General features: G+C 26.6%; 3 protein-coding genes across 4 annotated transcripts; 2 read left to right on the plus strand and 1 right to left on the minus strand.

Annotated features, from left to right (window-relative positions):
* Positions 1–1,736: 1,736 nt before the first annotated feature.
* On the plus strand, positions 1,737–21,680 carry LOC135927425 (vacuole membrane protein 1-like). Of its 2 annotated transcripts, XM_065463402.1 has the most exons (13): positions 1,750–1,783; positions 1,825–2,191; positions 2,248–2,338; positions 12,333–12,443; positions 13,562–13,641; positions 15,362–15,458; positions 15,903–15,954; positions 16,116–16,207; positions 16,296–16,376; positions 16,842–16,958; positions 17,877–17,938; positions 20,525–20,621; positions 20,857–21,680. In XM_065463402.1, exons 2-13 carry the CDS (start codon positions 1,845–1,847, stop codon positions 21,031–21,033), a joined length of 1,404 nt encoding a protein of 467 aa, XP_065319474.1. In that variant the 5' UTR covers positions 1,750–1,783; positions 1,825–1,844; the 3' UTR covers positions 21,034–21,680. The 2 variants fall into 2 exon arrangements, with proteins under 2 accessions (XP_065319475.1, XP_065319474.1); XM_065463403.1 differs by lacking the exons at positions 20,525–20,621; positions 20,857–21,680 and adding an exon at positions 18,717–18,890 and having other exon boundaries at positions 1,737–1,783.
* A 16,157-nt stretch (positions 21,681–37,837) lies between these two features.
* LOC135925711 (guanine nucleotide-binding protein subunit beta-1) lies at positions 37,838–68,506 on the plus strand. The gene is made up of 9 exons (XM_065461169.1): positions 37,838–37,908; positions 55,425–55,703; positions 59,927–60,072; positions 60,433–60,496; positions 60,941–61,170; positions 63,703–63,832; positions 64,041–64,112; positions 64,401–64,617; positions 67,301–68,506. Exons 2-9 carry the CDS (start codon positions 55,647–55,649, stop codon positions 67,405–67,407), a joined length of 1,023 nt encoding a protein of 340 aa, XP_065317241.1. The 5' UTR covers positions 37,838–37,908; positions 55,425–55,646; the 3' UTR covers positions 67,408–68,506.
* A 17,757-nt stretch (positions 68,507–86,263) lies between these two features.
* LOC135926186 (small integral membrane protein 14-like) lies at positions 86,264–102,785 on the minus strand. Its single transcript, XM_065461939.1, has 5 exons — positions 102,609–102,785; positions 102,492–102,560; positions 102,348–102,396; positions 102,126–102,307; positions 86,264–87,127 (listed from the first exon to the last, which is right to left on the minus strand). The coding sequence occupies exons 2-5, from the start codon at positions 102,558–102,560 to the stop codon at positions 87,101–87,103; spliced, it is 327 nt and encodes a 108-aa protein (XP_065318011.1). The 5' UTR covers positions 102,609–102,785; the 3' UTR covers positions 86,264–87,100.
* Between the last annotated feature and the right edge of the window lie 31,795 nt (positions 102,786–134,580).

Here is a 134,580-nt window from a genome sequence, read left to right on the forward strand (position 1 = left end):
AAATATAATTTAAAACCTAAAATAAGAAATAAATATATGATTAAATTAAATTCAAAGTACAAATACAATCACTTATCAGTTTATATCCATCCTTGAAGATAATATCCATATTCATCACTCGTACCGGAAAAACCGAACCTCCTCTAAAAAAAATTCAAAAAAAACATCATGTTTATAAATTAAATATTGTTATTTATAAAAATATACATAAAAATGGATTTCGATTTTATTTTTAAAAATAAATGATTTTAGATATAACTTTTTTTAAAATTTGATAACATTTTATTTTTGTTAAAGAAGCCATTTTATATTGGATCAAATTTTATAATATTGGCCAATAACCGATATTTTAAAATGGATGAAATCGGCCCGATCCAATAAAAAATATCGGCACATCGCTAATATATTTTATATATAATTATTTTAGCAAGTTTTTATTAGAGAAAATATTTAAGCTACAATTGATATATAACATTAGAAAATTTTAAAAGGCTCTTAATAAAATAATTATAATAAGATAGAATTTAACTTTATTAATTACTTTTATTTATTTATGATATAAATAAAATTACATTACAGTACTTATTTATAAAATATAATCAATTTATAATGCTTTAAAGAAAATTGTTATGTATTTAATAATTAAATAATATAATGTTGTACATAATTTTTATATTTTTTATATATAATTAATTATTTTGCAATAAATATATTAAAAAAAATTTGAAAAGAGATTTAAATGATATTTATATATATGATATTACAAACGCAAGAATTAATAAGTCATATTAGAAAATAAAACTAATTTAAAAAATACATAAATATCACAAACAAATATTGATAAATACTTATTAAAGATAATGAATAAAATAAATTAGTATATTTTTTTTAGAGATGCCATTTAGCCATATACTTCGAATATAAGCTATATTTAAAACTACACAGAAAAAAACCTGCAAATTCTAATAAATCATTTGATTTAATTTTTTTCTTCTTATTTGCAAATTTTAACTCCCATTAAATATGCTGTTTAAGCTAATAATAGGCAAAAACTAATATTAAAATCCCTGGTTATTATGATTAATTCATTAATAAATATTTTATTAAATATTTCAAATATTCATTCTTATATGTGTATGCTATGTTCTTTACAAATAAATAATAAAAACTGTATTTTATAAACTATTCTAATTTAATTGGTAATGATAATTTAAAAGTATATTGTATTTAAGATACTCTAATTTAGTAAAAGATACAAGTATCTATATCTTGTATCTTTTTAATATGTTGAAAAAGATACTAGTATCTGTATCTAAGATTCATTTTTTATAAAAAATCTGTATCTGTATCTGGATTCTTTTTTCGTTGGACCTGCCCAACTCTGAGAAAGTGTTATTTGGAAAATAATGTCTATGATTGTTTGCAATATATAGATTTGGCCAATGATCAGCAATATAATTGTATTATAATAGGTCTATAATAAAAGTATTAATTTTTACAGCAATATATTTTGTCCTTCTTCATCTCAAAATTTAAGAGATAATCCCCAAAATTTATCCTACCCCTATTGGCGCCTCTACCTCCTTCAAGAAAAATTGGATGCAAACTGTCCCCCCCCCTGCTTTTGTAGATGCTGTCTGGTGGACCTGCCCAACTCTGTTATATACAATACGCTTGAATTTATATGCCAATTTAAAATTTTAAAAATATTTTTGAAAATCATTGTAAAACGATGTGTTTGTACCCCAATACGCTAAAATAAAATTTTTAGAAAAACGTTGAAGTTTGTTTATAAATCATATGTATTTTAGTAAGAAAATTTAGATTCGGGCTCATATATATTGATGTCAGTTATACCAGGCGAAAATTATTATAAAAAAGAATTTCATAATTGTAATGGAGATTCTTCATTCACTAAACGAACTGGTATGATGAAAATTTCTCAAGATAAAATGAATGAATCAATATCCGAAGTCGGATGTCTGGATAACAAAATAAAAGGGGAAGGAGATATATTAGAATCAAATAAAAATACAAAAAACATTCATTATTCTAATAATATTTATTTGCAAGATAGCTCATTTAATACTGACATCCAAATTCATCAACTAGTCCTTTGGAGACATCCTATTACAACACTTAAGTTTTTTTTATTAGAAATTAATCTTGGTCTTAAAAAACTTATCAAAAAGTAATAGAAAAATTTTATCTAATGATATTTTTATCATTTAAAATATTTTTTATTAGAATTAAAAGAAATAGAATCAAAGTCTCCTTGTTCATATTATTAATTACCTTAATGCTTTTATCCTGTTATATGCCTGGACCTCATCAAAAGGTATGTCTGCTGTTAAGGATTTATATTTACAAATTTATGAGTAAATTTATAACATCAATATTCAAAGTTTTTATTATAGTATTTAAATATGCTATTATATAGTTTAATTTTCTATCTTATAGAATTAGGAAACACTAATTTACATAGTTATAACATATAAATTATTATAACAAATACTGGGCTTTCAATAAATTTAAATTTGTGATAAAATAAAATCATTTTATTATAATCAAATTATAGTATCTCTTTATATATATAATAGAGGTAATGATTATAAATTAGTTATAAAGCATATCAGTTAGGATAAATATTAAGTGAGTATTTGTATATCTAGGGTTGTTTATCAATATTTTTGCTTATGCTTAAAGATGAATTAATTTAATGGATACTTCCTATTGTTGTTAAACAACTTTTTGAGCTAATTTTTAAAAACAGCTGTCAATATTTTATCCAGAAAAATATTGCCTAAGCTTTAAGACTTTGTTTACCAAACTTTCTGTCATAAATGAGCAAAATCTCTAAGCTTTCTTATTTTTCTGGATAAAATATTGAGTTAGCCATTTTTAAAAATTGACTCAAATCAAGTTATTTAACAACACTAATATTTCCTAAAGACAATACATTGTGTCAATTTAGTTTTAGATTTGTTTAAAGTATATTTATTGCATGTTGGCTGGTTTTTGCATATTGAATCAATATCAGTGAAGAAAGCTAATCTATGCCACCGTACTTATTATATTCATTTTTTTAACTATCTAATTATGACTCATCCCATAGGGATCTGAGCTGGCATTATCATTTTTTGATGCTCACAACAAACCTTGTTATGTAAGAAAAATCAAATATCTGTTGTTTCACCTAGTGTTGTTAAACGACTCGTTTTGAGCCGAATTTTAAAAACGGCTAACTCAATATTTTATTCAGAATTATATTACGCAAGCCTGAAGATTTTGCTTGTAGAAGGAACAAAGGTTTGGACATCTACTACCGCAATCTAGAGGCTTAGTCAAAATTAATCTGGATAAAATATTGAGTTAGCCGTTTTTAAAAATCGGCTCAAAACGAGTCGTTTAACAACACTAGTTTCACCTGTAACTAGTTACATTTTAAAAATTGTAACTAGTTATTTTTTTTGAAATGTAATTGCCAAAAGTAACTAGTTACTTAAAAAAATATATATGTATAAATCTAAATAATATATATAAAAATAAATTATTTTTAATATGTTTTTTTAAAATAATATAACTATTTATTAAAATTATAATACTATATTTTATGTAAAAATATATAATTAAAAAAAGAGAAATTAAATAAAATAATGTATTTGGGTTTGTTTTGTGGGGTTTAGTGACCCATGTATAGACATACATTTAATCGACAAATTTTGATTTATATTCTTTGTCATAGGTAGAAGCTTTTTTTGGATCACCTGTGATTAAACTTAACCTGCCCTATTGTTTTGAATAATTTTAGGGCTTGGGGTCCAAATGATCCACAGGTGTCAGATTATTGGAACAAACAAAGATTATTAAGGTGGCTATATTTATTTGTTTTTGTATTTTCAGCTTTTGTGATAGAGTTGAAATAAAAAGGTCTGGCAAAATGATATACACATGTATAATTCCATGCAAGGGGTATACCTTGGTTCCAAGGGACTAGCGTCATTCCATCAGGGCTGAAGCCAGAGGGTTACAGTGTGGAAGGAATATTTGTGGATGTCAAGATTCTATTGATGATAGAATTGATGGCATAGTGCCTGGATAACTTGCCTTATGAAAAATGACACTATCAATATGAGTTTCACAAGGGACACATGATGTTGGCCTTAAGATTTCACAAAACGAAGACCTATAGCTAAAGTTCTTTGTTGGTTAATAAACAAGCCTAAATTAGAATTAGGTATAGTTTCTAACCATTTGTAGCCAAGGTGGCATATGATTGAGGCTGGAATTATTTGATCCAGCAAAAGAGTCGTATTATTGTCATTCTGTATACTCGGGGTGTATAGTTTCTAACCATTTGTAGCCAAGGTGGCATATGGCTGAGGCTGGAATTATTTGATTCCAGCAAAAGAGACGTATTGTTGTCATTTTGTATACTCGGAGTTGGGTTTAAGGGAGAAAGAGCAATGGAGATGTGTAAGTATTCAACGCAATGCTGTATCAATCATATATTCCAGTCGCTTTGTCTTAAATTTGGATATGAGTAGCTTGGAGAATCTTTGCTCCAAAGGTTTAATGCTGCCATATGATGTGGATTCGATATTATCTAAGTGTGTATGGAAATTTAGCAACTGAGGATAAAAAGGCTGCAATGCTTAAGGATATGGGGGATGGATACCTATACCACCTGGTGGAAGGGCAGCTTGCATATACTGAAGAGTGAAGAGAATTTAATATTTAAAATAGATTCAAGAGTATTTTTATAATGAACCTCAAGGTCTAATAATATTTCAAGGGACACGAAAATTGTTGATGAACAAAAGGCATGGAAAATTTTAGGAATGAATAAAAAAATATTTAAATAAATTAAAAACCTGATGAGCAGGTAAATGCTTTAAAATATTTATCATTCTATTGGATTTGACAAGAAATTCATCTCTGAAATGAAATATAGCACTTTCATCTCTAATGGGTGAACCTAGGTGGATAACGCTAGTTTTGCCCACTACAATAAAAATTAATTTAAAATTTTGTTTAAATGTCTGATTATGTTCACAAGAGATATGCACAATAATATAATTTCCCGTCCAAATAGATTTTCTTTTCTTAAATTGTTATATTGCTGAGTTTCATAATTTTGTAACCAAATTTAATTAATAAACCTATTTTTTAATATTATATTTCTTTATCTATTTAGCAAAATATATTCCATATTTTTTGCCATCAAGTTGCTGGTAACATTTATGGAATTTCATATAAATGTATTTTTTTTAAAAAATTTTACTAAATTGGATCATAGACTTAGTATAAGGAACGAAACTTAGATTATTTTAGAATTAAATAATTTTTGAATAAACTACTAAATTAGTAATCATTACTACTACTAATAAGAAAAATTTTCAGGCCCGGCCCGGATTTTTAATATATTATATTTCTTTTTGATTTTTCTAGCTAATAATGGCTATTTCAAATATTTAGTTTTAAAATATACGGCCTCAAAAAAAAATTAAAATATGCCCAGCCTGTGTACCCAGGCCGGGCTTAAGGCCGGGCCTGCAGGTCTCTAATAAATATATTCTATTTTCCGATATTTTTTTCGATTTAATTATTTTTTTATATAAATTTGTATATTTTTTCAAATAATTGAATATAATAATTATATCCTAATTTTTTTTATATTAAATAAATGGTTCAATAAATAAATAATGCGTTTATGAATGATGTATAAAGTAACTTATTATGTAACTAGTTATATTTCAAAGTAATTTTTAACAACACTACTCAGGTAGTATTGTTAAAAATCTGATTTGAGTTTATTTTTTAAATTGGCATGATTAAGATTTTAGTTAAAATAATGGCAAATAGATTTCTGCCACTATGAGAAAATTTTTAGGCTTACATAATGTTATTGGTTATAATCTTAATCGGGCAATTTTTTTAATATACCCGAATTTGGCTTATTAATAACACTTCATTCAGGTTTAAATAGTTCATTACTAATAAGAATCTTGATATTCATAAACTTAGAGATTTATTTATTCCATTAATATCATCAAAGTAGGATGTTTTAGCATGTGGGACCAGTTTATGGATGGGTTAAATTATACAATAGCCACCCATTCACAGTAAGACTACTGATTTTACTTATTCAATCTCACAATTTATTAATATTATTTATCTATCTTTTGAATAAGTTTTCTTTAATCAAATAAGTCAATTTATATTATATTTAAGTGTTTGTTTAAAATTTTGCTATAAGAAAAATAATAAATATTTAAAATTCAGGCTCACTAAGAATTATTTTATATTTTCTTATGAATATCAACAAATCAGCAAATATATTTTTTGGCCATTAGGTAGATTGTGTCATATTTTTAATTCTTGCCTATTACAACTAGGGCTATTAAATATCGGATTGGCACCTATATTTAGCGTTTTCATAAATTATCGGATCGGGTCGAATACCTGTAAAAAACCGATCCGATCTTATCTTTTTACTTTTCTTTTTTTTGTTATTTTATGTTATGTATATTTATTTTACATAATTATAATATTTTTTTTTATCTATTATATAATTTTTTTTAAAATTATAGTCTTAATTGTAGAAATAAAAAAGGAGGGTGAAATCAGTATAAATATCGGATCGGATCGGTGAAAAATATGTGGATCGGCACAACCATAATTGCACCTTATATTTAAAGATATTAATGCACCTTATAAACTAAAAGTTGGTCCAAACTGACCCCATTGAAACTTGAAAAAGTGTTGGTTCATGATTTTTTTGCTTGGCTGGCTTGTAAAATAAATTTGTACAAGTTGTTAGACCCAGCCTGTAATAATTTTTTTTTATTAAGGAAAAAAATATAAACGCCTAATTTTAAACATAAAAAAATTGTGAAGTTTTAACATGGCCCATAAAAATTTATTTCACAAGTTATCTGGCCCAGTCCAGTAATCTTTTTTGGCCCATCATGCTGACCTGTATCCAGGGTTAGTCAATGTATTTAAAATATAAATACTAAATACCCACAAAAAAATTTTGAAAAAAGTATTTAAATATAAAAACCTTGGATTAATACTTTTTATAAGTCGATTTTATAGTATCGCTAATAATTTTTTTATTAGTTATTTTATAAAATTCTAATAATTATGTAAATAATATAATTGTCAAGCTAATCAGGATTAAAAATAAATATTAAGATGAGCATTGACGCACCCTACTTTTCGCGTTATTGCTCAACCCTGCTTGTATCACACATAATCTACCCACTAACCTAATAAATCAATAATTATTCACACAGATTTATAAATATAATTTTATTTTTGAAAAACATTTAAATATGATAATGTTAATCAAATATATTTTTTTTGGAATATATAACTGGATTAGATTAAGGTTGACTTTAATTTCTTTAAAATGTTATTTTTTAAAGTAATGCTTACCAGAAAGATAAGACAGAAAAATATAATGCTCAGAAAATTACATTTTTTTGTAAGTATTTTTTTGAATATTAATTAAATTATGAATAACATAAAACATTGAATTTTTATCAATATCTGATTATGAATAAGATTATGCAAATTAACCTTTTTTTGTAAACTTATAAAATAAATAAATATCCTGGAATCATTTCAATATTTTACAAACAAACAATCATAATATTTAAAAAAAAATTATATTAAATTTATTTTTATTCTTTTTGACTAATTACACATAATAAATTATTAGATTTGAAATAAAATATCTTTCGAATATTCTTATTAGGAACTCATCTGTACTAATCTTTATTTTGGTTTTGACTTGATTCACATTAACTTAAAATTTCGGATTTAGCTCAAATAAACTGATTTTTTTAAATTAAACATTCATTTAATTAAAAATGTTGCCTTTATAATAATTTAAATTTTTTTTAACTATTTTTATTTTTGTCTATTGTTTTTAAGAAATACAAAAAAAGAGGGTATTAATATAATTTCAAGTGTAAAGATTGCACTCATAATATACACAAATAATATTTTGATTGTAATCATATTAGCCATATCTGCTAATCATGAAAAATAACATAATTAAAAACACTCATTAGTGATCTTAATCTCCCAAAATTCAATTCTATTATAATTCATTATGATCATTACAATTATAGTTGGATAATGGCTAAATATCGCCTAATTTGGCTCAATCTTCAGACACGTTTCGGAGAAAATGTTACCTTTAAATAGGGACCCAAACCGCTAAACCTTTATAAATAAATATCTGAACTGTAACTGAACAGATATAAGGAGTTAAAAGAACCTTTATAAATAAAATTAAACCGGTTTCAACAATAATAGAATGAATTTACATTTTTTTTCATTTACATTCTTTTCCTTGTGGTATTAGATATTTCACTATATTGGTATATTTTTAAGGTATCAATCCATTTTATAATTATTAAGTATTTATTTAATATCTATAAGAAGTATGTATTAATTTTTCCATATTACTTAAATTGATCTGCAATCTTTTAACTTTTCTCTATTTAGTATGCAAAATATCTAAATAACCATTTCCCATGAGTAATTAGATAGAAGGTTATTTCCATATAAATTTCAAAATGACCAAATTTATAAGGTTTTAATTTTATATATTATTTATTGATTTTGGCATTTTTAAAGCATTAGTATATTATTGTTATAGCTTTTATTATGAAAAATAGATTTTGTATTGTCTTGAAATGCATGTATTTGCAAAGTTGTTCAAATTTGTTTTTATATATTATTTCCTAGATGTAAGGATTTGTAAATCTTTAACTAATAATATCCATGTGATGTGGCTTTACAAATTGATGGTAAATTCTAATTATCAATATCGTAAGATATTTGTTTGTTCTGACCTCATGTTTTTTATTTTATTTATGATGATAACATAAAAATTTATTTTATTTTCCTTTAGAAAAAATTAAATAGTCCGCACCCAGTCCGTTTCTTTTTTTTACTTATAATATTCTCTTAAATGAATCAGCCTGTAATATAGATAAGTGCAAGATCATACTTATAGGTGACTATGGAGCTTTTTTGTAAAGGCATCATTCTCAAGAACATGAATCCCTAACTATAAAAAAAATTAAATCCTTCCAAATTTTGCCGTCAATATCGAAAAATGGTGGAAAAATTTTAATAAATAATATTCATTATTATTAATTAAAATCACAATTTATGGTGTTGCTTCAATAAAAATTTTAAATTTTTTTATAACCGCAATGAATCTTTATAACCCTTTACAATTAGCTGAACCGAACCTAAATTTTCTCTTAAGGACCGAACCGTAACCATAATAAATTTTTATATATTTAACCATAACCAAACTGAACCGTTATAAATAAAGGTTCGGGTTCCTGTCATTAAAGTGTTTTAACTTATATTAGTTTCTTACAAATTTGAGCTGCTATGTTTTTAAGAAAAACCCCTAATCCTAAGTGATAATTTTCGGCTTAAAACTCGGTTAAGTCGATTTTTTAGCCTGCTAATAATTGGCTTAAACGGCTAAAAATATAGCAATTGCCCACCTATACCTACCATAATTAAATTAAGTAGCTATGATTTCACTGGAGAAGACATGTTTATATTCTTTCTGACAAAATTTTTAAAATTAACCTGCTATCTAATCGTACCAAAACACCGACATGGTCTATTTTATATAAATTTTTATTCAAAAATTGAAATAAAATGCCCATTTTTATAGACTAATATTTATTATAAAAACTTTTTTATCATTTCTTGAAAACTTACTCACGCGAAATAAGTAAGATAATAATAAAAGTTTTGGCTAAAATTATAAATTTATGCTAGTATTGGATTGTTATAGATGAATAAAATGAGTGCTTACAGTCCTACTTATTCGATTCGTTTTATTTGATGACCTTAATAAAAATTCGCCACCATTTTAACGGTTTTTTTGGCGGAACAGTTTATATAAAGAATTTTAAAAGATTTATTAAAGCCATTTTCAGTCAACGTTTTTTTTTAAAAAAAGCAGTTAGGAAATTCCTATTTATTTATAATTTTCAAACGAAGGATAGTAATTTGTGGATTTAATTTTTTATGCATAATAAAAATTATACCTAAAACGAATTATTTGTTATTCGATTCGTATTTTACGAATACGAATAACACAATTATTCGAATCGAAGTGAATAAGGAAAATATATTATTCGTCGAATAATTTTTTATCTATTATTCGATCGAATTATTCGAGATTATTCGACTAAAATAATTTATAGTATTAATATATATTGGAAAATAATCATATATAAATCATATATTATTATTAGGAATTATTTGAAATATTTCAATTTAATAAAATCTCCAAGTGGAATAATGAAAATTGCGCCAAATTTTGAAACTCCATTTTAATTTATCTCATAATAGACCATTACTTTAGAAATTCTTTTATGTTAGAGATGGACGAAGAAGGTAATTTATATAACACATAACATACAATTATAATAAACTGTTAATCCCATCACATCAAGAATGACGGGCAAACCTGATATTTCTCTTTCATTTGATGATGGAGAAATCATAAATTTGACTTTTTGCCTAAAGTTTTTACCACTTTATTTGTAAAATATTGCTAATGCCGTGTTATAAAAAATGGCGAGGGACATATTGTCGATACAGGGATCTTCAACCCCATGTGAGCGACTCTTTTCTGTTGGAGCTCATATGGTTACAAAATACAGAATGTCGTTAAAGGAGGAAACAATCCGAAAAACTTTATGTTTGAAAAATTGGCTGTTGTCAGATTTATCTACATTATAGATATGAATATTATATTGATTTTTCCACATTGTATATAAATATATTATATATGTATGCTTCTATTTTGTCTCACTAATAAAATTTGTTTGTCTTTATCCTTAGTTAAATTTTACAAAATAAATTTTATAATAGATCTTTTTTAATTCATGGTAAATAAAATTTTCGAATCGAATCGAATAATCATTTTATTATTCATACGATACGAATAAATTATTCGATTTAAACGAATACGAATAATGGAATTATTCGATTCGTATTTTTGTAGGTCTAATAAAAATGCTTGCGAACCACCCTCCCCCCATTTAATTGTCATTAAAAAAACAAGCCATTTTAATTTTTAACGATTAAATAGTGGTAAATTTATGTTATGAAATATGTTTGATAATAAATATAAATTTGTTGGAAACATGCCTAGAAAACTGCTTTGAAACGTTTTGTTTGGAAATGGCTTAAGGTTAAAAAAACCGCCGTTTTTTAAAAATGGATTAATTATTTACATTTAAAAAAAGGAATGTAATATGTGCCAATTTATTTTGGATCTAGATCTAGAGTATAACTATGTTCTTTTATATACAATATCTCCAGACCTGAGACTGATTCGTATATTTTAAAGCTTACCAATAAAAACGAGAGAAAATATTTTTATCAGATTTTCCAATAAATATACCAATTTCGTTATAAATAATTTAAAATAGCGGATGTTTAAATAACAAAAAAATCTACCATATTTTATAATTATTTATTTTTGTATATTTTTTTAAAATACTAACAAGGATTTATCTTCCCTATTTTAAGGTACTATGATGAATCATCATTGAGGAATATTGAATACAGACCCCCCCCCCTTACTACCAATTTAAAAGAAATTTATCCCTAATTTTGACGATATAATGTGGCGCAGTTTAATTTATTTGAAGTCACACAAATGCTCTTTCATTTTAATAGGCGATTTGCTTTTTAAAAAAAATATGACAGTCATAAAAAACATAAAATAGCCGAAGAACTACATAACCCCCCCCCCTCCATTCAAGATTTTTAAGTTTTAAAAAACTGCCATCTATAAATGATAAGAGTTTCTTCGGATCTTTTATATCTATTTCAACTCTAAATTCCTTCTTCGACAAAAAAAACAATTTCCACATCTACAAAAATTTATCAATATTAATGCAAACATTTAGGAAACAACCAAATATCTCTTGTTAAACCGTGGATCAATTAATAATATAACGAAAATATTTATGCCATTTTCCAAATGCATTTTTATTTAACACGTGATCACTGTACCCTCAGCAAATACATTTTAGCAAAAAAAGGAGTTATTCTAACAAACTATTATTTATAGTAATTTTTTAATAATTGGGGTCCATTAACAAACTATTATTTATAGTAATTTTTTAATAATTGGGGTCCATTTTGAAAAATTGATCTCCCTTTTTAAATTTTTTAAAATTATATAGAGATTGAACAATATAATATTTAATAATCAAGTGAAACACTCTGAAATTTAATAATAAAAAAATATATATAACAAGCATTTACAAAATTCGAAACAAAAAATATTTTGGTGCGTATATTGGATAGGCTTGGGCGTTTTATCGTCGATCGGATTGGGCACCGGACTTCATACATTCGTTCTGTATTTGGTAATTTTTTTATCATTATTCTTTAATAAAAATAAATTAGGAATATACATTTTAACCCTCTGTGATGCAAAATCGCTCCATTTGAGCTGATTTTTAAAAGCGGCCAACTCAATTTTTAGCCAGAAAAATATTGCCTAATTCTAGAAATTTCGCTAACAGATGTTCAAACTTAGTGCCATCCATGAGCAAAATTTTCAGACTTGAGTAATATTTTCTAGATAAAATACGAATGGAGCGATTTACTCTCAAGTGCGAATAAAAGTCTTGATAATTTTTTGTTATAATATTAAGTTATATTTTTATCTATAAATAAAATATCATTTTAAATATTTCAAAAATATTTTTAACAATATAAATGGTATATGGATCACCTCCCTCAACTATATCAGTAGGCATCAAAAAAATTTAAAAAGGGGAAAACGCTGCATTGATTGCGCATTAATCTTATTAAATATGTTTTAATCAGGAAAATTAATAATTCTTTAGCCTTAAAAATATAAAATCTTATTCTTTTTTTAAAAATTCACTACTTGTGTAGTATATTTGGGTGATTAAAAATATATTTAAATTAAATTATTTGTTGGTTTCAATTAGAGGTCTGCAAATGGCAAAATCTTTTAGGCACGGCGAGGTTGGAAATTTTGCTCGGTCCGGCCAAATTTATACACGACCCGGCCCGTTTCCATATTTTTTTACTAAGATTGCTCTGCCTGGGTTTTTTTTAAATACAAGGCCTAACTTTAAATATATGTAGTTCAACACCTAAATGAATAACTATTTATATTGGGGGTGGTTAAATTAAAAACATTACACTTTCTGGATTATTACCTATATCAAATATCCGAATTCATCAATGATCCATCTTAATAATTTTTTGCCCGGCCCATTAATTTTCCAGGTATCGGGAGGGCATTGCACACCTAGTTTCAATGAAGATGATCTAGGCGTTTAGTTTAAATTTAATATTTTATAAGTGATTTTCGAATTTATAATCGTGCTTGAAAGGGTTAAACTAAATTGTATTATATCAATTTCACGTATATTCATTAGTACAGAATTACTTATATTAATTTGTTTTTTTAAATCATGGTGGAATGATTATATAATTTTTATTATAGGGTCCTCATATAGCTTCCGTCACGATAGCGGCCTACGAGTGCAATTCGTTAAAATTTCCCGAACCACCATACCCCGACGAGTAAAATATAATAAAGAAAGAATACATAAACTTGTATGGTTCAGTTCCATTCCACTTAGCTAAAATGATTATAATGAGTTTGTTACATTCAGGTTTAAAGAATAAATCGGGGTTTTCCGGTTTATATATAGATTTATTTAAAAAAAAATTAATCATTATATATATTTTTTAATGGCAAATTATATTCTAATATAAAAAATTTTTAAAAATAAAAACATGTAGTTTTGTTAAACGTCTCGATTTTTAAAAATGGTTAACCTAATGTTTTAGTCAAAAAACTATGCTTGAGCATAAAGATTTTGGTCATAGATGGCAGAAAGATTCGGACATTTGTTAACGAAATCTCAAGGCTGGTATAATATTATATGACCAAAATCTTCTAAATCGAGATGTTTGCAACACTAAAACTAATGAAATAAATTAATAGATTTAATTTCTTTAAGTTTTAATTATTTTATTATTATATGAATCTAAATTAAATTAAAATTCTTATTATCTACAAATTTAGTGTTATAAAATTATTTTTTTCAGATTTAATCTTCAACACCCTATAAAAGTAAAATTAATAAGCATGACATACAAATTTACGATAAAATAATGGTTTAAGAATTAAATTTAAAGCTATATATATATTTTTAAATTTGATTTTAACTGGAACTTCTAATTAACAAGGATTATAATAATGTATACCTATCTCCACACCCATTATACATCACAACCCACACAATTTGACACAACTCTCTAAAACGAAATATGTAAATTTAACTTCAGGAATTGCTAATTTTATTGGCTAACAAAAATATATCTACAAAAAAATAAAATTAAAGGTTAAGTAATTATAATATTTTGTCCTCTTATAATTCTTGAGACAAGGGAATCACATGATATATTCTCGTAATATATAAAATCAAACGTATATAATGAATATTAAACAAAATATTTCAAATAAACATATTTCATGTTTTATTCCTGCTTTACTCTTTGCGCGTATCCTGCTTTTAACCAAGAATTTGCCTATTATTTTAAAATTTCTTACCAAATCCTTGACTTTTCAGCCAAACTAAAGTATAATATTTCAAAAAAGTAATATTTAAGGTTTAAAATTTATTTGAAAAATGGATATAAGGACCTTTTTGCCATTATTGATGAAAATCAGATTCGAAGTCATTTCGACAAGTTATGAAACTCCCCATGCAATTTGTGAGCAATTCAATAGGCTTCAGGATTTTATAAAGAGAAAATCCCCCTAGCTATATGTGTGCTCTGTGCTTGGGTTGTTAAGAAGCGCGATGTTTTAGCAAAATAATGTTATGTGATTGCTCATAGATGGCAGAAAGATTTGGCTCTATTTACCAAATCTCGAGGCTTACATAATATTATTTTAGCGAAACTTTTAATCGGCCGTTTTTTAAAATCGACCCAAGTCGAGCTTTTTAACAACACTAGAAAGAAAAAATTAGATGTATATTAAAAGAGTTTAGGTTCAACAAAAACACGAGTATTCGGGTTCTAGTCTCATATCCATTTTTAATCCAACTTACTAATTTTCTCAATTTATTTATTAAATGAAAAGACCGATCTATATCATCTTTGTTAACCTTATAAGGCAAATTTTATTAATTTTAAGGAGATTGATATTTATAATCTCGAAAAAAAAATATCACTAACTTTATTTATATATAGATTACCAAATTATATTTGATAAAAAAACCCCAAAAAGAATAATATGTCCTTCCAAACTAGCACTGACGGGCCCCAATGGAATGGTTTCTTTGTGGGCTATTATGAGGAAAGTCTATTTGGAGGCCATGATGTGGGTACGCTTGTATTTTCTTTTTTATTTGCAATTTCAATATGAGATGTTAGGAATTAAAATCTAACAGTTAAAAAAATTATTTTTATTTGTAAAAAGTTCTAAGATTAATTTTAAATATTGGTTAATTAATTTATTATTAAAAAATAATAGTTGATCTGCAATTTATCAAAGTTCAAATCTTGCTCTCCTATAAAATTGCATTTTTTAAAAAAATTCATCTCTTATTCATTTTTAGATTTTTATAAATCACTCATTGTTTTCCTCTGAAATTTTAAATCGAATCAGGTAAGAAATTGCTGAAGGCAAATTTTCAATTTTTATCAATCTACAAAAACCAAATAAACCTTTTTAATGTTCGAAATTCCTTCTTTCAATACGACATTTAAATATATATTTTTTTATATAAAATATTTTATTTTCATCTTTTTATTTATTTTACTATCAGGGAGCCGGGACTGCCTTAGGCGAGTTGCCACCGTATTTCATGGCTAAAGCTGGTATATTTATGCCGAATTATATTTTAAATAAAAACAATATATAATTAAAGATTTAAGATGATGCGAGAGAAATTGTGGTTATTGAGTCATTTTCAGTTAATTATAATTCTCTATTATATTATAATTTGTTTACACTAGTTATATTTTTTTTTTAAAAAAAGCTCGCACTTCTGGGAGTCAACCTTTCGACGAGAATTACGAAGTATTCGAAGAGCTCCTGGAACAAAGATCTCAATTGCAAATGAATCAATTGGTAATAATTTCTTCCTTAAAATATAAAGATGGCAATGTTTGATTGTTATAGTTTTAAATTTACTTTATCTTTTTTTAAAAAAATACAGTCTTATTTAGATAGAGCCAAGCTGTTCATGCAGAATCTAGTTCAAAATGTCGGATTTTCTGGGATATTGTTATGCGCATCAGTAAATTAAACATAATTTCACTTAAATTCAAAACTTTGAAATTTATTTTTAATGGCTCATTTTGTGCGGCAGTAGTTATCAAAATGCCCGTTAAATTTTTTTTTAATGTTGACCTTCGCTGGTCAAATAAATTACAAGATAATATTTATACATATAATTAGATTATGCGAAAACTACTAAAAATAATTAATCCATATAATCAATGCTTACATAATCGATGCAAGATCTTTATAATATTTAAAGTGTTGATTTCTTCCATACTTTTCTTTATGTCAATGAGTTAGTTAAATTTTTCCCTAATAGTAGTAGTAAAAACACTTTGTTAAACTAGTTTCTGATAGTTCTACTCTTTACCTCATTGGTCAAAAAAAATTTGATATTTTTTTTTAAGCTAAGTCTGTATTTGATAGCTTTGAAAGTCGTATATTTTTTAAGCTCTTATAATTCTTTGTTTTAATTACTCAGATTCCTAATCCCTTGTTCGATTTTGCCGGCATAACTTGCGGTCATTTTAATGTCCCATTTTGGACATTTTTTGGCGCTACTCTCATAGGCAAAGCAGTTGTCAAAGTTCACGTTCAAGTGATAATTATTTTATTTTATGAGCACAAATTGTGTTAACATTTTTTAAAAAAATGTATTTTCAAGTTTTTTGGGGTAAATGATTAGAAGGGATACTTTAATATCAATTTCCTAGGATAGGATATATGAGATGGCTAAAGTGAGTTAAATTGACATGCATGTTAATTAAAATGTAGGACTAATATATTTTTTTATTTGATGAATAACTCTGCAAGCCACTTCCTTAGTCATTTTATTTGATTATTTTTAAAAAACATAATATGATTTATCTTATTTTTGGAATTTTTTTTTGATTCCATTCTTAATATTTATTTCTTACATACCCTCGCCCTTTTTACCTTTCGAAAGTCTAAAAATTGTGATTTATGGGGTGGGGGGGGGGTTTAATTAATAATTATCAGTCCAATTATAACTATAAAAAAACATCAAAGTTGTTACTAGCTACCTAATATTTTCAATGATTTTCTTAGTGAATAATGTCGACCGATGATCACTTCTTTTTTTTCTTTTTTTTTAAACCTTGTTATAGAAAATCTTACATTTTTTTTAAAAAAGTCTTAAATTTTTTAATTTTATCTATCTTTTCTTAATTGGATTTTAAGAATTTTTGTTATACTGTGATTTAATATTATTTTGATTATCTTTTCATAACTTATAATTGACAATTATTTCGAGTTTTTTTTCCAATTTAACGACACTTCTACTAAAAATTTAAATATTTCTACTACATTTTACGTGAAAATATTCTTTTAATTTAATTATTCTATATTATTTATAGTTATAATTTAGATATATATCATAAGTAGGGTGGTGTAGCTGTCTAATAACACATATTTTTTTGAATATGGTTGGAGTATATTTCAAATACTTGTTTACAGATTTTTATTTATAATACCTTATTTAATAATTTTTTTAAAGGAATTATTCGTTATCGTCGCATTCAGTGAACATCACGTAGATCGACTGGTGGCCATTTTAAAGTATGTTTCAAATAAATAATTCCTTTATTATTATTTTAAAAATTAAGAAATATTTATTAATCATCCCTATCTGATAGGTTGCTAATAGTAGATCACTATATAAAATTTTTTTTTTTAATTTCTACATAATATACTGTAAAGTTTGCATAAAGTGGGGAAGGTCATTTTAAAACAAATAGTCGCCATTTTTTGTTTACTATGTTTTGCTATATTATAATTAGCAGCTTAAATTCGTTAGATAAAATTTAGTATACCATGCACCGATATTTATAATCAAAGTGCAATATTGACCTTTTGAATAAAGTATTGGATGATGTTTTCATAATACTCACCCTATACCCATTTTTAAGATTAATTTACATAACAATTGCTGGTTTTAAAAATAGCAATAATATGAAAGAGATTGTAGTACTTAATACAATTAAATTAAATGGTCATCGTCTACATCTATTAAGTCGTTTGCCAAATTTATTTTGGGTAAATCGGTATTAAAATTAAAATATTTTCAAAATTATTTATTAAAAATATTAATTTATAATTATTTCTCAACTTTACACATGCAAAATAAGTAAAATCAGAGATTTGCAGAGGCAGTATTTGCACAGCCGGCCCAGATTTTTTAAAAAAAATTTTTTTTTGGCCTGTCCTGTGTTTTATATTTTCAGGCCCATACAGGATTTTTTTAAAATATATTGTAATTATTTTTAATTTTTGTAGATAATAATGTCAATTTAAAATATTCGACTCGGATTGCGTATTTTTAAAAAATTATTTTTAGGCCCAACCCAGCTTGGGTATTTAGAAAATTAAAATACCGCCTGGCACGTGTACCCGCGTAGAGCTTATCGGTAAAGTAGATTTGATCATTTCTAGTATAAAAGGTCCACCAAAATTGGGATTATTTACGAAAGGAAGTTGAAAACTTTACTATGGAAGATATGAATAATTCTAACTTATATGTATACATGATTGATATGGATAAATTAGGAAGAATATGATTTTTTTGTATTATTATAGATAAGGCTTATTAACCTTGGCATTATTGATATTTAAAGAACACAATATTGGATCAAATAAGTGATGGATTTTTAATTGTTATAGTTGGATAAACTTGCATTTTAGAAGTCCCTTTCATTTTGATTAGAAAATATCTAATGCACTATTGTTATTAATATAAAGTTTTAACCAGGGATAGTTTTTTTGTTAATTAAATCTTTATATCCAAAAAAATTATTAATTAATATATATAATTAAATGTTAAATTTTAATCAAATATTGGTTTTTTACCTTTTTGATAGATTTAAAAAAAATATTAATTCCTTTCTAATTTTCTTTCTCCTTGTAATTGTTTGCTTTTCAAAAGCCTGAAAATTGTACAACAAACTTGCAACTACAAAAAATAATTTCTAAAAAAAAATCGAGGAGAAATATATTGATTTTATTTCTTTTTTTCTTCCTTTTTTTCTTCCTTTTTATATTTATTATAAAAATAAATATATATTTATTAAATAAATCATTAATCTAAAAATAACAATTTTTATATAAAATTCCTTTTAAATAATAATATATTAAAAGAATGATTGCGCAAAAAAAATATTAATCACAAAAAAAATGACTTTGCTTAATATAAAAATGACTCCACACTTTACATAAAAAACGATACACATAACAATTAAGTCTCTAAATCTTTTAGTAATGATGCCTATAAAAAGGTAGAGAGCTAGAAGTATCATGTATTTGTATCCTAGACTTGCTATGGAAACGTGGAAACTTTTATATTGAAACAAATTAGTGTAGCTCGATGAGAATCTAATATATGATCTTATTTTAAAAACTTTCGAAATTATATACAGATTAACGTCATAGACCTAATCACAGAATTATCACCAGATATATTTGTCATAAATTTTATAGGATGTTATTTAAGTACAACTTATTTGCACAATTACTAAACTAAAAGTTTTTCAAAAACTTTCACTATAATTTAAGCAACTATTTTTTAATATTCTGAGCAGGTAACTATATTATACGCCATGGTGGTAATTGCTAAATCATTTTTTGGAGAAGAAGGATATTCCTATATAGTAAATGGGAAAAGAAAGTTTTATTAGGAATTAGTGATCTGCATCTAGCCTAATTTTTCAAGCTTGTCTCCTGCCAAGCGCTATCTCGAACAAATTTTTTTTTTATTTGTCCCGAAAAGCCCAACCTGAAATAGAAATTATTAATCGGCTCGGCCCGAATTTATTTAAATTAGAAAAATTTAATATTTTTTTATTGCAAAAAAAATAATATGCAAATAAAAATATTAGCACTTTGTTTTGCAAGAATTTAAAAATATATCAATTTATTTGAAAAATGTATTATTATATTTGAAAATTTATACTTGAAATTGCCCGGCCCAAAATTTGTTGAAAATTATATTTCCCAGGATTATTATGCTAAATAAAATATGAGATCCAGCCAGTCACTTTATTATTGCACCTATAATATTAAAAGAAATATAGATAGTAAGGCTAAATGTTAAAAACACTAGTGATAAATTTTTTTAGATGAATAAACTAATATAAACTTTTTATTTACTAGATATGTTCCTTTCATAGGTGTTTACTTGCAGTCCCCGTTTAAAGAATATCTAGTGACTCAGCAGGCGAAGCTGCACCGATCTAAAAAGCATTCATTGGTTTTTAAAAAATATAATATTTTTTCTCCATTATATTTATTACATTAATCAGTAAAAAAATCTCCATAACAGCTTTTAGGAGAATGTTAATTATACCTTTCTTCTGCTTCTTTTTTATAGTTAAATACATTGATCAACCCCTAAGTTATAATTTATTCTATCTTCTATTTTACCCTACCCCATTTTTTTCTTCTCTTATTACATTTAGGTTTTTGTTATATATTTTATCTTGCAGCATAGAAGCACCTGGTTAGCTTGGTGTTTCGAAAAAATTCTCCTCATAACCGTCATTTATTTCGTGATATCAATCGTCAACTCTATGGCTCAAAAATACAAGTTCAGATTAGATAAACATCGTCACAAAAATCCCAAAATCAAATCTTCACACATTGCAGAATCGAAAAGCAATTGAATTCATTTTTTTATAAATTTTATCCTAAAGAATTAGTTGAAAAGTCATGTCATTATAGGAATTAAAGAGAGGACAGCCTAATTTGTATATATTTAAATGAAATGTAATTTTTGTCCTCGTTTCTTAAATTTGATAAATCATCTAATCGAGCTTGCTTAAAGTCCTATATAAACCTGTCATTTTTTATATTAACATAAAATCATTTATTTTAAAAAACTTTATTATTTACCACAATATTTCATTATACACAATTATTAATCTTTAGATTTACTTGTAAGAGATAAAGTTCTCTATAACAATGACTTTTTGGGGGGCAATATTGAAAACTCCAACTAATAAGATTATTTTTTTTGTATAGAGGAATAAGACAATATGTATATTAGACTTTACTAGTGATCTGTCTATTAAACATTAAAATTACATTTTTATAAATATTAATTTATCATAATTGTATCAGAGGCCAATTGTAACCATAAAATGTAAATAATTATTCCTTCCAACAGAACTTTTTGCAAAAAGTAGACTACCCATTTTTTTAATATTTTTTACGGTTTTTTTAAAAAAACTTCGTAGCGTTTCGTACCTGTCATTGTTTAAAAAATAATTTTTTATATAAAAAATAAATGCTCACTTTTAGAATAATTATTAATATTATATAAAGATTTTTGAAGTTTATATTATATTGATATTAAAAAGACAATGATATTGATGGATATTATATTTTGTTTTATTATATTTATTATTTATGATTAAAATCTAAATCTAGCTTCATCTCACAAATAAAATAAATTATAACCTTGTGAGAAGAAAGTTAGATTTATATGTAATTTTTAGGTGTTGAAAATCAATTATTTATAATGTTATTATTATATCTACGGAATAATATTATTTTAATAAAAGGGAAAAAAATTTTTATTTTATTTTATAAATCTAATAAGTAATTAAGCTTTCATTATATATTAATCAGTTAAGAATCACATAAAATAACATTGTATTCACTCTAATATAATATCATATTCTTATAAATCTTTGAAATTTAAATTACATGATTACCCAAATTAATCACAAATTTAAATTTTTTTCCCTGAGGATTATACTGCTCTATTGCATCTAGATTCAAGTATATACATGGTTCTCCATCGGTATTCCTCCCACTCCATTACAAATCCCGCCATACAACAATGCTGTTATTAATCTCAAAGGATATTTGCCCCGTTGGCACTAAATTAATACAAATTTGAGTTCAACCAGAATTTACATCAATATATTTGAAGCGTATAAAATCCAAAGGATTAATATATTTCAATCGATTGAAAATCCAAAGTTTAAATACAAATTTGAGTTCAATCAGGATCAATATTTTTCAATCTATTTGAAGCCTAGAAAATCCAAAGTTTAAATACAAATTTGAAATTAACCAGGATTAATATCTTAAATTATTTGAAGTCTGGGAAATAGTTAAACACAAATTTGAGTTCAACCATGATTAATATCTTTCAATCTATTTAAAGCCTGGAAAATCCAAAGTTTAAATGAATTCCAATATACAGTTCAATATAGACATGTAGCCATAAATACATTTGTGAATTTTAACAATAATGTTATCCATCTTCACCCTAAATCTGATAAAAATTTCCCATTTACAAGATGGGACAAACACCATATCTATATTATTCCATTCCAGATGGGAGGATTTAAGTCAAAGTTTTGCAAAATATTTATACATAAATAATATAATTTTGTCATCACTTCCATCCTTCGCTCCCTTATGAGAAAATTATTTACCATACAACTCTAATTTCAATAACATATTTTCAAGCTATCTATTACTTGATAATGAAAAAGATTATTTACCATATAACTGTTCATTTCAATAACATATTTATTTTCAAAATGCCAATTCTAACAAATTTAATTAATAACTATACCGAAATCTTACAATTAAACAGCTCATTTAGTATACCTCTAATACAATCCTTATGAGCCTACACCAGACCTCAACACATAATCTACCAAATGTAACTGCCCATAATAAACTTATTAAAGTAACCAAATTGGGGCTATTGTTATTTCATGGAACCTGAAAATTGAGTGTCCTCAACCTGGTCTACCCATCTTATCACCAGCCATTCCTCAAACCCTTAATGACTTTTCAGCCCTTGTCTTACTCATAGTCACCATTCCCAACTTATTGGCTGATGTGCTTACTAGCCCAACAATCCCTACCTCCGCGCAGATACTTCGACGTTTAATGCATCTGGCTCTACAGAAATATTTTTAGCGAAACCAAAACCATTTGCTATTTCACGAATACCTAGGCAAGGCTTCAAGTTGTGAGACGCCTGTCAAAAAAGTTCCTTGATAAGTAATTATTCTTCTGTAAAACACTGGCTTGCCTTTACTGCCTTATTCCCGATCTTTCCAGCAAAAAATCTCTGACATAGCAAATTAAGGATGCAACTACTTACCCCTTATCGATTATTCACATTTCCACATCTTTTAAGGGTGATGACGTATAAAAATAAGAATCACAAAAATAATCTGCTCACCAAGGCCAGTCTAATATCTAAAAAAAACTAGATAACCTGAATGTTAAATTCGCCCTATGCCTGGCAACTTCTGACAGTAAGCTGGCTCATAACTACCAAGCAAATTAGCAAGCTCTTCTAAAACACCGCTAACGCGATCTTAAGAAAGAAATACTGGAGCCCCTCTAATTGCAGCCACTTATACCACAAGCTACGTTAGAAAGGCTATCTTAACGCGATTCCTCACCTGGGTTTGATAGGTTTCGACTTATATTCCTACAGGATCTAACCGTATCTTACATCGTACAACAATGCGAGGTTTTGGAAAAAATTACCCAACTCATCAACCATATGCTTACTGGAGACATACCACCCGCCATTGTTCCACTCCAATATGGAACTAAACTCGTAGCTCTCCATAAACCTAATGAAGATATTCGCCCTATTGCTATTGGAACCACTTGGCGCTGATTAACCGCCAAGCTAGTAGTAAGCAGAATGTTGGTCACGATATCTAGTCTCTGCCCGAATCAATTAGTGGTCAGCGTAAAAGGTGGATATGAGGTATCCCTTACCATGACTAGAATGTATTTACATAGAGACTCCAGTGACGATATCCTAGTTAAAATAGACTTTTCGAACGCCTTTAACTCTCTAAGACGTAGTTCGTTTCTAAATCCTATCCTAACACACTACCCAGAATATTCGCAATTTATCTTCGATTTCTATTCTAGTCCCTCGCACCTCCTGGAGATAGATTGATTATCATCATTCAAGTAGAGATCTGCAAAAGTAGCCTGGGTCAATTTTTTTGTTAAAAATCTGGGTCGAGCCTAATATTTGTTTTAAAAAATCAGGGTATATTTATTATGAGTAATTATAAAAATTAATTTCTATATTTAAATAAATTCGAGCCGGGCCCGTAAATTTTTTAAAAAAAGTTTGTGCCAGGGCGGCAATACTTTTGAAAAAAAAAATCAGGTTCGGGCTGGGCCGGTAAAACTTTTTAAAAAAATTTTGGGCAGGGTCGGGTTTGAAAAATTAGGCCAGATTCAGATCACTAATTTCAAACCATTTTTATTAGAATACAAATTTAACCTTTCCAACACCAAATCCAATTAAGTCATTTGATTTGCATTTAATTGTAAATCATTATGATTATATTTTTAGATTATTTAGCTTCTATTGGTAGTGAATATGAAGCTGATGCCGTAAATTTAACTAACCATTCTTTTATTTTACCTTACAGTTTACTGTTTTTTTTGAATATTAGACAAATTAAATACTTATTAACCATCAAGTGACGTCAGTAGAAACCTATTGGAGGCTCGAGACCTGTCAAAATTTTGGAGAGCTAAAGTACACATTGTAATTTATTAAATAAATTAAAACTGTTGAAAACAAATTAACTAATTCCTTTCTTATTAATTAATTAATTAAAACTATTATTAGACAAAAATATTTTATTAGGTTAGGGTGAACAAAAAATTATATCATATGATGCACTTAGATTTTTTTACATATAGCATTGACTACAGTTTAATTCCTGCGCATGAGAAAGATCATTTTTGGTCCGATTCAATTGAAAGGGCTATTTATCAGCTTTTAATTTTTTTGTTATTAAATATTATTCATATAGATTCTATTATTGATTAATATGCTCACGTTCTTGTAGATATAATGAGCTAATTTTCCAAAAACATTATTTAGTGCTTATACATTTTTTCAATAATTATAGACATAAAAAAAATTATTTTATAATACAATTTAACTTTAAAACGATTTCTTATGTTTTTTAAAGCTGCATTCAAAAAATTTAACTCAAAAAGTTTATCGAAAAATTAGTGTTAAAAAACGAGATTTTTCCTCGTTTCTAAAAAAGGGCTGATTAAGATTTTAAGCCTTCAAATTTGGCAAATAGAAGTACAAACTTGTCTGCCATCTATGAACAATATTTTAAGGCCTACATAATACTATTTTGGCTAAAATCTTAATAGAGTCGTTTTTAAAAATCGATCCAAACCGGGCTCTTTAACGTCACTATAAAAAACATGAAGTAGGCCTTTTATATAGAATTTTTTTAATATTTTATAATTTTCAAAACCTTAATATTAGGTTTCCAAGACTTTATACAAATATTAAGGGGCTTAGTTTTTTTGAAAAAAAAATATATAAAGTGGGCTATAAATCAAAAAAAATTAGCGGTGTGGGATTAACCTCCCTTACAGGGGCGTCGCAAGCCTTTACAATCTCAGGGGGCTACCCCCTAATTTGCTAGCCATTGGCCTGCTTTTGCGCGGCCTCCGCCGGGTTTTATATTAATATATACTTTTTTAAAATATAACTGAACAATTATTCTGAATTTCATATTTTGTCATTTATTATATTATGCATACAAAATAAACTAGCATATAAATAATTAATGCAATACAAAACATTTCTAAAAATAATATTATTTTAATACAATATCTATTTATTACAATATAAAATATTTTCGATTGCTGATATAAAAAATTTTATGTCTAAAGAATTACAAGTGATAAAAGATGTTAATTAATTCATACATATGCCTCAATTGATAATGGTTTTTAAAAACTACATAATATAATATAATTCTTAGCAACTTACATTGACAAAAGGGCATGAAACTAATATAACTTTCTGTTACCATTTTAGACAATGTTTTATAGAATGGACCAATAAGGAAAAATTCATAGGCCTAACCAAATCAATAATTCTTGAAGAAGAGAATATAAACCATCAATCCAAATCATAAAATTATTTGGTAGTTAGAGCTCCCTCTTAGATGACATGATGGAAGCTAGATAAGTAATCGAGAAAATTATTGTAAGATATTAAATTTCTAAAAAATTATCTTCCAATTTTAATGATATATAACCAACTACACAGTTGACCATTATTGCTTATCTAAAAAATTCAAATATGCTCTCAGAATAGCAGTTGTAGTAATCTTAAATTACATAGCCACACAAAAAATAGATTCTGGTTAATTTGAAGTCATAGCCATGACACACACGATGTTAACTCATATCAGAATTTATTATGTTAGAAAAATTGATAAAACAAAACACTAAAAAATTTTAGAAAAAATTATGCAAATACATTGAAGCCTTGAGTTATTTACACAGAAAGGATTCTATATTAGAAATGAAGCATTTTGTAACTATAAAACAAGAACCAGAGTGATATGATGAAAGCAATTAAGATTTTATATATTATTGTCGTATCACCTCTACTTGGTATACTTAAAATAATAGTAGTTTGTAATAATATCAAAAATATACTAGTATTATAAATTTAACTCAAAACTGTTTTTAAAGAAAAAAATAGCTTTCCTAAAAAACACATTATAAAATAGAAGAAAAGATATCTAATTTATTGCATAAATGTGGGATGAATAAAAAAATGTTTAATTTTTAAATAAATAGATGGCGTTAAAGAATTGAATGCAAATTGTTACCTATATTTATTATCAAAACCATTTATTATTAAAATATTAATTGTAATATATTATATAACTGTCAAATACATCTGTAAAATGGCATTTTGTTTCTATAACCAATTATATATAATGGAGGTTTATAAACTATATGTCTACTTACTTTTTATAAAGAAATCTCTTATACTTATTTGGATCTTGAAAATATTTTATGATGAGGCATGGTATAAATTTAAAAATGAATAATATAGTTGAGTAAGGATTTTTAACTCAGCTAATTACAATATTAAATTTTTCAATTAATAAATGATTATATTTATTTAATTAGGGTTATGTAATAATTTAAATAATAAAAGTCAATTAAGCATCAACTATTAATGCTTAATTAATATTTAGTGAGTATATTCTCTTTTTAATACAGAATTTGATTGCAAACTGACATGATGAAAATATAATTTATATGTATTAATTTAATCTAATAAAAAATAGTATTCATTTAATAAAAATTTAGATAGTCTTATTAATTTTTAAATAATAAAATTAAATCTATATGTTACTTTGTAGAATTATAAAAGAAACAGTTCAAAGGGCAATCGCAAAAAATTATTTTTAGTTCAAGGATATTTTGCTTCAGGGGTCTATTCAAATTTTTCCTCGACCCTGCGCGCTCCCTCATAGTGCCACTGCTCCCTCACAATATCCACCTGGTTATAACATTAAAAAATTAACATCCATTGAGCATAGCATTTGGACAAAAGCTGATCGTGTTGAGAAATATTTAGCACTTTTTTGGACCAACGTGCTTGATATGGGAGGGCCTCCTTTGATCGTATTATTTTGATCGTAAAATGGTCCATTTTGTCCATTTTAGGTTAAAATGGACGATTTTTTCAATTTACAGGTTAGGGTTATAAATGATCAGTCTTGTTAAGGAGCGGCGCTCCGGAGCGCCGCTACATTTTTTCAAAAAAAGCTGGAGCGCCCCTCCTTTTTAAAAATGAGGAGCGGGAGTAGCTCCTTTTAGGGCTGGAGCGCTCCTCCGCTCCTTTAAATTTAATATATAAATTATATTATTTTTTAAATATTAATAATATTTGTTAATTATAATTTAATGAAAATAAAATTTTATTTGAGCCGAGTTTTATATTGATTTTTCATCTAATCATTTGAAACATTAAACATCAGTTTTTCCTTTTTATATTGAAAATTTTTTGAAAAATCTTGTAAGTCATATTAATATTCATTTTATAGATATATAAATTGGGAATGGATAAAAGATCCAAAAAATATGGAACTAAAAGCCAGATTAATTAATATTTTAAGGAAACAAATACCCGACGAAAAAATAGCTACAACTAGTTCACGGGAACCTTGTATCCATGAAATCGATTACCATGAAAATAATATATTGGATAGATATTTTTTAAATAATGATAGCAAAATTACTATTTTTGAACATTTCCATGAATTAAAAAATATTTATATTAAATACAATACCCCGCTTCCCTCTAGTGCTCCTGTGGAGCGCCTATTTAGTATCGCAAAACAGGTCTTAGGGGAGAAGCGTGGGTGTTTGTTAGATTCTAATTTAGAAAATTTATTACTTTTAAAAGCTAATAAAAAATTATAAATATTTTGATATATCATATAATATAAATAAAACGTTTTGATAAAAAAATATGATTTTGTTTCGTGTACCTTCTAAAAAAATGAAAATCAAAGGAGCGGTTATGGAGCGGCACTCCATTAGTTGGAGCGGGAGCGCTCCTTTTAATATGTAGTAGCGGGAGCGGGAGTTCGCTCCTTTTGAGAAGGTAGGAGCGGGAGCGGGAGTCGCTACTTTTAAAAAGGAGCGTTAACAAGACTGTAAATGATTTTAATTTCCCGCGATTAAATAGACCAATCAGAAAAAAATGGACCAAATTTACGATCAAAGTTAGGCAAATCCTTGATATGTTATGATGAATTTCACGTCATGATTCTGTAGCAAGGGTTTAGAAATAATCTAAAAAATTATTGGGGTAAATTAGTATTCGAGTTGAATTTTAATTTTGTTTTTAATGTATACTAGTTCATTTAAATAAATTTCAAAGACATAACAATCATCATTTATAGACATAATATGAAACTTTTTTTTTTTAAAATTTTGATTGTAGATAGCATTTACATTATATAAGTAAGGTTCCATCATACCTAAACAAAAATTTTGCTACAAAAAAATTGAAATATGAATACATATCTCTTATCAATAGCATTTTATAACAATCACCATGACCACTTTTTATCTTCAAGCTCAAGACCTAATTAAAAAATTGGGCAGACAAATTTCAGTAATAATATAGAGGATCCTAAAGAAAGATTTTATCTTGTCAAAGACTTCTTTCAATCCAAGTTATCAAATGAAAGTTCCATTGCCTTATTAACTATTCCACTCTTAATTTTGTTTCTAATGTAATATAATGTCACTTGTTTTTACTTATCCATGTTTTATTATATATGTTAAATTTGTAAAAGTTATTGCATTTTGTGGGAAAAACTTACATTCATTATAATTACCTAAATTTTTTATTGCATTATTTATTTATTTAATAAATAGTGTTCTTTTGATCATAATCTATAAGTGATTGATTGTTATTAATTTTAGGAAGATGACTGCTAAAATGAAATTAGCACAATTGTTAAAATATTTTATACAAATATCAGAGACCTGCAGAGGTATCACACGGCCTGGCCCGGATTTTTTTCAAAAATTCTTTACAGCCCGGCCCAGATTTAAAAATTAGGCCCGGCCCGGATTTAAAAATTTTAGGCCCGGCCCGGATATTTTTTTAAATAATTTTTTTGAGCTCGGCTTGGATTTTTTAAAAAAAAATTTTTAGACTCGGTTTGGAATTTTTTTTAAATTATATTTGACCTGGTATATACAAAAAATTCACCTATTCCGTATTTTATCATATTTTTCGGCGAGTATTATCAATTAATAAGCAAGCATATTAGCTAATGTTGTTAAACGACTCGTTTTGCGCTAATTTTTAAAAACGGCTAACTCAATATTTTCGCCAGAAAAATATTGACTAAGCCTTGAAAATTCGAGACTATATGTCTAGACCTTTGTTCCTTCCGTGAACAAAATTTTCAGGCTTGCTTAATATTTTTCTAGATAAAATACTGTGTTAACCGTTTATAATTTATTTTTATTATTCTAAACAGATATTAAGTATATTACAAATTGATACTATAAAAAATTTGTGTAAATAATATTTTGAGAAAATACTATATTAATTGTATTTATAAAAAAAATAAAATTGATATTTTAATTAATAAAAAATATAACATATATTATATAATAATGTATTTATTACATATTATCCTTTGCGTATTTATTCCATGGCAGTAAAACAATTTATATTATGTAATAGATACTATGAGTGTTAGCTGGTGTTAACTTTCACCCAACATTATATTAATCATAGCTATATATCCATATCTAATTGACGAATATAATTGGTGTTGTATAAATTTTTTTTTTAAATTTTACGGCCCGGCCTGGGTATTTTTTTCAAAAAAATTTTCAGGCCTGGCCCGGGTATTTTTTAAAAAAATTTTCAGGCCTGGCCCGGGTATTTTTTAAAAAAATTTTCAGGCCTGGCCCGGCTATTTTTTAAAAAATTTTCAGGCCAGGCCCGGGTATTTTTTTAAAAAAATTTTCAGGCCTGGCCCGGGTATTTTTTTAAAAAAATTTTCAGGCCTGGCCCGGGTATTTTTTTAAAAAAAATTATCAGGCCTGGCCCGAGCCTGGTAACTGGGCCTTGGCTTAGGGCCGGGCCTACAGGTCTCTGATAAATATTAAATAAAATTACAATGACTAATATTAGCTTTTATTTATAAGAAATTTATACATTTTGATTATAAAAGTAAAATACTAGTTTCTTTTTCTCTTATAATGGATGAAATTTTATTGAAATCAAAATAGAAGAGTAAAATGTTTTTAGTACATTTTCAACTTCATAATTTTAATTTAGGTTTATATTATAATCTTAAAATTTTTTTTTATAAAAGGTATACAAAGATTAAGATTTCCTGCGATACATTATTTTAAGAAAATAAACTTAGGAAATTTAAAATATTTTTAAAAACCCAAAATAGATACTTAGATTAAGTTATAAAATTGGATTAATAACAAAAAAGAATCTAAATACTTTCAATTCACTTATATGTAGTTCTTTAACTAAGCTCAAATTTTACATACCTATTAGTTTACAATATATGAAGTACTTTTTTGCAACAAATCTAATCAAATTTTTGAAATAAATTTATTGATAAGATGTATAAAAAAATATTATGTTGTTATAAAATTCAATTAAATTTCTTTTTTTACCCTTCTTTTGTTTTGTCTTTAATACATAAAAATTAAATAAAGTTTTTCTTTTTTTACCCTTCTTTTGTTTTGTCTTTAATACATAAAAATTAAATATAGTTTTTCTATTGTTTTGAGTTAACTACATTAAAAGTAAAACATTTGATTTTTGTGTTTTCTTTTACTTAGGGGTTTTTCTTACCTTAGGAGTCCTTAGTAAGGTGTTCGACAAATATAAGTTAGATATTTATTTCTGGGATATCGCCCTGCATCTAGAGGTATAATAAGAGTTCTGGAAAGTATGGGGGGTAGGTTTTATCCCTAATTATGTAAGGTAGAACTATCACAACTCCTTTTTGCAATTTACTTTAATTTATAATTGCGCGTTTTATTTTCCATATAAATGGGGCAAATTTTTATACTTAAAAAGATTTTTTTTAGTTGTAAAATAATTATTTTTAAGAATAAATTGTAATTTATTATTTTGGCTTATTTATGTTTAATTAATTCTTTTTTAATAAAATTCAAAGTAACGTCTACTAGTACTTATTTATAATAACTTAAATGACACTTACTAGATCCCAGCAAGTCGAACCCCCTACCAGTCTAACCTTAACTGAAGCCCCGTCATTCAAATGTATATACAAATAAAGATAAAAATCTATTTAACATAGACATGATATGTATATTTGATAATTATGTGATATATATTATTTGCTAATTTCTTAACATCATGGAAAAACGATCGCCCCCCGTAGCTACGTCACTGGCCGGATTAATATTTTTTGGCTGGAATAAATGATATCTCCTTCATTATAATTTCTATCAATGCATTGTAAAAACTTATATTTTTTAAATGAGGTTCAAAAATGTTAATGATGGTTTTGTAAAAGTAGCAGCATTGAAGGTTTTATTCTTTGATGAATATTGTTTTTAATTACTCTAATCATTAATTTGTATGCATTTAAAAATAATAATATATGTATGATGGATTTAAACATTTATTTATATTAATCATGAATAATTCTCAGTTTTCCTGAACTAATATTCGATGTTCTTTTAGAACTATCTCCTCCTGTATTTTATTTTTGATAAGAAAATTGTATTTCTTTATTAGACTTTCCAGTTATTTTAGTTCTAATAAAATAAAAATGAAATTTATAAATATATAAATTAATTTAATTTGTGTCAATTCTCTTATAAAAGTAATCTAAGAAAATAAGTAAAAATTCTTACCTTTAGTATTTTTAATTTTTATTTTGAAAAATATTTTAATTTATTTAAAAATGTATAATATTACCTTTGTTTAAATTATTTAATTGAAGGTTTAATTGTATATAGGTATAAAATAAATATCTGGCAAAATTATTACGTGATACGTGATATATAGCGCTTTTGCCCTCTAGTGTTGAAGATTCAACAGAGCTACGCTAAGTTTTCCATTTCCATCTAATTGGAACAATTTAATTTGGGTAAAAGTAAAAATATGAGGAGCCCTCCACACGTTTGTGGGCAAGCCGCATGTACTTGTAGGCACAACATTTCGAAAAATGTTGCTTAAACCTCTATAGGCTTAATTTATAAGGAGTGGGACAAAGAAAAAGCCTATACCCGAGAAGTACAGTATAATTTAATTACTTTAAAGGTGGGTGATGGCTGATTTTAAGCTTAATTTCTTTAGTGCAAGTTATAATTACTATCAATATTGAGATATAATGTACATAGAATCTGTAAATAAATATGATTAAAATAAAATAATATTTACCGTTCTATCACTTCAGATTTTCCACCGGATGAAACCGTACCTCTCCAATTTTTCGCCATGCGGTTTTTAAATTCGAAATTCAAAAAAAATGGAGTGCCGGTAAAATTTTTTGAATCTTATCTTATTTTATCTAGCACGTTGTTCACAGACACATGCCCAAAGTGAGCGATGGTGAATTATACGTAAACAGTTTTACGCAATACATGGTGTTGCAATTGTGTATTTTTACTATATATATAATTTTATATAATATCCAATGTCAATCAAATAATGTTTACACGTAGATTAGTAGATTTTCTTGTGCAAAAATTTTTGGAAGAAAGTGATAGTACTGTATTTGTATTTGTACTGGTATTTATTTTATTTAATCATGTTTATTTCTAGGTTTGCTCACATTCTAATTAATGGTAAAATTAATATAGCCAATATATCCCTCCCATAATCAAATTTTTTATTTAATCGGGCATGGGCTTTTTACCTCTCTTTTTATTTTCCCATGGGCGTTTAAGTAAGGGGCTTTGACTCTTGCGCGCACAGGTAACTGCGGCTTGCCCAAAAAACGTGGATGGTCCTCTTATTTATTTAATTATTTCCCATTCTTTTATCCCAGTTAGATAGGCTCTTATGAGAGAACCAAGCGTTGCTCTGTTATATATATATCTTTGACATATATATGACATTTTAGAACTAGTGCGCTTAATATCACGTATCACGTAATTTTATACAATATCATATGACAATTTTATAAATTATACATGTCGAATATCAAAATAATGGCAATCAATTTTTTATTCGATGGAATAATGTAATTTTGATTATATTTATGTAAGCTAAAAATAAAGTGATGGTTTAAAATTATATATTTAGTAATTTAAATGAGTTGTGAGTTAATTAATATTATTTTAATTATGTAATTATTAGAATTATTACAAAGCTCACTAGCCCTAAACGTCATATATATAACAGTTATATATATACAAAAGAATAACGCTTGGTTCTCTTATGAAAAACCTATCAAACTGGGATAAAAGATGAAGACAATTAAGAGAGCCATCCATGTTTTGGGGCAGACCGCAGTTACCTGTGATCTCAAAATGCAAAGCCACTTACTTAAACGCCCATGAGAAATAAGAGGAGGGGTAAAAAGCCTATGACCAAATAAAAAATTTGATTATGGAAGGAATATATTGGCTATGTTAATTTTACTTTTAATTAACATTCTGAGAACCTAGAAATAAACAAATGATTAAATTAAATAAATTACCAGTACATATACAGTACAATCACTTATCAATCAATAATACTAATTCTTTATATATATCCAACTTTGAATATAATCCTATTCCATATTTAATATCACCATGATCATCATACCGGACTTTATCTCTTTATATAAAAAAAAAATTATTTAAAAAACATATGAAAATAACCTAACCAATAAAGTGCTCAATATTTCTCAACTCGATGCGCTTTTGTCCATATGCTTTGAGCACTAGCAAACTGAAATGTTTAGTGACACACCATCGCATCTATGCAGCGTCTACATGACAGTATATTAACTGGATGCAAACCCCCCTCAAAAATATATATCTACCCCCCTAAAAATACCAAAATGTTATCCATAGATAATATAAAAATGTAATGGAAAATTTTCTAGATTATTATAGTCTACCCCCCATAATGCCTACCCCCTACCCCCTAACCCTTTATAGATATTAGGATGCAAACTGTCCCTACCCCCTCCCCCCCCCGCTCATGTAGACACTGCATCTATGAAAAGCCTAAGGTATGGGTAAAATAAAAATAGTCAAAACTAGATAAGGAATTTTGAGATGCATAGTTGATTTTTTAAGGGGTTAAAGGACTGCAATGGGCGGGTTAAAAAAAATTAAGCACTGGGCGGGATAGTTTGTATGTTAAACAAAAATAAACTGTTGGTGAATTTAAAGTATTTTTATGGCGTAATGAACAGAACGAGCTTATATTTATTAAAAATTATTTTTTTATTTTATATTGCATATTTTGTAATAATATTTTACAATAAATAAAAACCCAAACCAACCCATCAAATAATTTATAAAAATTGAGCCGGCGATGGTGGGGAATTAAATTTTTTTTAGGTGGATGAATATATTTTAATAAATCATGTCATGAGCGAGCGGGCTAGCGGGTTAAAAAAATTTAAAACAGTGGACGGTATTATGTGCCAAAACTTGCCCATTGCAGCAGGCGCGTACGCAGGAATTTGGTCTAGGGGGAGATAATAAAATTTTTTAGGAAATATTATTGTTTTTTAAAAATATCAAGCATAAATTTATTAGGACTAATAACTATTTCTAATACACAATTTTAAATTAATTAGAATTATAAAAAAATTATATGTAAAGAATCAATTAAATGACCCAAAATAGAAATTTGAATTTTTTGAGCCTTTACACAAATAGTTTCTGGAATAATTACATTTTGTATGTTATATATTTTGTAAAATCCAATCTTCGTTGTGATTGAGCTAATTTATCAATTATCTCCCTTGCTTGTCGTCAAATGCCTATGAATATTCAAAAGATCCTTTTTAAATATACCCGGGCCGGGCCCGAATTTTTTTTAAAAAAACACCCAAGCTCGTCCTGAATTATTTTAAAAAAACACCAAATCCGGGCTGTATTTTTTAAAACAGCCTATATTTGAAATCGTTATTATTAGCTATAAATTAAAAATAAATATAACTTATTTTAAAAAAATCCGGGCCGGGCCTGAAAATTTTATTTTAAAAAAAGCCGAGTCGGGGCCTAAATTTTTTTTTTAAAAAAGCCGGACCGGACCTGAAATTTTTTTAAAAATAGCCGGGCCGGACCTGAAATTTTTTTTAAAAAAAAACCCAGGCCGGGCCATAAAAAATCTTTAAAAAAAATCCGGGCCGTGCCCCGCAAATGGTACTTCTGCAGGCCTCTGTTATTCTTCTTAAAAAAGAGAATGTTCTCTCATTAGTTTACTAATGAAAGAGTTTATAAACCCTTTTAATACATTGGGAATTTAATCTAAAATGTATTTGAAATAATGCAGAGCATTCATTGCATTTTTTGGGACTATATCAACCATAGTTTATCTTATAAACATAGTTATTCAGCTAGTAGGCATCATAAGATACTTTAACATCTTCATAATAAAAATCTAACAAATATTTTTTTTTCTATCACCATCTGAAAAAGGTTGGGAAGGCTTTTGTGGAAGTAATATTTGCAGATTAGTAAGTGCTGCATGATGAATTAAAAATTCATTTATTTGGGTTATAAATTTATCTGTATTTAAGATATACTCTTCTACTGATCCTATATTAATGTTTTAACGATGAGCTTGCCTTGCTACAAGTCGAAGGAGACAAATATTAAACACGTATAGCTCTGCTTTGACTCAACAATAAAATATGTAATTCTTCATCAACATTAGCCCTAATTTCCTTGAGTTCTGATAAAATGCACTCCGCTATTCTCATCTTCCTAATCAAGTCAATGTCATGTTTTTGAAAAGTAATACTTAAAATAGTTGTATAATTAAATAATACATTCTAATGAGAAATAAAATTTGGAATAAGCATTGAATCAAATAATTTTCTTGCTTCTGAGGAAATATTTCTTTCAGGCCATTGTGATATTTCAGTAATAGCAAATAATTGGCTCTTCTAACTCCTTGAAAGCTGTTACTGCTTGATGGCAGAGCCTCTATCTCGTTGGACAAGGTTGCAATTTCTTTTTCCCTGTTGGACAAGAAGTTTCAGAAATAATATTTATTTGACTATAAATTTGAAAATGGTAGATAAATATTACGCCACTAAAAATTTGGAAATAATAAGTAAATATTACGCCGGAAAACTTGAAATCGAAATTAATTGATAATATAACTTAGTAGATAAATGTGATTAAATATAATTAAATATATATTTAATATGAGATACGAATAAATATTAACAAATATAAATTAATATAAACAATAATATTTTTGAAAAATATATCCGGCATCTGCATTTTTTGGCTTTGGGAGGGGATTTGTCCCCCTGCCCCCCCCCCGCTGCGTACGCCAATGCATTGCAGACATCTAAGTGTTGTATCTGCACGTGGGTTGGGTTGGGATTTGGCCATGTAAATATTTTAAATTTTGGATCGGGTCCAGAAATTTCTTTTCCATGTAGTGGATTTGGAAATATTTTTGCTAAATTTTTTTAATTTTAATCCATCAATAAATTTTTGATTGATATTATCTTAAAATTTTATTCAGTTTAGATATTTTATATAAAAAATTTGATTTTGGGGTAAAAATATAAAATAAATTTTCTGATTAAATTAGGTCGGGAAGTCTTTTTTATAAAAATTTCGGATCCGGTAGTGTCGTTAAAAGCTTTTTTTCCTTACGGGTTGTGTGAAAAAACTTTATCATTTGCTGGTCTCTAATCGTGATTAATTCTCTTCTTCTGTAGAAGCACCAATCAAATGGAATATAATTTTATTAAAAAACAAAAAGCTAATAAAAGCTGAAAGAAATAATAAATTTTTAGTGCAAAATTGCATCGAAAATTATTTAGGTTGTTATAAAGCTGATTCAAATTTTTTACACTATTATTTATAGAATTAATTTGTTATTAATATTTATATTGTAATATTATTTTTAATATTTTCGATGTGTAGTTGATTTGTTAACCATAAGGATAATATTAAAAAAAATCAATTTTTATGTTTTTATCGCGTTATAGTGCCTCCTTTCAAGATCATATGTAAGTATATTTATATACCAAATAGCTTATTAGCCTTTTAAATTCTTACATTTTGTAAAATATTTTTTTATATTTAATTCTAATATTTCTGTTTCTCCATTTTAAAACTATCTTTTTAACTTATATAATTAAGATTACTATTAGAACATAGATCTTATTTATTTACAAATTAACAATGACACTTTAGATTTATGAATGTATAAATAATATGCACTATTATATACATTGATATCTTATCAAACTTGCTATTTAAGTTTTAAATATAAAACTATTATTATAAATATAATCCATATGATTTATTTTGATTGTTTTTTTATTGATTTTTGTATGTTAAAGTAAAATTATATATTTTCTAATTTATTAATAATTATTTTGTCAAAAGGTAATATATTTAGCATACACATTAAATTTATATTGACAAATGTTCTACATATAATATTTTTATCCATGCAATTGATAAAAAAAAATAAACACCTTGTTTATATTATATTATATAAAACATACAATATGAATTATTAATAAAAAAACTAAACATATTATTAGATTAATATATTTGATGTGTAATTATATTATAATTCCATTAAATCTATTTTTTCAGAAGTGCTAACTAGTTTCAATATTTTGACACAAATATTAGTTAGCTAGAAAGATGATATTAGTATTCTGCATTGGGCCTAATTTTTTGTGATCCAAATTGAAAAAAATTTTGTCCAGCCCAATCCTAAACTAAATTTTTTTAATTTGTTCCCCAAATTCCCAAAAATATAAATTATTTGTACACTGGGCTGGCCTAAATTAATTTAAATATAGAAATTAATAAATTTGTTAATATATTTTTACACTAAACTTATTTAGGTTTTTAACCATTCTCCAAACAAATAAAAAAAAATATATTTGTGCCTTATTTTTTGCAAAAATTTTAAAACATCGATTTTATTTCAAAATTTGAACCCAGCTCAGCTCAATTAAAAAAAAAAATAGGCCTCAACCAATTTTGAAAAATGTGCCTGGCCCAAGATGGGTTGAGCCTACTTTTGCATATCTGTTGAATACATTATATTTTATATAAATTGCAATCTTATCCTTAGTTGACAAGTTTTTTTACTTGATGTAATTAGGGCATGCCAATATTTTAGATTGAATGCCATTACATATTTTTTTTTTGTATTATCTGCTGCAAAAAAAGGTTTAAACATCTGTCACATTTAGTTAGTTTGTTAAACAATTCGATTTAGCCAATTTTTAAAAATGGCTAATTCAAAAATTTTACCAAAATAAAATAACTCAGGTTTCATGATTTTCCTAATATGTAATAAAAAACGTTTGGATATCTATTACTATAATTTTGATGCTTAGATAATATTATTTTAGATCTTAATTTGGCCGTTTTTAAAATCGACCAAATTGTGCTGTTTAACCAAGTATGTGGCTCCTAACCAGAATCATTTAACCTTTTTATACTGAACCACAACCATGAACCTTTTTTTAAAGTTTAAGGATCAAGAATTTATATTTTTTTAAATTATAAAATTTTTTAATAGTATTAAAACTTTCTTTCTCGCTCTCAAATGCAGAAAATCAAGAAATTTAAGATTAACTATATATTATTATGCTTTAATTGCAGAGGCACAATAATATCTCTTCTTTGACCAAGAAATAGTTGGAGTATCTATCTTATATTACTTTTTAAAAAAATTTGGTGCATTTAGAAAAAAATTCCAGATAATTGAATCATAGCCCTGTTCAATATTTTAAAAAAAAAATTCAGCCCACCCTGAATTTTTTTAAGATTATCAATTTTTAAAAAGAAAAATTTATATGATATTATATTTAAAAAAAAATAATTTACTCTATTTATTAATGTTATATAAATGATTATAATATATAAAATTTAAAACAGGTATAGAATTAATTTTTAGCAAGAAAACTTCTTTGTGAACTATCAATGTTCTCACAGTTTTACTGGATAATATTACTGATATTTTCTAGGGAAGCTGATGTTGCCAGCCTTGTTAATTCCCCCCTAAATGAGAATATAAATCTACCAATCTGCCAAATAATGAAGAGTTGCTAGAGATCTCCATAGTCTGGGCTGGGTAACATCTGGAAACATTTTATTTGGACCTTGCAAAAAATTAACGGGTCTGATAAGCAAAAAGTAGAGATACCCTCCCACTTAATAGTGAATTCAAAGATTTTTGTTGAAATAATATATTATATTTTGCTTAGAATTTTGATAATTAAATTAAAACTCGACATCATTTATCAATAAATGTGAATTCATTTTCCTACATTTGTGTATTGCTTTAATAAGAAAATCATGAAACCTAAATCCTCATCATTATTGGTTATTTTTCTATTAGATATATTTTTGGACATGAAAAAACCTAGCTGGGCAATTTTAGTAAAAAAATTGGAATAGGACCAGATTAAATTTAGCTAGGCTGGGCTTGAAAATTTTGCCATTTGCAGACCATAAGAGCTACCTTGGAATATTTTTTCTTCATTAAATATTGAGAAAAAATAGTAAGTGAATGTGGCTTTAACCAAATTTTTTCCGCCAAAAATTAATAAAATGATTGCATTAACCCAATAAGGAAAGAATAGGAACGCAAAATAAAATCAAAATTTAAAAAGTTGTGATCATCTTTCATTTGATGAACCTCTATTTAGAGTCATTATTAATTATACCCACCAAAATACCGGCCTTTAAAAAATAATTATATTAGCTCTGAAAAGTTTTATTTGAAAAAATCGGATAAGATTATTTTATGTTGTAAATTCTAATTGTATGCTAAGTTTTACTATATTTTATTATTTTTAATGTGCAAACAAAAAAACAATAGAAATTGAACAAAGTAAAATATTTATAATTATTATTGAATTGAATGTTCATAAGTGTAAATTATTCTTCAGTTATAGTGCTTTTTAGATTATTGACATCTGATATGTGTCATTATAACTTATTAAGATAATGTAAATTTTGATAGGCTGACAATTAGACCTTTTAAAGATATCACATATATATATATTCATCATTTTATCACCAAACTAATCTACTTCTTATTTTTTTTTCTTCCCTTTTTCAAAACATTTTACCAATCGGATCAAGATACGAATATTAAAATTTTTCGATTCCATACGATTTCAAATATTCAATATTTTTGCAGGCCTATATTATAAACTTCCGGCTACTTATTTAATTTTGATAATTGCGTATTTTAATAACATATTTATTAATTTCATTCTTGTTTTCTTATTAATCCCACCTTTAATACCCACAAGGAAATTGTCATAAAAAGATTGAATAAAGGCATGCATTTGCAAAAAATAATGGATATTTTACAAAATATCATAGGCATTAAGTAAATTAATTTACGGATTTAACATTAATAATTTTTAGTGTAAACATTTCGGTCATAGTATATGCCGCATCATATTGGAAGATGGAATCCTTGATGGGGATTCTTAATTTCAATTTTGTATCATTTACTGAGGGCGATTTTTAAATTTGAAAATCTAATTGGACCGGAAATGTATTCCATCATGATTAGAATACCTATCCTATAAATTTCAGACCATTTTAAGCATAATATTTTGTGTATTTTTTTTAATCTGTATGAAAAATCTATGTAAAAATTGATATAAATCATGAATACCATAAAATTTCTAAGAAAAGTTGTCTGAATTTTATATTATGAATTAGTGTCCTTAAAAAGATTGATTTGGGTCGATTTTTAAAAACGGTTCGATTAAGATATTAGTCAAAATAAGCTTGGAAATTTTGTTCATGGATAGCAGCAAGGTTTGGACCTCTATTTACCAAATCTCGAGGCTTATAAAATACTATTTTGGCTAAAATATTAATCGTGTCTTTTTTAAAAATCGACCAGATTGGGCTTTCTTACAACATTAGCGGGGATTCAAAATATTTTATTGGCCTTTATTTATGTTTTGGAGTTATAATTAAATTGCCTAATTAAATTTTTATATATTTTTTTATAAACATGATTGGACTTTAAATAAAATCCCTATCAATACTAAAAGTAGTTATAAAATTTAATTTGAATTTTATAAGGTAGAACATATGTGCATGGTTGAACTGAGGCCAATATTATTAACAATGTGAGCTGGCGGTTTTAAATACTCATAAATAAACTATTATATATATATATATATATATTATTTATTCAAACGATGAAAAGCTTCTATATTACGCAGAGGCCTTCTGAAATACCAATTTCTCGGCGCATAAAATTTCGGCCTGAAAAAAATATACCAATTCGATATTTTACAATTCTTTTTTCAGCTAATATGAAATCATTTAACATCTTATTTTGAGATGAAGATTATTTCTCATTTAATGCCAAAGAATTTATGTTATTTTTGGCGAAATATTTTTTATCTTGATGTATGTTTGATTGACTAAATAAAAATGATAATAATTGATCAATAATTAATTTATTCGCCTAGTACAGTAAAGTATATAAGAACAAATTAAAATATTGTAAGTTGTTTTCAAATAATTTATATAATAAAATTTAGTGCTGTAAACATTTCTAAAAAAAATCAAACGCCTTCAACGTTCATTAACAAAAATCGAACACGTTCACTTTTAAAGGAACACGATCACGTTCGTTCAAAATTTTATGATAAATTTTTTTTAAATTTAATTTAATATAAATAAACTAGCTAATAACCCGTCAAGAATGACGGGGTTGAGGGGTAATTAGTTAGTTTGTGTATATGATACTAAATATGCTTTATATTAAAATTTAGGAAAAAAAGAGGTAAAATTGATTAGAAAAATTTAAATATGTGATAGGAATCATATTGGGTAAAATTAAAAATAGAAATTCTTCAAAATTTTTGAATTTTAAATATGGGCTAGACATTGGCCTGAAATTTTTTTTTGCAGACATAGCCAGGCCTAATCAAAAAACCAAGTCCCATGCAACTTTCATAAAATTTTGCCATTTATTTCTATTGTAATTTAATAACAATGTCTTAAATTAAATTATATATTCCATTTATTTCTATTGTAATTTAATAACAATATCTTAAATTTAATTTTATATTTAGAATAAAATTTAAATTTGTGATAGAATTTATATTGTGTAAAATTTAAAGTAGATATGCTTGAAAATTTTTTATTTTAAATATGGAACAGACATTGGCCTGAAATTTTTCTTCTCAAACCTGGCCAACCCATAATAAATAATTTTATAATTTTTTCCCAAGCCTGGAGATAGGTAAATCTCTGAAAACCATATTGTTGGAAAAATTTTCTCAAGCCCGCCAAAGACTATAATAATTTTGTTAGTTGAAAACTGAAATAAAATAAGTCATAATTCATTTAAAAATAAAATCAGAATATGAAGTTGCGTGGGGTTGGTTTTTTAATCAGGCCTGGCGATTTCTGTAAAAAAAAATTTTCAGGCCACTCTCTAGCCCATATTTTAAATTAAATAATTTTCAAGCATTTCTATTTTATATTTTACACAATATGATTTCAATCACAAATCTAAATTTTATTCTAAATATAAAATTAAATTTAAGACATTCAATAAATATAAATGGCAAAATTTTATGAAAGGTGCATGGCACTTGGTTTTTAATCAGGCCTGGCTATGTCTGCAAAAAAAATTTTTCAGGCCAATGTATAATCCATATTTAAAATTCTAAAATTTTAAAGCACTCTATTTTTAAATTTTATCCAGTATGATTTCCATCACAAATTTAAATTTTGATATTTCTAATATATGCTCACAGTATAAATTGCAACAATTTAACCTCTTTTTCTCATAAATTTTAATATTTATATATAATTTATTAATAAAGTATATTTAGTACCATACATACAAACTAAATAATTACCCTTCAACCTCGTCAGCTAGTATGGTAATAAACGGCAGAATTTTAAAAATATAAGCTATTAATTAATATATATATATATATAAATAATATTTCCAATTTAATTATATTCAAGTTGGTGCATGCTTAAAACAGGTGACTTTGAAACCGGATGTTTGTGGTTCGACTCTCGTAGAGAGCAAAAAATTAACCTTACATTATATAGTCTCCTTAAATTTTAAATACATTAGGAAGATACGAAAACGATCATGTTTGATTATGGAGATTATATATATTAGATATAGCTAACTTAAAAAAAAATATATAAATAACATTGTCAAAATAATAGGATAAAATAAATGGCAAAATTTTAAAAATAATTATCAATAAATGCCCTAATTTTAAAAATAATTTTCAAAATTATTAACAATAAATGCCCAAAAAATAAAAAAATAGACAAAACTTTAAAAATATCAGCTAATATATAAACCTGAAAACAGCAAAATGTTTACCACAAGTTGAATATTTTCTTATAATTCCAATATGTGCAAAATTTTACCTACAGGTCTCTGTATTAATTGGCTTTACCAACTAAGTTTGTAAATATATTACATAAAATAATTTAACAGTGAAATGTTTACCACAATTTGGATATTTTCATATAATTCCAATATGTGCAAAATTTTACCTACAGGTCTCTGTATTAAATGTCTTTGCTTTACAAACTATATTAGTAAGTAGATTACAATAAAATAATTGGACAGTAAATTATTACTTACCATAATTTGAAAATTTTCTTATCCAATAATAAATGAAAATTAACGGCAAAATTTAAAAAATAAAATTTTTTTTTAATTTAAATTAAATATATATGAAGAATTATCATAAAATAAAAAGTTGAGGGGGGCTGCATCGAAAGAACGTTTGCCTTCCAATCGTGAAGTCGCAAGTTCGAATCCCGGGGATGGCAAAAAAAATTAACATTACACATTATTATTATAGAAAAATTAGAAAAATTAACATTACACTCTATAGTCTCCTTAAATTTTAAATACATTACGGAGATACTAAAACGATCATCATGTGATTTTGGAGATTATATATATTAGATATTTTATATTTTTTAACACAATATATTAGATATGTTAAAAAATAGTTTTATCTTGATAATATAATTATAAATACAATATAATATAGCGAATAACAAGACGTTTTTATTTATAAATTTTTTTTATTATTTATTAATTTTTAAACAATTGTTTTAAAAATTTTCACCTGATACACAAAAACGCTTGGCAGTTAATACGGCGATAGCTATACTAAAAACGCGCTCTACAGAGGGAGATTAGGGGATTGCGGTATTATATTTAATAAATAACTCTTATAACGTGGGGAATTTATTAAAAACATTTTTGTTTTGTCCTTTGCTTCAAAAAATTGAGATAAGTTATCCTCCTCCAATCTATCCTCTACTTCCTCGTCAAAAAAAAGAATATATCGAAATTAACAGTTCTTGCATTATCATTTCTAGGGTTTTCAATGCATTTTTTAAATAACGCTATAAGTTTATTTTTAATAGGTTCGTTCTGTGGAAGTTATGTCAATGGCCATTGAAGCTTGAATACTGGATGTATAATTAAAGAAAGAACTTATTGATGTTTTTTTCTTAAAAAATTCGGATTAATATTAAATTTTTCAAATATATAAAAATAAAAAGTGTTTTTAAAATTGAACTAACTTTAAATTTGAACGCGTTCGTCATAAAAAAGGAACGCGTTCACATTCAAAGTTCGTCATATATATAAGGAACACCATTCATCTTCAAAAAAACGCACTTCCATTGAACGCGTTCGTTTACAACACTAATAAAATTACCTGTAATATTAGTTGGATTTGGTTATCATAATATTGTGATTGTTAAAATATTAACTATTTATGTAATTTCTGTTTAAAAATAAAAATAATAAATTAATCTACTTTGATTTACCTAGTTAAGTTGAGTATATAAGGACAAATTAAAATTGTGATTATAATTAGTAAATACTTTTCTTTTATTATAACTAGTTAAGTATTTATGTAAATGATTTTGTGTAAATTAGAAAAAACATGATAAGTGAATGAATGTTATATATTGTTCTGTTACAATTTTTAATTATATTATATCTTTTTTATTACTTATAAAATAGTAGAGTTTTAAAATATTCAACCCTAGTTTATAGAAAAAATTTTTAAGCTCGGTCTAGGTTTATTTTAAAATAATTTTTATTAAGTTGGTTTTGGTCCTGGCCTACAGGTATTTGATATTAATGTTACATTTTTAACAAGTCAAAAGTTAAATGCGTCCAAATTGAGCCTTAACCTTTTTTGGAGCTTTTTCAAAAAAAACAAAATTCTTAATTATAAAAAGCAAGTTATTTTATACTTTTTGAAAATATTCTCTAACGTAAAAATTAAATTTGGATGATAACATTTTTGGAAAAAGATTGTATAACGTAAAATTTACCCTCAAGTAAATACTATACCAAAAATATTATTTTTATTAGTGATTCCATTATCTTTGCAATATTCTTTTTACCAAATGTTGATATTATATTTAAATTTAGATAATGAATTTGAATTTGATAGATTTTATTATTAAGCACTAAAATTGGTCGTAAGGTCCTTAATTGGAAATTTATATTTAAGAAACCATAAAAACGAAAGAAAGAATAAATGAATCTCAGATTTTTTGTGGATAAATTGATTATTATATGTCTTGATTTATATATTTGATATTTTGGTAGACCAAATGTCTTACCCGAGGTTATTAATCTTATAGGGCTTGGATTAGATGGGGGGAGGGGTAATATATAGTAACCAATTATAAAAAAAATATAGGCTTATAGCCAATCATGGGCCCTTACGGTTTCCTTACCCTAGAACGGCAGCTAATATAAGAGCCAATTTTTTTAAACCAATGGAGAACATTTTTTCAGACCCATATGTGGAACGGGCTTATAGATAATATGCACTCTTTTAGTTTTCGAACTATTTGGTAAATCGAAGCATTTTACTAATATATATATTTATTAAATTTTCGTAAAATTTGTGTGTTTTAAATTTTGGGGTATCCATTTTTAAAGGCCACTGAGAACTACTTTTCTTGAAAGTTGTATTTAAAGTAAGGAACAACAGCATTTTAAATCCAAAGCTGTTTGAAAAATCCTAATTAAATTGGTTTCTTAGAACCCTGAGTTAGTATGTCTTATTCCATAGCAATTAGATCAAAAAATAATGAATTCTATGTAAACTTTTTTCTCTCATTTAAAAGGTAGAAATAAACGATGGAATTTCCATTGTTTTATTATTACGTTTTATAATATACGCTAAGAAAGACAAAAATAAAACCTTATAAGATGACCACTTTTACCTAATGGCTTATCAAAATGATCATCTTTATTAAAAAAAAATTGAATTTAACAATATCGATCTCCCGATTCCCTTGTTTAATTTAACGCCACAATCTCCCTTTATTTATAACGAAATAGTCAGAAAAATTTAAGACAGCGAGTTTAATTAAAATGTCCAAAACGGGAAAAAATATCAATTATAATATGATGATGTAAATAAATTTTTTAATTTATTTTTCTTAATATTTTCTTGTGGTGTATAAAGGATATATTTTTCTTTCTGGTTTACGAAAGAATGTGGAGGAAAGAAACAAAGGAATAGCAAATGAAAAAGGTGAGAAAAGAAAGGAGAAAAAAAGAAAACCGAAATTTATAAAAACATATTGATTAAATATTGCAAATCAAAAAAAGATTTGCTATTCATTATAGATAAAATGGCAAGAGTTATGCAATCAAATTTATATTGCTCTAGCTCTAATTATTCATAATTTTTTAAAAGATATGTTGATTTAAAATTAGCTTGAAATAGAAATCAAGTGTTATTAATATTTATAGATAAAAATATACAATATAGATGACGTTATGCGTGATTAAAATATATAAATTTCATATGAAGTAAAAATAGTTACTTATATGCAATGATTAGAATCATATACAACAATCCATCCATCTATTTGAAAATGTAAGCAATGAAATGACAATTGTGTTCAATATTAATCATATTACCTAAAAAATACAATGTATTTCTACATTAAATACTCTTAATAAATCGTTAATCGAATTTGTATAAACTCTTTACGATAAAATTCCAGGACTTATGAGACACTCTTTTATAACGACGCAACAATGTAATTTTTCAAAAAATTATAGCTTTGTCTTACAAGACTAACTCGAGGCTTTCTTTGGACCAATTTTCAAGCAACATAATGGTCTCAAATTAACAAAATTCAGAAGAAATATTTTTATATTTCGAATCACTGAATTATGTTGCTAACGCAGTCTACTTGTAAGGATGCAATTGATTAATTTTCTTGCAGAATAATTTAAATTTTCTGATCAGATGTAAAACCTATCATTTTTTTTTTGTTTTTCTGATTAAAGATTTTGATGTAAATGCAGGATGAAATTTTTTCTTCAACTGCTCACAAGCAAAGTTCCTAATGGTATAAGGGTTTCCCTAAAGCGATTAGAATCAAGATCGAGTTTACACCAATTTAACTTATAATAGATTTTAATCTCTTATTTATACAACCTTACAGTTAAAATATTGAATGCTTCTTTCCTTTGTCACAAATAATTAGTATGATTAAAAATGCGTAACTGATTTCCTCCTATATCAGATACTTAAAAATGACAACTATTGGAACAAAGCACTTCCATTTCACTTTTACTCTAAAGATCATAAACTCTTAGCAACTGTATTTATTTTACACCACAGTTCAATGTATTGAGAACTAAAAATGGATACATTTCACCTTTTTTTAGAAATTCACCAATATGCAGTTACATCCTTTTTAATTTTTTTATGAGACAATATGATGGATTTTTTATTTGATAAGTGACCTGTAGTGAATGGGAACGATCCGCCCCAATGCGGTTGTTGGGCTGGACGGTGCTGTAGGATGGAAAAAACGTAGAAGTGACGCCATCCTGATTGAATTTTGAAATGGGACCTTCTTAAAGCCAATTTATAACGAACGCTTCCTAGCGCAAATTTTAGGACCGGATACATGCTAAAGCACTTTTATTCTTTATAACTCTAACTAATGTGTGCGACCATTCAAAACGGAAAAAAATAAACAGCTTATAATCTACGGCACTCGGTTAATTAAGTGGTGCTTATTTATTCTCGCTTAGAAAAAATCGTCTTGTTTGTAAATTCTTATATCATTCTAATGTACATATACATATTAACAAATAAAAATATCCGACATAAAAAAATATGAAATAAGATATTATTAGGGAATATGAAAATTAATAGTTGGCTCTTAATCAATTGTGATCTACTATATGCAAATTTAAACCATTCATCCAAAAATCTAGCGTTTTTAAACATTGCAATTATTTTTGGAGATATTCTATTTATTTTATTTCCTTCTGCTTTTGAGAAAATTCTTTCACATGACACCGATGTGCCTTGTATAGGTAAATAATCTAGCCATTTTGGCTAATCGAGGAAAGCGGCCCTCCACAGTTTATGGTTATTAATTAATATAAATTATACGAATAAGCTTGTGGCTTCTTAATATTTTATAATATGTTATTAAATAATGAAGACTAGGCCTATTCAATTAAAAAACGGCTGATATTTTGGCCAAAAAATTACGCAAGCTTCGAGATTTCGTTAATAGATGTCCAAATGTCTGCCACCTATGATCAAAATCTCCATACTTGCTTAATATTTTATGCTAAAATATCGGGTTAGCCGCTTTTAAAAAGCGAGCCGTTCAATTATAAGCAAGTAGATGGTTAAAAAATATATATTCATTTATAATAAATATATAAAATTGTAAATGATATAATAAAAAAAAGTATAAAAATAAGTTGCATGAGAATTCTATTTTAGGATACGCTATGATAAGTAGCTTAGATATCATTCTAAGCATTATTTATCAGATAAAAATAATAAATTTACGTCTTTTTTTTGAACTAAATTTTTAAAAACTCGCCTGAACAATTTAAAAAAATGGAACATTAAAATATTAACCAGACGATTTACAGAATAGATGCTAATTTTATTTATCGATCACCACCCAATCTCTCCTCTCACATTTTTTTCTAAGAAAAAATTATTAAAAAACAAAAAAATCAATTTTAAAAGGGAAAAAATAAATTAATTTCGCCATCTTCAATCGCTAGCATTTTTGTCTGGGGACTTTTTTTTATTTAAAATTTTTTGAATTTTGGGACACTTTTTGGTATCCATTCCATAATTTATAATATACCGTATTTTGTTTTCTTTTGTATTTTTTGAATATTATTTCGTTATTCCATTGTTTATCGATTGTCTGTCAAGATTTATTATTCAACTTTTTTTTAAATATCAAGCCCTATGAATTATCATATATAATATAATACATTATATCAAAGACCCACAGGCTAGGAATGGACCAAAAAATAATGATTTTAGAAGTCTGAGCCAGGGTAACATGTGAAAGTGAAATCTGTGAGATTTTGAAAGCTCACCATCAAAATCACTTAGCAACTTGAGAAATTGATTTTTATCCTTCAAATATATTGAGGCCATTTAAATTTTCGAAATCTCTCAACTATTTAATATTTGAACCAATTTCAGCATGGGTATTAAGTCAGATTTGAATAAAACTTTTAGATTTTGATTGAAAACAATCAATCTCTATAAATTGCATATTATTGTATAAATTTATAAGTTAGTAAGGATATTTCCCTTCATAAGTTTAATATGAATAAATTTACTATAAATGGGCATCGCATTTAAGTTTCCGAGGCTTTCATATCTCTGTATCACTAAACTATAATTCCAATATTACAAACGATAAATAATAGTAATATTAATACATTACCAATGTGGTAATGCTATTTTTCCTTAATTTTCTAACACTCGCATCATTATTAATTGGAGCCTTTTCATTTTCTGAACCATATCTATACCCAAATGACACTTTTTGGCAAATCTTTTTACAACTTAGTTGATTATAATTAAGATATAAAATACAGACTAGAGATAGACAGCATCAGGCCTTTCTAAATACCTAGTTTCGTTTAGATAAAGAGCAAAACATCAATTTAACAGACTTTAAAAAAAATTGATACCAACGGGATTTGATCATTGTTTTGAACACTAAGATAATGCCCTAACCCGCTACGGCACCCATGAACTACAAAATATCGATTTAAAATTATATACATTTTAATTTAATTATCCTATGAAATTTCTATATATCAGATCAGAAATAATATATTCATTACTTTATTGTGTAATTATGTTTAATTTTATATCTCCCATTATTCGACCTAATAATCTAAATAAAAATGAGCTCTTACTACAATTTCAAATATTATTTTAAAACATAGATTATCAAAAGGTTAAGTTATATATCATTAATTTAAATTAATCGCTTCAAAAGCATTGGGGGTCATTTATATCTAATCACAACCCATCGTTGGATTTTGATATGTGAGATATCGATATCTCATACATTAAGATCACACGTTACACCGTGTGTAAAATTTTTAATAAATTAAAGAACCGGGTTGGGCTCATTTTTAAAAATAAATTTAAATATCAACTAATGAGTTAGAAAATCATATAATTTTATTTAATACTCATTTACTATGCATATCTTCAATTTCCTATTGAGAAAATTTTCTGACCAAAATAACAAAATTTCAAAAATTCCGGGCCGGTACTAAAATTATATCCTCTGTTACTGAATGGGCGTTTGCCTTTTGTTATACATTTTTAATAAAAACATACATCCCCTGTAAAATTGAGGTTTTTTATTAATATTGTCGATTCAAAATTTTAACTAAGACTTCATTAATAGTTAACGCGCTATGTTCAAGCATTGGTTATAAGTTATAAAAAAGAATTGGTTTTTGTAAAATTATTATCTTCTGCCTTTTTATTTCATTAATTTCTAAATATTCCAAATGGAGAAGCTCTAAGGAAATATTTTTCAAAGTTTGAAGAAAGAAATTAGCAAAAGTCCTATTTTCGTGTTCGATAATGAGTGCGAAGTAATTTTAACAGCAGAACATAGGGGCTTTGTTGCATATGATCCACGGAATGGAGCGCCCCATTTTATGTATTTCGAAACACTTGACGAAGACAGAAAAATTATTCTGTGATTGATGAGGCACTTGCGCTAACATTTTGGTTGAGGGAAGGAAGAAAGAGTTTGGTAGGTCGCTTTTGTGGCCTATACGGATCATAACAGCCTGATTGTGGGATTATTTAGGAAAGACAAAGAGTTGATGCTTTCATCAAGGTTGTAACAGTGGATGTTTTTGGTAGGTACAGGAAGGGAAAAATGTACGGTTAATTTCCTGTCCAGGATGGTTGTGAAAGCAGTTGAGGATTTGATGGCTGAGGTAGCAATTTAAAACAGTAAGCTTAAGGGAACTTAAAAAATCTATAAATTTGGAAGTAATAAAAGGAGCGCTAGATCAAGAATTGGCATGAGTAGGTGAAAAACCCTAGAATAGAGAAGAATTGAAGAACGATTACGACGATAAATTTAGAATGGTTTGTATTATAAATTCAGTTACTACAATTAACTGACTGCTGTGGGAATATTTAGTTTACTTATCGATCGTTGATACTTGCTCATCAATTCATAAACAGATATAATACAGATCTGGTTTGTGCTAAGTTCCGATATTTCTGTTAGTCATATTTACGTATTCGACGGGATATTTAAAATTTTTATTATTTTCAATTGCTTATCAGATGAAAGATTGTACATTTGAAACAAATCAGAAGCTTTCCATTCTCTTATCTTCATAGAATTTCCTGATTGTGTTATGACATGTGGCTATATATGCGGAAAATATTTTCCCGCTGGCTATGCGCCTGTCTTTTTCTGTTCTCATTTCATTGATATAGGAGTCATTGTCATTCTTTCCATTCTTATTTCATATTGTGATAGAGTTTTCCCTACAATTTTTTGTTTATTTTAAATGCGCTGGCAAACTTTTGCATCTATTACTAAATGTATATAGTATTCTATTGATGATGATAAATTAAACAAAACTAATCCAGGTCATTCCTATGGCTGATGGAAGAAAGATATTCTCATTGTAGAGAATGAGCAAAAAATTTAGTGGAAAAACTTTCTTTTTTTTCCCTCCCCCTTAAAACTCTAAAAATCAATATTATATTTTTTTTAAATTTTTCAAAAAAATTTCCATGTAAATTTTTCAAAAAAATTTCCATGTAAATTTTTTATTATTTATAATATGGGTTAATTAACTCCTCTCTACTCTTGTTAAAACAATTTTGATAAATAGTCTGGGTGGGGTAAATACACTACCACATTCTAAATACACGTATAAAATGTAATTATAATCTGACTCAGACCCAAAGCCAAAATATTTTGGTTTCAGCTTTACTTTCTAATTTTTTTTAGCATTCATAACCCCCTATCAGCTTATCCCCTACCCCCCAGCACATGCTCACGTTTATATACGTTAAATCAAAGTGAGTGGACCTATGATTTACTAAATATTTAACACAACCGAATCTTTAAAAGGTTTTAAATTCTAATTTTCCATGGTTTTATTTTAATTTTTTTATTTACCTGTCTATTTTTAGAAATAAAAAAAAATAACATGTAATTAATAAACTCTTACTTTTATTTTAAAATCGATATTTTCTTCCATACCTTTTCTCTCTCTTTCTCTATTTTATTTATCATCTTCAACGCCTTAAAAAATCGATACCTTTAATTAAAATTATAAATTTGCTAGTTTTTTTTTAAAGAATGGGATTTTTCAGGAATAAGGGAACTAAGATTTTCCGTTTATAATTATTATATTTAATAATTAACCTCATTTTTTTCTTCTTGCATCTTTTTACCTCCTTGCTTTTGTAAGGATACTGAAATTGTATTTTTGTTGTTAAAATAATATTTTGCTGTTTTCTAGGCCCTAACTACTGGAATTTGGGAGACTAGACTTCCATCCTAATGGATTTCTATCTATTCATGGAAATATAATATAAATAAAATAAATTTTAATCAAAAAATGAGCGAATATTACATTAAAAGGTCAATTAATATGTATTTATTTAAATTTACTACGAAGGTCTCCACGTCTTTCACCGAGTGTGGGAGATTTCGGTGATTTTTTTTAAATAAGAACATTTAGCTCAAAACTCCTGTTATTTTTTCTTTTCCTCTAAGCTAAGTGACACCATTTACTTCCCGCTATTCTAGAACTAAATCCAACTTTATGGTTAAGAACGAGATTACTTAATTATAATTAAAATAATCCCTCTCTCCTTTCTCTCTAAATGGACTCAAAATTAGCGGAGCCTTTACAATTATCTTTACCGTAATCTAAATCTAAAAGGAGCGACAGAACCTATATAATTTTTCTGAACTGACTTAATTTAAACCAGTTTTTTTTCATATATATTTTAATTTACGAATCCATATAATTGAATAATAACACCTTCCTGGTGAGTTTTGAACTAGATTTTTTTTATAATTTATAATATTATGTTTTGAATTTAAATAATAATTCAAAGTAATAAAACTTTTTCGATAAATTAATTTTCATACAATATAATATTTGCATATTTTATTTACAATTTGCAAATATATTTAATTTAAATATTCTCTACTTTTCACATATACATTTTTTTTATTAATAAATCCTAAATATTTATTATATTTTTTATAATGTGTATTATATATTTTGTTAAAATTAAATTAATTCACGTTTTTGCTTGTCTTTCTTCTAGATTTTTATTTAATGTGATAAAAATACATATAACAAAAATTTGAAGAAAAAACTTTATAATTTTTTTTAAAATCGGAACCAAACCACCTTTTAATTTAATCAGCTTAACCTTACCGTAACCTTTGTAATATTTTGCCCCTGAACCGGAAACCTTTCTACATTCGCGTCTTTGCTAAATATATTGTTATTATTTATTAATCATTTTAAATTAAATAAGTTCGATTAACAATTAAATTGTATCATTATTTTTTTGCGTGTTTATTTTTGAATATTTTTGCGTGTCTTTTCATAAATCAATAATCAATAAAAATTATCGATTTTTTTAAAATTTTTCCTCATCTTTATATATATTTATATCACCCTCTCCCCCTTTTCCTTTAGATTTTCTTTCTCTATTCTAATATTTTTCAACGATGTAATGTTAAACAACGCGTTGCTCTCTATTATGATTTAAATATTATATTTCCAAATTATAATCATAAGAGAAAAGAATACTTTATTTATTTTTTTATAAGCATATTTAATAAATTAATTATTTCATCCTAAACAAATGCTAATCAATTAATATATACTAATCGAATATTTGATAAGTTATAACGGACATATTTCAAATTCATCACTTGTAGAATCAGAATTTTAAACTTTTAAAATGCCTTCATAATTCTTAATAACATGACCCGAATTAGGCCAATTCACTGTGTATTAATACTGCTGGCCATTCTATTTCATTCTCCTTTATAACTGTAATACAAACAACATACTATTTGTACTGATTGTGTGAAAATGTTTATATATATAATAATTTTTTTTACTATTTTAACAATACAGATAATATTTTCGTGCATATCGTTTCAGATAACTCGATATTCTTTTCCAGCTATAATCACAATTATAGCGTTCATAATTCACGGAAATTTGACAATTATTACGGAATTCGATAAAACCCCACTTATATTTCTGGATATAGAGTATTATAATTATTCTAGGACCTAAGATTGATTAATATTCGCTAAAAAAGAAAGAACCCTTTCCTCTCTATATTGAAACACCATGAGCGAATTAGAGCAATTGAGACAGGAAGCTGAAGCACTCAAAAATCAAATTCGCGTAAATTTGACTTTTATTTATTATTTTAACTAATTTTAAAATCATAAATCCAAGAATTATATGCACAAATACATGATCTATAGAATAATATTTCCGGCTTATTATTTTTTTAATTCCACATATAAGCATTTCTATTTACGATTAAAATTAGTAAAAACATCAATGATGTATAATTATAACTTAAATTTATTTTAAAGATTATTGCTTAATGTTGTTTAGTTATTATAAATGCCCACAGGTCCTTGCAAAAGGAGGACCAAAATTGAAATATTTAGGGAGGCTAAATTTTGGTTCTTGTGCATTCTTTGCTATTTGTTTTTAAATCCATTATGACTCCCGTCCGCCGAAATTCTTATAGCGGTTTTTAGTAACTGATCAAATATTGAAATTATTTTTCAAACAATAGGCTCTTATTACTCAATTTAGTATCGCTCAAATATTTTTCCACGAACTTGTATCAAAGGGCCTAACATTCTCAAATTTAAAAAAAGACTTATCATCTATATTATAAGATCTTAATTTTAAAGGGGTGGGGTTTAAAAACAAAAAAAAATACATTGATGTTAATAAGGTTGCTAAATTAATATTTCAACCTTAAATCATTTAAATTTTAAAAATTAACTTAAGCGTTTTCAAAAATAAATTGCAGTAGCTAATTTTAGTTTTAAAGGCGCTATACCTCTTCTAACGCCAATTTCTATCAACTTTATTAATGAAGGTAAATATTAATTTTTACCCATTTTCATTCGCTTAGATATTTTCAGGTAATTTTTTCTAAGTTGAGTGGAAAAATTAATAGGAATAAAATATTACGATTAATAATATTTTTCATCAATTTCAATTGTGAACCCCCACCCCTCCATTCTCACTTAACTTTTCAGGGATCCGACCTTTAACCAATAATGGTTTATGAAAAATAACGGTTCAGGTTCGGTTCTTAAAAATAGTACATTTTGGGCTGAGCCTTTAAACTCGATTCATGAAATATATATCATATTTTTTAAGTTTTAGCACTAAAACTCATTCATAAACCAAAAATTAAACAAATTTATGCATTTTAAAATTACCTTTTTCCAAAAAAAAAATACTTGAACCTTGACAATAAAACTATTTGCAAGATTCTCTTTTGTCAATTTATAAAGGAGAAAGGATAAATTTTATGGTTGAGAAACACCCTAAATCTTCATTTACATATGTCTAGTGTCATCTTTGTCTCTAATTGGATAATTCCATGATTATACACAGTTACTTTTTTCCAAAAAAAAATACTTGAACCTTGACAATAAAATTATTTGCAAGATTCTCTTTTGTCAATTTGTAAAGGAGAAACAATAAATTTTATGGTTGAGAAACACTCTAAATCTTCATTTACATATGTCTAGTGTCATCTTTGTCTCTAATTGGATAATTCCATGATTATACACAGTTTTATGGACTTCTTTCAAATCAAATTTTTGCATTGTTGAATTAGAAGGATACTAGTATAAAGTTTAAAAATGATTTCCTTCCTATCATTGCAAAAAGTTTAAAAGTAAAAAGATTACTCGTAAAAAATTAAATTATAGAGTTCTGAAAAGCCCTACCATGCAAATTTTTATCAAAATAATAAAAAGCCTTTCCGTATAATTTATAGATAAAAAATAAGGTAAGGCCTCTATCTTCTCTGATTTTTTGTAAAATTTTGATAAGCCATCCCGGGCATTAAAATTTTGATCAATTTTTTTGAATTTCAAGCTAATATTTTGATTAATACTATTTGAAAATGAATTTAAGAGTTGCCCAATTAAAATATAAAATTAAGCAAGTTATTTATGATATTTAATTACAAATACACAATGCAGATATCAAACCCAATTGATTATAAACCGGTTTTTACAGAAATAGATATCCATAGAGGATTGATGTAAAAGCCTTAATTGGCATTGGGGGAGGGGGGAATTAAATATTGAAAGTGTGGAGGCCGGAAAATTTAACAAACTGACTGAGCTTAATTTTCGTAAAATTTTAACAGGCCTGGCCTTAAAAAGCAATAACGGGCCGGGGAACTTGTGCACCCGTCCCGGGATTAACTAAAAAAATTGCTGGGACAAAAGTTGGTTTGCTAGTTTTTTATCGAAATAAAAATTCAATACAAGTGACAATACTCATGATTTAAAATATTCAATTTTATATACAAGAAAAGGAATATATATTTTAAATCTTAAATATTCAGGTCAAAATATATAAAAACCTTTAAAAGTTATGCCATTTAAAAAAAATTGATGGGCTTAAAAATTGAAGGTATTGGCCGATATAGATACTGATGCCCTGAGTTAGATGCATCTCCGTTTCTCTTTAAAATTTTAAATCATTTGAATATTTGGAAAAATATAATTCTAAAATAAATTTAATGAAGCTACTGAAGATTTCAGATCATTATAATTAACCGTTATTATAATGCTGGGGATGTACACTCCCCGTGAAATATTGGAAGGTTAAAAAAATTTTTGTATCAAATAATGTTATTATATTCTAATAAGATTGATTTATTTTAAATCATTTAATATAATGCCAATCAATATTGAATTATATTAGATAAAAATTATAAGAAAACCAATTTTTATCCTAATCCATTTTTTTGTAATATACAATCTATTAATTTCAATGAATGAATATATTTGTAAAATTTTAGAAAAATTTCATATAATGATACCAAATATAGTTTTCTATCAGAGTTTGGAACCCTCGGAACCTACTAGGAATCATAACCTGGAATCCTCTTAAAATTTGTAAGAACCAGAACTCATTTTTAAATTTTCGGGATACGGTTCTAACAATAGTGCAATAGGCTTATTCAGAATCGAATCAAATAGTCGATTCATTTTGAATAATTTGTATATCTTGAATCAAACATTTGACGAATTATCAATATATTTTTTAATAAATATCATTTCTTTTGATAACCTGTCAATCTGACAGGTGATGTGATTAGCAAGGTACATCAACTGCCTGTGAAAGGTCCTTCTCTGTTGAAACTAATTTTTTATGCGTAAAAATCTCATTAATGGATAGAAAAAAATAAAATCAAAGAAGTAATAAGGAAAACTCTTTGCAAAATTGGCTTGGCATTATAAATTAAATTAATATGCATTTTAATTTCATTAATAACTTTTTGATCGTAGTATGTTCTTTGTCATCCGAATAAATATTATAATAATTATTTCTTTTGAAATTTAGATGCACAATATTTTAAAAAAGAAAGATTCTTCCAATATGCTTTCCTATGAATAATTTTATAATTTTTTTAAAAAAAACCACTTATTTGAAGAGTTTAAATCGTACTAATAGTTACACTTTTAAAAGTTTAAAAAGTAACTACTTATATTGCAAGTTACTTTATAATTTATTTATATAACTCATCATTTTTAATATAATTTGCGTTACAAATTTTTATCAAAGGAAAAATTAATTTAGGATTAAAATTTTGCTTAAATTAGTAGTGGATTATAGGGCATACTTTGGAATATTGTTAAAAGTAACAGTTATTTACTTGTTGCCCTAGCCCTTACTATTTACCTTTTTTAAAGTAATTATTTTCAGTCAATTTCAAAAGTAACAAGTTACTGCAAGTTTCTTTATAAATTATTTATAAAACTCATCATTTTTAATATAATATTTCGATTTACAAATTTTAATTAAAGGAAATTAAATAAAATACTATTTAAATAAAGAAATGATTTCACTAAAAAAAGCATAACGGTGTAATATTTATTTAAACTTAAAAAATATTTTATTTTTTGAAAATATGGGTTTAATGGATATTTTTGATTTAACAATAAACTCTTTCCTGAAATGATGTCTGAAAAACATGCTTTACTCCAAAAATACGCTTTATTAAACTAAGGAAACGTTCTACATGAGCATTCAATGTGAGACATATTTAAAATAAATTCGAAAATCATTATATATAAAGATAATGAATGGGATACTTATATAAATATTTATAAATTAATTGACTTTTATCTTTATATTTAAAAAAATTCAACTATTAACAGTTATTAAATTTGAAAAAATGTTACTAGTTATATACAACACTACTTTATCACAATCTTTTATTTTTATTTATTAAGACTTCCACCTTTTTTATGAAAATATTAATATGCATGTTCTATAAATAATAAACATTATTATAATAACCAAAAAAATATAATCTTCTCTATTTTAATACGGTATGAATTTATTAGGACGCTAGGAAGGCCGCATGCGATACAACCTTATCACAAGCCGCTAGTGGAGTGGAACCGGTGGGAAGGATTCAAATGAGGACGCGGAGGACATTACGGGGTCATCTGGCCAAAATATACGCCATGCATTGGGGAACCGATTCTAGGTTTGCAAATCATGTTTAATTTTAATAGAATGAAGGATATAAGGGGTGTGGGTGTAAAGAGCCGAGAAAGGGAAGAAAGAAGGCCAAGGAATGATATATTTTAAAATAAGGAGAGATAAATGAGAGAAAGAATAAAAATTGTATATAGGCTTAAATAATACCTGCTGCTTTGGAAAAACTACAAAAAATAGAATTAAATATTTTAATTACTATCATATTATGTTTCCTTACGTTGAACCAATGTTTATCATTTATTTTTGAGTTTAAATATTTTTAAATTTCAGAATTGGATAATTTAGCCTCTTGATAATTTTTTATATTAATATTAAAATTCTTAGATTCTTATAAATATCTTAACAGGTATCTGGTTTCCGCCTCTCAAGACGGTAAACTCATAGTTTGGGACGCCTACACCACAAATAAAGTGATTATGTTGAATATTTTATTTGGCGATTTTCCTTTCTTAATTTCTTTCTTTTTACATATTTCATTCACCCCTTTTTTTCTTCATTATAACATTTTTATATCTTATTTAATGGGTTTAAAATTCCCAGAAAATGATGAATATGCATATTCCTACGAACCTTTATACCACACTAAATTCTTAAAGGCAAGTTTACATTTTACTTTCAAATATCTTAAACGTAATTTAAGACAATTTTTTGAAAGACAATAAGGTTATTTGCTTCATCTTATTTATTTTATAACACTATTTTCAGAACTTCTTGAAAATTTTAAACTGTAAACTTTATGCATAACGGTTGGCCCGGGACCTAGATTCACATTACAGCGCAGTTTATAATTATTAAAATATAATTTCAATACACATGTAATTTTATATTTGAAATCTTACAATCTCACAATATAGGTCCACGCAATTCCTCTACGTTCTTCTTGGGTTATGACTTGTGCATACGCTCCTTCAGGCAATTTTGTTGCCTGTGGAGGACTGGACAATATTTGTTCTATTTACAGTCTCAAAACGAGGGAAGGTAACGTTAGAGTGAGTAGGGAACTGCCTGGACACACTGGTTATCTATCTTGTTGCAGATTTTTGGATGATAACCAGATAGTGACTAGCTCTGGTGACATGACTTGGTAAATTAATATTTTTTAATTTAACATAGGTTTGGCAAAAATCATGACTTTTTCCTATAAGGATCAAAAAATCGATTCTTCTGTTTAAATTTTTTTATAATCAATATTTACAAATTTATTCTAATTTTTATTATACTTTCTAGTATATAATCAACAAAATATATTAAAACTAGTAATAAAATTTTTTTACTGCGGCCTAGCTTTTATTTTTTAAATCAAAAATGGTTTTTTTCAATGCCCCCGACGAAATTTTTGGAAGCTGGGAGAAGACCTTCCACACTTTTTTCTTCTACCATTTTTTTAGTTTTAGAATTTTAGTCCCAATTTCCCACTTAAGACGTTTCAAACGGTTTCAAGAGATTTTTCACCCCCCCCCCCCCCCATTGAACCAAATCTAATTAAGAAATCAATATTTTTTACGCAAAAAATCGAATTATGCATTTAATTTATTTTTTTTATTTTTACAATAATTAAAAAAGGTTTACAGATATTGGTAGTATTAAATAAATTTTTTATTTCCTCCCCATGCCACAGATAACGCATTTTGTAAAATTATCTTTGTATTTTGTAAAATATTTCCATAATTCAGATAACTTATTTAAAAAAATTCTTTTATTTAAAGTATAAATAATAAAATTGGCGTTATTAAAAAGATTTAAAATAAATAAAACTTTGAGTGTTCCTTTCTATTTTTATAAAAATCTTTTAAAATACTATAAATCTATTTTAAAAAATAATAAAATTTAAGGAGTGTTATGCATTTTGTTTAAAATAAATTATTTAGAAAATATTATTAATGTAAAATAAATATCCATAAAATAACAAAAAAAAGAAAAGTAAAAAAATCGGATCGGGTTTTACAGGTATCGGCCAAATCCGATATTTTTGGAAACGCTAAATATCGGTGCCGATCCTATATTTAATATCGGCACAGCCCTAGTTAGAATTATATTTTTTAATCAAATGGCAGAATATTTTAAATAAATTCAATGAATACAAGTTTTCTTTTATTCACCTTCATATTATTCGGATATTAAGGCATAAAATTTATATAGGACAAAAGCTTTAACTAATCACAGAGATAATGAGGGTGTATATTACGTCATAGGATCTCAATTAATATCTATCATTCTGATTGTCAATCATTTCCTGTTGGTTTATCTTAAATTAATTATATTTTTGATCATATTTTTAGCTGTTTAAAATTTAACACTTATATTTACGGCAGGCAAAATTTTTTATATCGAAATTAATAAAAAATAAAATTTTAAATCAAACTTAATGTTTTAAATTATTCTTTTTAAACTGAAACAACTATTTTCTTTATATGTTTATTTATATTGCAATATTATTAAAACTGTTTTACTATGTGAAGGATAAACATAACTTTATTTCAAAAAGAAACAGCAAAATATTGTAAAAAGAAAATATATCCCAAAAGAGGAAGCATAATTATTACAAAATCCTATTCAAATGATCTGAAAATATATTTATTAAATTAAAATCTTTGAAGTGGACAGGTTGTAAAAATCAATTCCTATTTGAATCCAAGAAAATTGTACATCTATTGCATGCAAAGTAAAAGAAATTTTTGAAAATCTCATTCTGACATTTATCACATGATTTTATGAAATCAATAGTGTCTTGAAATAATTGTGGCCACCAATATCATAAACACAAAATTAACAAATCTAACACCATAATTAATACCTTTCAGAGAGTTCTAGTTGAGTTTTATTTATGTCTAGGCTGGCTCCAATAACTTTAAACTAGGGATATATCTAATCCTTGGTGAATTACAGATATTACCCTTTGTTTCTTTTCTTCTTCCAGTATTATCAAAACTTATAAATAAATAGCAAATTACTATTGTGATCACATTTACATCTAAAATATCTTTACCTGGACTATTTTTATATAGTATAGTAGAGTATATTTTCCTGTTAGCATTTCTGTATTGCTTGATATCATTATAATTATGAATTTAAATGTACCAATATAATTCATTGAGAAAGTTTTATGATGTATTGATCTATAATTATGACTTTAAATTACTAATCTATAAATAAATTAAATGTATTTTATTGATTACTTGAGAAATTTATAAAATATCTTGATGTACAAATCTATAAATGAATTCAAATGTACCAATTATAATTATGAGTTAAAATTTACTAATTTATAAATTTATAAAATTTTGTAATGTACAAATCTATAAATGTATGGTATAATATGAAATTTCCATTTTAAAAAAAACTAGATTTATTTATAATACAAACAAAAAATTGATTTAATTATTCTAACCCTAATTTAACATTAAAAAAATCATATTAGTTGGAATTTTTGGTGCTGCTTAAATTCAAATATCTACTATTTTTTAATTTCTGCTTGCTGAATTTAAAATAGGTTTGAATGCCTAAATATCTTTTATCAGGGGTAAGATTTATTTATATTATGAGCTTACATTAAGAATTGATATATGCCTTTTTGATAGAATTAATTAAAATTATTCATAATTTTTCTTTATTATAGTGCATTATGGGACATAGAGACTGGACAACAATGTACGGCCTTCCTAGGTCACACGGGCGATGTTATGAGTCTTAGCTTAGCTCCCGACATGAGGACTTTTGTATCTGGAGCTTGTGATGCATCTGCCAAGGTTAAATTATTATTTTTGGCCTTGGATTAATCATAAAGGAGTAATAAGGATGAAATAGTGAAAAATTGATAAGGAGTGAGAATTAAGAGGAAAAGGAAAAAAAATATTTAAAAATAATATTTTTAGATCTATCGATTTAAAAAAAATTATTATGTTCATATTTCTTTTATAATTAAAAATTAATTTTCGCATTTAAACTCAATTTCAGTTATGGGACATAAGAGACGGTATGTGCAAACAAACATTCACTGGCCATGAATCAGATATTAACGCTGTTATAGTAAGCTTTATATTATTATGTATTTTATTTATTTTTTATACCGGTACTGGAGTAGTTAGTATCGTGTCCAATCTTTTTCCTTGGCTTAATCTTTAAAATCAGGACCTTTGTCTTGTTTGGGTTTGAGGGATCATCCCAATTGTTTTAATCAATTTTATTTTGTTTATAGTACATGTAAAAAATTTAATATTTTTGTGTAAATAAATAAATAAGCATAATATTTACTATTGCGACACTTTATATTCAAGGATATAATAATTCCGTTATAAATATTCCTTTTTTAAATAGTTTTTTCCGAGCGGTCAAGCCTTTGCCACTGGTTCCGATGACGCTACTTGCCGCTTATTTGATCTGCGAGCCGATCAAGAGGTGGCTTTATACTCGCACGATAACATTATTTGCGGTATAACTTCCGTCGCTTTCAGTAAAAGTGGGCGATTACTCATGGCCGGGTACGACGATTTCAATTGTAACGTATGGGATACGCTTCGACAGGAAAGGGCTGGTAATTAATTATTCTATAGAATTTTATTTTTTATGAGGATATCAATGAAAGGATAATGATAAAAACAAAAATTATTGGCTCTACACTCAATACCTAAATGGGAAAGAATTTTTTAAATGAGAAAAACTTTATTTATAACTAATTAAAATATCATTAGTGAATATATATTTATCAATTTCATAATTACTTATGGCTATAAAAACAGTTACAGATTTTAAAAAAAGCAAGGGCTCAGAACAATAACATTTTTGCACCCTGTTCATATAAAGATTTTAAATTTCCGAAAACTTAAGCCGATTCCATGCAAACTTTTGGAATGTTTTGAAAAAAAATATTTTGTTTTATTAACTAGCTTATTTTATTCACTATATTTTCCTCCTACAGTGTCATAATAATTTTCATCCAATTTCAATATGATCAAGATAATACATGAAAATAATAACCACTTATAATTGTACTTTATGATTAACTTGAGTTTAGAAAAACAGATTCTCTTTTGCATCATGAATTTTTTTTATAAACGTTGATTTTTTTATATTTAAATCAGAAATATAAAAGGATCGATTTTTATTCAAATCTGATTTTATATAAAATAAAAATAATTTTAAAGGAATGCTTTAGAGTGGAATAGCTCCTCTTGGCTTTTTCGTTAAGGGGCCGTTTTCCAAGTTTAGCTGGATAATCCATTTTCTTTTCTAATCCCTTTCATTTTAAATGATTCTTAGCACTGGCCAAACTTATTTTTTCCATCTCGTTTACACTACTCTCATTCAGCTTGTTTTTGGATAATATTCTGAGTCTTGTTTCCTCCATTTCCAACAGTATATCTATCCAATCGTCCTTTGCCTTCTGTTCTAAACCATCCCAGTATCTACTTATATCCCAATCCTTTCTCTCAATTTTTGCTTGTTATTCTCTCTCTCAACGATATCCCACATATCTATCTAACAACTTCTCTCCCTTCTTTCCAACTAAACTTCGTGAGTCACCTTAATTACTAATGTTTCGCTGCCGTATATCATACAACTTCTTACACATCTTGCATAAACTTTTCTTTTCAAAGCTGGAGAGACATTTTTATCCGCTAAAATTGAAGATATCCTTTCTCTTCCATAACCATCTTCCATCCCAGTATTTTTTCGTTATCACTATTAGTTCCTCGACATATAGTATTTCCCATGGAAGTCTTTGCGTGTCTCTAGCCACTAGCTCCATTACTATAATAAAAATAATGAACTAAAGACGGATCTCTGATATGCGCTACCTTTACTTCAAAACTTCTTTATCCATTATTTGGTCTAACAACCGTTTGTGCCTTTTCATACATCATCATCATCTAGTTTATTACATATTAGTCATTTGTCCACGCTTGATTTCCTCAAGGTCAACTTTGTGACCTATTATGCCAAATGCCTTCTCCAGATCTATAAATACATTGTAAAGCAACTTTCCCTTATTTTGGTATTCCTGCATTAGCCTCACTGCGTCATCCTTTCCATGTGAAGTCGAATTTTATATCATTCAATTACATTAGGTCCCTAATTCTCTCTAACATTCTCGTAAACCTATGATCACAATCTAGAGGATTATCTTTCCTTTGTATATCGGGATTATCGCAGTTGCTTACATTGGTGAGCCAATCGATTCCCAGATATTTTTTTTGTTTGCTTAATTGTTCTATTTATTGTAATTTTAATAACCTTTCCTTATACGACTTCCAAACCTTTTTTTATCCGTTACTATAATTACGATTTTTTTCTCGATATTTTTGAAACAATTCTCACCCAATATCCTGCTCTCTTTTTCTCTCTGTTTTAACCGAATATTTATTTACCAATAAGCGTGTATATTACGCATATTAATTGCGCAGTATGTAATATAGGCTTAATTTAACAATAAAAAATAATAATCAATATTTATCAGGTGTGCATTTATAATAATTTTAATACATTCTATATCATTTTTAATTAAATTAATGTTTATAAATTGCATCTTAATCACCAAAACAGAATATTGAATTTTAAGCATCAAAAATAATTATAGATATTTTTATATATCTCCTTGGATTTTAAAAATATAAAGATGATATTTTATAAAGGTTTATTATACCAAAACAATATTTTTCTAATAAAATATTTTATACTTATAAAATTTAGCAATTAATTAAACTTAGACGTAAAATGGGTTATAATAAAACGTTTTTATTTGTAAACAAAAATATAATATTTATTTATACATAAAAAATTGATCTAATCATGCTAACCCTATTCTTGACGTGGCTGATTTACGATTCACTTAAAAATCAGTTTATTATAGCAGCTAATGCTTTCAGCTAAGCAAAAATATATTTGCTATCCATTATATATGAATATAAAAGAAAGGCTTTTAGAATAGAACAATTAAATATATGATTTAAAATGAAAATACACTATAAAATATATTTCTGGAACGTTCAATACAGTTCTTGTATATGGCTCCATCCTTGTTCTATCAATTTACTCAAAACTGCATTCAGGTAAAAGATACACTGTACAACTGCCGTATACTTATTAAAATTAATTTAAAACTTATACAAAATGTTACAAATTTTCCTTCATTTGTATAAAGATACCACAATTAAAATTTGATCGAAAAAAACAAACCTTTTTATTAACCTTGTATTCATTTTTAATTTTTTTTAAAGGAGTGTTAGCCGGTCACGATAATAGGGTCAGTTGTTTGGGCGTCTCGGATGATGGAATGGCTGTAGCCACTGGTTCTTGGGATAGCTTCCTCAAAATATGGAATTAAATTTAAGCACAACGTTTACGTACAAATTTTATAATTTTTCAAAACTTTATATCGAGCAGAATGTCAAAATAACATGTATTTAAGATTTTTTATTATGAATTCTTTAAACGTATGGCAATTTAATTAAACTTATTTAAATTATTTGACACTATTACTGAATCATAATAATTCACACATGGCTAAGTGCTTAAAAATATTATGTTCTGATTTTGATAAAAGTTACTTTATTATATAGAATATTATTTCACTATCTTAAGTTGGTAGATTTTATATTTTTTTTAAACCAAATATTTGTTAATTAGTTTTAATACAGAAATCCCTTACTATTTATCTTTTAATTTGACATAGTTATATAGCCCAACAAAAAAAAATTAATCTAACTTACAAAATCATGTTGATGTGTGTTGTTTATAGGCATTTATCCTATTATTTAAAAAAAAAGTGATCCAGCATATTTATACTTTCAAAATAAATAAATTAAATTCCATCTTTGGCCAAATTATTGTTCCTTTTAAAAATTTTGTCATCCTTTATATTTATTTCTTCTTCCTCTGTGCAAAAAAAAAGCTGCTAAAAAAATTTGTCCACCTAGAAATCATTTTTGATCCTTAAGTGCAAATGCCTTGTATTTTTTTTCGTTATAAAATTTAACTGAATCACGCAATGTTAGATAGATTGTAGATGTTTTGTATAAAATATTTTTTTTAAAAAATCACCTTTAATTTTCCTTTAAAAAAATTTATTATATATAATTTATATGTCTCTTTTTCCCATAGAAAAGAAGAAAAAAATCTTATATAGAATTATTTTTGAAGGTTCAGAGGATTAACAGTTTCAGATTTATAATTTAAAAACACAACCCTTTTTTTAATGTGTCTTATTTTCTTTCAAATCTTCTCCATAACGAATTACGTGATTATTTTATTCTAATTAACAAATCAAATGTCGTAATATATATTTATACAATATATATATGAATGTACCATCAAAAATTATATTTTGCTTGAATCACCAAATTTTATTATCTTAATTTTAAACTATTTTTTTTATTTGTAACTGTTCTGCTTTTTTTTAAAAAAATTAAAAATTTACCAAACAATTTTTTTAATTTTGAAAAACAAAAAAAATTTAATGGATAGATGATGATCATTAATTATTTGCCTATTATTATTTTTTTTTTGTATAATATTTTTTATATAAATAATATGATAATATTTATTATATATATATAATAATTATATAATAATTATATATTGTCCTTTTTTTAATTTAAAATGATCCAATAAAACCCTATTTTTTTTAACCAAATTAAAATTTTCCAAATTAAGCATGTGCAAATTATATTCGTAACTCTTACAGAACCTAAAAGGCATCTTTATTTTTTTTAAATATTTTAATACATAATTGATCATTTTATCTTTACACATTCTTGACAAAAGTAAGATGAAAATATAAGAAATTTAAGCCTAAAAAAAATCAATCTTGATTGATTTTTCGTGTACAAAAACGAAGTAATGTAGAATAATCATGCAGGTGCGACCTATGTTTTTAAAAATTAATATTGCACATGCAAATATACCTATTATGAATGATAACACCCAAGTATTCTTAATTATTAACTTAAAAAAATTTCCTAAAAGAAATACTATTGAGTCGTTTAATTTTTTTAAAGATTTATTTATATACACCCTATCTTGTGTAGCGAAGCCATATAGCAATATACCATAATTTATAAAATGATGACTGAAATTTAATCAGGTTTTAAAGAAAATTTACGATATCATCATTAAAGATTTTATATCCATAAAGATCAATCACAAACTATTTACTTACAAGATTCTTTTTTTAAAAAAATTGAAATTTAAGTTAAATTCTGTGAAAATCTTTAAGATTTTTTTTTCTTTTTGAGCAAATGTTAAAATATGGTTTTGGACACCCTTTTATAATTTTTTAAATTATAGAATTTAACAATTAATTATGAAGCGATGAAAGCAGCTAAGTATTTTATCCAGAAAAATATTAAGCAAACCTGAAGATTTTGCTCGTAGATGGCACAAAGGTTTGGACTATTAGCGAAATCTCAAGGCAAGTAATATTTTTCTGACTAAGGTATTAAGTTAGCCGTTTTAATAAATCAGCTCAAATAGAGCGATTTTGCTTTGCTACATAAGGTGATGATATCTTTTAATACAATCAAAGATTATACTTATTCCTATTTTAGATCTAAAAATTGCTATTTCGAATTTTAAACCAAAAAAATGATTCAAGTCGCAGTTTAAATATCCAAAAAAATGTGTTAGGGACTTCTTTTTTTAAGAGAATTAAGAACAAAAATTAAGTCTGCTAGGATGTGATTATTTAATAGAGATAATTTAAATAATAAATGAATAAAAATCTATTTAAACGGCAAAAATTTGTCGATCGCCGATATTTTTTTTAAATATATCCGATACAAATTTCTTAATGGAATATTTTACAATTCATATAATATTGAACACTATTCTCTCTTTAAAATATTAATTGACAATTTGAAACGAATTTTTCCTTGTCTCTCGGCTCAGGCCTTTTTTTAGTTAGGATTTTTTTAACATTCCTAAAATCCTTTAATCCCTAACGATCGAGGCTATTATTTTTAGAGAGGTGCATCTTTGTGAGATTCGGAACCAGAATAAGAGTCATTCTAAGTGACTGCTTAAACAAGTTAACAGACATAGCTTGGCATTAAGCCACATTTCCTTCCAAACATTGCTGTTTTGGTATAAGATCCCCACTTTCGATTTCAATTTGTGCGTTCATTGCTAGCTATCTACAGGCATGTAGATTAATTACCAACATATGCCGGTCCTTGATTCCTTTTTGAATATAGATAGGACGGAGTGGTCAAAATCCGTCAAAACCACAACCCTATTTCCGATCTCTGAAAAACAGTTGGGTCTACCACTTGTGAAAAACTCCTTTGACTAACTTATTTTGAGTCATTCACCTTTGGCTAGATACACTTTCATTGAACTTATCAGGGATCGAGGATACGAATTTTTTGATGCTATTCCATTTGGTAATCTTACATTTGAATTGGACAACCAAACTCAGCTATGCTCTACGTTAAAGGCTCAATATTCCTTTCTCATTACCATATAGAAGCAGAAAATAAGAATGATGACAATATGGTGCTGCATCCTTTACATTGCATTGTAATCTTGGTCGGCAAACCCGACAACCGATGGCAATCAAACCAAATCTCTTGCACTTAGGTCAACTGGTTTTCCTACCTCATTGGAACCTTCAAATTTGATGGTCACGAGGAAAGTTAATATGGGTTTTATCTTCTCTGGGCACAAATTCCCTTTCCAATTTTAACAAACACATTGAATGTTAAATCCTTACGAATATTTTAAGATATTTACGAATGATTTCAAATATTTACGGAAAATTTTGAATATTTATGGAAAATTTTGAATATTTATAGATAATTTCGAATATTTAGGAATGATTTCGAATATTTAGGAATAATTTTGAATATTTAGAAATAATTTCATTTATGAATTTGAATATTTACAAGTAATACGAATAATTCGTCGATTAATATCTTTTTCGTATTCAATTCAAAATTATGCGAATAACGAATAATTGATTTTGGATTATGCTTTAAATAAAATAAATGTTATTCCATCTACCTAATGACAAAACTTTATTATCATAATTATATATACAAATAAAGTTTTGGGTTCACTTTAAATGTGCTTGGTTTTCTTATTTCTCTTTATTTATTATAAAATAAGATTAAAATTACTTATAGATGAATAATTACTTAACATACATTAAAGATTTCCGAACCTTTTTAAAATTTAATTCCTAAACCAAATCAAAATCTTTATATATTTTTCTTCCTGAAACCTTAAACGAATTTTTATATTTTTTCATTTCTCATAAGCAAGGTTGGCTAGTCGGTCAATGTCAAATTCAGTCAATTTACCGGAGGAGTATTTGACCTGGTCATTCTAAAAAATCCGAAGAAAAAAAATTAAAAATATGTTTGAAAAAATGTAAAAACTATATAAATACATGTGATCCGCAATGCTCCTTATTTATTGAGTCCCCAATATCAAGGGAAGCGTATTACTAGTAGTGAATTTAATGAAGTATGTGAATTAATACAAGCATTAGGCATCTTACCAGGTGTTGATGAAATATTTCAAGTGATATCATAAATTTCAAGTAGATGCGGCATGTTTAATAGCAAATTATGTGGAAAGCAGTAACTTCATGCCTATTAAGGGAAATGGCATTTTACTAAAATTCCTAGTTTTATTTCTTCTTCAGAAAGAAATTAGTCGATTTTGGTTAATATTCTTACTAAAACAGAAAACGATTGAAGATCTCGACATCAGTAAAATTGAGTAATAATATTAAATATGAATCAGACCAAGACTTCCACTGTATCGAAACATTAGTTATTGAATAATAATGAGTTTATAAAATATTATAAAATTAAAACTATAGATTCATTTTACCATTATATACAAAATAAAGTTAATATTGTCTTAAAAAATATTTATTTGAATTTGACCGGTCAAATATAGGTCAATTGACCGAATCTTATTTGGCCGGTCAAATACACAACCCTACTCATAAGTATTATGTCAATAATGTGAAATTATTAATATAAAGTCTTTTATTTTATATAAAGGGCCCATTGACCCCCGTTAATAAGTTATGTTACATTTTTTGTCTTACGGGTTAAAACTCTTACTCTTTTGTAAAATAATGAAACATTGAAAAGTTTTTAATAATTATTTTATTAGAGGGTATATCATCTTTGGATTATTATTTAAAAATTCGAATATAACAAAAGTATTTTATCAAGTCTTTAATTTGTATCATTAAAACATCGGGATACCTCGCGTCGCAAATTCTCGGATCAAGAATTTACGCATAAATGGGGAAAGATGAAGAGGCCTGACAGCTCTAGTTTTATTTTTATTTGAATAAAATTCTGTTTAATATATTAATAATAACATTTTACAATATCAATCTTTTATTAAAAAGTCTAAATTGGGCATTTCTATCATTTTTTAATAACTTAAAAAATATATTAAACATTGACTAAAAAAAATACAATGAAACATTTGAATTAGATTAATATAAACTTTAAACTATAACGATATTTTATACTAGTTAATTGTATTTTTGGTTGATTGATCATAAAATATTTGAATCTGTTTCGTGTACATCGCCTTCCAGTCACCTGTCGGTTCCAAACATTTATCATTTCCCATCTCAAACGCTCTATCAAATGTTCCAATTTCTTCCCTATATTCGATTGCTTTGCTTTTTATTTTGTACATCAAAGATGTTTGGTCCATCTTTTTGTTATGAATATGATCTCCATTGAACATGTGGGCTTCAACTCCTGCATAAATCCTGTCTCTGACACAAATTTCGAACAACAACCTCATCTCAGTAAAATAAGTTTCTAAATAAGCTCTCATTCTATCAATACTTTTGTCTTTATTACTTAAGCGCTTTTCGTTAGAAACATCATACTCCATGTGTGATACATGTTCGGAATTGAAACCCGATTTCATGAGTGCTGGCAGATAATTGGCGCTAAATTTGCTGATCGTCATATTACGAAATCTTTTAGTTAATACGCATTTGATTAAATTTAAAGCTTTTAAAGATGATAAAGCCAACATTTCAATTATATCTCCGTGATCATCTTGTTTCGAATGGACGTTATTGCTAAATTTACCTACAAAAGATGGAATCATAATTAAACATGGCATAATATGTTTTTCGATCAAAAATTCATCCATTTTATTTTCAGTGATGATAACACAAAATATATCGAGAACCACTGTAAGTAAATTTTTATTGAAATACCATTCGGTTGCCGAATTGTCTTGAATATTTTCCTGAAAATTTGATCGAAGTAGTTTAAATTTAAATAGGTTTATATCTTCGGTACACTTGCATATGCAACTAATAAGTTTAGGGATGAAAATCTCGCTAAGCAATTCGTAATCAAAGTACTGGATCCATTTTGCAAAATTTTTTAACCAAAAGTAACCACGTGTCAGATCATTGATTTCGTAGGTGTACTCGTTAATTTCTTGATCTAACATATAGTAAACAAAAGTTATTATAACTTTTCGATCCTCTTCTTGGCCAGAATTCATAAAGTACTGATCTACGCATAATATCAAATCATCGTGATTTAAAAAATTATAGTTTATTTTCGATTCGGTGATACGCTTTAATAGACTTAACGTCAAGGTTTCAATCTCAAATAATTTAGATTCTGGATGAGGATTATTGAAAAACATTTGATTACATCTCAATAAATTTTTAAAACCCCACTCAAATACAAGAGGATTTAGAATTTCTAAATTTAAATGGCAAATTTCGACCAATCGATTTACCACTTTCGATAACAAGGTAGAATAAGGAAAAAGTGAGAGGTCTTGATTAAGAGATTTAAGCAAACTCAATTTTGATAGATTATCCAGGATATCAAACATTTGTGTTTCCAAATTTATTAAATATAATAAACATTTATCTTCCATAAAAAATGGGTGATTAAGATATTGATCGATGTTTAGCCGGGATGAGAGGTCAAAGGCTGTCATATCTCTTATAAGGTCGCATATGCTTTTAAATATCGAACTTTTGATCAAATCAATGGGTTTACATAATATTTTTCTTATTAACATACCCAGAGAATATATATCACTCTCAGCAGTTTTTGTTTGGCATGATTTATCATAAAATAAGTACCTTAATAACAAATTATTCTCGTGATCTATAAAATCATAAGTACTATCCTCAATATTATTTTTAATAACAGTGTGATCAGAGAGTAGATTTAGGATTTGAATGTTTTCCGATCTTTCAGTCATTCTATCTTGGTTTTGAATATGATACAAAATTTCAGGCGCCAGGTATAATAATTCATCTTTCGGTATAAGCCCCTCATCAAACGCATTTAGAATTCGTGAATGGTACAGTAACGTATTTTCTTCGTGTTCCATAGATATTTTTTTGATAAAATTGTCTTTTTTGACCAAGATAGGGCATGACATTTCAAAACCAACTAATTTCCAGTCTCCGTTAGGAACAATCATGATTGAAAGAGGGCTCACGTATCCATGAACAATTTTAGCTTTCTTGTGCAAAAATCCTAAGCCTAAACCGACCTGATATAATAAAGTAAATAAAATGTAATTTAGGGTTAAATTTTAAAAAACGAATTTGTATAGTGCTTACTTTGTATAAGCCATATTTAATCTCTAAATCAGGGATGGCATCAATTTGAAATAATCTTTCTTCCTGTGGTGAATATAAATCTTCCAATCCTGAAGTCTTGAGATTTAATTTTGTGCATGAATTGAGGTTTTTATTAATATCAGCTTGTTGTTTATCATGATTTGGTGATATAAGGTCATTCAAACTAAACTTGATGGGCTCGGTTACAACAACTAACATATTCATGGATTCAATCATCACATTTCTTACTTCCAAAATGGACGGATGTCTCAATTGAGTCATTATTGAGGCACCATTTTTAGCAATTTTAGTTATATTATCGGGATCTTGGCGATCACAACGCTCTACATATAAAATTGAAATGAATGGTCTTATCAATAGGTATAAATAAACGCATACAACTAATAAGAAAATACTACCCGACATAATTAATACTCGGTCATCTTTTTTTTATCAAAAATTTATAAATCTAATCGGGGGGGGGGGGTGTTAAATTTTACCTAAGGCAACAAAGAATTTTTTTCATTATCAGTTCGTTATTAGCTCAGAGGTAATGAGATATATAGGCGTATGCAACTAAAATATCAAGCTTGGACTCTAGTTGGGGGGAGGGGGTATTATTTTTTGTATTAAGCGCGGAGTTCCCGAGTCAAATCAAATTGATAACTTAAGACTGCTGGAACAGTCAAAAGTATGTGTTTGTTTTTAGATAAGAAGGAAAGGAAACGGCAACTCCGGGTCCAATATCAACGTTTCCACCGACATATATATAAATAGCAGGGTGATTCTAGCATTTGATAGGTGGATTATCAACATAAGTTTTAACATTCGTTACCTTAATTTCATATTTTATAAAAAAAATTATTATTATATTAAATTATCAAAAAAGAAATTATAATACATTGATGCAATTTAATACAATTTTTTCAACAGTAAAAATTTATAATAAACAGCAACTTATCTTATAATTGAGAATGATAGCTAATGTTTTTGGACATAATATAAGAATTTGGACCAAATTTTATATCTGTATAATCTTTAACCCTATCGTTCAAGTGATTGATAGTTTATTTATTTTTTCTTAGCGTTAAAATGTTAGTTTCAAAAAAATATGGGTTCCGTCGAGGATCGATACTCAGGTCAAAATATTTGTTGATTGATACACTTTTATATTTCAGATCTCTACTTAGAGCCCAACTACCATTTAAAAATATTAATTTTTTTAAAATATATAATAAAAATTCATGAATATTCTGTTTATTATAAAAGTATACATAAAAATGGTATATAGCGACTGTGGTTTCATTTGCTTCCCTGCTAAGACGCTAATATTATTGACAATTAACCTTTTAAACGTTTGGGTTTGTGTCGCAGTGAGTAAAATCGAACTATTATACACCGAAAATTTTTAATTTGCTACTCTTTAAAACATGATAAATTTCTACAGAAGGTGGCTCAGGACAAATTAACAGTTCTGAAATCTTTTCTTTTTCTATTATGAATTAGTGTAATTTATAAGGGTTATTTATCAAAAAAAATAAACCAAAGATAAGACCAGAGACGGTCAACCACCTAACCTAGATAGAAACTAAAAGGAGTAAACTTAACCATTCTACTATATTAATTGAGTTAAAACCAGAGACCTGCAGAGGTACCATTTGCACGGTCTGGCCTGGATTTTTTAAAATATATTATTTATTTTTTTAATCTTTATAGCTAATAATGGCGATTTAAAATATTTTGTTTTAAAATATACAACCCTTTATAAATAAATTTATACCCAATCCGGTCTGAGTATATTAAAAAATTAAAATGCCCGCGTTCCCGAGCCGAGTTTAGGGATGGGCCTAGTGTTGTTAAACGGCCCGTTTTGAGCCGATTTTTAAATACGGCTAACTTAATATTTCATCTAGAATTTTAATAAGCAAGCCTGAAGATTTGTTTGTAGAAGGAACAAAGGTTTGGACATCTATTAACGAAATCTCAAGGCTTAGGCAATATTTTTCAAGCTGAAATATTGAGTTAGCCGTTTTTAAAAATCGGCTCAAAACGAGCCGTTTAACAACACTAGGTGGGCCTATAGGTCTCTGGTTAAAACAGTTTTTTATAAAAAAATATTATAGTAACAAACAGTAGATAATTAAATAAATTTAATTATATTTTTTTAGTTAAAAAATCGATTATGGATTAAAAAATATAGGCAAGTTTTTAATTTGTAGTAACCTTTTTAAATATTTAATTTATGATCTTTCTCTTTCTCTTTCTCTCTCTCTATATATATAAGAGATGCAGGCATTGCCTAGAAAACTCAGTCCAAGGGCATCAAATTTATTACCGGGCTGGGCTTAAAAATAAACATATTTTTTAATCCAAACTCTTCCTAAAAATAAATAAAACTTAGGCCAGGCCAAAGTTAACTTTCCCGGAGCTTGAAAATGGAGAAAAAAAATTAAATTTTCTTGAATATATATATTTATTAAATTAGAGAGTAGAATGATCTAATATGATTTTTCTTGCTCTATTCTCTGAATAGCGATTTTTGAATGTCTGAGATTCTTAATTGCTTCTATATTGTCAAATATTATACCTTATGTCACTCTCATCTAATAGTTATATCTTTTGAGCCCTTATTTTCCGGATATTTTCTCATATGATGCTGGGCAATAAAGTGTCAAAATTTCCTCAGATGTTCGCTCCCAGAGACCATAGAATTATGATAATGCAAATGTATTTTTTTTATAAATTGAAATTGATTTAAACATAGTCATATTTATAATTTAGCTTGAAAAATTGTTGACTGTAATATAATTTATAAAATAGATAAAAATTGAAGACTAACAAACATTTTTGATGTGAGTAGCAATGACCGAAAATTTTCGAAGCTAATATTTTTTTAAATAGTACTAATATGTAACTTCTTTTTTTAATACATATAAATACATTTTATTTTCTAGTTTTAAAATTAATGTATGGAGAAAAATAAGGGTTGATATCAGGTTGTATTAATTGGTCAATCTCTATAATAGTAAATTTATTTTATAGTTTTTTAGTTTCTGGTTATCTATGATTTTGATATTCATTTATATCAGAGACCTGCAGGGCTACCTATTGCATCCCGTTACTGATGATCCGGTAATTTTTGGGCAGTTCAGATTTATTTTTGATTATTTTACCACTATAGGCTCATAATTTTTCAAAAGTTCATTATTTTGAATCATATTACAAAAATTTCAAAAGTAAAATTGGAAATATGAGCAGAAATGATTATTAAACGCTTCATATGATTTTACGACATTAATTATTTTTAAATCGGCGCGGCCCGGCTTTTGAAAATTTTTTTTTATCCCGGTTTATTTTTCAATAAAATTTGCTTCTTTGGTCCAGTCCTACAGGTCTGCTTTATATATCTAAATTTAATATACAATGAACATTACTTGATTTTCTAAATGTTGTGGAAGAACTGATGTTTTGTTCAGACAAGGAACTTGACACTGAGCATAACGTATTATTTTTGATTGATTGTAATAAAGATATTTTGCTAAAGTGCTGTTCTTTAATAAATACTATCAAACCATCATGTCTTAAACCATTGCCTCTTGAAAATATTGTATTTACACTTTCCGTTGCTTCTTTACAACTGACCCCATTTCCGTTATAGACATGCCATAGGCCATTGTATCCCACTTTGGTAATAAATTTGATTTCCTTGTACTGTCTTAATATGGGATTTCCTGGTAAATAATAAGATAATTCTTTTTCTACGCTTATCAGTGCTTTTCTAACATCATTAGAAGCATAATTGATATGATTCAACGTCGATTTGTAGGTATCGCTATTTTCGGTGGTCACCTTTAACTGCTTGATATGTTTCCACCATCTTTTGTACCACCTATTTTGTAATCTCTGTTGCAACCTGGCATCTTTATATCTTAATGTATCCTGATAGGCGTTTGAGGCCTTCTCCAGAGCTATTAGTTTTAAATTTATATAGGCGTTTTCAACCTTTTCCATTTTCCAAAACAACAAATTATTTTAAATAAATTTATATCTTGAATTTTAAATATAGAAGAATAAAAAATTATAACTAGAATAAAAAATTATAATTAGAAGAAAAAATTATAACCCTAAAAAACATTTATATTCCCATAAAAATCTTAATTAAAATTATAATATAATATAAAAATAAAACATTCTAAAAATTTAATAACTTTTTTATGTCAAATTTCGAAATGTAAAATTAAAAGATTAAAGATTTTTCACTTCTTATACACAGAGTTAGCAGTAAAGAAATGCATTTAGTAAAAGTTATAGCGTTAAATTAAACTAGTATTTAATGCTTGTATTTGAGCAATACTTTTAAAATAATTTGAAGGACCCTCGTTTACAGGATGGGGGATAGTTAAGACGTTATTAAAATTATTTTTATAGTATTGCAGAATTATAATTATATTTAGCAACAGAGTTATTGGAGTGTGGCGAAAGGCGAAAGTAGGGGTATCTTTATTAATTTTGTTGACCTCCTGTTGTTAAAATGGGTCGATTATTGGGCTTGGAGGGAGAGGAATATTGATGGAGGAAAATCCTATGTTAAGATATTAGCACTAAATTGCAAATATTTAGAATAGTGTAACCACTTGTTTTGTAATATATGTCATATCAAATAATTTGTAAATTTATTTTATTCAAGTGACTATTTTTTCTCTATTATACATTTCGCCACTCAACTATTGCAGTTCCTCAGATGTGTTTTTATTTAAACTAAGATAATCGACTTTACTTTTGAAATTTTAATTTTTAAAACTAAAATAGAAAAATATTCTTTCGAAAATACTTTCTTATATACAGATATAAGTATCTTATTAAAAAAATTCTAAAAGATTAATACATATAATTGTATCTTAGATACAAGTACTGGATTTCCCAATCTGCCACTCCACAAGGAAAGTCTAGATTATTAATGATAAGTATATAAAATGTACTTATGTTACTAGAACACCTATAATAATTTTACCAATGTATATAATAGGAATAAATTAAACTATTATCATCCCAGAAGTTAAAAATATTTACATCCCTTATAATAATGAATTGATTAGGGTCTTTTCACTTTCATGTTCTTTCATTATCTCAAAGGAACTTAAATAATCAGCAGAAGGATTACTTGTATATTAAATTGATAGCAACATTAATTTTTAATGTTTAACTTTGGTTACATCATAATTGCATTAAATAAGTTTATATGCTCAAAAAATTGTCGATTTTAGCTAATTCTAAACGATATTTTATTCAAATACCATAAATCTGAAAACCACATTTGCTCATGTTGGTACCTTAAGTGGTTTAAACCTCAGCAATATTAGTTATTGATATCTTATCTCTTCTATTAACTTCAAATGTTGTTATAAAGTCCTTTAACTTATACAATTGAGCCAGCATATCATAAACCAAGAACTATCCTTTTCAATGATTTTAGGATTCTAACAATCAGTCCAATTTCAGCAATATCTCCTCATGGTCCGGGTTCTCAACCCTAAACTAGCGCTAGTTTTTATTAATTGTTCCATATAAAGTATCAACCAACATATCGTCGCTTGAGAATTAGGTTATTCTATCTTCATTTTTGTCAAAATTATTTTTTTGATAGATAGATTATTTATGAATATATTAATCTATTTACATAAAAAAATAGTAGACTTTTAACTTGTAAAATTAATTATAGCCATTATTAGATTATTATCCCTATTTATTCTTATTGTTAAAAATTATATTATTCCATCATAATCAATCCATCCAGTATTAAATCGCTTTCAAGTAATGTGCTAGATAAGATAAGATTACGTAAATGGAATTAAGTTATTTAAACTGTTTGTGATCCAAAAAACAAAAAGAATATTTTTATCGTTATTTTAAGAAAAATAATATTACATTAATTTTTATACATTCTAAAATATTATATTTAAATTTTTTAAATAAATTTTAATCTGTTAGGTTCATCTAATATACTAACGTTTAATTCATCCAATCTAGAGATTACATTTTTGAGATATTTTTTAGCATTCAAGATGATGTCAGGACAAATCTTAACCTAACAAAATTTACTATTACATACAATAAGGATAGATTCTATTACATTTCTTCCTATTTAAAGGTAGTGGATATTATTAGTATAACAACGTAAAATTCTCTAAATAAATATGGCGTTTTATATAAACAGAGGCATATATTTATCAATTTGAAACTAATAATCCTTGTAGTCTGCAATATTTGTCCTAATATTATATTTTATAAATACTCAATGTATGCCCATAGCTCAATAAAATTAGCTGGAGATCTAGTGACAGTCACCAATAAAGTTAAGGAATGATCAGTTACGACAATTTTGGATAATTTACCACCTCTATGTACCCATTCATGCAGTTGGAAATATGGTTAAAATTAAGGTTTCTGATAACACTTGCACTAAGGCACATGCTTCGATTTTAATTTTATATAGATTACTTGTATAAGAAAATATGCCTAGATGTTTAATCATATGGTCAATTTATTTTTACTAAGGTTCATATCAAATCTATTTGTACGTAGTATAGATACTTTAATATCTGTAATATTTATTAAAAGTTATTATTTGTTCTGCTGACTAATAGTGCACAAATAATTCATCATAGGAAATATTTATTATAATGGGTAAATATGGTTGCTATTTCAGATATACTAATTGATTTATATGTAATCCGATTTAATCCTAGGTATATTTGATACAGATTGCTTGCACATTATGACCTTTAAGGAATAAAGATTAGCGGTTTCATATTCAATATTTTATGGTTTCATTTGTTTTCAACTCAGTTTAGAACTAAATCTGACTTAGCGCTTCTTCCATTTTTATCCCAGTAAGGTCTTTTATAACTATTATTATGCAATTATATTTTTAAATAAATAATTAATACATAAATTATATAAATAGTGTATGTTCTTTTTTATTTAACACCTCTGAGCTGAACACTGTTTACAAATAGAAAAAAAACAAATAATGGAAAAACCACAAAAAATGGAAAAAACAAAAAAATAAAAAAAATTACGAAAAAATGAAGAAGAAATTACAAAAATGGGAAAAAAATACAAAAACAAAGACAAATTTAGCAAAAATTAAATCAAAAAATATTTATAAAAATAAGATACAATATTAGTAATAAATAAAGATAAAAAATAAAAAATGAATAAAAAATTTAAATAATATATAATCTTTGTAGATAGCTACTTGGATGATATTAGAAAATATATACATTGAATGGGATATTTACGACTAATTATTAAAATGTTAAAATAATATATAATCTTCCTAGATAGCTTCCTGGATGATATTAGAGAATGTATACATTGAATGGGATATTTACGGCCCAAGTATTTTAAAGTTAAAATAATATATAATCTTTGTAGAAAGTCTTCTGAATGTTATGAGAATATTGATAAATTTTAAACACTAATGTATGTATATGAATGGGATATTTGTGGTCCAAGTATTAAAAAGTAAAAATAGTATATAATCTTTGTAGAAAGCTTTCTGAATGATATTTGAGAATATTAATATCATTTTAACACTTTACAATTAATGTATTTCTGACCCAAATATTAAAAAGTTAATATAATATATATAATCTTTCTAGACAGCTACTTGGATAATGAGATATTTACGAATAAAATATTAAAAAGTTAAAATAATATATAATGAAAGATGCCACCGCGATAGAAGAGAAGGATAGATAGAGAAGCAAGATGGGCTGAAAGGGTGGAAATATATCAAAAGAGCTTTTTTAAAATTAAATCAAAATATTTATATTATGTTTATTATTCGTTTTATATTACATCTTTACATCCTCCCAACATATTTTATATGCACTTTCACTTTTCATTTATTAAATAAAATCGTGGCTAATTTAAATCATATATAAACATGTTTCCAGCTTTTCAAATTTTATAAAAATAAAATTATAATTGTGAAAAGAATAATTTACATTATAATAATTATTTGAATATATTGTTTGAAAAAATGAATAGTTTGCATGATCATCATTATTTTAATATCATTATACATTCTAAATCATTATAAATACTAAAAAATATTAATAATAATATAAGAACACGTAATTTAAAATTAATATTAAAAAACGTTAAGATCTATCAATAACAAAGTATAGATATAATATTTTTTGTCACTTTTATAACACAAACATAATAACCTTTCGAGCTTTATTATTGGACTCGTAAATACATAATTTTTCGTAAAATTTTAATAAGCCATCCCAGTAGTAATTATAACCTTGAAACATATATATAGCTTATAAAAATTTTTTATAGGTTGACCAAATTAATTACGAAATTTAAATTAACTAATTAATTAAATAATGGCATAAAATAGGATGTTTGTCGCTCTTCTAATTAGTGTTTTGGTATGCAGCCATTTTTTTTATAATTTCGGCTACATAAGTGATGGAAACACTAACAACTACTATTGAACCACTAAAGAATAATATAATATCATTAGTGCTTCCAATCGGCTTTTAAGCGTGAAGTTGGTCAAGGTTTTTATTTTTGCTTATAACTTTTTTCCTTAATTTCGCCTACTATACGGATTGAAGTACTAAAAAATGGCATATTATTCATCGTCTGTGCTTTCAATCGTTCGACTAACTTCACGGAGATTTCAAAATATGATCTTTATTATTTTCGGTTTTGGCAAAGAGCCAAAACTTTTCTATTTTGCTTATAACTCGCTAACGGTTATTACGCCGGTGTCCAGTATGAAGATCAATTAATGGACATAGTAGCATAGGTTTCGGTAATTGATCAAGTCGTTCTGCCAGCTCCAAAATTTACTTTCTTTTTGTTGATAACTCACTTCCGTTTAATTTTTTGACATTCCGTTTGAAGAATAAGGAGGAGCAATTAAGGCACTAAATATTTAACTAAATAATGATTGCTATAATTTTAGATCCTATAATGATATACTTGGACAGTCGAGTCCAACCATCGGGGAAGGGGATAGATCAACGGAGTTCGTGGGCCCGGGATTGTCGGAGAATACCGGACTTGGCAGGCATTTTGAAAACTGGCTAGGACAGTTTTAAGTGAATAAAATATCAAAATGGGCTTTGTATAAAATATCGTACAAAAGAAAAATCTCGTATATGGTTTAAAGATTTTGGAGGATCAATTAACGGGCTACACATTGGCATGCTAAAATGGTTATAATTCGGTCACGGATATCCCGCTTGAATATTAATGCACAAATTATACATTAAATAATTGCCAAGTTTCAGAACATGATCTTTCCTATTTTCTGTTTTGGCAAAATGCTAACACTTTCTTATTTTGCTTATAACTCAGTAACGTTTGATTCCGTTGTTTCCCGGATTGAAGATTAATTAGGACAATTAACGGGCTACACAGGGGCATAGTTTTCGGGAATTTATCTTCAACTCGTTCCGCTAGCTTCAAAAATCCACTTTTATAACTCACTAAGATTAGATTCCACTGGTGTCTGGTTTGAAGATTAAGACTCTAAATATTGGCACAGGTTTTGTTAATTGATCCTCAAGTCGTTCCGCCAACTTCACGGACCTTATTTTATATAATTAAGTGCTGAGGAACTGGATATGCAAATCCTTTTAAAAAAAAATTAAGGAAGCATTTCTAATATTCAAAATACAGATAATGAATTTTTAAAAATTGTTCTGTAAAGCTAGAAAAAATATAATTCTCAGGCGACAATATATTAACTAACTTAGAGCCCTGCAAATTCAAAATTTTATGCATGAGCCCAAATTATTTTAAAAATTTTAGGCCCAAGCACGTCCCGAATTTTTATTTTTGAATTTAACTCTTCACTACATAGGTGAAAAAAACTCCCGCGGTTACATAGGTGGGGTCTATTTTACCCCAAATTTTAAATAGCTATATCTCAGAAAATAATAAAATTTAAGAACTAAAATTTTATATACTTATTGTAAAAATATTAGAGATAATAAATACAAAATTTCTAGATTTACATTTATTTATAAATAAAGTTATGATATATTTACTAAAGCTGCTCAAAAAAAAATCTTTTTTTTGGAACTTTCCTTAATCATATGATATGACCAAAAATAAATGAATGGAAGCAAATTTGATTATATATTTTATTAATTCAATATTTTATAGTAATAATTAAATGAATTTTATAATAAAACATCAGATATTAAAAAAAATATTTGATATTAAAGTTCATGCATTTTTTTTAATAAAACATTCACGACATGTTACATAAATATGATCTTTGCATATAAATTTTGAACAATTTGAACAAATAAATGAGGATTTCTTGTCCCTAACCCTTAGACAAGAGGGGCACCTTCCTTTTTGTTTGGTTGAAATAGGTTTTAATTCCTCTATATTTAGCATGTTCCCAATATTATCCCTTAGTAGTTTATTAACATGTGGGTTTTCATATCTATTACTCATTAATAGTTATTAGCTCCATTGCTAATAATTTTATAAACTTTGATCTATTAATCTCCTTTAAATTATTGGATTTATAAATTATTAAAGAATTTATGCAAGATATATTCAACAAGTTATAAAAAATTGTTATGGCCATCTATTGTTATTCTGGATATTGAATAATTTGAACATAGCTGATCCACAACATCAACACCAGCTTTGGTGAGATTGTAAAATGTGATAATTTCTGGTTTTTTCAAATCCCCAGTCGATGTATCAATATTGTTATCATAGTGAAGGGTAGAAAGCATCATGCTTATACTTTTTTGGTACATATGATACTAATGTCATATTATATTAGCAGGCAAATAAACTTGAACAAATATCTTTTTTTTTAATTAAATGATGTTGGAAACTGCTATTTATTTTTTCTTAAAGTTCCTACAGTTCCTACTATTGTTAATGAATGGGAATTTAATAAATGTATAGCAAATTCATAACTGGTAAACCAGTTATCTGTGGTGACATTCCTATTACTCTTAAAAATGGGCTGAATTAACCTTTCAACCACATCAAAAGGCTTATTTCTCAATTTATAAGGTCCTTCAGGCTGATTGCCAGCATATAATTCTATTTTCAAAGTATAAAATGTCACTAGAATAATTCAAATTAAAAATCATATGTTAAATTTATGATTTTTTACTCCACCGAAAAAATAAATAATATAAAATTTTCAAATTTAAAGTCATATATATCAATCAAAAAGATATAATTATATTTTTTTCAATTATATTTATTAACCTGACATACATAAATATAATTAGTAACAAAAAAAAATTGGATTTAAAAAAAAAATTACATCATTACATAGGTGGGGTATATTTTACCCCAAGCTCAACAAATAGCATATATCTCAAAAACTATCAAATCAATAATCATGAAATTTGGAAGTTGTATTCCTTGTTACAAAATATTAAACTACTGAAAAAATCAGGTCGGAATATCTTCTAGCTTTTGTATTACAAAGATTATAAAAGTTGTGGAGTCCTATTTACCCCACCTTTGTAGTGAAGGGTTAAAAAAATATTTTAGAGAATTTTTATGAAGCTAAATATAACAAAAATATATAATTACTTTATTCTTATCAATTCATAAAAATTCGAATTACAATTTTATTTTGATAAGGGAAAGAAAACATTTTCTACTATATTTTTCAAGTCCAAGAAAGAAAAAGTAAACCTAAGCTTGACCAAAATTATTTTAAAAAATAAAGTCGAGCCAAGCTTAGGGTGGCGACGTAAAAATTATAAACTAGCCTATAAAACAATAATTTCCTTTTTCTTATTTAATCAATAAAATCTAAAATAATATTTTACCATCATTAATAAAAATAAATATTATAAACATAATTATAATTAAATAGATTAATAACTCATTTTACCATATGCTATACGAAAAACTTTGTCAAATTATAAAATTAGGAGTAGATAATTAATCAAATCAAGTTATGGGTAAAATGCGATTGAGGAAATATAATTCTCAAAAATATATACATTCCCGTTAGTTGAATAATTAAAAATATATATGACTTATGTATAATATATGATGAGTAAACAATCAATCACTTTATAATATGATTTTAAATACAATATTAGCAATATAAGTGATACAAAATGATCTAATGTGCATTTCGATGCAAGTTTCAAAATTTAAATTTTATAATAAATATAAGTTTATTTTTTTTTTGCATAGAAATAAATTATAATAATTTAATATATTAAGATGCGAATTAGAATAAAATACATTTTTAAATAAAATATAATTTTGAATAGTAAATTTTATATGAAGGATGATAAATCTATACTTCCCGACACCGTAAATTTGTTTTATAAAACAAGGATTTATTTTCAATTTTCTATGGAATAAAAATCTATATCGTCTGGATTGAAATCTAATGAATAGGGGGAGCCGGTGGATTCTAATATTGTATATATGAAAAATAATTATGAGTGTTAAATATTTGATTGATCAATTGGTAATGTAGAAGAAATTTAGTAAAAATAGTTAAATATTTTACCTGAAAATGTACATCACATAAACAGTAAATAAAGTAAAGCATATTAGTCAACTATTATTAATAATAAGTGTAGAAAAAATCAGGCAATCGAAAAGCAACCCTTCGGTTAGAAGTGAATTACAGCTCGATTTTTATTTTCAAAAGAAGAAAATAAGAGGCAGTTTTATTCTGTTTATTTTAAAAATATTTTATATAAAATATAGACTAAATAGAAACACTATATATATTTTAAAGTTTTATATAAATATAAAATGTGTAGAAAATAGACATATGAATAATCAGAAAATGATCCTTACATCAAAATTTAAGGAAAGATTTAAAAGAATACCAATTTTTTTTAAAAATCTATATCTTTTCTATTGCATCTTCATTTCTATAGTTCTCAAAATTATAATTTCCTTCCCTCATTGAGATTTATGACAGTTCGTAGGTAATTTCCACTGATGTAGCCATTAGTGATGTGGTACTAATTAGGAGTGTACGGTACCGATACAACTTTTTGGAGGCTGATCCAATCCGATTTATATTGATATCGGTCAATTACCGATCCGATCATTTCTATTTTGTATTCTGTAAACATACTTATCGTTTTAATTTTTAATACATACCTCTAGTTTTGCAAAATCGCTATATTCGATCCAATTTTTAAAGATGACTAACTCAGTATTTTATCCCGAAAAATATTACACAAGCCTGAAGATTTTGCTAATAGATGGCAAAAAGTTTTGCATTAGCGAAATCTCGAGGTTTACGTAATACTTTTCTGGCTAAAATATTAAGTTAGCCATTTTTAAAAATCGGCTCAAACGGAGCTATTTTTCATCACTATATACATCTTCATCTCATATACTTTTTTATAGTATAACATATATATTTTATTCATGAATATTTATTTATATAAACAAATATATTATGAAATTTGAAATAAATTTTTTAAAAATTAAGACGCCATTTTATCGAATTGAAAAATAATATCCCCCGATAACCGATATTATAAAAAAGGTGAAATATCGACCTGATCCAATCCGATATAAAATAGGTGCATCTTTAATACAGATATTTTTTGTTTAATCAGTCTTTTTTAGGCGAATAATTTCCCTTCATTTATATCCAGAGTTGGTTGAATATTGAGTTGCCAGCAAAAAATCAGAATTTAGAAATAGGTAAATATGAGTAAATTAAGGGTTTGCATAAAAGTTATCCATTAATATTAGCTTTTTAAAGTATACAAAGGGGATACTTTCCTCCTTTTGTTTACCGAAACTAATTTTAAAAATCAAGATTAATTCTATTCTAACCATTTTCATAAATCTCGCTTTTTCCTGAATTATTTCATCCTCACACTTTGTAGTTTGAGAGGTAATTCCATGACAAATCGACTAAATAACTTGACTTTCGGATAACCACTTTATAATAGATAAATATCATGAATGTTAAATAGATTAACCAAAATTTTAATGTTCTAGCTCAAATATATCCCGAGTTATGGACCTTCAAAGTTCGATGAGAGCCTTTTTTTACAAATCTCAAATTACTCAAAAATCTTTTGGCATAAATTAACAAATTATATATCATTTGTAGCTCTCGAGATTTTAAGAAAATGCAAAAATTATTTTAAAAATATCTTCAGTGTCATTGCATTTTTGGTAACACAAAAAAAATTAAGAAGGGCATCAGTTGAAACTAGGCCTATTCAGAAATAATTCGAATAATTACATAAATCTAACATTTGTCATTTCTATTTGTTGATCTGCCAATCTGACAGGTGATGTGTTTGTGTTTATAAAAATTCTAGCACAAATTCAAAAATTTCTAGTGAAAATTTAAATTTTTATTTGCAAGTTTATTTTTTGAATCTCATAATAAATTATATTAGAGTAAAAATATATTACATCTCTACAATAATTATTGTTAGCTAGCCTAATTATGTTAGAGGAGAATGCTTCTGATGAAATTATGCTTGATGTTGAAGATGAGAAAATTTCCACACAAAAGAGAGCAATCATATGAGATCAATATCAAATCCTTAAAGACGGTGAAAAGGCTGCCAATCATTGCAAGAAGAGTATTATAAAATGTAAAGGCAAAACAACATCTCCTCAATAAGTTTCATTCACACCTTAGTAAAAAAATAATAAAATAGACATTTTTAAGTCTACACCAAATTCTTCAAAAAAAAATTAATTTTAAGGATAATTTATTAAAATTATTGATAAATAATAATATACCTTTTAAAATTATTAATTCAAATGATTTTAAAAATTTTATAAGTGATCTTGATTGTTCTGTAAAATCAATATGCTCCAATACTCTTAAATTGCACATGTATAATATATTTGTAGAAAAAGAACAGTTGGTAAAGGAAAAATATATAAAAATAAAAGTACAGCCCATTTTATTTATGATAATTTTAATAAATAACATAATTTTGTATGTCAGTCCAATAAATGAAACACATTCAGGTGAAAATATATTTAAAGCCTTTGTTAAAATAATTAAAATTTATAATTTAGAAAATAAATTTTTTTATATAACTTTAGATAATGCAACTAATAATAAAACATTTATTGATACATTTTCTTTAAAATATCCATTAATAAAAATAGGGCACATCCGATGCTTTGCCCATGTAATTAATTTAATATCCAAAGAAATTTTAAAAATTTTAGACCCTTCAATTCTAAAACTAAAAAACATTATTAGAATGATTCGTATGTGGTGGAAGGCAAATGCATATCGGATCCACATGCTCTCGAAAATGGCAAGGGATTATCTATCTATACAAGGAACATCAACTGCTTGTGAAAGGCTTTTCTCAGTTGGAACTAATTTATTGTCAAAAAACCGCATGTCATATAAGGAAGAAAATAAAAGAAAAACTCTTTGCCTTAAAAATTGGCTTAAATTATAAATTAAATTAATAATATACATTTTAATTTTATTTATAACTTGATTATATATTATTTATTATCATATTGATTACATATTATTATAATTTTTTCTGTTTAGAATCAAATTTGTAATAAAAAAATTTGTCAATATATTTGAGTATGATTTATTTTATTAAAAAAATTAATTCGAATTATTCGAAAAATTCTAATCGAATACAAATAGTAGATTTTATTATTCGTACGAATTCAAAGAATAATGCACTATTCGATTCGAATTCGTTTTTGAATAGGCATAGTTGAAACGATGAAACTAATTAAATGTTTATTACCATATTTAAAAATGGCCTCTTAATTTTGAAGAAGTAGTATATTATAAAAATAAGATGTTAAAATTTTTTTAGAAAAGATTATATCTAAAATACTAATCTTATAAATAAGATTCCATTTTAATTATTAATTTCAAATTTCATAATATATTTATTTGTTTATTACTTATTATGTAAATAGATTAATTATAAATAAGTCATTTATCAGCAAAAATATTCTACATACTTTAAGATTTATGAATATAAACTATAATTATAATATTTTTAATAAATGATTTACGTAGTTAAATTATAGATAGTATCGCATTAAAAATTAAAACGATTAATGAATTATATTTTTGAAATAATCCTTAAAGTATATATTTGAAGTAATTCTTGAAATAAATTTTTGAAGTATAACTTTTTATTTTCTTTTCTTATAAAATCGCATTTTTGTTTATTCAAATTCACAAAATAATCCAAAATAATATTTTACAAAAAAAATACAAAAATAACAAATTAAACCATTTAATATATAACAATTAGTATTTTTAGTAAATACAAAATCAAATATGATATTGGATCGGTAATCGGACGATATCAAAATAATATAGGTAATATCGGATCGAATAAACCTCCAAGAAGTGGTATCTGTATACCTCTATAAATAACCATCAATTTTTTAATAAAACATTTTTTTATATCCCAATAAAAAAAAATATTATAATTATTTTTATAGATAGCGCCATTTATAATTAATTTTTTATTCCTAAAATTATAAAAACTGAATGAAATTTTAATTTTCTTCGTTAATATTTTTACTTAAATATTTAAACATATTGGTAATAAACACATTTGATGAATTTCATCGTTTAAAACGCCCTTCATAATTGATTTTTCTATTCCTAAAATTATAAAAAACTAATTCTTATTAGAACTGTGACGATACACAAAATTTTCTCATATCAATATTTTCTAAAAATATTTACAATTTTGGGTGAATATTAGCGTTGTTAAAAAGCTCCATTTGGCCAATTTTAAAAAGAGCTAAATCAAGATTTTAACCGTAATATTAATTAAGCCTCGAAATTTCGCCAATTGAAGTTCAAACCTCTCTGATATATGTGGACAAAATAAATAAGCTTGAGTAATTTACCATTCACCAAAATCTTGAGCTAGTCGTTTTTAAAAATTGGCGAAATCGAGTGGTTTAGCAACACTAGGTGAGTGTGACTTGTTAGATATTTTAAAATCCATTTCTTGTTGCAGATAATAAAACAAAAAATAGTGAAAAAATTTTTAACAATGTTTTTTATACACATTACAACAAATAAATTGTATTTTAGTTACTTTTATTAATTTATTATGATTATTTATAAAATCAATTATTTAATTATATACCAAACATAAAATAACCAAAAAAATATCGAATGCTGGTCCGAATCACTGGGTGATTTGTTGTGGAATTACCCTAAGGCAATTATTTAAGTCGTTAAAATGTCGACTAAATTGGAGTGAAAGATCTTGTTTCTCTATTATAATATAAAAAAGTGGATATATTTGATAAAGACTAGTACGTCACTGGAGAGGGGTATAATTGTGCTTAAAGTATAAAATATATAATGTGTTCGTTTTTTGTATAAAATAATGAACAATGTTTATTTTTGACAAAGTTTAACCAACGCGTTCATGTTTTACGTTCGCCCAACTTATAGTCTTATTTTTATTCATTTGAAAATAAAAAATAAATATTAATTAAATTTTTAAGAGAAAAGGTTATTTTTTAATCAGCTGTTTCCTTCCTATGTATAGTTTATTAATTTGAATATTATTAATTATATTTTATAGAATAGCATAAGCATAATGTCATTTCATCATATCATCTGATTCTGAAATTTAAGAATCTGATGAATTAACAAACCCAAATGTAAATCTATCCTTACCATTGTGTAGAATGTATCCAAAAAGTTTAATATGAATTTCAAAATCTTCAGGATCTAATTTAAAGAACATGATTGTAATATTTTATAAATAGTTCTTTAATAATATACCTTATATTGTTGTATTTCATAAGTTTAAATTATTATGATTAATATGAATAATAAATAGACATAATAAATCATTCAATGTTATATATTATTTATATAGATATATAATAATTAATATTTTCTGGAATTTATTTATTTTAGTGTGATTCTCTAAAATTATTATCTAATAACTAATATTTTTAAGATTTTATAAAAGGTCATATATTTTAATTGTTGACCATAAGTTAAAGTATAAAAAATTTATATAATTTTAACTAAATTTCATATAATATAAAAGTTTTTATAAATAAAAATATTTCTACATTCACTATATTTATGTATGAAAATAAAAAGGCATTAAATTTATTCATAAAGTTTGAATGAACGTTCTTTTTTTTGATGATGGAAGTTAAATGAGAATTCAATTTTTTTTTAGAAATGTTCACTAAAGATTTGGCAAATATAAGCCTAAATAATATTTTCTAGATTATTAGAACATAATTAATCTTTAAGATTTTAGTAAATTTCTGATAATATAATGTCTTACAGCCAAGATTATAAAAAAATAGCTTATCATTTAAAAATAAAAATCATAATGAACAATCTGTTTTGGATTTCAGTCAGCCTCAGAAGTGGATGTTAATTATGCATTTTTTTTAAAATATATAAAATCTAAAATGGCATGAATGATTATACAACATTTTAAAATGTGTTTTAAAAAAAAATATTTTTAAAAAATGTTGATTATGCATAAAAAATATCTATAATCGAAAACATTATCGTTTATGTGTATTTTTAAAGATTAAGGCAAATATCAATTCAGGTTATTCATTTTTTGTTGAAACTTTTCACATTAATGTCAATCAATTTTGTTACAAGCCTAAGTTACACAAAGAGTATAAGTAAATAAGCGAATCAAATAAAAAACATCAAATCAACAAAAAATTGTTAGATGTATAGTATACAATTTTTCACCAGTATGTTTCTGGATCCTAAGATTTTTAGTAACCCAAACTTGTAGCAGAGTTGTTAAAGTATCTATATACAAAAATATTGTATATATCTTATCTAGGTGTATTTTTATAAAAGTATATCATCTAGATATACTTTTAGCTATATCGATATCTATCTATAGATGCATTATAATATACAATATTATTTTACATATAAATTTTTTAAATTGATATAAATTGTGTAAAACAAAATTTGCCTAATTTTTTTCGTAATGTAATAAACTGCAGTATTATTAAATTAATTAATTCAAATATTATTGTTTTTAATAAAATATGTAAAATAAAATTATATCAAAATGTTTTTAAAAATAGATAGATACCTAACATAGTGTATCTAGATATAGACACCACCTTTTTGTATCTTTAAAAACTCTGTACTTTATAATATATATCTTAGATTGGTAGCTTGAAGTTGCTCCAATTTTTTAAAATTCATAGTCATAAGCCAAGTTTTGAATTTTCACAAAAGGTCCAAGAGTGTTGGATTATAATCTGGCACTTCTCTCTTTATGAAAGTTTCCATACATCCTACATCTTTGCTGCTATCCTATTATTTATATCACTATTTCTAGCAACACCTATCAATGTTTTTGAAAAACTAACTTTGTGGAATTGACCTCTCACACGATCATATGTAAATAGTGGCTCAATCTTATAATCTTATGTATTCGTCGATTTTCTAATTGATTATAATTATGGTCATTAAATAATCTATTCCTTTAAAATAGTGGGAAAAATTTCAGTCTTTCAGTAATCAACTTGCTTTTTTGCATAGCTTATTTTAATACAATCGAATAAGGATTTTGTTGTGATTGTATTATTTTGATTAAAGATCTTGTGTATATAAATTTGAATATTTACGGAAAAGTTTTTTTTCTATAAAGTTGAATATTTGGAGTTCATGAAAAATTTGAATATTATATTATGTAAATAATGATACTATATATATATATGGTTTTATATAGAAAGAGAAGATATTCTTTCTTTTTTACTTTTATTTTATTTTCTTTTTCTTATATTAATTTTTATTTTTCTCTTTTTTGTTATGTTTTCACTTTATATTTATTTATAATTAATAAAGATTTAAATTTAATAATTTAGTATTTAATTATATTTCTTCATATTTTTATTTTATTTTTTAGGTTCAACTTTTCATTATTTGACAATGGTGTAGGAGTGTGGAGGTGCCAGGGCAATTGCAACTACTTCAGTCTAATAATTTGCAATCGATACGGTGAGACAAGGAGAAATGTCAAACTGTATTCTAATGAAAAAAAAATAATTCCAGAAGAACGTAAGAATATTAAAAGAAAAGTAGGAATTTTTTTTAGAAAAATAAGTATTTTAAAAAGCGTTTAAAATTGAATAAAAAAGAGATTTAAATTTATTTTTAAAAGGGTAGATTGATAAAAATATTTTATGGTAGCTCAGTATTAAAAACAAAGAATTATTAAGATAGCATTCATAGTAGATAAATAATATAATGAAGTTTGTGTTATAGTTAGTTAAAGGTGATAATTTATGAAATTAACAGAGAAGTTACTGTTAAACTTAGAAACCAACGGAATCTAATTTGGACTATAAGATATTTTAGATTTAAAAATTATTTTAAGTTATTAAATAATTGATCACTAGAGATAACTATAAAGAAAAAGAAACATTTAAAAATTCGGTGAATAAGATTAGAGACTAAGACGAATATACATATTGTTTGAAAATAGTTGATGTTTTAATTAAATTCTTATGGAAGATTTACGTTTAACTTTTATTTTAAAAGCTGAGAGAGATAAAACAGCCTTAAGGATCTGATATGTGAAGGTAGTATAGGGTCATTCCATGTCAAATCAATCACTTTTCGGCCGACCACTTTCGATTTCGATAAAAATTCGTAAGCTGGTTATATATGTTCCCATTAGATTATAAACAAAATTTTAGCGCATTAGAAACTATATTAGCGGAGATATTTGGGGTTAAAGGTCCAAAAAACGTCTTTTTTTGCTTTTTACTGATGTTAAATAATTAGTTTTTAATTTAAAACTAAATATGATCAAATATTGAATCTAATATCAATAGCCAAGTTAATAATTGATGATTATGGCGAAAACATCAAAATTAATTTTTGATAAAATATGTGTCATCTTATGGTCAGTTGAAAACTTGAAATTAATATTTCGAAATGTATATGATCTCCGATTTTTAATTTTTTTAAGAATTATCATCCGTTTACTATTTTTTTAATAATTTATTCGACAATTAGTATGGCTGGGTATTTATTTAAAAAAATATTGCGATTATTATACTTTAAAAAAATAGATGGCGCTATATATAATAGTTTTAATATGTTAAAATTTATTTTTTTATTGATTAAAAATATTTTAATGTATATATATCATACTAAATCGATTACAATGTGCATTATATATATTATTGGTAATTCAGATCATAAATTTTTAAAATCTTCACAAATTTTGCCTAATTAAGATAGTTTATAAATTAATTAAATCTTACTTCAATCTAAAGGAATACAAAGCCTGGTTAGCTTGTGAGATTCTTCAGGAGATAATATATATGTTCGACTGGTGGGAGTAGAAGGATTGACCAGCGAGAGAATATGAGATTTAGGCAACACTAAAATATTATCTTTCAGAAATTTAAATGAGGCTGAAGGTCCACAAGGGTGTAAAAATCGGATTTTTACTTCTTCATTTGTATCAATTTTATCGATTATATATCCTAACCTTTAAAATATAATTTTCTCATTTAAAAACGAAACTTGTTTTATATTATATTTTTTGGAATTTGAATATATTTTGGTTTTTAGTTTATTATCAATGGGAATAATCCCGTGAATTTTTTGGGTATAATGTATGGGCAGTGCAGAATTAAATCTTTTACGAAGGGCTAATTCCTCTTCGATATATTCTTGATTGGATACATATTCAAATTGAATATTAATATTTTCTTTAGCATAATTATATAATTCTAATGGGGTTAGGATTTGATTTTTATTTGGCCTTTGAAGATTAGCTCTGGCAACTAATCTTTTGACAGTTCCTCCGATACCGTCACATGCATTTTTGCCGTGAGCAGTGACAAAGAAATGCCATTCGGCAGGAATATTAAAATCGTATTTATGAAGGCATATGTTCAGAAAATTTTTGCGATTCTTGTATTGAGACGCGGCTTCATCCGAAAAATATATTATTTTTTCTGGTTTAGAATTAAATTTGGCTGTGAATTTAATGAATTTTTTTTGATAAAGGTGGACTGCACTAGTATTATGGCTTAATGATTCGGACAAAATAACAAAATTTATATTTTTTAATTCTTCTCCAGATTTATAATATGCTACAAATGGATGTATAGTGGCCTGCACATTGTTCCAATTAAATCCCTGAACTTCATCTTGTAAAATGAAGGAATAATTCTCACAATAATCTAAAATTGTTAAAAATTCCTCATCTTTTAAATTTTCTTTGGAATTCTTCAAAAATAAACTTTGTGTTTAGCTATAAACGAGTGATGGAGTAAAATTTGAACTTTTTATAATAGATATTCGATGAAACCATCAATGGACTTTATAATAGTTTCAAGATTTGCTCTATCCACCGTGATTTATTGTTTAAACGTGACATATTCTATATGATTTCTCTGAAACAATTCGTATAATTGGCCCATAAGAGATTCTATACCAGAGCATTGATCACAATTTGTTAAATAACATTTTGGCTGAGATGGATTACAAATAATTTGCGCCAAAAGATTGTTATAAGAATTTATACAGTAATCTTCTCCTGCTGTAATTTCAGCTATTACATTTATCATTAATTTCACATTCTGATGAATGGCGCAGACACAAACAGTGTGTGTGCCATCCAACTAAAATTCAGTTTTTTGGTCTAAGTTTGGCAAATTTAGAGAATCCAATTGATATACTTGGGTATTCTTCCTTAAACATCTTGAATATTTCTTTAAGATTATTTAATATAAATCTTTGCTGATTCTTTCTCGCCTTTAATAGATACACAATGTTTTATTCCAGGCATGAGTCGGCTTATTTCATCAGAACTATAATTTTGTTATTTTTATTGTTTAAAAAATTTTTCAAAATCTTTGAAATCTCTGGTTATTTTAATAATGTAAGATAATGACAATTTCATAACATTCTTGGTCTTGATGGGTATGACTTAGTCTGGGGGGGGGGGGGGGGATAGGGGGTTGGGGGTAGGCCTGGTAATTAATGTGATTTTCGATTTTTCCCTTAATAATTTTCCTGCACCCCTTTAATCCTGCTTTTTTGTTAGTGTGCTAGTCCGATTTTTTAATTATTTTAATTTACATTGAAATATTAAAAAATTATTAAAATTTTTTATCCTGCGAATATCTCAGGGGAATAAGGTTTCAAAGTTATATAATCGAATTTTATGATATATTATACATAAAATATTTTTAATCAATAAAAAAAATGAATTTTAACATATTAAAACTATTATATATAGCGCCATCTATTTTTTTAAAGTAATCGCAATATTTTTTTAAATAAATATTTAGCCATGCTAATTGTTAAAGAAATTATTAAAAAAATAGTAAACGGATAATATTTCTTAAAAAAATTAAAAATCGGAGATCATCTCAGCTAATATAGTTGCTAATGCGCTAAAATTTTGTTTATAATCTAATGGAAACATATATAACCAGTTAACAACTTTTTATCAAAATTGAAAGGGGTTGCCGAAAATCTTGATTTTTTTGCTCATTTGACATGGAATGACCCTATATTAGGTTGTTGATATCAAAAATCTTCATAAAGAGAAACGGCTCGTCATTAAAAATTTATGCCGCAATCGAGCTCATTTAGAGATCGGATTTTTATTTTTGATCATTGATAAGAATTGAAATCAATTATGCAACATTATTCTAATAATAGCAGAAAGAAAAACATGCTCAGAAATATATTTCCCTTGTTTTCAACAACGTGTGTTCAAAACTTTAATGATTTTAGATTTCATTTGTTGTTTAAAAACGTGGGTGTGAAAACCATAATGATAGAGTTCAGTGGTTGTTCAACAACGTAGGTATGAAAACTATATGATTATACTTCATTAGTTTTCAACAATATGTGTGCGAAAAGAGATTATATATTTAGCAATTTTAATCAAAGGATGTATAGAGGAGAAAAAAATAAATAGGTATTATATTTTGCTTTAAAGACGTGAGCGCCCAAAAGCATATAAAGTAGGGAAATGGAATTTTTTTTAAGGATATATTTATATTATGGGTATATATTTACCATTTTTTTAGATTCAAGATATTAAAGAAAATTTTAGATTTAGATTTAGATTCAGCTTAAGACATGGTTGACAGATGTAAATTAGCTATAGGACAACTACCTGCACATGTTTCAAGAAGATATAGGCCTAGGCTTCATTGAGGGCAAAGGGGTGGTAGAATTTGATATAAATATATAATTTATTTAGCATATTTTGACTATATATTATTATTTTAAGATTTAATTTAGAGAAAAAAGTGAGCAAATATTTCGAAGCTAAGAAATTTAATAGAATATGCAAGAAATTAGATTAGAGGCGATAACCTTATACATTAAGACGAAATGGACATGATATATTTTATTGGCATATTGAACTATGTAGTTTAAATTTGAGAATAAATTAAGAAAAAGTGATAAAATAGTTCATAAGTCATAAAGGGTTAAATAAATTATTTTAGTGAGAATAAAGACAAAGTCGATATTTAGGAACTGTCGTAGAAGACCCAAAAGTCTAAAAGAGATATACGGTTACAAGAATTAGTGACCAAGAACTAATCAATAATAAGAGAGTTAAAAACGAGCTACGAGACATTCATGCTGCAATCGTTAATAGCTTACTAATATCGCCAATTGTTTACGGAAACTTTAGTCTAAAATACGAAAGTTGACGATCATAGAGACCAGAATTCTTACAATCGTTAATAGCAGACAAATTATCGTCAAATGTTTACAGAGATAAAGGGTTAATACAAAAGAACGTTAGAAATAGGCGTCTAGCAAGAACAACTGGCCAATACTTTCAAGCTACAATCGTTAATCGTAAATAATTTATCTAGAGAATTCAAAACGCTTTAGAAGAAGCAAAGATGGTAAAGAAGGAATAGTATCAATCGATAATCGTTACTAGCAATCGTGGATCGTTTAAAAGCAAGAGTTAATCTGGTTCGTCAATTACTGATATCAAGAGCTATAACAGAAGATAGGATCCCAGAATTTCAAGCTGTTATCAGATACAAACAATCCTTAGAAGTGAAGAATACTAGACAATGGACAACCATCGTTAGAACATTAAAGATCAAGCAGAATAGATTTGGTGGAGATACAAGATGAGTAAAGTCAAAATCAAAAGAAGTTGGTCATTCGCTAAGTGGTAAGTCTGACTTAAGTGGAAGGGTGTTGTGATTGTATTATTTTGATTAAAGATTTTGTGTATATAAATATTTACGGAAAATAATTTTTTTTTCTATAAAGTTGAATATTTAGAGTTCATGTAAAATTTGAATATGTATATTGTTAATAATACGAGTATTATATTATGTAAATAATGATACTATATATATATATATATATATATGGTTTTAAAATATTCTTTCTTTTTTACTTTTATTTTATTTTTTTATACTTTTTCTTATATTAATTTTTTTTCTTTTATTTTTGGTTATGTTTTCACTTTATATTTAATTATAATTAATTATTAGTAATTAATAAAGATTTAAATTTTATAGTTTAGTATTTAATTATATTTCTTTATATTTTTATTCTATTTTTTAGGTTCAAATTTCATTATTTGACAGATTTTGATTAGCAAGTCATATTATTTATAACCAGGGATGTGAACTCTTCTATAAAAAAAGGGTCCAGGTTCGGATAAATGAATAAAATTTTAAAAAAACCCAGGTCCAGGGCTCGGGTTCAGGGAACATAAAAATAATGACTCAAAATAAGATTTTTTTCATTCATTTATTATTATACTTCAATATACACATATTCATAATTTACAAATGTAATTTATATTTTAAATGTTGTATTCAATCGCACAATCATAATATCTTCTAAAATATCATCCTTGAGATTTCCATGTAAATTAGACAATATATTTTTCAAAGATGAAAATTCACATTCTACTCTTACCTAAAATAGATAATTACCTTTATAAAATTATTGTATTTGTATCGCCGGTACAGCCATGAAGATTCTAGATAAAATATATAATTATGGATATATTGAAGAATTTTCTTCCAGAATTTTAAAATATTTGTATATTCTCTTAACTTCTGATAACTTTTCTATTAAAGATGCAATAGGCATTTTTTGATCCTCCTTTCTATCTGTTGATAATTTGATTTTTTTTTCTCTACCTAAAAGTAAAATTTCAAAATCATCAATGTTGCTATCATAATTATTATTATCACTACAACCAGTAGGTATTGTTGTAACCTCCAATATATTGTATATAATAATATTTGCATATGATAAATCCTTATGGTCTTTAGCCATCTGTTTTTGCTATTTGAGATCGAGGGTGTAAATATATAGAAGCATATACAACACTATTTTGCAAATATTGTTGCTCTTGAATTTTCATGTTTTCTAATATTTCATATAAAAAGGACCAAATTTTTCAAAGTCTAATCGGCATCTAATCCATATGCCATAAAAAACAAATAAACATAATTGTTCTGATTGTAATCTTAATATTGTTATTTTTAAAGGAACTAATACACTAGAAGGTCCTTTTGGCACCATTCATCTTCCGACAAAATGACTTCACTCCTATAATAAAATCATTACAGAAATCTTTCAAACTTAATAATCATTCTAGCATCATACAAATTGGATCAATGTGTTGCATTATCATTTAAATTAAAATATTATTACTTGTACTACAAAATAATTCACTTTCAAAATAATCAACATATATCTATAACATAGCATATTAATAAATTACATAATTAAATATTATTACACTGGAAAATAATTTATGATATCAATCTCTAAATAAAATGAAACCAGGAAGGAAGAAAACCCAAAAATAAAATAAATGATTTTACAAAAAAAGTTAATCAAATTTTAAAAAAATGATATTTTTTAAAAGAATATTTTTATTTTTAAAAATTTTTATGACACCTAGAACCCTTGTTTACTTCTAAAAAAGGTCCGGGCTCTGGTACAGCCAAAATACTATTGTTCATGAGGGTTCAGGGGCCAGGTTCACATCCCTGCTTATAACTTCAAACATTGTTAAATACAGAAATAGGCATTTGAACTTAACAAAATTATAATGGCTGTAGCAAGTGTTGACCAGAAATAATAAATTTAGTGTCATTAGGAGGAAATTTAGAGAATTAAAAACACAATAAAAGATTCAGGTATACAACATGTTTCATGTCATATTAATCCCCTTTTCATATAGTTATTCTTAATTTTAATTAACAATTTGCCACTTAGGAAATGCCTATTAATGTAAGCTGGGGGCCTATTTAAACCCATTAAATGAAAAATAGTTTTATAACCAATATTGCAAATAATTAAGAATAAGCAATATTGTAAATAATAAGTTAAGTAATCAGTGAAGGTTTCATGTAATAATGGATAAGATAAAGTATAAAATTACTCTGTCATTATAATCATTGTCTTCATCGTGTGAAGTAGGTTTACCATTTCCAGTTCTAAGTGAGCTGGGCCGGAAAACGTATAAAAGAATAGCTAGCACTAACCATAAACCAAAAATCATAAAGGTTGATGACATTTCAAAACCACCTTGTCCTCCTATCCTGTTTAAATTTGATCCAGGCACTAAATAAATGTAATTACACATGTAAATAAAATATATAACTATCTGTCAAGCATTCATTATCTGTGCAATAGTTTTGAGTTGATCGTAACTAATGAATTTAAAAATATAATTTTGTATATACACCTTGCAAATTATTAGAATGTTATTAATTTGTTTAAAATAGTATAAGTTAGTTAAAATTACCAAACTAATTAGCCTTTGCATGGCCGATTCGTGGTTTATGCACTCACAAAAATCGAAATTATCACCCATCTATTTTAATTATTTAAGAATTATAATTGATAAATAAAATTTGACTACCTTTAGTAAAATCCAATTCTTTCGTTATTGTTCAATGTGTTGATTGGACTATAAAAAATTTTGTTTATTCATATTCAAAAAAAATTTTTCAATAAGATTTCATCGGGCATCGGTCAAATAATTCTAAGACACGTTAAACTGGTGCTAACTTTTGATTCGATATCATCGAAATAATTTCATATTATATAGTAGTGTTTGTTGAGTTTTTTTTAAATACTAACCTCTACAATTATATTTATTTATTTTAAACGATTTCAATTAAAAGAGATTTATAATATAAATATTCATATCTCAGATAAAAAAATAACACAAACATTATTATTATTAATAATAATCAAAGTCATAATATAAAATTTATAATTATAAGAATTATGGCTCTATAAAAATTATTTCTTAAAAAGGAATGACAAATATTTCTTCGAAAGAATTTTTAAAAGAAGGAACTAAAAAAGAGAAAAGAAATTAAATATTTACTTAAAGGTGGGGATAAAGTTATATTGACAAACGGTTTCTGCAATTATCTTTCCCCGAGGTTTTAAATTAATTGGAAAGCCTGGCTCCCTAAAATTTCCAAGGTGTTGTAAGTTTAACAATGGGTATGAAAATTATATTTTGAAGGTCAGTGTGTTTTTTAATGTTCCGGCGTGGGTCAAAGTAAAGTATGAATAATTTGATTCAGCTGAGAAATATTTACAAGTGCAGTCCTAAAGGGGAAAGCTTTTAGACTAAAAGATTAAATATATAACATTTGATTATTTCGGATTATCAGAGGAGAACTTAAAGTTGGATAATATAATGTCTATCTATATGACAGGATGTTTACTTGGTTCTATCACAACTCGAAGATCTATACCAAATCCTTAAAAATATGCCAGCTTTGTCACGATATTTTTACATTGTTAATTACGAATTTTTTATTATAATGGTACTCCCTTCATTTTAAAAAGAATAACTTAAATTAATAATACTTTATCTACTACCAATTTTTAAAATAATTGTGATTGTTAAAAAAGGTTATTTTTTAGAATATAAATTCAATTAAAAACCCCCTTATTTACGATTAATAATGAATACTGCCAAGTCAACATATAGCAATTTTCTAAATAACAACGTAATTTGCTAAATACCGACCAATATTTGTTAAAATGTAATAAGTCTCCCTTATTATCTACTAACATACTAGTAGATAGCCCGTCAAAAATGACGGGGAATGAGAATATTTTTCGTTCTTCGATAGATGTTACCGCTTATTTATAAACAATATCCAATTTTTATTCTTTTTACCCCTTCTCCTTCAGGCCAAATCCAACCCTTTAAGACTAAGAGTGTGAGTCGAAATATATTTTAATTAACTTTTATTTGAGACCTATATCAAAATTTTTTATTAAAATATTACTGATTACCTATGGCTAATATTTAATATTAAAAAATTCCAAGCCAGGTCCAAGCCCACAATAATTCTGAAAAAATTTATCCAAGCCCGGTCCAAGAATATAAATTTTGGTAGTTCAGAACTAATATAAAATTTGTAAAAAATATAAATTTAAAAATGCAATCAGAATTAAAAATCTTCAATACCCTTGGATTTTCGAGACCCGACCCAGGTCTGCGAAAAAAATTCTATATATTAAAAAATTATCAAGCTTCCAAGACCTTAATAATTTTGAAAATATTTATCAAGCCCAGCCCAAAATAGTTTTGAAAATTTTTTATCAACCCTGGTCCAACCTATAATAATTTTAAAAACTTTTTCCCAAGCCAGACCCATAATAATTTGTAAAGATTTTCCCAAACCAGATCCAAGCCCATATTAATTTTGAGGAATATTTTCCAAGCTCAGCCCAACTTCATAATAATTTCTAAAAAAATTTCCCATACCAGGAGATAGTTAAATTTCTAATTAATTTATCATCAAATGAAGAGGAAATCTCTGATTCACCAGACATTCTACAGGTTAGCTCCTAGCATAGGCGTAGCCAGAATTATCCTAAAAGGGGGGGGGGGATCGCTTTTGCCCGGCCTTTAGCCGGGTTACCTTAGTCTATATATAGTCATATAATATTTTTACAAGATAGCAAGTTTATTTTAATAAAAAAAATAATGGAACAAATATGAAATATATTTTTATTAGTTTATATAAAATATAATAAATTACTTGTATGTACATTAATACAAAAGCATGGTAATAATTTATTCCAAACAAGTATAAGAAATTTATTTAGAAAAAGTAAGTAGACATATAATTGATATTCCTCTATATAGAATTAGTTACAAAATACTAGGTAAAATTCCACTTTTACAGACATATTTGATAGTTAGAGAATTACAGTTAATATTTTAACAAATTTTACTAATCAATGCTTTTGATAATAAATATAGCAACAATTTACATTCAATTATTTAACGCCCTATTTATTTTAAATAAAATATTAAAAATTAATTTTCATATTAATCATCTGATGTCCTTATATTTTGTAGTTTCCTGTAAAATATATATTTCGCTATATTGGTAAAAATTACTTGATTGTCATATGATAATTGATAAAATAGATATACTGTAAATCTACGACATATAATATTCCACTGTTTGTATTGTGCTTTAATTTTTTTATTTAATTTATGATTTAATTTTATCAATAGTTTTATAATTATATTTTACCTTTATTATGATAAATAAATTAAAATTACTCACTTTATTAAAAATTATATTTGATATATTATATTATTTAATAATTTTATGGATCTATTATTAATAATTATAATACATTTCACTTTTGTCTTAAGACTTATCTTTGGCTTATATTCCATTTCTTAAAAAGATTTTTGGTTACTTTTTTTTATATATAAATGCTTTTTTCCAAAAAATAAATTATGATGAATAGTTTTATAAAAAAAATATTAACTATTACATTTTTTCTTTCAAATTATTGTTTAAGATATATGCATACATTTTTAAGGGTCAGAGAGTGGGGGGGGGAGGACTATGGGGGATATTTTTTATTAACTTAAAATGATATTCACAAAAAGAGTTAAATTTTTGAAAGGGGGGATTTCCCCTTGCCCCCCCCCCTGGCTATGCCTATGGCTCTTAGTATAAATACAAAAAAACGTTAATATGTAATAGGAAAACTGAAAAACCCTGAGCACACCTCTTAATAGAGTATCACGACAAAATCAGGTCTTTCCTAATATTTTTATAAGAAATAACAAACCTGGTTTTATTGGAGATAACCCAAAAAATTAAGTTATGGAGAAAAATATTGATTAGAATTAGGTCCACTGCAACAACTCTACAGATAAAATTGATTTTTTATAATGCTGAATAATTAATGTATTATTTGTTATCCGTGAAATAAAAATAATATTTTATCCTGTAAAAAAAATGATGTTGATTTCTAGCCCTATTTAATATGCAGTCAATATATTTATTTCACGTTTTTATATATAAAAAGATGATTCTTATACTTTTTTGTAATATGATCAATTAAAATTATATCTAAAAAATAAATTGTTATTTATTCCTTTGGCTTATTGTTGTTTTTCAGATAAATTTATTGTATATCTTGAATTTCCGAATTATCAAAGAATTTGATAAGGGTCATATCTTTTTGTTAAGAAACAAAAAATGATATTTATTTAAATTAAAAATATGCCATTCAATATTAGTAAAACAATTTCATTTATTTATATATTTTTTAAAAAATGATGTGGAATAATTATTATAGGGGTATATCTGTTTAAATTTTGAGCAAATCCTTTTTAAGACTGTAACATTTTATTGTTTTGAAAGGATTGAGAGATTTAAATCGTTGTCAAATAAGAAAGGTTAAAATACATGATACTAAATCAGACTAATATCCTCGTTAGAACTAAACTGATACTAAATCAGACTAATATCCTCGATTATATATATTTTTCTATAATATTCGTCAAATCAGAAAAGTTAGAACTAAAATGATACTAAATCTTTATTAAATAATAAGTTAAAAATATAATCAAACTAAATTAATTAAAAAAAATTAAAATAATCAAAAATTAAAATTAAAATTAATTTCGTAAAATCATGATCTGTCCTTATACAAATATCCTCGAATATATATATACTTTTCTATAATTCATTTACATAATGTTTTACAAACAAACTGAAAAAAATCTTGAACTTTCTTTAATTTGAATAATCATTCTTTTTTATTCCTCTTTCTTTAAATCATTTGCATTCGAAATTTAATTCTTTTTTCTTGATTAGATTTGAATATCCTTCGGCTTAATTTGGTTTAACAATTACAACACCCTTCCACTTAGATTAGTCCCACCATTCTGCGAGTAAGGCATGGTTCCCGATACATTCTTCTAGCTCCTTTAATTATATCTCGTTTTACTCCCACATTATCCTAGTCTTTGCTTGTTTCTAACGGTTTCTAGTAACTAATGACGGTAAACCACTGCCGATAATTTGTCTGCGAGTAACGATGGTTTCCACGACTTCTTGTTCGATTTTTTATCTTATACTAAATTTTTGATAAGCAATTGGCTATAATTTGTCAACGATTAACGATAGCATCCTGGTCTTCTTGTCATCTCTTATACGCATAATATATATACCTTATTTTATATTTATTTTTAGCATCATTTTTAGTTTTAGAATAAATTTATTATAAATAAAAAACATCACTGTTATCTTTCACCACCGTTATCTCTATATAACACTTTCCCTCTTTCTTTACCTTTTTCTTATCTTTTCATTCCATTTTTCTTTTCCTTTTATCCTTTTTTCCCCTTTTCTTTTCCTTTCTCCTTTCTCCTCTTTCCTTTTAATTTCTTTTCCATATTCCTTATTTCACTTTCACTTTTCCTTTCCCTTACACTTTTCCTTTCCCTTCTCATTTCCTTCTTTTACCTTTTAATTTCTCTTATCACCTTCCCCTTTCTTTTCTTTTCCTTTCCCTTCTTTCTCTTTTAATTTTTCTCTTATTCTTCCTCTGTCTTCTCTTTCCCTTTTTAATTTCCTTTCCATAATCATTTCTCTTTTCCTTTTAATTTCTCATATTCTTCCTCTTTTCTTTTCATTACCCTTTTTCATTTGCTTTCTTTTCCTTTCCCCTTTTCATTCCCTTCTCTTTTCTTCTCCTTTCCTTTCCTTTCCTTTCTCTTCTTTCTTTTTTCCTCCCTTTCCCTTTTAATTTCCCCTATTACCTTCCTCTTTCTGTTCTCCTCTATTCCTTTCCCTTTCATTACTATTTTTATTTTCCTTTTTTCCCTTTCCCCTTTTCTTTCCCTTTTTTCTCTTCCCTTTTTAATTTCCTATCCACATTCCCTTTCCTTTCTCTTTTCCTTCCTCTTTTTAATTTCTCTTATTACCTTCCCCTTTCTTCTCTTTTCCTTTCCTTCTTTCGTTTTTTCTTCCATACCTTTTAAAATTATCTTATTAACTTCCTCTTTCTTCTCACTTCCTTTCTCTTCTCCTTTCCCTTTCATTACCATTTTTCTTTTTCGTTTTTCCCTTTCCCCATCTTTCCATTCTCTTCCCCTTTTAATTTCTTTTCTACATTCCTTTTTCTTCCTCTTTTCCTTCCTTTCTCTTTTAATTTCTCTTATTACCTTCCCATTCCTTCTCTTTTCCTTTCCCTTCTTTCCTTTTTCCTTCCTTTCCCTTTTAATTGCTCTTATTACCTTGCCCTTTCTTCACTTTTCCTTTCCTTTCCTTTCCCTTTCATTTTTTCTTTCCCTTTACATTTTTTTCTTTTCCTTTTACATTTATCTTTTCCTTTACATATTTCTTTCCCTTTTCCTTCCCTTCTCCTTTTTTCCCTTGCCATTAAAAATTGTAAATCTCGCAATCTTCTAAATATTTTATAGGCAATATTGAAAATAATATTAATAGTTGCTAGGAAGTAAACACTTATATTCAAAAAGATTACTTATTTTCTTCATTTTTAGCTATTTTTAAAAAATTAATTTAAATATAAGAATTTACTTCTCTAGCATCTATTAATAATAATTTTAAATTTACTTAAAAAAATTTTTAAATATATAAGCAGGTTTCCAAATTTTTTTTATTTTTATCTATTTTTATTTTAGCGATATAGAACGGAATCTCTTTTTATGCCCTTGATGATGAGAATATTATTCTAAGATCCAAATGTCTTTTGCACTAATATATCGTGGAAAGTTATGCCAAAAAGGAAATGATTCGATTAAATTCTATACGTAATAATCAGTCCAAATTATACGCAGAACTCTATCGAAGCATTCATAATGCTATTTTAGGGAAGGATGCTAATGCTAAAACTCTTGGCAGAAGAATCATTTCGTCTTCTTTTACCCGTGGCCAAGGCATATGCATCAGCTTTATCAGGGCACGATGGCTATTGTACGTTGCTTTGGTAAGCCCTCATTATTCAATACTTTCACCTGCAACCCTAAATGAGAAAAAATTATGCGTGAATTCTTTCTTCATCAGATTCTAAACGACCGTCCATATTTGTCGCTTTTTCATCAAAAAATAAAATGTCTTTGTAACATTTAGAATTATTTATTTTAAGAATTGGAAGATTATAATCGTTGTCAAATAAGAAAGGTTAGAAAAAAATGATACTAAATCTTTATTAAATAATAAGTTAAAAATATAATCAAACTAAATTAATTTAAAAAAAATTAAAATAATATAAAAATTAAAATTAAAAATTATAATTAATTTCGTAAATTCATGATCTGTCCCTATACAAATATCCTCGAATATATATATACTTTTCTATAATTCATTTACATAATGTTTTACAAACAAACTGAAAAAAATCTTGAACTTTCTTTAATTTGAATAATCATTCTTTTTTATTCATCTTTCTTTAAATCATTTGCATTCGAAATTTAATTCTTTTTTCTTGAGTAGATTTGAATATCCTTCGGCTTTGTAATTTGGTTTAACAATTACAACACCCTTCCACTTAGATTAGTCCCACCATTCTGCGAGTATAGGCATGGTTCCCGATACATTCTTCTAGCTCTTTTAATTATATCTCGTTTTACTCCCACATTATCCTAGTCTTTGCTTGTTTCTAACGGTTTCTAGTAACTAATGACGGTAAACCACTGACGATAATTTGTCTGCGAGTAACGATGGTTTCCACGACTTCTTGTTCGATTTTTTATCTTATACTAAATTTTTGATAAGCAATTGGCTATAATTTGTCAACGATTAACGATAGCATCCTGGTCTTCTTGTCAATATATCCACTTTGCCTTAAGATCTCTTATACGATAATGATTTCTTGTATCTTTTGATCCAAAATAAAAATCCGATCTCTAATTGAGCTCGATTGCGGCATAAATTTTCTAATGACGAAAAGCCGTTTCTCTTTATGAAGATTTTTTGGTTAATCAACAACCTGATATTTTGCTAAATATTATCAACTTAAATAACAGTCAACCATATAAAAATTTATAACGAATTTCTTTTAGCTACATCGATCACTTGTACGTATAACGATCTCTTGTGACGCATTCTTTTTAGCTAAACGACTAATTCTCCGAAATACGACCATTAATATTGATACCATTGTTTTATTGCTCTTATTCTTTGTCTTAGTGTCGATAGTCATCTCATACATCCCCTTGGTGTTGTAATTGTTAAACCAAATTACAAAGCCGAAGGATATTCAAATCTACTCAAGAAAAAAGAATTAAATTTCGAATGCAAATGATTTAAAGAAAGATGAATAAAAAAGAATGATTATTCAAATTAAAGAAAGTTCAAGATTTTTTTCAGTTTGTTTGTAAAACATTATGTAAATGAATTATAGAAAAGTATATATATATTCGAGGATATTTGTACAGGGACAGATCATGAATTTACGAAATTAATTATAATTTTTAATTTTAATTTTTATATTATTTTAATTTTTTTAAAATTAATTTAGTTTGATTATATTTTTAACTTATTATTTAATAAAGATTTAGTATCATTTTTTTCTAACCTTTCTTATTTGACAACGATTATAATCTTCCAATTCTTATTCTAATTTTTCAAAATGTTACAATGATGTTGGAGAGTGGAGGCGACAGGGCAATTTCAACAATTCAGTCTAATTAACTCTCCCACTAGCCTCAGCAATATAAATATCAATACCATATTGGTACAGAGGTGCCTTACAGCGATTGATCCAGGCTTTAGAAGATCAAAAGTCAGTCTAATTAACTCTGAAAAGAGATTCTAAATAAAGGGGGAAGGGGATGTATGAGATGACTATCGACACTAAGACAAAGAATAAGAGCAATAAAACAATAGTATCAATATTAATGGTCGTATTTCGGAGAATTAGTCGTTTAGCTAAAAAGAATGCGTCACAAGAGATCGTTATACGTACAAGTGATCGATGTAGCTAAAAGAAATTCGTTATAAATTTTTATATGGTTGACTGTTATTTAAGTTGATAATATTTAGCAAAATATCAGGTTGTTGATTAACCAAAAAATCTTCATAAAGAGAAACGGCTTTTCGTCATTAGAAAATTTATGCCGCAATCGAGCTCAATTAGAGATCGGATTTTTATTTTGGATCAAAAGATACAAGAAATCATTATCGTATAAGAGATCTTAAGGCAAAGTGGATATATTGACAAGAAGACCAGGGTGCTATCGTTAATCGTTGACAAATTATAGCCAATTGCTTATCAAAAATTTAGTATAAGATAAAAAATCGAACAAGAAGTCGTGGAAACCATCGTTACTCGCAGACAAATTATCGTCAGTGGTTTACCGTCATTAGTTACTAGAAACCGTTAGAAACAAGCAAAGACTAGGATAATGTGGGAGTAAAACGAGATATAATTAAAAGAGCTAGAAGAATGTATCGGGAACCATGCCTATACTCGCAGAATGGTGGGACTAATCTAAGTGGAAGGGTGTTGTAATTGTTAAACCAAATTACAAAGCCGAAGGATATTCAAATCTACTCAAGAAAAAAGAATTAAATTTCGAATGCAAATGATTTAAAGAAAGATGAATAAAAAAGAATGATTATTCAAATTAAAGAAAGTTCAAGATTTTTTTCAGTTTGTTTGTAAAACATTATGTAAATGAATTATAGAAAAGTATATATATATTCGAGGATATTTGTATAGGGACAGATCATGAATTTACGAAATTAATTATAATTTTTAATTTTAATTTTTATATTATTTTAATTTTTTTTAAATTAATTTAGTTTGATTATATTTTTAACTTATTATTTAATAAAGATTTAGTATCATTTTTTTCTAACCTTTCTTATTTGACAACGATTATAATCTTCCAATTCTTAAAATAAATAATTCTAAATGTTACAAAGACATTTTATTTTTTGATGAAAAAGCGACAAATATGGACGGTCGTTTAGAATCTGATGAAGAAAGAATTCACGCATAATTTTTTCTCATTTAGGGTTGCAGGTGAAAGTATTGAATAATGAGGGCTTACCAAAGCAACGTACAATAGCCATCGTGCCCTGATAAAGCTGATGCATATGCCTTGGCCAAGGGTAAAAGAAGACGAAATGATTCTTCTGCCAAGAGTTTCAGCATTAGCATCCTTCCCTAAAATAGCATTATGAATGCTTCGATAGAGTTCTGCGTATAATTTGGACTGATTATTACGTATAGAATTTAATCGAATCATTTCCTTTTTGGCATAACTTTCCACGATATATTAGTGCAAAAGACATTTGGATCTTAGAATAATATTCTCATCATCAAGGGCATAAAAAGAGATTCCGTTCTATATCGCTAAAATAAAAATAGATAAAAATAAAAAAAATTTGGAAACCTGCTTATATATTTAAAAATTTTTTTAAGTAAATTTAAAATTATTATTAATAGATGCTAGAGAAGTAAATTCTTATATTTAAATTAATTTTTTAAAAATAGCTAAAAATGAAGAAAATAAGTAATCTTTTTGAATATAAGTGTTTACTTCCTAGCAACTATTAATATTATTTTCAATATTGCCTATAAAATATTTAGAAGATTGCGAGATTTACAATTTTTAATGGCAAGGGAAAAAAGGAGAAGGGAAGGAAAAGGGAAAGAAATATGTAAAGGAAAAGATAAATGTAAAAGGAAAAGAAAAAAATGTAAAGGGAAAGAAAAAATGAAAGGGAAAGGAAAGGAAAGGAAAAGTGAAGAAAGGGCAAGGTAATAAGAGCAATTAAAAGGGAAAGGAAGGAAAAAGGAAAGAAGGGAAAGGAAAAGAGAAGGAATGGGAAGGTAATAAGAGAAATTAAAAGAGAAAGGAAGGAAAAGAGGAAGAAAAAGGAATGTAGAAAAGAAATTAAAAGGGGAAGAGAATGGAAAGATGGGGAAAGGGAAAAACGAAAAAGAAAAATGGTAATGAAAGGGAAAGGAGAAGAGAAAGGAAGTGAGAAGAAAGAGGAAGTTAATAAGATAATTTTAAAAGGTATGGAAGAAAAAACGAAAGAAGGAAAGGAAAAGAGAAGAAAGGGGAAGGTAATAAGAGAAATTAAAAAGAGGAAGGAAAAGAGAAAGGAAAGGGAATGTGGATAGGAAATTAAAAAGGGAAGAGAAAAAAGGGAAAGAAAAGGGGAAAGGGAAAAAAGGAAAATAAAAATAGTAATGAAAGGGAAAGGAATAGAGGAGAACAGAAAGAGGAAGGTAATAGGGGAAATTAAAAGGGAAAGGGAGGAAAAAAGAAAGAAGAGAAAGGAAAGGAAAGGAAAGGAGAAGAAAAGAGAAGGGAATGAAAAGGGGAAAGGAAAAGAAAGCAAATGAAAAAGGGTAATGAAAAGAAAAGAGGAAGAATATGAGAAATTAAAAGGAAAAGAGAAATGATTATGGAAAGGAAATTAAAAAGGGAAAGAGAAGACAGAGGAAGAATAAGAGAAAAATTAAAAGAGAAAGAAGGGAAAGGAAAAGAAAAGAAAGGGGAAGGTGATAAGAGAAATTAAAAGGTAAAAGAAGGAAATGAGAAGGGAAAGGAAAAGTGTAAGGGAAAGGAAAAGTGAAAGTGAAATAAGGAATATGGAAAAGAAATTAAAAGGAAAGAGGAGAAAGGAGAAAGGAAAAGAAAAGGGGAAAAAAGGATAAAAGGAAAAGAAAAATGGAATGAAAAGATAAGAAAAAGGTAAAGAAAGAGGGAAAGTGTTATATAGAGATAACGGTGGTGAAAGATAACAGTGATGTTTTTTATTTATAATAAATTTATTCTAAAACTAAAAATGATGCTAAAAATAAATATAAAATAAGGTATATGTATTATAAAAAAAACAATTTAAACGAAATACATAGTTAAAGGCTAACATGTTTAAAATAAAAACAATTTAAGTTAAAAATTTAAAAAGTCAATCTCGATTAACATTCCCCTTCTTCTGAAAAGCCTTCCCATAATCCATCTGAGCTGTCATAGCAAGCTTGTCGTCCAAATGATTTATCATTTTGATTGTCAAGTTGTTGCATATGTCGTCTTAATCTTTGGCTTGTTTAAATCATAACTCGTAAGCTTCATATCTCAGTGGTTATTATTATCAATTTTTTTTAAAATTGTTATTATCATTATTATTCTCAAATAGGTTTTGGGATATATAAATAATCAGAGAATTGATCAAATTTGGATGATAGAATAAAAAAAGGATGATAAATCAATAAGATTGTTAGATAATATTTTTAGCGTTTTAATTTTTTATTTTGCGTTTTCCAATTTAATTTTTCGCGTTTTAGTATTTAATTTAATTTTTCGTGTTTTAGTATTTAATTTATTTTTACATGTTTTAATATTCTAAGTTATATAATCTTTTAGATAAACAGGTTTTTGTCTACTTCGTATCGGTCTAGGAGTCGTTATTACAATATTTTTATCATTAGTTTTAATATTTTTGTCCACACTTCCGTTATTCTTAAAAGTGTCGTGGTATACATGAATCCCCTTGGCGTCAATATCATGACCCAGAAACCTCACTTTGTTTTAAAAAAATAAACTTTTGGCGATTAGGTATTAACCCGACTATAATATTCTCTCAAAGACCTTTTTGATGTTGTTTAAATGTGCTTCATAGTTATTTCCAGTTATAAATAAGTCATCAATATAAAATAAGACATCTTTCATATCACCAAAAATCTGATCCATGATTTGTTGGAATATAGCAGATTAAGTTTTCAACCCGAAAGGAAGTCTGGTAAATTGGTAGTATCCCTTATGTGTAGATATAGTCAAAAATTTTCTGCTATTTTTATCGATCGAAACTTGTAGAAAAGCATTTTTAAAATCGATTTTGGTAAATTTTTTCCTTCTGAAAGTTTAGCTATAAGATCATTTATACGTGAGTGGGTATCTAAAGTTTTCGAAAGCTGGATTTATAGTGTCTTTAAAATCTGCGCAAAGCCTGATGCTCCCATCATCTTTGTATACGGCGGTTATAGAACTCGCCCATCGCACATCATTTACAGGCTCAATAATTTTTTCGTGTATCCATCTATTCAGTTCTTCGCCCACAAGATCAATCTTTGAATACGGTATACGTCTTGGTGGTATTATTTTAGGTTGGGCGTCACATCTTAAATGTAATTTGACATTTACTTTGTTAATTGGTTCGCTAGTCAATTTGGATTTTTAATCTTTAATAATATTGATTTCGTCTTCATAATTGGTGTCGACATTTCCTATGAATTTATTTAAAATATTTTTAAAGGCTGATCCAGATTCTTCCTAATAACGCGTTCTTTCTTGACTCTAAAACTACTGCTAGTAAATATTTAGTGATTCCTTCATAACTTACTTTAACTTGAGTTGTCCAGATGATTTTAATCAAGTTTCCGTCGTAGGCTGTAAGCTGCAAACTGCATTTCTTCATTTCTCTTATACCAATTTTTTTAGCCATATCACGAGGTATGATGGTATACTTTGAGCCAGTGTCAACCTGCATAGTAGTAGTAACATTATTTAATTTCAAAGTAGTAATAAAAGCACTGTCATCACCTTTGTCTGTATTTTCAGCCAGGTTGTTGACATTGAAATCATTCTCATTATTGTCTTTGGCAGTGCCAACTTTATTTTCCCCAACTTCTTCAATGTTCATATTACAATTATTGCTATCGTAGAAGTTTTGATTATCATACTGGATTTATTTTCTTTGATTAAAATCCTTCCACCGATTACGATCGTCATATTCGATTTGTTTCTTTGGTTATCCTTATTATGCCACCTGTTGTTTCCTTCATAATTATTTGAATTGTTGTTATAAGATCGGTAATTATTATGATTTTGATGGTCACATTGAATCTGCCTCCTCTGATTTTAATTAAACCAGGCGTTGTTCCTACCATAGTTGTTGTTATAAGATTGATGATTATTATTATGAAAGTTTCTGTTGCTATTGTTATACCGATAATTGTAATTTTGATAGTTACTATATCATTATACTGATTACTATAGTTGTTATTATTATAATTGTTATTGTTTCTAACGTTACTAAAATTCATATTCCTGTTATCGTTAACATTACTAAAATTGTTATCATCATAATTTCTATTCCTACTGTCAAAATTTTGCCTCGAATAATAATTAGGTCTATTATAGTTACTATTGATCTCATTCCTATTAGAAGTACTTTGGATATCTAAATTCTTATCATTATTTCTATTATTGTCATTATTTTTATTAAATTTTTTATCCCTACTAAAAACATAATTAACATTGTCACTTTCTGATTTAATGTTAATACTATCTAATTTTCTATTTCAATCATTTCGTCTAATGTGTAGTTAATATTTTTATTTTATTTAATTTATTTTTTATATTGTCATTTAAACTAGATGTTCTCAATTTTTCTTTTATGCGATCATCATTAATAAAATTACATTGTCTACTTAATTTAGACAGTCTAAAACCAATCCAAAAAAAGATTCATTCAAACCTTGTGAAGCAAGGTTAAACTTCACAGTCAATATCCAAACATCTTGACTGGGTAATAAAATTTTAATTTTTTAATAATAATTTTATAATCTTTGATATCTTCCTTAGTATATAATGACTTAATTTTATCGTATAGGTCATCAGATAAATTGCTCATCAATGTTTCAATTTTTACTGAGTCGGATAAAATTGTTTGAGAGAAATAATCGTCAAGTCTCTCCAAATATATGTCCTTCAAGCATCCCTCCAACTTTGGGAACTTAACTTCCCTTTGGAGGATATGCTAATTTTATCATCCATAATGCAGATTTTTATTTTAAAAACTTTATTTAAATTAGCTAGATAAATATTGTTACTATTATGTATTCAATTTTTTTTTATCCAAATTGCAAATTTTCATTTTAAAATTTTATTTGCATTAGCGTAAAGATATATATTGTCGTTGTAAAGTCATATAAATTTTTTTTTTATTTTTGTGTCCTTAATATCAAATAATTTTTATAATATTACATAATTCCAAAAAATTTTTTTTTTTTATATTTATCAGCATATGCACAATATATATGGAATTTTTTTATATCTCACTGTGCGTGAGTTATCATACAAAGCGGGGCACCATGTTATATAGAGATAACGGTGGTGAAAGATAACGGTGGTGAAAGATAACGGTGGTGAAAGATAACGGTGGTGAAAGATAACGGTGGTGAAAGATAACGGTGGTGTTTTTTATTTATAATAAATTTATTCTAAAACTAAAAATGATACTAAAAATAAATATAAAATAAGGTATATATATATATAATATGTATTATAAAAAAAACAATTTAAACGAAATGCATAGTTAAAGGCTAACATGTTTAAAATAAAAACAATTTAAGTTAAACAAAATTTAAAAAGTCAATCTCGATTAACAGAAAGGAAGGTAAAGAAAGAGGGAAAGAAAGGACGAAAAGTGAAAGGAGAAGGAAAAAAAAAAAAAAGTAAGGAAAAGAAAAATGGTAAGGAAAAAGGGAAGAAGGAAAAAGGAAAGAAATCTGTAAAGGAAAAGAGAAAATAAAAAGAGGTAAAGGGGAATAAAAGGAAAAAAGGAAGAGAAAGAGAAGAAAGTAATTAAAAGGGAAAGGATGGTAAATACGAAGAAAAAGGAAGGAAAATATAAAGAAAAAGGAATATGGAAAGTAAATTAATAAGGAAGGATGATTAACCTGCTATCTCTTTCTTTGTTTGGCAATGACTGATTAATCAAAATTTGTACAATCTTAAGAGGAATTAAGACAAGGCAAGCTTTCTAAAATAAAAACAAAATATTAATATTAATAATGTACTGAACCTGCAGAGGAGCCAATATTAGGTTCAACTCTATAGCAATAATGGGAATATCATCAGATAATGGTAAAGCTAAAACAGATGTAATCTGAAATGTAAGAAAGTATAAGTAAAACATGTTTAGAAAATTATAAAAACTAGTAGAAAGCCCGTCAAAAATGACGGGGAATGAGATTTTTATTCATTTAGCTCACAATATTAGGAAGCATCCAAGATTTTATAATTTTAAAAAAGTTTATCAAGCCCAGCTCAACCCTTAATAATTTGTAAAAGATATTCCCAAGTCAGGTGCAAGCTAATATTAATTTTGAGGTTCCAAGCCCAGTACTACCCATTATAATTTTGAAAATTTTTTCCCGCCTCGGAGATAGTTTAATTTTTAATATCACATGAACGAGAAATATCTGATTTACCAATTAGTCTAATATCGAAAAAAAACATGTAAATTCCGTATTAAAGGAAACTGGAAGGCTTGGGCAACCACTTATTAGAAAATCATGACAAATAAACTAAAAATAATCGACTCTTATACTTTTTTGTTATATGATCAATTAAAATTATATCTAAAAAATAAATTGTTGTTTATTATACAGGGTTATTGTTGTTTTTAGATAAATATAATGTATGTCTTGCATTTCCGAAATTATTTGTCAAAGAATTTGATAAGGGATATATATATTTTGATGTTAAGTAAAAAAAAAATGCAATCTATTTAAATTACAAAAATGTCATTAAACACTAATGAAACTTATATGCAAATTATTTATATATTTTTTAAGATATTTTTTTTATTGACATATAAATTTAGGATAATTTTTTAAAAAAATAATGAAAATTAATTATTATGTATTTGATAAATTTAAGAGCAAATCTTTGTTGACATTTTAATTTTCGATGAAAAAAGCGACAAAATAAATCTGGGCGGTCGTCTGGAAAGGAAATAATTAATGTATAGTTTTATATCATTTAGGGTTGTGGATGAAAGTAATAACGAATTAACAAAGCAGTGTACAAAACACATTACGTCCTGATAAAGATTATATGCCTATGCCTTGGGATACTGGTAAAATAAGAACGCAAAACGATATTTCTGTCAATGTCAGCATTGGTATCCCAACAGTCGTAAGTATTGTTATAAAGGCCACGACAGAACTATTTTCCATTAAAGTTGATGAAATTGGCCGTACTGTACATTCAAGTTTGAACATTCTTCTAAATATTAATAAAAGTTTCTCAGAGAATTAATAAAAACTTGGGTTTTATTTAAATTAGAATTGGTAAAGTCCCAAGTTTTTATACGATAGGTTAATAAAGATATGATGTAAGTTTTGAAAATTAGTCAATATAAATGCCTAAATAATTAAGGGATTTAGTAAAAATAATATTATTGTTATTAAATTTAATATTAAGATCTTATAGTAATATTGTTTTTTGTCTTAGGGGATTTATAGGAGATTGCATCCGAAATGGTATTATGGTGATAATGTCTGAGAGTATGACATAGAAGTTCTATTTTTCTATAGGTAAAGCCTATAAAGAGGAAGAATATTGCAAGTGTTCAAAAGAATAAAGTTAGAAATAATAAGAGGATATTTAATGTTTAAGATGTTTTTTAAAGATTTGTTAATAAAAATTTGAGCTTTATGCAGATTAGATCTGGAATTATCCCATGTTTCAATTCCTTATGTTAGTAATGAGAGGATGAAAGATTTAAAGACATGTATTTTGAATTTGTTTGAGATAAGTTTTAAATTCCAGAATTTATTGAGGGAATAAAATTTTTTTGTGGCTTTTGTAATAGCAGATGAGATATTAGGATTAACTGAACCCTTAGAGTTGATTGTAATACGGTAGCTGATTTCCAGATATTGTTTAAAGTAGGGAAAAGAAGATTAGTGATGGTTTCTGGGAAGGCTTTTAATAATTCATTATGAATATTATCTGAAGTGGCTTTATATTTTTTCATGTTTTTGATAATGGTGATAAATTCTTGTTTATTTAAAGGAAAAGGAGTGGTTGTTAATAATTGGAGGGAAGAGAGGGATTTAGAATGGGGAATTTTATCATTGAATAGGGATCTATAATGGTCGATAAAGATATTTAATTGGTCAGCAGGATTTTTTATTATGATCTTGCCTACTTTCAAATTATGAATTTTTTTGTCGTTGGATGAGGTAATAAATTTTAACGTTTTAAAAGCGTTATATCATTTGAAAATTTAAATTCAGAAACGAGGTTAAGTTTAGATGAAATGTAATTCCGTTTATCCTTTCTGATAGACTTTTTGATTTGATTTAATATGGATTTGATAAGGGGTTCCTTTTTTAGTTTTTGCTGGTAAAGAGTAAATAAGTTGAGTAGTATGTGAACTGATCCAATCCGGATATAAGGTTTTGGTATTTAAATGTGGATTAGCCGAATTAATAATGGAGTTATGGATCATATGCTAAAGGTTATTATTGGATATTAGTTTTAAGTCATTATGGAATTTATTTGCTAAATGAGGAATATTTAAATTATTGACATTGTATTTTTTATTCAATGGGCATGAATGTTGTTTCAAATTGGATATGTTGATGTTTCTCAAGAGAGAGGGTTTGATGAAAAGATTTAAAGAAATAGGTCTATGATCAGATAAAAAATCAAAATCATTGAGAATAGAGAAATTATGAATATATGAGGACATTATGGTACTAGTTAGGAAAAAATCTAATTGGCTTTTATATGTTGAATTATATTTAAAAAAAGTGAAATAATTATTATTTTTTTGTTTTAAGAAGATATTAATTATTTTTAAGTTAAATTTATTACAGATGTCTATGATAAGTTTACCATTTTTGTTGGTATTTTGTTCTAATGCAGCGAAGCCAACAATTTTGTTAATATTTTCATTACCTATCTTCATATTAAAATCACCTCCAATAATAATGAAATGATTAAGACTAATATGTTTAAGGTATTTATTAAGAGAATAAATAAAAGACGGATAATCGGAAGGTTTGGCAGGAGCATAGATATTTATTAGATGAATTTTTTTTACCTTTGGTATTCAAAATGCTGGCTATTCTGTCATTTAAAGGTACAAAGTTTGTTGTAAATTTTAAAATTGAATCTTTTATGATGAATAATATTCCATTGTGATTATTAGAATGGTTGGAATTAAAAATTGTATAGCCTCTAAGTTTTTTTATTATGTTATTATTAATTAAGGATTAAGGATTCTTGAATCATTATTATATTAATATCATTTAATTTGAGATGTTTTCTTAAAATGGAAATTTTATTAAGTCCAAGAATATTGTAAGAGTAAATTATTAGTTTTTTATTGAGTGGCATATTTGAAGGTAAAGAAGAATAAAAAGGAAGAAATTTTGGTAATTGAAGCAGAAGATAAAAAGCCAAAAATAAATAAAATCAACAAATAAAAAAAATAAAAATAAATACGTACCGATGACATGACTTAGCGATGACATGACGTCACGATGACGTAGTGAGGACATCGGAAAATTATAATTATTATATTTTACTAACTTATTGTTGGTAGAATTTTGGACTTGGTAATTTTTGGAATATTTATTTTGCTCATTAAAAGCCATCTCTTTCTTTGTATGGCAATGATAGATTAACCAAAATATGTTCAGCTATTGAGAGGTTAAGTTAGAGCCTGTTTTCTAAAATAAAAACAAAATATAAATATAAAAAATAATGATGCACTGAACCTGCTTAGGAGTCAATATTAGGATCAACTCTCTAGGAATTGTGGGATTATCTCCAGATATTGGTAAAGCTAAAAGAGATGTAATCTAAAATGTAATTTTATCGTTTTTTTAAAAAATTATTAATCTTAAAAATATAAATAATTAAAAAAATAAATTTTGAATAAAAAGATAACATAAGCTATTTTTATTGTAAAAATAAAATGCTGTCCAATTTCATTTTTCGGTATTTATATAAATTTATTTTTTTAAAAAAAATAATTAAAAAAAAAAATTCTTATAAAAATTTATTATAAATTTATTTATTTTTGAAATTTTTATAAAAAATTAAATTTTTAATGCTGTTAATTTTTATAAATTTATTAGTGCAAACGATTATAGCCTTTTATATTCATATATTTTTTAGTATCAGAATATAATTTTAAGGAAAGCATAAGAGTGCACAGGAAACTCTGGTATAAAAATGACTTAAAATTCAGAGATTCTGTAGAAAATAGGAAAATTTGGGAGGAAATTGGAAAAACATATAACCTGAACAAACGCGTACGCAGAGGGGGGCAGGGGGACAAATCCCTTCCCCCCAAGCCAAAAAATGCAGATGCCGGATTATATTTTCAAAAATATTATTGTTAATATTAATTTATATTTGTTAATATATATTCCTATCTCATATATATATTTAATTACATTTATTTATCACATTCATCTACTAAGTTTTTTTATCAATTATTTTCGATTTTAAGTTTTCCTTGGCGTAATTTACCTATTATTTTCAAATTTTGGTGGCGTATTATTTATCTAAATTTCTAGTCAAATAATAATTATCTCTGAAACTCCTTCCAGCAGGGAGAAAGAAATTGCAAGCTCAACGAGATCGAGTCTCCGCCATCAAGCATAAAAGCTTTTATGTAGTTAGAAGAACCGATTATTAATGCTATTACTGAAATATTACAATGGCTTGAAATAAATATTTCCTTAGAAGCAAGAAAATTATTGAATTCAATACTCATTCCAAATTTTTTTCAAAAATATTATTGTTAATATTAATTTATATTTATTAATATATACTCCTATCTCATATATATATTTAATTACATTTATTTATCACATTCATCTACTAAGTTTTTTTTATCAATTAATTTTGATTTTAAGTTTTCCTTGGCGTAATTTACCTATTATTTTCAAATTTTGGTGGCGTATTATTTATCTAAATTTCTAGTCAAATAATAATTATCTCTGAAACTCCTTGTCCAACAGGGAGAAAGAAATTGCAAGCTTGTCAATGAGATCGAGTCTCCGCCATCAAGCATAACAGCTTTTATGGAGTTAGAAGTACCGATTATTAATGCTATTACTGAAATATCACAATGGCTTATAAGAAATATATCCTCAGAAGCAAGAAAATTATTGGATTCAATACTTGTTCCAAATTTTTTTTCTTATTAGAATGTATTATTTAATTATACAACTATTTTATGTAATACTTTTCAAAAACATGACATTGACTTGATTAAGAAGATGAAAATAGCGGAGAGCATTTTATTAGAACTCAAGGAAATTAGAGCTAATGTTGATGAAGAACATATTTTATACGTTATTGTTGAGTCAAAAGCAGAGCTATACGTGTTTAATATTTGTCCCTCTCGACTTGCAGCAAGCAAGCTCATCGTCAAAACATTAATATAGGATCAGTAGAAGAGTATTAAAAAACAAATGTCCTCTCTCTTAGATAATGACCCAAATAAATGAATGGTTTTTAATTCATCATGCAGCACTTACAAATCCGCAGATATTACTTTCACAAAAGCCTTTCCAACCTTTTCAGATGGTGATAGAAAAAAAAATATTTGTTAGATTTTTATCATGAAGATGTTAAAGTATCTTATGATGCTTTATTAGCTGAATAACTGTGATTAAAAGATTAACTATGGTTGATATGATACAGTCCCAAAAATGCTATGGATGCTTTGCATTATTTCAAACACAGGCCTACGTTTTTTAAAATTTTTTTAGGTCCGGCCCGGGTATGTTTAAAAAAATTAAAATACGGTCGCAAGTCTCTGAAAAACATACCTATGAAGTACAACTTCTGAGAGTAGATTGAATGATTTGGATCTTTTGAATATTCATAGGCATTTAACGCCAAGCAAGGATGATAATTGAAAAATTAGTTCAAAACATACAAAATACAATTATTCCTAAGAAACTTTTTGTGTATTAATTTATATTTCTAACATTTAAATTTTTTATACTTTATATATAAACTTTAAAGGATCAAAAAATTCAAATTACAATTTTGAGTCATTTAAGTGATTCATATCGTGGCTATATCCACTTTATATTTTATAATTCACATTTATTTTATAGTTTTTCAATGCCGGTTTATATATATAATTTTTTTGTAATTCAAATTAATTTAAAATTGTGCATTAGAAAAGTTATTAGTCCTAATAAATTTATGCTTAATATTTTTAAATAACAATGATATTTCTTAAAAAAATTTATTATCCCCCCCCCCCAGACCAAATTCCTGCGTACGCGCCTGAACCTGAATTATGATAACTATGTTTAGTCCTATCTTTAAATATTATATAATAAATAACTAATAATTGAATCATATCAAGCATTTAAAATATTTTAATTTTTTTAAAACTTAAGTGTGTCCAAAGTGCTTTGTTATTAATTTGCGAAAATTTTAAAATTTTAAGGATTTTTTAAAAACATTTTGGACGCAGCCTTAAAAAAAATTATCTATACTTTTTTTTCCAGTTTTTAAAAAAATAAATATATACGTACCGATGACATGACATAGCGATGACATGACGTCACGATGACGTAGTGAGGACATCGGAAAATTATAATATAGATATTAACGAAATCGCTTGGTCAAATCCCATCTCCTATATATTATTCCCCAAGGACGGAACCATCCAAGTTGGTTTAAAGAAAAAAAAACATGATCTTTGATGAGATTCGAACCCAGAAACACCGAATTGGCAAGTGACGTTCTTGTTGACCACATAGACGCAGATTTCTCAATTTATATTATAAATTTTGGCAGTATCTATATAAATGAAAAACAAAATTTAAATAAAATATATATCTATCATTAATTTTTATTTATACTTAGTGCCGTGTATACTAATTAGTCTTAAATAAGCATACACAAATATATGAATGGCTTTATTGACTGGCAATCACCTGATATATATATTAATATGATTGATTTGTATGTATGACATTTATAACATTGATAATATATAATATAAATCTCATTTATAACATATCCCCACACATTTGATCTTACAATTCCTCAATCAGCCGATTTGTAGGTTTCCTGGCTCTTTGTGATTTCCGCGTTTCTAGTTTTCCGTTATCTTCCACATTTTCTAAAATCTCAACTATATCCGACTCTTTATTTTTTATATTTTCCTCTTCTCTCTCTGACTCCATATTTTCTCCATTTTCTTTCCCTGGCCCAGACTTCTCCATTTCTTTAGCTACCTCCCTTTTTCGAAGTTGATCCGCATGCTTTCGTACCATTCTATCCTTGCTTACTACCAAATAAGAATATCTGCCAGTTCTTTTTAACTCCTTCTCTCCAACCTGAATTTATTTATGCACTCATACAGGTTGTGCAATCTCAAATTCTCTCATATGACTGTTCATCATGCGCTACTTTTTGTCGTATATTCGATCGTTCCATTTCATAACTAACATTAGGACGTAACCAATTCAATCCCGTTTTTAAATTTCGCCCCAATAATAACTTAGCCGATGAACGTCCAGTTGATTGATGCTCACCCATTCTATATGCTAGTAAAACTTCTCCCATGGCTTCCTCGGGCTCCCTGATGTCTTTCCTAGTTGCAAAATATCGACTCTTGAGGGTTCGTATCGTTCTTTCCGCTAAACCGTTCGTTTTTGGATGGTACGGTGTTGTATGTATCAATTTAATATTTTTCTCGAAACAAAATTTTCGAAATTCTCCAGAAATAAATTGAGGTCCATTATCTGATACGATTTGTCTAGGTGTTCCAAACCGTGCGAACCATTTCCTTAAAACCCTGATCATTGTCTTGGACGTGGTCTCTCTCATTAACTCAACCTCAACCCATTTAGTATGTGCATCAACTCCAACTAACCATGAATACGAATCAATAGGCCCCGCGAAATCCAAATGAATTCGTTCCCATGGTATATTAGATATGTTCCACGAATATAAAGGAACCTCCATAATATTCGACCGATTACTTTGACAAGGCATACATTGACGAACATATTGTTCAATATCTTTATCGCAATTCGGCCACCAGCAATACATTCTAAAAATTGATTTCATAGCATTTATTCCTGGATGCCCTCTGTGTATAATCGTTAAAATTGATTTCCTCAAAATGGTTGGAATTACCAACTTCCCATTCCATTCAATAACATCATGATCTACTGACAATTCCTCTTTACGATTATAAAAACATACTAACTCTGTATTTTTTTTCGCCACAAAATCCACTCATCCATGCTCAATGTTTTTAACTACTTTTTTAAACAAGCTATCATTCCTTGTTTCCTTTTGGAGTTCAACTTTACTAATATTTATATCGTGCAAATTTATAGCTCTAATTTTTAACGCGTTTTTTTTGATCATTATTTGATTTTATGCCATCTATTGGCAGTCTAGATAATGTATCAGCTACTTTATTATCTTTTCCAGGAACATATTCAATATCAAAATCATATGCGGACATTTTCCAAGCCCAGCGCGTTAATCGACTATTGGATATTTTTGGTAGTTCCCGTTTATCACCAAATAATTTTTCCAAAGGTTTGTGATCTGTTCGTAATAAAAATTTTCGACCAAAAAAGAATGTATGATTTTCCATACCAAACAAAAGTGCTCGTGCCTCTTTTTCTATTGGTGCATAATTTTTCTCTGACTCTAGAAGTGTTCGCGAGGCAAATGCGATTGGTCTGCTAATATCTTTTTTCACTAAATGACATAACACAGCTCCAAAACCAGTGTTGGAAGCGTCACATTCCAATATAATTGGCAAGTTTGGCGAATATGGAATTAGCGTTTTATTTGTTGACAAAAGCTGTTTTATTTTATTAAATACCTCTTGTTCCTTGTCCGACCAACCCCAGCAAGATTTAATGCTTTTTAATTTATGCAGAGGAACGGCAATTTCATGTAGATGTGGCAAAAATCTCTCGTGATAATTCACAAGCCCTAAAAAAGATCGTAATTGGTGTATATTATTAGGAGTTGGTATCCTTCGAATAGCATCTATTTTTTCTTTCGCTGGATGTATTCCATATTTGTCTATTACGAAACCCAAAAAGAAACTGATTCATTTAAAAAACGTATTTTGGCCCATTTTGCCTTCATACCCACCTGTTTTAGTAGTACTTTTTTTACGTTATTCAAATGTTCTACATCATTTTTCCCCGTTATGATAATATCGTCAAGATATACTCCGGTCATTTGGCAGTCTTGTAATAAATTGTCCATATATCTTTGAAATATGGTCGGCGCACTAGAAAGACCGAAAGGCATACATTGATATTGGAAATAACCAATGTGGGTCGATATGGTTAAGTATTCTTTTGAACTTTCTTTTATTGGTAATTGTAAATATGCATCCTTCAAATCTATTACCGTAAATTTCAATCCATCTTTTAATTTGGTTAAAAGGTCATCCACCGTTGGTATAATATGATAATCGTACAAAATATATGGGTTTAATGTCACCTTAAAATCCGCACAAATCCTGATTTCTCCATTTGTTTTTCATACGTTTACCGTTGGAGTGGCCCATGTCAACCGTTTTTATGTTGGATCAATCGCCTTCAATATTCCTGATTTAACCAATCTATCGAGTTCCATTTCAATTGGTTTTCGTAATGGAAAAGGTACTCTACGAGCTGGCCATGATTTCGGCCTTGCTGCCTCACTCAAATGTATGCTTACTTCTATATCATTCACCCGTCCAGGCTTGTCATCAAAAACACTAAAAAATTCTGTTGTCATGCCAACAATTTGTTTATTGGTTGTCATAACCTCTTTATTTGTGATACTATGTATAGTCACTTGTCGTGGAATAAACATATTAAATGCCAGTATTCATGGTAGTCCAAATAATGGAATGTCATTTGAACGGGGCACCACAATGTAGTGATACAATTTGTTTATTGGTTGTCATAACCTCTTTATTTGTGATACTATGTATAGTCACTTGTCGTGGAATAAACATATTAAATGCCAGTATCCATGGTAGTCCAAATAATGGAATGTCATTTGAACGGGGCACCACAATCGGTAGTGATCTGCTTGTCTTTCCAAGACGAACCCTCACCATTGTTTCACCAAGCACATCTAGCGGTTGGTTACCATATACTGATAAAGGTTTGGTTGGTCCAAGTTTGAGTCGGTCAATTTCATCCCAATATTGTTTCCCAATCACCGATACCTGTGCCCCCGTATCATAGTCAAATTCTATAGGTACTCCATTTATCCAAACAAATATCTTTGCACTACCAATTTGGGAAATATTATTAATTGAATCTGATGAATCATTGTAATCTATATGCATAGCATGTAACTTCTGTCCCTTACAATATTTAGCATAATGCCCTACCTTTTGGCAATTATAACATTTCACCCTTGATGCAAAACATTGAAAAGGGGGATGAGTTCTTCCACATTTTGAGAATTTATTAAACTTATACATATCATTATTGTTAAATTTATTGTTATCTCTAAACTTAAAATTATTATTATTGTTATTGTAATAACTAAAATTACCCTTTTCTTTGTTATTATTATTATATGAGTACTTTTGATTCGAAAAATTTTCTTGATTATTCTCTATCTGCTCCTTAGGTTTATTGACTTTTTTTACCATCATATTTGTCACTTCATCCTCAGCCCTTTCCATTGCCAAAGCCATATTTAAAACCTGTTGAAAACTCACCCTTTCTCCCAAGTCATTTATTCCATCTGGAAATCTAGTGCGAATATCTTTCTCCAATGCACCCATTTTGATTCCAGCCACCATCTGATCCCTCAATCTCCCATCTAGGTCAGATTTAAATTTACATTCTTGAGCCAATTTTTTAAGTCGAGCTGCAAACTCCGCAACTGATTTACCAACTCCTCTTTCTATCCGAATAAATTTAATTCTCGAGCTAAATAATGTTGAAATAGGCTTAAAAACTTTCTTACCCACTTCAATAATCTCTTCATAATTAAGATCTTTCAATATTTTTATATAAACAAAGGACCTCATCTCTGCTAAATTACTAATACCCATATACGCAAATAATATTTTTTTTTGGTTTCATTATTTACTAATATACCTCTTATCTCCAACATATCATCAATATATTCAATGTAATCAGCAAAGTTGTTTTGATTGTCGAAGTTATCAAATTTGATCATAATGTTATCATTTTTTTCTTCTTTATTCATAATTACTTTATTTTTGTCTTCTTTGTTCATAATAAGATCATCGACAACGTCGCCAATATACTAATTAATCTTAAATAAGCATACACAAATATATGGATGGCTTTATTGACTGGCAATCACCTGATATATATATTAATATGATTGATTTGTATGTATGACATTTATAACATTGATAATATATAATATATATCTCATTTATAACACCGTGCATTTATCCAAGGGGGCTCAAATAAAAAAGGGGCTTCGCCCCCCCCCTTATGTTTCAATTTTACAAGTCTTGGCCTGCTTTTGCCCTTCCGCCGCGTCTTCTTTAAATATATTATAATTTTAAATTGAAACCTGCAAACTCTGAACTAGTATCCAAAATTTCAAATTTTGTTACTTATTATATATATTATGCATACATACTAATACTACCATATAAATATGTAAATACAATACAAGCCTTTTGGTAAACTAAGGTTAATATTTCTAAATACAAACTATTTATTACATTATTAAATATTTGCGAATGCAGAATATATAATAGTTTATAATATAAAAGAGCATTAAATATTTACGATTTCGAATATAAAATATATAAAAATTTTGCAAGTAAAGAATTACAGAAGATTATCCTTTTTTTCCTATAATGCTTTATTACAGTTTTAAAATATATTTGATTGAGGGTATAAAAATAATTTGTAACTAAAGAATTACTAAAGTAATAACTTTCTTTATTAACATTTACAGAGAAAATAAAGGTGATGTTTAATACATAATGAATATTATTAGACTAAGCAAGTTAGAAGATATACCTTTTGATGAGAATATAATTAAATATTCTTGCTCTTTATTAACATTTGCAGTTTATTACTTAATGAATATCCTTAATATTTTATATAGACTAATCAATATAAAAGAAAATCTCTATACTAATAAGAATATAGTTTAAAATTTTGTCATTTCCAGAGAAGTAAGGATTTATTGTTTTTTTTAATACTTCATGAATATCTTTAAGATTTTTCAAATATATTTAGACTTATCAAGTTAGAATGAATATTTTTTATAAGAATTAATTTAATATTTTATATTTATATATTCAATAACAAAAATCAAAGTGGGAAAGATATATTATGATTTGAAATTTATTATAAAATTTAATATATTTTTTATATAAGAATATGGTAATATATTGTAGTGCATATGGCTGTAACCAAAAATATTGTTCAGGAAGCAAAATTTCCTTTCATAAGTATGATATCTCAAATTAAATAATAATTTCTAATTTTTGTAACTTATTTTTTCTTGTAAAAATTATTAAACCAGATTTCCTATGAAAAATAAAATTTTATTACAAAAGTAGATTCATCCTTTGAAGAGAGATAATTTCAATGTAACAAAATATAGTAAATTATGTTCGAAACATTTTACACCAGATTCATTTATTCCTATCATTGGTTTAACTTCAACTCCTTCATTATCGAATATACCATTATTTGGATTAGGTTTGACGTGCCATCCTCATCAAATTCCATACCCAAAAATTTATACATAGGCTATTCAAATTTTTAGGGGGCTCAAGCTAGTGTTAAACTTTCATTTTCAGCCGATTTTTAAAAACGGTTAACTCAATATTTTAGCCAAATAAATATTGGCTAAGGCTCCAGATTTCGTTAATAGATGCCTAGACCTTTATGCAAATGAGCAAAATCTTCAGGCTTGAGTAATATTTTTCTTGATAAAATATTGAGTTAACTGTTATTAAAAATCGGCTCACATCGAGCCGTTTAACAATACTAACTCAAGACCCTGCGCTCTCCTAGTGACGCTACTAGTGCAATTAATAGTATATTGTGACATGAATATCAGCTTACTGATAGAATGCCTAACCCTTTTAAATGGCAGAAAATTATCCAAAAATAGTTTTATATGGAAAATGATGTCTATGATTGTATGAAATATTTAGATTTGGTCGATGATTAGTAAGATATTGTATTATAATAGGTCTATAATAAAATCATTAATTTTTAAGCAATACATTTTGCCCTATTTCATCTAAAAATTAAATATATAACCCCCAATAAATTTATCCTACCCCTACCTCCTTAAATGCCTACCCTCTCAAAAAAATGGAAGCAAACTTTGCACCCCCCTTCCCACACTCATAAGACATTGGGTTATATATATGTTAGGGCAAGCTTGTGATTTATATAGTTGAGTGTTTTGGGGAGGATTCGGCAAGGGGAGGGCTGGGAGGCTATGGATCCTATGGGAGGCTTCTGTAGATGCTGAGTTATATATATGCTAGCAAAGCTTGTAATACACGTAGTTGATTGTTTTGTGGAGAAGTAGGCAGGGTGGACTCGGAGACTAAAGGCCCAAAGGGTACTTGTCCCATAGTTTTATATGAAAGCTAATACACTATAAATTTAAAAGAAAGTTAAATATATTGGAATGTTATTGTCATTTAAAGAAAGCGATATTAGATTCTTGGGTGGCATTCTATCATCATATAAATGTTAAGGAGAGTCTGAAGGAGTCAATTGTATAAATGAACTTATTGCTGATGTTGTTGTAGATGTTATACTTATTGTTAAATATGTTAATTTACGCGCCGTTAAATTTATGCCTTGTGTATATGGAAATCAGATTTTTTTATGAGTACTTGTTATATTGAAAAAAGACAACTTTCGTTGTTTTAGATTTTCACCTGCTATGATAAGTTCTTTACAAGACTTACCATTCAATCGTTCTGCTTCACTTTTTATTTATTCTTTTTAAAATATATATTGTATGTATGATAATATAAAAAATATAGATTATAATTTAAAATTAGGTATTATTTTAAAAAATAGCTATTGGTAACTAATTTATTTTGTACAACCTATAACATAACCCAATGTAAATTTTTATAGTTTTTCCTGGACTAGAGTGGGGAGATTGGGAACTTTAATGCATCATTTATCGATTAATTCTTTTTAAAATTTATTGATTATTAATTATTTTTTTTCATTCAAACTTAACATCTACATTTTAATTCTGACTTAAGAAATAAAATGGAAATAATATTATATTATTGAATTCATATTTTTAATTAAAAAAATATGGTATAGTTATAAAATACTTAGTGTATATGAAATAAGAATTCGACAAATTACTATTTTAAAATAGGGACAGGGATTAGGTTTTTGGGTTTAGCTGAATAATTTTTATTATAAATATAAATTAATGTCTTATTTGTATGCCTCAAAATTATAAATACTTTAAAACTTTTTTATCGTATTAAAAGAACAATAAGAGTATGATATTTTTGTAAAATTTATTTAAATGTTCTTATTTTTTAAAGCTAGCCGTTTTGTCGTACCTAACAATATGCCTTGATCCCTGATGATTATTATTAAGGGTCCTATATTTCTAAAGCTAACCATTTTGTCGGGCCGAATAATATGCTTTTTTATCCCTGATGAATATTTGTATATCTCACAAAAAAATATGTATAGTACATATTTTTTATTATTTAAATAAAATTATATATTTATTCTTAAGGATCCAACCTTTTTAAAACTTGCTATTTCGTCGCACCTTTCATTATTCCTTTTTATTTCTACACTTTTGAACTACTCAGTAAAATAGAGATACATGGTTCGATAATTTATATGACCATATATATATATATATAATATTTTAATTCATTAAATAAGATTCTATATTTATTCTCAATCATACCAGCCTTTTTTCAATTCGTCTCCCCTGACAATATCTTTTATCCATGCTGATTATTTTGTATAATTAACTAAAAAACTATATATGCTTCGTTTTTTTTTATTATAATCAGATCGAAATAACAATACATATTATTATATTTTTATAATTAAAATAAAATTATATTTATATTCTGAATCCACCTTTTTTAAAGATGACCATAACGTCGCTTCTAACATTATTCACGCCATTCCTGCTGATTAGCCCCATACCATTATTATATTAATTTAAAATTGGATATCTCATGATTTGGTATCCATCGCCATTTGTTACTTACAACTATTTGTGATTCATGGAAATTTTGGATTCCATTATTTTCCCAAGCTACACTAATTTGGACCGAAGGACGAACTAGGATGTCGCCCTAGTTTCCATAAATGTGAGAACGTCAATTTCGATATTTTCTATATTATGATTGCCAAAATATTAGGAATATCATAGATTTATATAAAACTATATCACAATTTTAAAATAATTCATTGAACGTTAGTAAAACATACATACGTAATTTAAAAATATATATTAAAAATATCATGTAAACTATTTGTAAATTAAATCTATAACTGTATAATAAAAAAAAAAAAATTAGTATAGTAAATTGTATGTTGGGTGGGAGGAGGTCAAGAAAGATAGCCGTGGATGACAATGCAGTTAGATCTGCATATATCAATAAATATGCGCTGTCTGAGATAGAAGCCTTCCTGTGGGTCACCGGATTTTTTACCAAGAGATTTGAAGAAGGTTAGGGCATGATTGCCAAAAAAACTGGTTGTGTCGGATACGATTGGTATGAGATTGCAATTGGTTAGGGAAGTGTATTTATTAATTTTAGAGTTTTCAGCTCACACGAATGAGTTGTTATTAAAGGAGGGAGCAAATCAGTCGATGCAAGTATAATCCCATGCTAATGGAGTTCCATTACTCTATGGTATTAATGTCAGCCCATCTGGTCGTATATTATTCTCGGTTGAGAGACCACAGGGTTCAAGGGTTGCTGGAATTTGAGCTGAGTGTAGAGCACAGAGAATGTATACCTTTAGAGAATCGACAATGAAAAGGATGATGTCCAAAACAATCAACGGGATGGGAACATAATGTACATGTGGAGTTGGCCAATATTTTACAACCAAGATGAAGATCTATTGCTATGTGTAATTCTTCGTTTGCTAAGAGAAGTCCTAAGTTTGAGCTGGGCAAAGCTTCTAACCATTCATAGCCCGATAGGGAAGGCAAAAGTTGCAGAACTTGCAGTTGTGGGAGAGAGAGATGATCAACTGTTAAGAGTTCATCAGCTGTAATGTGAGATAATAAATGCGAAAGGATTGAAGGGGATCCCTTAGAAGCAGCACTCGATATTAGATATTCAACGGAGTGGCGTATTAAGGGAAGATCCCAGACATTTGCTTTCGTGATGTAGAGATTGGAGCGGAAAGGGAATTCTCTTTCCAGACTGATAGGGCGTGGGGGAAGTGGGGGTCTGTGGGGTTACTGTTAAGTGATAGATATGATAAAAACAAATCTTTTGATTCCATGTCGCTCGGAATAAATTTTTAAATCTGAATTAACTTTCCCAAAATTACAAATAACGAATAATATCAGCATTTATTTCATATTTATCTAACTTGATATGATTCAAATCATTATCTCTTTCACTAGAATCTCCGATACTCATTCATAGGAATATTTTCATAAGAATCGACACAATATTATGAAGTCAAATACATTTATTTTTCATCAGATATATATAAAACTAACGATTTTATATAATAATCAATTAGATTGTATCTATCTAGATGTTGCATCAAATTATTAAGCTTAA

Source organism: Gordionus sp. m RMFG-2023, chromosome 3, assembly GCF_954871325.1.
Source record: "Gordionus sp. m RMFG-2023 chromosome 3, tfGorSpeb1-WG-v2, whole genome shotgun sequence".
NCBI classification, from domain to species: domain Eukaryota; kingdom Metazoa; phylum Nematomorpha; class Gordioida; order Chordodea; family Parachordodidae; genus Gordionus; species Gordionus sp. m RMFG-2023.

Excerpts from the sequence above, each read along its gene's own strand:
- LOC135927425 (XM_065463402.1), top strand. The coding sequence starts at position 1,845 with ATGTCAGTTATACCAGGCGAAAATTATTATAAAAAAGAATTTCATAAT. Across the intron at positions 13,642-15,361 it reads GAACCACCATACCCCGACGA|AATAATATGTCCTTCCAAAC; the intron begins GTAAAATATAAT and ends AACCCCAAAAAG. Across the intron at positions 16,959-17,876 it reads TTGTCAAAGTTCACGTTCAA|GAATTATTCGTTATCGTCGC; the intron begins GTGATAATTATT and ends ATTTTTTTAAAG.
- LOC135925711 (XM_065461169.1), top strand. The coding sequence starts at position 55,647 with ATGAGCGAATTAGAGCAATTGAGACAGGAAGCTGAAGCACTCAAAAAT. Across the intron at positions 60,073-60,432 it reads CATTGGGGAACCGATTCTAG|GTATCTGGTTTCCGCCTCTC; the intron begins GTTTGCAAATCA and ends ATATCTTAACAG. Across the intron at positions 64,618-67,300 it reads GCTTCGACAGGAAAGGGCTG|GAGTGTTAGCCGGTCACGAT; the intron begins GTAATTAATTAT and ends TTTTTTTTAAAG.
- LOC135926186 (XM_065461939.1), bottom strand. The coding sequence starts at position 102,560 with ATGGGTGATAATTTCGATTTTTGTGAGTGCATAAACCACGAATCGGCC. Across the intron at positions 102,308-102,347 it reads TAATGAATGCTTGACAGATA|TGCCTGGATCAAATTTAAAC; the intron begins GTTATATATTTT and ends ACATTTATTTAG. Across the intron at positions 87,128-102,125 it reads ACAATGATTATAATGACAGA|AATCCACCGGCTCCCCCTAT; the intron begins GTAATTTTATAC and ends ATACAATATTAG.